The 144,179-nt window shown below is 43.9% G+C and overlaps 3 protein-coding genes across 6 annotated transcripts; 1 reads left to right on the top strand and 2 right to left on the bottom strand.

Annotated features, from left to right (window-relative positions):
• Positions 1-27,769: 27,769 nt before the first annotated feature.
• On the bottom strand, positions 27,770-141,682 carry LOC148442587 (uncharacterized). The gene is made up of 7 exons (XM_088463777.1): positions 141,598-141,682; positions 141,381-141,478; positions 140,392-140,839; positions 135,956-137,103; positions 132,262-132,272; positions 78,795-79,562; positions 27,770-28,751 (listed from the first exon to the last, which is right to left on the bottom strand). The coding sequence occupies exons 1-7, from the start codon at positions 141,680-141,682 to the stop codon at positions 27,962-27,964; spliced, it is 3,348 nt and encodes a 1,115-aa protein (XP_088319903.1). The 3' UTR covers positions 27,770-27,961.
• LOC148442589 (uncharacterized) lies at positions 45,942-52,467 on the bottom strand. Its single transcript, XM_088463771.1, has 6 exons — positions 52,343-52,467; positions 48,396-48,560; positions 47,909-48,100; positions 47,442-47,565; positions 47,260-47,357; positions 45,942-46,718 (listed from the first exon to the last, which is right to left on the bottom strand). Exons 2-6 carry the CDS (start codon positions 48,471-48,473, stop codon positions 45,942-45,944), a joined length of 1,269 nt encoding a protein of 422 aa, XP_088319897.1. The 5' UTR covers positions 48,474-48,560; positions 52,343-52,467.
• LOC148442588 (uncharacterized) lies at positions 52,742-113,346 on the top strand. 4 transcript variants are annotated; one of them, XM_088463765.1, is made up of 6 exons: positions 52,742-52,829; positions 55,773-55,883; positions 59,312-59,409; positions 59,593-60,034; positions 61,640-62,932; positions 112,474-113,346. In XM_088463765.1, the coding sequence occupies exons 2-6, from the start codon at positions 55,781-55,783 to the stop codon at positions 113,241-113,243; spliced, it is 2,706 nt and encodes a 901-aa protein (XP_088319891.1). In that variant the 5' UTR covers positions 52,742-52,829; positions 55,773-55,780; the 3' UTR covers positions 113,244-113,346. The 4 variants fall into 4 exon arrangements, with proteins under 4 accessions (XP_088319891.1, XP_088319889.1, XP_088319888.1 ...); XM_088463763.1 differs by lacking the exons at positions 52,742-52,829; positions 55,773-55,883; positions 59,312-59,409; positions 59,593-60,034; positions 61,640-62,932 and adding exons at positions 90,107-90,174; positions 92,398-92,508; positions 105,637-105,734; positions 105,920-106,967 and having other exon boundaries at positions 112,276-113,346; XM_088463762.1 differs by lacking the exons at positions 52,742-52,829; positions 55,773-55,883; positions 59,312-59,409; positions 59,593-60,034; positions 61,640-62,932 and adding exons at positions 90,107-90,174; positions 92,398-92,508; positions 105,637-105,734; positions 105,920-106,967 and having other exon boundaries at positions 112,273-113,346.
• Positions 141,683-144,179: the final 2,497 nt, after the last annotated feature.

The raw sequence follows: 144,179 nt of genomic DNA, 5'->3' as shown, positions 1-144,179 counted from the left end.
ATGTTCTAAGCAGTCACCGAGTGTCTCTTCTCTCAGCGATGAAGTTACTGGGTTCCATGGTGTCAACGTTCGACATGGTGGTGTATGCCCAGTTCCATTCTAGGCTTCTGCAGATGTTGATCCTTTCCAAATGGGACAGAAATCCCCGTCAAATAAAGGCGCAGATGATCAGGCTCACTCCGGAAGTGCGCCTGTCTTTGACGTGGTGGTTACAAAGGTCTCATCTCAGCAGGGGACGTCCGTTTTGGATTTTGGAATGGATCCTTCTAACAACGGATGAGTGCCTTCGGGGCTGGGGCGCTGTGACAGGCCCACACGTCTTCCAGGGCCGGTGGATGTCAGAGGAATCGAACCTGCCGATCAATATATTGGAAATTCGAGCAGTGTTCAGAGCGTTACAGCAGGTTTCCCCCGTTCCTGCGGGGGAAACCTGTGCAGGTTCAGTCAGACAACGCCACCATGGTGGCTTACTTAATTCGTCAGGGAGGAACTCGAAGCCAAGCGCTCTAAGGGAGGTGTCCCGCATCCTGACTTGGGCAGAAGGTAATCTTCCAGCCATTTTGGCAGTCTTCATTCTGGGTGTGCTCAACTGGGAGGCGGACTTCCTCAGCCGCCACGATGTACACCCGGGGGAATGGTCTCTTCACCAGGAGGTGTTCCAACTCCTGGTGGACAAGTGGGGTCTTCCCAAAATGGACCTAATGGCCTCCAGACACAATCGCAAGTTGTGGGCGTATGGATCCCGAACAAGAGACGCAGGAGCTCTCCTGGTGGACACTCTGTCAGCATGATGGAACTTCCAATTTGCGTACCTATTTCCTCCGTTCTCCCTGCTGCCTCGAGTAATTCGAAAATCAGGCAGGAAGGAGGCAAAATCCTGTTGGTGGCCCCTGCGTGGCCCAGAAGGAGTTGGTACTCGGATCTACAGTGTCTGTCCATCGACACTCCTTGGCTGTTACCTCAGAGGCCGGACCTATTGTCTCAGGGTCCTTGTCTCTACCTGGACCTGAGTTGGCTATCTTTGATGGCGTGGCTCTTGAGACTTCCCTCTTGAGGTCCAAGGGTTTCTCTAGAGCGGTGGTCAATACCATGTTACATGCTCGTAAGCCCGCTTCAGCTACAATTTACCACAGGGTGTGGCATACCTATTTTGAGTGGTGTCGACCTAAAGCGTATGATCCTCACCAGTTTCAGATATCAAGAGTGTTGTCTTTCCTACAGGCGGGCTTGGATTTAGGTCTATGCCTCGCCTCACTGAAGGTGCATGTTTCTGCTCTGTCTGTTTTGTTTCAATGAAGGATTGCTACGCGGCCTGATACCCGTACCTTTATGCAGGGTGTCCTTCGCATCCAGCCTCCCTATGTCCATCCGGTAGCCCCATGGGATCTGGCTGTGGTCCTGAAGGTGCTCCAGGGTCCTCCATTTGAACCGTTGGGTTCCGTGGATCTGAAATGGCTTATGGCAAAAACAGTGTTCCTTTTGGCTATTGCTTCAGCCAGAAGGGTGTCGGATTTGGGGGCACTTTCGTGTCGTCCCCCATTTCTAATTTTTCATCCGGATAGGGTGGTACTTCGTACCCGTCCCGAATTCCTTCCGAAAGTGGTGTCTAGTTTCCACATTAATGAGGAAATTGTGGTCCCAGCCTTTAATTCATCTGATCTCTCAACTGGTGAGGCTTCTTTGGATGTGGTACGGACTCTGCGTATTTACGTGGACCGTACCAGTTCTTTGAGAAAATCGGACTCTTTGTTTGTCCTATATAGTTTTCATAGGAGGGGTTGGCCTGCCAATAAACAGACTTTGGCACGCTGGATCTGCATGGCTATCTCTGAGGCATACACTCATGAGCGGCTTTCAGTGCCACCCTCCGTGAAAGCTCATTCTACAAGATCTGTGGGACCTTCATGGGCAGCTCGACGTGGCACCTCAGCTGTTCAGCTTTGTAAGGCGGCCACGTGGTCCTCTGTCCATACTTTTGTCAGGCATTACGCCTTTGACACATTTGCTTCTCAGAATGCTTCCTTCGGGCAGCGGATTCTCCTCTCGGCACAGAAGCGTCACCTCCCTTGAAGGATACTGCTTTGGGACATCCCCAAGGTATCCCTGTGGATCCCTAAGGACCCTGAAGTAGAAAACAGGAGAAATGGTAAGAACTAACCTTTATCTCTGTTTCTTCAAAGTCCTTAGGGTCCACAGGGCGTAGTGTCACAGATCTGCCCCGTCATACTGCTGGGGATGAGAGGACCCTAGACGTAGTGTCACAGATTTACCCCGTCACACTGCTGGGGATGTGAGGACCCTAGACGTAGTGTCACAGTTCTGCCCTGTCACACTGCTGGGGATGTGAGGACCCTAGACGTAATGTCACAGTTCTGCCCCGTCACTCTGCTGGGGATGTGAGGACCCTAGACGTAATGTCACAGATCTGCCCTGTCACACTGCTGGGGACGTGAGGACCCTAGACATAATGTCACAGGTCTGCCGTGTCACACTGCTGGGGATGTGGGGTCCTTTAGAGATACATTGTACCATATCTTTTGGGAATATCCTAACCTGAAACACTAATGATAGATGTTTATTCCCTGATATAAAGAGCTTTGACATTTCCTATTGTTCCAACCTGTTTATTGCAACATTTATGAGATGCCTCCTTATATACGTGGTAAATGCTGCATAGGGAGTCATCTCTAGAGAGCTTTCCCCATCCAGTATATTTGGTTAGGTTACTGTACACAGATCACCTATAATCACATATATACAATGTACTCAGTCACTGTGTGTCTCCTACAGATGGACCTCTTCACTGGTGGTCTAGGGGGATTTGGATCCCTTTTTGGGCTGCTGGTCTTCCCCTCCCAGGGAATCAGAGTGGCCTCCCATGCAGCCCCATGCAGCCTCCTGCAGTGACATGAGGAGATGCAGGGAGAGCTAGCCAGCACAGCCAGCTCATTGTTTTCTTGGAGCTCCAAGGAGATGACACTCGGTGGCCAAGGAGGCTGCTGTCTGGGGATCTTTTCTCCCTGCCTCTGGGCCCAAATTCAGACAGAGAACGTGGTAGTTTCCATGCAGAATTCTGGAATTAAATTGTTAGTGGTCACCCCCAGGTTTGCTGGCACCTGGGCTGCTGTTCCCTTATTGTTTATTTGACGTTTCTCCTGGACGCTCTTTTTGTTATTTTTCTCTGATATCTGGATGTGAGGTTCCTAGACATAGTGTCACAGATCTGCCCTGTCACACTGCAGGGGATGTGAGGACCCTAGACATAATGTCACAGATCTGCCCTGTCACACTGCTGGGGATGTGAGGACCCTAGACATAATGTCACAGATCTGCCCTGTCACACTGCTGGGGATGTGAGGACCCTAGACGTAATGTCACAGATCTGCCCTGTCACACTGCAGGGGATGTGAGGACCCTAGACATAATGTCACAGATCTGCCCTGTCACACTGCTGGTGATGTGAGGACCCTAGACATAATGTCACAGATCTGCCCCGTCACACTGCTGGGGATGTGAGGACCCTAGACGTAGTGTCACAGATCTGCCCCGTCACACTGCTGGGGATGAGAGGACCCTAGACGACGTGTCACAGATCTGCCCCGTCACACTGCTGGGGATGTGAGGACCCTAGACGTAGTGTCACAGTTCTGCCCTGTCACACTGCTGGGGATGTGAGGACCCTAGACGTAATGTCACAGTTCTGCCCCGTCACTCTGCTGGGGATGTGAGGACCCTAGACGTAGTGTCACAGTTCTGCCCTGTCACACTGCTGGGGATGTGAGGACCCTAGACATAATGTCACTGATCTGCCCTGTCACACTGCTGGGGACGTGAGGACCCTAGACATAATGTCACAGGTCTGCCGTGTCACACTGCTGGGGATGTGGGGTCCTTTAGAGATACATTGTACCATATCTTTTGGGAATATCCTAACCTGAAACACTAATGATAGATGTTTATTCCCTGATATAAAGAGCTTTGACATTTCCTATTGTTCCAACCTGTTTATTGCAACATTTATGAGATGCCTCCTTATATACGTGGTAAATGCTGCATAGGGAGTCATCTCTAGAGAGCTTTCCCCATCCAGTATATTTGGTTAGGTTACTGTACACAGATCACCTATAATCACATATATACAATGTACTCAGTCACTGTGTGTCTCCTACAGATGGACCCAGTAACAGAAATACCCCAGAGAGATGTCCCCGTCTTCTTTATTCCCAGGACTGTACAGAGGAGAATCACAGGACCCCACAGGAGGATCAGGTAATATAGGCTCTTCCCGAAAATGTAAATACCAAAGTGACTTTTCATTAATTTACCTGCATTAAATAATCTACATCTAATTGATTGCACTACATGCTGATATTCTAATATTTACTTAAATATAAAGTACTCATACATTATTAAAGTATTATTTTGTTTGTTTTAGGATGAAGACCTGATTGATATTAAGGTATAAGACATAGAGGGAGAAGAGACTTATGTGACTGATATGAAGGCAGAAGATATAGAGGGAGAAGAAGAGACGTATGTGACTGATATGAAGGCAGAAGATATAGAGGGAGAAGAGACGTATGTGACTGATATGAAGGCAGAAGATATGGAGGGAGAAGAAGTGACGTATGTGATTTATATGAAGGCAGAAGATATAGAAGGAGAAGAGACGTATGTGACTGATATGAAGGCAGAAGATATAGAGAGAGAAGAAGAGACGTATGTGACTGATATAAAGGCAGAAGATACAGAAGTAGAAGAAGAGACGTATGTGACTGATATAAAGGCAGAAGATATGGAGGGAGAAGAAGAGACGTATGTGACTGATATGAAGGCAGAAGATATAGAAGGAGAAGAGACGTATGTGACTGATATGAAGGCAGAAGATATAGAGGGAGAAGAAGAGACGTATGTGACTGATATAAAGGCAGAAGATACAGAAGTAGAAGAAGAGACGTATGTGACTGATATAAAGGCAGAAGATATGGTGGGAGAAGAAGAGACGTATGCGACTGATATGAAGGCAGAAGATATAGAAGGAGAAGAGACGTATGTGACTGATATGAAGGCAGAAGATATAGAGGGAGAAGAAGAGATGTATGTGACTGATATAAAGGCAGAAGATACAGAAGTAGAAGAAGAGACGTATGTGACTGATATGAAGGCAGAAGATATAGAAGGAGAAGAGACGTATGTGACTGATATGAAGGCAGAAGATATAGAGAGAGAAGAAGAGACGTATGTGACTGATATAAAGGCAGAAGATACAGAAGTAGAAGAAGAGACGTATGTGACTGATATAAAGGCAGAAGATATGGAGGGAGAAGAAGAGACGTATGTGACTGATATGAAGGCAGAAGATATAGAAGGAGAAGAGACGTATGTGACTGATATGAAGGCAGAAGATATAGAGGGAGAAGAAGAGACGTATGTGACTGATATAAAGGCAGAAGATACAGAAGTAGAAGAAGAGACGTATGTGACTGATATAAAGGCAGAAGATATGGAGGGAGAAGAAGAGACGTATGCGACTGATATGAAGGCAGAAGATATATGAGAAGAGACGTATGTGACTGATATGAAGGCAGAAGATATAGAGGGAGAAGAAGAGACGTATGTGACTGATATGAAGGCAGAAGCTACAGAAGTAGAAGAAGAGACGTATGTGACTGAAATGAAGGCAGAAGATATAGAAGGAGAAGACGAGACGTATGTGAGGGGTGATCAGTGTAAGGAGGAGGAAATCCCTACAGATATCAGCACAGGTGAGTAATAAAGACGTATTATAGAAAAGAGACATATTCTTATTGCTCAGTCACTACAGCAATCTCTTATCTTACACACTCCTCTCTTAGTGAGCAGTTTGTTAACTTCTAAATCAAATTCGAGTTGGTTATTGCAGATTTGTCCACAATTTCAATGAGACATGGAAAGGCAATCAGACTGTGACTGAATGTAGTCTATTTGCGGTATTTAATTTGGAGCGAAAAGTCCGTGCTGGACTTTTCGCTCCACATCAGAGCTTTTCCTGGAATAAAGTATCGGGCGCGAGCCCGCTTTATCCCAGTATTCAATTTAAAAGCTATGAAAACGGGACCTGGCTAAGTAGGATCGGCAAAAAAAAATGGGATTTACCTGGAATAAATTGTAGGACCCGCTAAAGCTGTCCAGACATGGGGGATCACTATGGGTACCCCCATTTTTGCCTGCAATAGAAAGGCGGGGTTTTAAATAGCCGCGGCAGGTGCTTTTTTCCCCGACATTGAAGTGTTGCTGAAGAGCACTTAGGTTATTATTTTCATTTTTTAAGTGGTCCCATCAAATGTGGGGTACATGAAAATGGGTACTAGCATATTTTTAAGTCCCTAAAGTCTTTTTTTAAAAATTCTGCAAAAAAGCACCTTCCGCATACTTACAGAATAGCCCTGAACCTATTTCTCTATTTTGAAACACTTTTTTTTCCCTTTTTTTTTTTTTCCACCCCAAATATGTAAAAAAAAATTTTTGGGGTGTCCCTACTTTTTCTTTTTTGACACAGTTTATTTTTAAATGTCATTCCCAGGGGTGCAGGCTGTTTTTTTTTAAGCCTGCACCCCTAAACCCCAATTTTGCACTTTTTTTCACCATGTAAAACATGGTGAAAACTTATTCCCTTTTTTTTCATAGACTTTTCGCACCTGTGAAAAGTCTTTGAAATTGAATACGGGGATAATTGAAATCGGCGAAAATGGCATCATAGGCGATAATTTAAAGTTTTCGCTCCAAATTGAATACCCCTGACCGTCTTTAATCTATGTAATATTTTACTCATACCAGACAATAAAACAAATGGTGGATCTTAGTACAGAAATCAACATGGGATGCTGGCAGTCAGCTAGCATACCTACACTACTTGTTTGGTAAGCTAACCCTCCCCCTCTCCCTACCCTAACCCTCACCCCGCTACTTACTAAGGATGTTGGGATTGTGATAGGCGTCGGTATTCCGGCTCCGGTAATATCAGTGTCGGCATTGTGGCTGCTGGGATACTGACTGTAACCCGTAGTATATATCAAGTATAAATATGTGAATCCTCACCACACTTCTGTACACTGGTTTTCACACAGACTCCGCCCACTGCGATGAATCAGGGCTCTGAGATAAGTCCGTATATGACTGCACGGTCTATCTCACTAGATGTTTCATGCTGACGCGTTTAGTAGTTCTCTGTGTGCTTGGTGCTGGGCTGTATTCCAGATTTATAGATCATAAAAGTGGTTCAAAAAGTGCCCAAGGGATTGACGTTAACCTGATTCCCATTACCCATGAGTGGAACCATACTCAGATAAGTATATCCATACACTACCTATTTTACAGCCATCAATTGGTGTTTTATTTACTACACTATGAGCGCCTTCTTGTTATGTTACTTTATTCCCTCGCTACGTTCCATGATCTCATGTATACAGTGGCAGCCATGGTTTGGAGTTACAGTAAGGCCGGTCACTAATGTCCTATGTAATGACAGTACTGATAACGCGGTTTGTGTTCTATATTTAATTATAAACCTTACTTGTTATAAAGGGAAAATGAAATAATACACACAAATGCAGATTTTAAAACAAATGAAAATGCTTTACTTTACACGGTTATACATGAAGTCTTGTAAATGCCGACTTACAGCAGAAATGCACATTATTATTCCAGCAGCAGTGTTAAAGAAATCATTTGCAATGTCTAGCACAAATTCTACAAGACAACAGCCAACCAAATGGGATTATACCTACGTACCAGCACCCTCCACTCCAACCTCTTCCCTCTCCTGGATTCTAGCTGTGTATGCCCCCCTCCCTCTCTCCCTGCTCAATACTTTATACTATAATTTGTTCATCCCCCAAAATCCAAAATACGAAAATGGCGAATGTACGTGTTTAGTAACTAATTAGTTAAATGTCGTAACCATAATATAATATGTTATTTTCTTGTTCTGTTCCCCTGTAGCTTCTTCTAGACCAAGGCTATCTTGATTAGCCATCTATTGTTTATTAAATCTGAGACTTGTCTGCTCATCCTGAAAAACGGACATACTATAAACCTGTGATTCCTATTGCTAGAACAAAATGGCTTACAATTCTTATTGCTCACCCCTAAACAAGATGGCTGTCTTTATCACCTCTAACTTACACATATCTCTATAGTTAATTACAGCTACATAGAAATAAACACTACTCTCTATATACTTATTAATACATAATATACTATATCTTTGGATCAAACATTAAATAAAATACTGGTGCGACAGGGACTCATTTATTTACCTTGGACAAGGGAGGGTAGGCCTCAATCTTTTCCAGGGCTGAGCCCATTCGACAAATGCGACCCAGCTGCACCTCACACAACTATACTAATAAATACCATCTTAACATTTCTATATATTCTACATTGCAATATAAGGAAAAACAAAGGAACATAAGCATGCATATATTCGTGAATTGCTGAGGAACATGTACGACCACATATTCCTGCGTTATCAGTACCCAGCAGTTACTGTATAAACTTTGTGTACACTGTGAACTTGTCAGACAGATTTTCAACTATCGTTCTCATGGGAGAAATAACATCCACCACTACCTGCTGGGGACAGTATGTGATGGTTCTCATTGCTTGTTACTCTCCTTGGCCCTGATTCAGACCCACTCGATGTTGTGCACTGCGCATGCGCACGATGGCGGGAGCTCCGTCGTGCGCATGCGCCAGACGCGACGAGCGAAGGAAAGTCCTTCGCTCGTTGTGTCTGATCAAAGGAGGCGTGCTGTCGATGTTGATTGACAGCACGCCCCCTTTGGTGAGCGTGCCGGGGGCGTGCCTCCCTGACGGGGGTGTTCCCAAGGGAACGCCTCCCGTGAGAAGCCGGCCCACTGACATCACTAGTGATGTCAGTGGGAGTGATTTGGGCTCTGATAGAGCCAAAATCACTCCGGGCCATGCGGTTGAAAACCTCAACCGCAGGCTCCGGCACGCAGTTTCGATGGTCGCGATGGTCAAGACCATCGCGGCCATCAAACTGCACGCTCGTATAGGCTGTGGGTGGTAACCCACAGCTATACGAGCGTCCAGGGGGACGCTCCATAGTTATGGAGGACGGCCCTCATTCAGAGCGTGCGCTCTGCTCAGAGCGTACGGCTCTGAATGAGGGCCCTTGTTCCTAATTGGAGGGCTGTGGGATTGCCATTCTCCCTATGGGGGGCTGTTGTCATTTCTGTCCATACGTGGCGCACTCAGGACAGAGGAGATAATGTGGAAGAGGTGATGGGCTTTGGAGCAGGTGGTAGTAGTGGGTCACCCCGGCCATGCCATCTAGCTGCTGCTGGTTTATCAGGAATCTAAACCTAGATCTAGTCCTTGGAGGGAGCTCCAGGAAAGCTGGGAAAAGAATGGAAGGAGCTGTAGGAGGTGGTAGAGATAAGGAGGGGAGGTGATGCCGATGGAGACAGAGTTGAAGGAGGAGGAAGATGGCGTCAGCTGCAGAAGAGGATGGTGCTGCCTCACCGCCTCCCACTGGTTGCTGCCTGAGGTCCCCGGAGCCCGTCTGCTTGGACCAGATGACAGAGGCTGGAGCCTGAAGGGGTGGCTGTACTGATCTGGAGGCAGTTGGAAATATACAAGTAGAGTGTAAATAAAACACCCAATGACAGACATAGGGACAGGATGGCACTTGGTTCCTGGATACCTCCAGAGGCCGCACACCAGTCTGTGTAGCCCAGCCCTCCTGTCTCTCCCTGTGTCCAGGGGCTTCCAGCTGATGAGGGGCGACTAGCTTTTTGCATCCAAGGATGTTAGTGTTGGATTTTCTGAGCACACCCTCCCCTAGGGAGGGACAGCTTCTGAATGTCCCATGGTCCAATGTCTCCCAGATTGGATGAATGAATAAACAGTTGGCGCTGATTAACACTAACATAAATAATTATAATTCCTTAGGACTGGTTAAGCAGCTGTTCAAAAGTAAAAACTCTGCAGTTTCATAAATATGAACCAAAAAAAACATCACATGAACTGCGCTATACCAGTCTGTGATAAATATAATTCCCAGGTGCAATTCAAAAGAATATATAATTTATTAAAAGCTGCCTAATAAAAAATAGTTATACAATATTACATAAGTCCCAGCATAACAACATTGTTTTACAATAATAAATCAATACTTTATATGTATCAATATACATGAAAACATCCAAGTAGGACTAACTGCTTCCTCTCACAATCATATAGAGTAATCCCAATGTCTGTGAATAATAAGTCACTGTCCAGATTCTCAGCTTGCTGATAAGTGTTACTGTAAATACACCATAGTTATGGGGGACCGGGTTATCTCAGTCAGATGCCAGCACTAACCCCGATAGTATGCAGAGGTTTATGTTATCACTGTGCTGTGTTATCACTACATGTTGCAGAGTAAATCCCAGGACATATGATTACAATAAAGCTGTAATCCCTGCTCTATACATAACAGCGTAACATGTCAGGTGATGAGTGTTACATTGTACCTTAGAGCATCGTGAGTTTATCCATTTGATGGTGATATAAAGACCTTTGATAACAGTCTTTATGGAAAATATATTTATGGGACATTCATACATTTATTTTATTTCCATCAGATGGATGTAACAGCAGGAATATCTCAAAGGAAAATCCAGTTTTATCTCCAGATTGTGAAATAGAAGATAATTATATCCAACGAGATTCTATAAGAGAAAACCCCATTACCCCAATTATACACCCAGTACCTCACAGTGCAGATGTATCATCTGATCCTGCTTATAATGAGGAATGTCCTCCTCATACCTCTATTACAGCTCTTAGGGTAGATAAAATATTTCCTTCTTCTATAGAAGCCAAAAGTCTTACACAGAACACAAATCGTTTTACCCATCAGCCAGCTAAGGCATGTGAGAGGCCATTTCCATGTTCTGAGTGTGGGAAATGTTTTACACAAAAATCACATCTTGTTATACATCAGAGACTTCACACAGGGGAGAAGCCATTTATATGTTCTGAGAGTGGGAAATGTTTTACATGGCGATCTTCTTTTGTTAGACATCAGAGTAGTCACAATGTAAAGCTAATTTCATGTTCTGAGTGTGGAAACTGTTTTAGAGACAAATCACAGCTTGTTATACATCAAAAATGTCACACAGGGGAGAAACCATTTCCATGTTCTGAGTGTGGAAACTGTTTTAGAGACAAATCATATCTTGTTATACATTAGAGATGTCACACAGGTAAGAGGCCATTTCCATGTTCTGAGTGTGGGAAATGTTTTACACAGAAATCACATCTTGTTAGACATCAGAGAAATCACATAGGTGAGAAACCATTTCCATGTTCTGAGTGTTCTAAATGTTTTACACGGAAATTAGATTTTGTTTCACATAAAAAATGTCACACACATTAGCTACTAATGTCCTGATCATCAGAAATGACAAAAACAGGTCTAATTAGACCATCCTTTATTTACACTAGAGAAACCGTGTTAACAAATAGAAATATATATTTTTTAAATTTCATTTTATTAAACATAGTATTTCTCCTGACCCGGGCGCTTCACTGACCTCTGCAATTTCTGTTTTGTGAATGGTCATAGTTTGTATTACTGCCCTCATTGTATTCTGTTGTTACTTTTCTTTTATCTATTTTTACAGTGTGTAAATTAGTTTTTGGAATTGGATCAGCCAAATGGTATAAGAGGGTGTAGGAAGACACGAGGAACAGTGACCAAGGCAGTAACAGAGTCCTGTCATCTAATAATAGACTATAAGGTCTGAGACCTGACAGATAAGTTTCTGCCACCAGCCCCCTCCCCTCCATTATATGCTGCAAGGAGGCCAAGTGCCCAGCGCAATGGGAGGATATAAACAGTTAATGATATATAATTATTTGCCACACACTATCAGGGTACAACAACAGTGAGGACTGTCCTTTATGTGGGTGTCCCGGGTGCTCCAGGTGGTGTCCCCAGTATATGTATATTTCTGTGTATATATGTATACTATTCTCTCTCTACTCCTTCCCGAGCTTAGAGAATGCGGCTCTAAAGCTCTATCTATGAAACTTAATATTCTGCTGTGTGTACTAATAATTGTATACATGTTACATTGTAATATTGTGCTGCGTGTACTAATAATTGTATACATGCTACATTGTAATATTGTGTAGTTTTATTTCTCTGGTTTTCCATGTACAGAATGCAGCCAATCATCTTCATGTATTGGGATTCGAAGCACTGAATGTTTTGTTAATTAACTATAGAAATTATTATTAAAAACTGCTATTTATTATACTGAACCAGTTTCACGCATCCAATTTTCTCTTTACGGTTTATATTGTTTTATGTCATGTACACAAACTAAAAGATCCCCTAACATCTGTGGGCTAATGTCATGTAGCAATTGGATAACTCCCATTACAAAGCTGTCACAGACCAGCAATGACTCTGATAAAGCTCTGTTGGAGGTGAAATGCGTCAGTTATTGCTGTTTAATAGATCTGATGTAACAAATCACTTATACTGTCTCCCTGACGGATCCAGGAATATTGTGGTATATCCATCTCTTGAGACACATGTGAGTGCTGTGTGTGATTACCAGCTTCATTCTTACAGGCTAACAGCGTATACACTAGAAGTGGTCACCGTACTCACCAGGACTTTGCAGAATAAGGAGACACCTGATTAACTTTTACAGCTAAATCACTCAGAGTGTAAGTTCAGCAATGGCTGTGCCACATTTTTTTCAGAGGAGTAAAAATACTCTTCACATTTTTAATAAGTATTTTTATCCAAAGAGTCTGAAAATTATGATTATCTAGCAGGGAAAGCACCAGCAATCACTGCCCCTGTATGACACCAGTAATAGGTTAGCATGGAGCAGTGTGTGCAGTCAGTGTGATGATTATATAGCAGGGAAAGCACCAGCGGTCACAGCCCCTGTATGACACCAGTAATATGTTAGCATGGAGCAGTGTGTGCAGTCAGTGTGATGATTATCTAGCAGGGAAAGCACCAGCAGTCACATCCCCTGTATGACACCAGTAATATGTTAGCATGTAGCAGTGTGTGCAGTCAGTGATGATTATCTAGCAGGGAAAGCACCAGCGGTCACAGCCCCTGTATGACACCAGTAATATGTTAGCATGGAGCAGTGTGTGCAGTCATTGATGATTATCTAGCAGGGAAAGCACCAGCGGTCACAGCCCCTGTATGACACCAGTAATATGTTAGCATGGAGCAGTGTGTGCAGTCATTGTGATGATTATCTAGCAGGGAAAGCACCAGCAGTCACATCCCCTGTATGACACCAGTAATATGTTAGCATGTAGCAGTGTGTGCAGTCAGTGATGATTATCTAGCAGGGAAAGCACCAGCGGTCACAGCCCCTGTATGACACCAGTAATATGTTAGCATGGAGCAGTGTGTGCAGTCATTGATGATTATCTAGCAGGGAAAGCACCAGAGGTCACAGCCCCTGTATGACACCAGTAATATGTTAGCATGGAGCAGTGTGTGCAGTCATTGTGATGATTATCTAGCAGGGAAAGCACCAGCGGTCACAGCCCCTGTATGACACCAGTAATATGTTAGCATGGAGCAGTGTATGCAGTCAGTGTGATGATTATATAGCAGGGAAAGCACCAGCGGTCACAGCCCCTGTATGACACCAGTAATATGTTAGCATGGAGCAGTGTATGCAGTCAGTGTGATGAGCTCTAGAAACCCTGGAGTCCAATATCTGTTTCACCTCATACTCCTCCTGATGGGTCAACAAAATCGCAGGAGGGCTGCAAGGTGCCAAGAAATGATTAAGCACCAGGGGTTTTTAGGAGGGACACATGAAATACATTGGGTATCCTAAGTGTACTAGGAAGTTTCAGACAGAATGCCACTGGATTGATCACCTGAAGAATCTGGAAGTGACCGATGTATCTGGGAGCAAACGTCATCACTGGGACTCTTAATCTCTGATTCTTGGTTGACAGTCAGACTTTATCACCAGGATTCAGCACCAGAACCCTCCTCTTCCTGTCTGCAAACAGTTTATACCTTGAAGAGGCTTTTCACAATTCTTCTTAACCTCCTTGCAGATTTTAAATAACCAGTTTACTGTACAACACACGGCTGGCAGTGATACTGATAGAAGACCTGGTAACTCAGGTAACCCTGGATGCAAACCATACTGAGTAAAAAATGGAGAGTCCACAGATGCCTCATGACACAGATTATTGTGGGCAAATTTAGCCCATGGCAACAGAGAGACCCAGTCATCCTGATTGACAGAAACAGACACCCGAAAGAATTTCTCCAATTCTCAGTTTATTCACTCTGTCTGGCCATCTAGGGATGATAGGCCGAAGAGAAGCTCAGATTGATGCCAAAGCACCTGCATAATGCTCTCCAAAATCTAGAGGTAAATTGCACCCCTCGGTCAGATACAAAGTCTTTAGGAAACCCATCCAACCTAAAGATTTCATAACCACTTCCACCAACTTTGGTGCTGAAAATAGCCCTTTTAAAGGAACAAAGTGAGCGACCTTGTAGAACCTATCCACCACCACCAGGATAGTGTTGAACACTTGGCATGAAGGCAGATCCATCACAAAGTCCATAGAAATGTGAGTCCAAGCACAATCGTGCATAGTGGCAACAGGGGACCTGATGGGGAATGCGGTGGAACCTTGTGCTGAGCAGATATATGACAAGGTACTATGAAGTCCATAACATCTTGATGGACCGCTTGCCACCAGTACCTCCAGAGAATCAGTTCCAAGGATCTTTTGACTCCTCTATGCCCACTTAAATATGAAGAATGTGCCCACCGCAGTAATTTGAACCGGAGTTCAGGTGCTATAAATGTTTTCCCGGGTGGAATCTTAACCTTGTTAGTGACAGCCATGAAGCAAGCAGGGTTGAGAATGGGCTTGTCCTCCTTTATCCCCTCCATTTCAGTAGAACTAAAAGCTTTAGACAGTGCATCGGCCTTGGTGTTCTTATTACCTGGTTGATAGGTAATCACCAGATTAAACCAATAAAAAAAAAATGACCATCTGGACTGAAGATAATTTATACAATGGGCCGTCTTGAGATATCTCAAATTCTTATGATTGGTATAGACTCACTGGAAATTTAGATATCTCTAACAAGTATCGCCACTCCTGAAGGGCCAACTTGATGGCTAGTAGCTCTTTATCTCCAACAGCATAATGCTTCTCTGGTGCAGAGAAATTTCGGGAGAAGTACACACAGGTGTGCAATTTGTTTTTTTCTCCTTTGCAACAAAACTGCCCCAACACCAACCATGGAGACATCCACCAGCAAGAAAAAGAGCTGATCACAACTTGGTTGCCTCAGAATGGGTGCTAAAAGCAAGGCTGTAACTAGGGTGGCACAGCCGGTGTGCCTGCACAGAATGCACATGCCCTGTGGGTGGAACCGGCCACCTCCTCCCGTGATCACCCCCTCTATCTTGCCTCTCTCTGATCTACTGCAGCTGCCTGCTGCCATGTATAATAGTGGTGGTGGAGGGGAGAATGATTGCTGGACAGGGTGGGGGTGACGCCGGACTCCCCGGCTCCTTGTATAGTGCTGCCAGGACAGAGCAGAGTTCCGTGTCTGGTTACCCCACTGTGGACACCACTCCCCTTGATGTGAGGACCCTGGGGGAGGATGATTACCCCTAGAGTTGCCTGCCGATGGTCCTACTGCTGGTGGATAAGAGCTGATCTTCACTGGGAGATTCCACTGCACATCACATCCAGTTGGCTATGAGGTCTGTCCACACTGTTCCTGCTCTGTGCTCTCAGTGTTACTCAGCATGCTAGCACTCAGGCTGCACACCAGAATTCCCTCCACAACTCAGTATGGGCAAAGCCATGTTGGCTACAGTCCCCTGACCCTCCACCACTACTCAGAGTGCTGCTGCCAGACCAGCTGATCACAGCATCCAATCCCTGGGGACCCACCCCTATAAATTACATTTCCTGACTGGCCTCCATTGCCAGTACAGCGTTGCTTCTGCTGAAGTTGCAGCTTTGTGCTGAGCTCCCAGGTACTGAACGGTTCCAGTCCGTGTGCTTCCAGTTTCAAGTCTCTATTCCATCTGCTCCAGTCTGGGTTATTCACTTAGACTAGTTCCTAACAACAACCATTGGTCCCCAGCCGATATTACCAACCATCGTTCCCCAGCCATTATCTCTAACCATTGGTCCAAAGCCGATATCTCCAACCATCGGTCGAAAGCCGATATCTCCAACCATACATATGTAATAAAATTACAGTGTACATATTATCACACATACAAAATAACAATATTGTGTACATATTATCACACATATGTACTAACAATACTGTGTATATAATATCACACAATGTAATACTACCATGTATATGTTATCACAGATGTAATCACAATACCCTGTAAATATGTAATAACAATACTATGTATATATTATAACACATGTAATAACAATACCCTGTATATATTACCACACATATGTAATAACGATAATGTGTATAGATGAACATGACATGCAAATGTATCAGTAGATAAAAAAGTCATAAACTATAATTATCAAACAAGTAGATGTCCTGTATGTAGTAAGATTATAGAAAGGAAATGATGGGACAGCTGGTGCTAAGTGTGTGTGAGAGAATCTCATGTGCATGGTACCAGCTGGTAATATATCATCTTATTTATTATTTATATCAGTAATTACCTATATTGTGTTGGGATGTAGTCAGGATGGCGACGGTCACAGTAATCAGATTCTGATGGTGAGGGTGAGTGCTAGGTACTAGGAGGAATGTTAGGTACTAGGAGGAGGGTTAGGTACTAAGAGGAATGTTAGGTACTAGGAGGAGGGTTAGGTAGTAGGAGGAGAATTAGGTACTAGGAAGAATGTTCAGTACTAGGAGGAGGGTTAGGTACTAGGAGAAATGTTCAGTACTAGGAGGAATGTTAGGTACTAGGAGGAGGGTTTGGTACTAGGAGGAGGGTTAGGTACTAGGAAGAATGTTAGGTACTAGGAGGAGGGTTAGGAACTAGGAGGAGGGTTAGGTACTAGGATTAGGGTGAGGTACTAGGAGGAGTGTTAGGTAATAGGAGGAATGTTCAGTACTAGGAGGAGGGTTAAGTACTAGGAGGAATGTTAGGTACTAGGAAGAGGGTTAGGTACTAGGAGGAGGGTTAGTGTTAGGTACTAGGAGGAATGTTCAGTACTAGGAGGAGGTTTAGGTACTAGGAGGAGGTTTAGGTACTAGGAGGAGGGTTAGGTAATAGGAGATGGGTTAAATACTAGGGTTGGGTACTAGGAGGGTTAGGTACTAGGGGGAATGTTAGGTAGGAGGAGGGTTAGGTAATAGATGGGTTAGGTACTAGGAGAAGGGTTAGGTACTAGGATCAGGGTTAGGTACTAGGAATAGGGTTAGCTAATAGGAGAAGGGTTAGATACTAGGAGGAATGTTAGGTACAAGGATTAGGGTGATGTAATAGGAATAGGGCTAGGTAATAGGAGATGGGCAAGGTACAAGGGTTAGGTACTAGGAGGAATGTTCAGTACTAGGATTATGGTTAGGTACTAGGAATAGGGTTAGGTACTAGGAGGAAGGTTAGTGTTAGGTACTAGGATGAGGGTATAGCTGCAAGAGGTGGGTTAGGGTTAGAGTGCAGGATGGTTAGGGTTAGGCTGTGGGATGATTAGGGTTAGACTGCAGGACAGTTAGGGTTAGGCTGTGGGAGGGGTGGGTTAGGGATAGGCTGCAGGTGGGGCGGGTTAGATTTAGGCTGCAGGAAGGTTAGGGTCAGTCTGCAGGAGCAGTGGGTTAATGTTAGGCTGCATGAGGGTTAGGTTGCGGGAGGGGTGGTTAAGGGTTAGGCTGTGGAAAGGGTGGGTTAGACTGCAGGACAGTTAGGGTTAGACTGCGAGGGGTGGGTTAGGCTGTGGGAGGGTTGGGCTGGGATGCAGGATGTTTAGGTTTAGGCTGCAGGAGTGGTGGGTTAGAGTTAAGATTTGGGTTAAAATATTTACCAAAATCTAATGCGATTCTGACCATTGCCACTGTCAGTATACTGTCCATCAGGATCCCTTTGTGTTGTATGCTGGGATTCCATCCAACCATTCCACATGGTCATATACTGTATACCGGCTATGTAATGTGTGATATTATTAGTCTATGTACATGGTCTCATTGCCCTCATTATCCAAGTCTCTGACTTTAGTTACTTCTTATTCCCATATAGAAATGATGAGAGTTAATAAGCTTTTACCATGAGGTCCTTAGCTAAATCCATGGATGGGATCTCAAAAGCCAGGGTTCTTTCCCATACCATGACAATAGGATCCTCTCCACAGGTCTCAAAAAAGAGACTGTTGCCCTCAGTACTCCAATTGGAGGAGGATATGCCAGTTTTAGAAGAAGGCAAATATGCTCCAGATTTGCCTAAAAAACTCCAGGAGGAGACTGAGGGGATAGAGGCTTTAATTTCTGCAATCCGCCAGGTATTGCACATATAGGAGGATGACATGAGTCCTGCATGACAGTCTTTCTAAAGAAACAAAGACAAGTTATTGCATTTCCAATTTCAGAAGAGCTGGATTCTCTTCTGACGTCAGCTTGGGAACATCCGGATAAAAAATGTCAAATGTCCCAGCCGTTATTATCCTTTTCCTGCAGATAGCAGAAAATCTTGTGAGACTCCCCCTACAGTAGATCCATCAGTGTCGCGGCTGTCTAAGAAGACTACGCTACCAGTTCCTGGGGTCACGTCTTTGAAAGAAATCTTGGGCAGTACATTGGAGAATACTCTCAAGTCCATTTATACAGCTGCAGGTGTGGCACTGCCTCCTGCAATTATAAGATGCCAGACTAACTAAGCAATTGAGCTTTGGGCAAAACAATTGGCTGATGGGATGAGAGATCTGCTGCTGGTGGAGGAGCTTATTCCTTTAGCAGAGCATATAAGTGAAGTTGCGACTTACCTTGAAGAGGTGTCCAAAGACATTTACAGTATCACATCCAGGACTTCAGCTCTTGTGATTTCGGTGCGCAGGGCATTGTGGCTCAAACAATGGCAGGCGGATGCAGAATCAAAGAAAGCTGTGGAAACACTTCCATTCACGGGAAGTGTATTATTTGGAGCAGTACTAGATAAATAGATTTCTCAAGCTACTGGGAGTAAATCCACTTATCTTCCATCTGCGGCTCCTCCCTTTAGAATACCTTACTCGGGACCCTCGTTTCGGTCCTTTTGTGCTCCGGGAAGTTCCCGTGGTCGCTTCAGAGGACCATCAACTTCCCATGGTTCCAGAGGACATGGCAGAGCCGCAACAGCATCGACTCAACAGGAGGTTAAATCCGCTACCAAGTCTAGTGCATGATGTCCTTCCCTCGAACCTGAGGAACCCTACGTCTTCAGGACTTCAGAGAAGTATGGACCGAATCTTGTATGGACGTTAGGGTCCGGGATCTCATCTCTTGGGGATACAAGCTGACATTCAGTTTCAACCTCCACCTCAGTTTTTTACCACAGGCTTACCAGTTTTCAATGACATGAGTGTCGTTTTACAAGAAGCAATAAACAAGCTTTTATCCACGAGAGTGGTGGTCCACGTTCCCAGAAATCAGACCAGAATGGGTTTTTACTCCAGTCTTTTCGTGGTTCTGAAGCTGGACAGCTCGGTCAGACCTATTCTGAACTGGAAGGATCTCAATCCTTACCTAAGGATCTTAAAGTTCAAGATGGAGTCCCTTAAGTCAGTGATTGTGGGCCTGGAGGAAGGCAAATTCATGGTATCTCTAGATATCAAGGAAGCTTACCTCCACATCCCTATCTGACTGCCTCACCAGGTATTTCTGAGATTCGCAGTTCAGAACTCACATTTTCAGTTTCAGGCGTTACCCTTTGGCTAATCATCAGCCCCTGGGTATTCACAAAGTTTTAGGTAGCATAGCGGGATGAGCGTTAGATTTTGGTGGGAGCGTTAGATTTTGGGGGGGGGTTTGGCACCCCTAGGAGGGAGGGTTAGGCACTAAGGGTGAGTGTTAGGTTTAGGTAGCATAGCGGGGTTAGTGTTAGGTTTTGGTGGGAGGTTAGGGTTAGGCACCCTGGGGGGAGGGTTAGGCACGAAGGGGGGAGAGTTAAATTTAGGCACTAATGGGGAGGGTTAAGGTGAGGGATGAGGATGGTTTGGCTACAAAAAAGGGAGGGTTAGGGGGAGAAGAGGGAAGTGTATGTATACTTACCCAACCCCTGTCGGGATACCAACCATCGCCACTGTCTGTTTTTTGACAGGAGGCATTTCGACAGCCGGCTTTACATACCGATTATATATATATATTTATTATTTTTTATTTATTAAGTTTCTTATATAGCGCAGCATATTCCGTTGCGCTTTACAATTGTAAACATTAATAGAACAAAACTGGGTAATAACAGACAGATATATAGGTAGGAAGGCCCTGCTCGCAAGCTTACAATCTATAGGGAAATATGCAATGATACACAAGGATAGGTGCTATATATTGCATTTTGGTCCAGCCAGAATGCACAGTTTCTTGGTTGGCTGCTTGATCCAGTCAAACAGGAATGTTGACTAAATGTCATAAGGATGTGAGAGGAAGACGATGTGTGAGATTGTGTGTGGACTGTAAAAGGGGATATAATTAGATATGGAAGCTATGAAGGTGATGTGGGAGGTTCTGGAATTTGATAAGCTTGCCTGAAGAGGTGAGTTTTCAGGGATCGCTTGAAGGATTGGAGACTAGAGGAAAGTCTTATTGTGCGAGGTAGTTCATTCCATAGAGTGGGTGCAGCACGAAGAAAGTCCTGTAACCATGAATGGGAGCAAGTAATGCATGGGGATGAGAGACGCAGATCTTGTGCTGAGCGGAGAGGTCAGGTTGGGAGATATTTTGAGATGAGTGAAGAGATGTATGTTGGTGTGGTTTGGTTAATAGCCTTATGTGTAAGTGAAAGTATTTTGTATTGAATACGGTAGAAAACCGGCAACCAATGGAGGGACTGACAGAGCGGGGCAGCAGAAGAAGAACATTTTGCAAGGAAGATAAGCCTTGCAGCTGCATTCATAATGGATTGTAATGGTGATAGCCTGTTTTTGGGAAGACCAGTAAAGAGGCTATTGCAATAGTCAAGGCGGGAAATAATAAGTGCATGGATTAGAGTTTTTGCAGTGTCTTGTGTGAGATATGGTCGAATTTTGAATATGTTTTTTAAATGTATGTAACATGATTTTGAGACAGATTGAATGTGGGGAACAAAGGACAGTTCAGTCAAGGATGACACCAAGGCAGCGAGCTTGTGGGGCAGAGTGGATTGTCGAGGTATCAACAGTGATAGAGAGATCAGGTTGGTAACTGTTATTGGCCGGTGGAAATATAATTAATTCTGTTTTAGAAATATTAAGTTGCAGGTGGCAAGATGACATCCAAGATGGAATGGCAGAAAGACATTCAGTGACACGGACCAATACAGATGGAGATAAATCTGGAGAGGATAGCTAGATTTGAGTATCATCCGCATACAGATGGTACTGAAATCCAAAATAGCTGATTAGTTTGCCAAGAGAGGTTTTATAGATTGAGAATAGCAGAGGACCTAAGACAGAGCCTTGCGGTACTCCAACTGATAGAGGTAGCGAAGAGGAGGCAGAATCAGAAAAACGAACAGTAAAAGAGCGATCAGATAGGTAGGAAGAAAACCAAGAAAGAGCTGTGTCCTTAAGACCTAGGGATTGGAGTGTTTGTATGAGAAGAGAGTGGTCAACAGTGTCAAAAGCAGCAGAGAGATCTAGAAGAATTAGTAGTCAGTAATGGCCTTTAGCCTTGGCAGTGACAAGATCATTTACTACCTTAGTCAGTGCTGTCTCTGGAGTGTTGGGAACGAAAGCCGGACTGAACTTATTGAAGTGGGTCCAATAAGTTGTGTGAGTTAAGAAAGTGTGTGAGGCGGGTGTAGACAAGTCTCTCAAGTAGCTTGGAGGGGCATGGGAGCTGGGAGATAGGACGGTAATTTGAGAGAGTGTTGGGGTCAGAATTTTGTTTTTTCAAAATGGGAGTAATCACTGCGTGCTTGAACAGTGATGGAAAGTTGCCAGTAGAGAGAGATTACAGATTTTAGTTAGGGTTGGGATAAGCACAGGAGAAAGAGCTTTACTGATTTGTGAGGGTATAGGATCTAGAGGAGAGGTAATAGAGTAGGAGGATGAAAAGAGTGTAGATACTTCATCTTCGTTTGTGAGATTAAATGAGGTGAATGTGCCAGAGGGTTCAGGTAGGGAATTGAGCAGGTCACTAGCTGAGGAAGAGCCTACTATTTCATTTCGGATCTTATCAATCTTGTCCCTAAAATAGGAAGCAAGATCTCGTGCACAGATAGTAGTAGGTGGTTTGGGTGATGGAGGGGTAAGAAGCAGTTTAAATGTATTAAAAAGTCGCTTGGGGTTAGAAGCTTGAGCAGAGATTAGAGATTGAAAATATGTTTGTTTGGCAGTGTCCAGAGCAGTACGATAAGAGTTGTAGATAGTCTTATATCTGAGGAAGTCTTGGATTATGAGACTTTCGCCACTGACGTTCAACTTTACGCGAGTTTTTGTAGATGCCTTGTTAAGCCTAGAATGCCACGGTTGACATCTAACTCTACGTGGTGTGTGATGGGTAGCTGGAGCTACTTCATCGAGGGCTTTTTCTAGAATCTGGTTTAGGTGTGATGCAGCAGTCTCAGGAGAAGTGAATGTAGAAATTGGTGAAAGTTGTTGTTGTAGAGTGGTAGATAGTTGTTGAAGGTTCATGGCATTAAATTGGTTTTGGGTTTAGGTTTGGTTGATTTCAATGATGTTGATGTAATGGAGGAGAGTGTGCAGGTGATAAGGTTGTGATCTGAGAGAGGGAAAGGAGCATTAGTGAAATCAGAAACTGAGCATAGTCTGGTGAATACAAGATCAAGACAGTGGCCCTCCTGATGAGTAGAGGAGTCAGTCCATTGGGAGAGGCCAAGAGAGGATGTTAAAGAGAGTAGTTTGGAGGCATGAGATTGTGTACTGTCAATGGGGATATTGAAATCACCCATAATGATGGTGGAGATGTCTGAGGATAGAAAGTGAGGGAGCCAGGCAGAAAAGTGTTCCAGAAATTGTTGAGGTGGCCCAGGTGGGCAATAGATAACAGCAACACGCAGAGAGAAAGGGGTGAAAGTCCTGATAGAATGTACTTCAAATGATGTAAATGTGAGTGAAGGTACCTGTGGGAGAACTGTGTATGTGAAAGATTGGGAGAGTAATATTCCAACCCCACCTCCTTTACAATTACCAGGCCTGGAGGTGTGTGAGAAGTGTAGGTTACCATGTGAAAGTGCAGCAGGGGAGACAGTGTCTGATTGTGTGAGCCATGTTTCTGTTATTGCCAGAAGGTTGAGGTTGGTTGAAATAAAGAGGTCGTGGATGGATGTTAGCTTATTGCAGACAGAGCGTGCATTCCATAAGGCACATTTTAGTGACTTGGATGGTGAAGGGAGGCATGCAATGTTTATGAGGTTAGCTGGATTTATAGTTCGTTGTGGGTGTGGCATGTGGGTTGGGCCTGGATTTGGTGATATGTCACCAGCTAATAGAAGCAGCAGAAAAGAGATATAAATATAATTGTTGGATTTGTCCGAAAGATTTTTATGGCGACAGGTTGTAAATGTTATTGTCAGTGTGTATAGATAAGTTAAAATATAGCATAATATATATATATATATTATGCAAATGGCCCGGCACTCTGCAAACCCTAGTCAGGGTATATACCTTGCTGCAGGTGCCCTCAGAAGGTGATAACTCCCCTTAATGCAAACGACAGTGGATGAGCAGCACTCAGGAGTCTTTAAAAGTTAGTGAAAAAAAGGTGTCTTTATTTCGATGTTTCGGGGTTAAGTGACCCCATCTTCAGGAACCTGAAGACGGGGTCACTTAACCCCGAAACGTCAAAATAAAGACACCTTTTCTTCACTAACTTTTAAAGACTCCTGAGTGCCGCTGATCCACTGTCGTGTATATATATATATATATATATATATATATATATAACATTTACACACCCAGTAAAACAGACCAGTTATTGGTGTCCATGGACAGTTAGGATTTGTACTTGTGTTTTCCATTCTGGGAAGAGGGACAGTGATGTCTCTTGTTTTCCATTCTGCACCTTTAGTTTCAGGTCCTGCTCCTGAGCCTGGCCCAGTGTATCCAGTACCCGTCAAACGATGAATGATGAGACCGGATTTCATCAATTACTGCAGAACATCACAGTGACTCACAGCCTTCTCATTCATCATGGGTGGAGCCTGAACTTTCCCAAGTCTCATCTGCATCCAACGCAGAGGCTGCAGTTTCTGGGAATGATCATGGACACATTATGTCAGAGGGTGTTCCTCCCTCAGAAAAAGGCAACATCCATTCAGGAGATGGTGAGGACAGTCCTTCGACATCGTCAGGTATCGGTGCATGTCTGCATTCGACTTCTGGGGAAGATGGTTGTGGCATTAGAGGCTATTCCTTATGAACGTTTTCACTCCAGGACTTTCAGCTAGACCTCCTAGATTGGACTCTTCCCACCACAGATGTGAGTCTGAGAGGCTGGAGGGCAGTGATTCAGGAACATCATTCCATGGCCGCTGGACATCACAGGAAGTGAGTCTGCCAATAAACATATTGGAATTAAAGGCAGTGTTCTATGCTATTCAGTCAGCAAATCACCTGTTGCGGGCCGAGCTGTCGGGGTCCAGTCGGACAATGCCATGACAGTGGCATACATAAACAGATAAGGCGGCACCAGAAGTCAGCCAGCTATGAAGGAAGCCGAATTCTAATCTGGGTGGAAAAGTTTGCAATGTTAATTTCAGCTATCTTCATTCCAGTCATCGAAAATTGGGAGGCAGACTACCTCAGCCAGCAGGACATGCATCCAGGGGTATGGGCACTACAGCCTCAGGTTTTTCACTAGCTTGTCCAACGGTGAGGTCTTCCGCAGGTCAATCTCATGGTATCCAGACAAAATAATGAACTGCCTCTCTACTACTCTTGGACGAGACCCGGAGGCAGTGGCAGTGGATGCACTGCCAACGCCATGGCAGTTCCAATTTGTCTATTTCTCCTGCTCCCCTGGATTTTAAATGCATCAATAGAGAGAAAGCCAAGGTTATATTAGTGGCTCTGGAATGGCCTAGCAGAGCTTGGTATTCCAACATTCAACTTCTGCTGATCGAAGGTCCATGGCTCCTGCCTCTGAGAGAAGATCTCTTACTGCAGGGACCTTTAGTCTACGTATGACGACATGGCTGTTGAAAGGGCCATCTTAAAACGTAAAGGGATCCCATCAAGGGTAATCCCTACTATGCTTAGAGCCCAGAAGGAAGTTACATCAAAGCATTACACTGTATTTGGAAGGCTTATGTTTCATGGTGTTAATGTAGAGGGTCTCCTCTTACAGAATTCAACCTAGCCAGATTTCTGCTTTTTCTGCAAGCAGGTTTCTCAGCCAGACTGCGTCTGCGTTCTCTGAAATTTCCAATTTCAGCTCTGACAGTTTTCTTCCAGAAAAAGCTGGCCTTGATATCGGAGGTGTAGACTTTTCTGAAGGTGTGATACGGTTACAAACACCCTTTGTTCCTCCTATGGCTCCATGGGATTTGGATCTTGTCCTTTCCTTCTTAGTCTGCTCTGTTTGAACCTTTGGAGTTAAAATACCTTTAACATTAACATTTCTTCTCGCGCTGGCCTCAGCCAGGAGAGTGTTGGAACTGGGAGCTCTATCCTGTCGTCTTCCATACTTGGTGTTTCATGAGGAAAGAGCAGAACTCTGTACAAGGATAGATTTTCTTCCAAAGGTGTCTTTGGCTTTCCACATCAATGTTTTGTGGTACTGGTTCTTCCACAGGATTCACCTTCTTCAAGATCCTTGGATGTTTTTAGGGCTCTTTGGATCTATGATTGCAGCCATACATAAAACAGACTCATTTGTTTTGTATCATGCTGCTCGTCCAGCTTCCAGTCGCTGGCCCGCTGGATTCCTCTGACCATCAGACAGGCATTTATGGCCTCATCTAGGGAGCTTCCATCTTCTATTACAGCGCATTCCACTCGCTTAGTGGGTTCCTTGTGGGCGGCTGCTTGCGGGGTTTCCATGGAGTTACTTTGCCGGGCGGTTACTTGGTCTGGCCGGCATATCATCATTTGTTTTTATAGATTTTACACATTTGCGGCCTCTGCAGCACCGTATGGCTGGTCTGTTTTACAGGGTTCTCGGCGCTCTCCCGCCCATGATGGAAGCTCTGGGACGTCCCCATTGTCTTGAAGCCTCCAGTGTCCCCCAGTGGATGAAGGTGAAAACAGGATTTTGGAACTTATTGATATTTCCCTTTCTCCGATTCCATAGGGGACACTGGATGCCCACCCTGCGCTATTCCTTCCTGCCAGGGTTGTGGTCATTTTATATGACTGTTAGAGAACTGTTTGGGGTCTCTTTTGTTACTGTTATATTAAACTTCTAAATGTTCTGTGTACTTGTTTCGCCTCCTCCTCTTCCATTTGTTGTTTGCCAGCTCTCCTCAGGCAGTTTCCTAAGACTGGGCTTGTAGGGGGCTAATGAGGGGGAGGAGCTAGTCACACTTCTAAAAATTTTAAGTGCCAGCTCCCACTTAGCACATGTCTATACCCCACTGTCTTGAAGCCTCCAGTATCCCCTATGGAATTGGAGAAAGGGATTTATCGGTAAGTACCAAAATCCTGTTTTTTGTACTGGGATTTAGCAGCCACTAATCCTCTTACTGAACTGACCCCAAACACTGCAAGTTAATTACTTATTAGGTAAATCCCCCCTCATACGGAAATCACAGGGCTTACATCTCTCAAGGCCAGATAAAGCACATGGTGGTTGCGAAAAATGTAAAGCCCCAAATGTATTGTTCTTTCACAATTTCTGGCAATGCCCTAAAATTCTAAACTTTTGGTATCAAGCTCTCTGGTTTATCAATACTTCATTTGGTTTCCACTGATCCCTAGACCCCAGGGCGATGATAGTTTTGAATTTCTCTTCTTAAACACCTTACCTCATTTCTTTATATCCTCACGCTGGCTAATAAAGTGGTTCTAAGTGGATTGATCACTCTAACCCTAGGCTCGAACAAGTTCATGTTCTGCATATGCTAATTTAGAGCATCAATCCACTCTTCCTGATGTGGAGAACAATGTAACCTGTTATAATATATGGGGTACTTATATTGTATCTTTAGGCCATTCCCAGCAAGAACATATCTTATACCTCCTTGGATCTACCAGCTGGTATTTATATCGGCAAATTCTCTCTTCCCAATGTGACTTATGATTTATCATATTTACATTGATCAATAGAAATAACTGTGACTGATTTATATTATTCCCATTATTTATGTGAGTGGGGTATGTCCCAGCCATATCCAACCCTCTTAGTGCATTTTCTACAGTCCATATTAGTCTTGTTTAATTTTTCATGGCTCTTTGGAGATGGATAATATGTCCTTCTCTTCCTGTTTTAAGTAGGACTTTCGGTTCTTTATGCACCGTCATGTAATCTGTATGGTTCTTGTTTAGGTTCATATTTCTTATTTGTTGTGTTGGCTTTGTTGCCATTATGATGTTTGTTTTTCTTGAAAAACTCCATAAATACATTTTTAATAAAAGTGTTTTTAATACATTTTCCACAGTGCATACAATTGCACCTATCGCTTACATATAGTGCATGTCCATCAGGCCTACACTGGTATCCCAAAAGGTAGCTGACTACATAGAGAAGTATACATTTTCTTACTGGCATCTTTTATTGTTTGATTTATGTGTACAACATTTCTGTAAATAACATTTCTCACTTTTTCAATATTTAGAATATTGTAACAACTCCAATTTAGATTTACCAGTTTATAGATATTGCATTTCTCCTGTGCATTTTCTGATGTTTAACAAGATATGATTTGTTTCTAAAACATTTCCCACACTCAGAACATGGAAATGGTTTTTCACCTGTGTGAGTTCTCTGATGTGTAACAAGGTCTGATTTCTCTGTAAAACATCTCCCACACTCAGAACATGGAAATGGTTTCTCACCTGTATGAGTTCTCTGATGTGTAACAAGATGTGATTTCTTTATAAACCATTTCCCACACTCAGAGCATGGAAATGGCCTCTCACCTGTGTGAGTTCTCTGATGTGTAATAACATTTGATTTCTTTGTAAAACATTTCCCGCACTCAGAACATGGAAATGGTTTATCCCCTGTGTGACATCTCTGATGTGTAAAAAGGTCTGATTTCACTGTAAACCATTTCCCACACTCAGAGCATGGAAATGGTTTCTGACCTGCGTGACATCTCTGATGTGTAACAAGAGCTGATTTCTGTGTAAAACATTTCCCACACTCAGGGCATGGAAATGGTTTCTCACCTGTATGAGTTCTCTGATGTCTAACAAGATGTGATTTAGTTATAAAACATTTCCCGCACTCAGAACATGGAAATAGTTTTTCACCTGTGTGACTTCTCTGATGTGTAACAAGGTCTGATTTTTGTGCAAAACAATTCCCACACTCAGAACATGGAAATGGCCTCTCACCTGTGTGACTTCTCTGATGTCGAACAAGATCTGATTTGTTTGTAAACCATTTCCCACACTCAGAGCATGGAAATGGTTTCTCACCTGTGTGACTTCTCTGATGTCTAACAAGATCTGATTTGTATGTAAACCATTTCCCACACTCAGAGCATGGAAATGACATATCTCCTGCCTTAGCTTTCCCTGTGGTAGAAGGAAATATTATATCTGTACTAGAAGTTCCAATATCAGAGTTATCATGGGAACATTCCCCATGAGTAGAGGGATTACATGATACATCTGCACGGTGATGTACTGGGTGTATAATGGGGCTTTCTCGTGGGGAATCTCCTGTGATGTCGTTGCCTTCTATTTCACAATCTGGAGGGAGCATGGGAAATTCCTCTGAGACATTCCTGCTGTTACATCCATGTGCTGGAAATAAAATATATGGTAATATGAATGTTTCCAGTATGACAAGTTTTACTTTGCCCAATAAAAGTACTAGAATTACCACCAAATAGATATATTGAAGAATTAAGGTACAATGTATAACTCATTACTGACTTTGTAAGTTGCCCTATGCATATAGCAGGGTTTATAAAAAAAACAATCAAACTGCACTCAATTAAAAAGAGGTGAGAACTGGGCATGTAATTAATCAATATTAATATTCTCTAACATTAGGATATTACATATAAAATGCACCAACAAACACTTTTTGAGCCAGTCCTGGTTTAGGAAACATTGGGGAAAAACCAGCTTGAGGGTCCCCCATATTTCAATGAATCAGCATCGGGCTCTTGTGCCAGTCCAGTTTAGCAAATACAGTGAAAATACATAGGGGTCTCCTGTATTACCATCAATCAGCTCTAACTATCTGGGGGTTAATGACAATGCAAGGGGACACGATTCCCAGCTTAGGACTAGGATTCCATGGGAAGTAGGCCCACCCCTAAAAAGGGGTACCCCTTCCCAAGTATACCCCAGGCTGAGAGCCCCGAGTTATTCCCCACACCCCTAGTACCTTTGGTGCAAGTATGTGTAAAAATAGAATATAGTCCGTTACAGTAGGACTACTGGTCCCGGAATGTTGACAATTAGAGATTCTAAAGTCGGTCCTCTTCTCCATGTAGGCATTCCAGGATTTTGCAAAATAAAAAATAAATAAATTACCCATGCCCACGGACAGTTGCACTGTACTTTAAGAACAGTACTTGCCAAATTATGGCGGAGTCGTGGTGTTTCCCATAGAAATACAGGGGAACCCCCATGTCATTTTTCCCCTGTATTTCCTGAACTGTGAGTGGCTCAAAAAGCCCGGTGATGGTTATGCTTTTGGAGGGCATCCCCACAACGCTTTTTTTTCTTATATTATATATACAGAAGCTGGCACGGATATCACTGATCTGTGCAGGCTTCTACAAACATGTGGCTCACAGGGCAGTGTGTTTTGACTAGAGATGAGCCGGTCCAGTTCTCCGAGAACTGGAGCCACCCGAACTTAATGTTAGTCGGATCAGAAAACTAGGCAAACACGACATCCTCCCGCTGTTGGATTCTCGCGGATTTTGGATTATATAAAGGTCCCCGCGATATGGACCATTTTCACTCCAGCTGTGGAGAGAAGCTAACAGAACTGTAGTACTAGTCAGTCACTCAGTGTGTGTGCCCAGTCGGGGTCTTGGGCTGAAGACTGCTGCTGTGTTGTCCATAAAGGGACTTAGCCTGCAGTATATAAAGGGGGCTTCCTTCAGTGGGTGCTGCAGCTGTTGTGTCACTTGTCCTGTCAATTAACTGTGGCTGCTGCTGTGTTGTTGTCCTGTCCATCAGGCTAGGGCTACAGTCCATAAAGGGGTGCTGTGTTGTCCTTTTTTTCATTTTTTTTTGTGTGCGCATGCGTTAGCAACTTAGCTGCACTATTATTGTTCGTGACACTGCCGCAGTTTATCGTCCACGTATTTGTGACTCTGCAGGTGATCTGTCCGCACTCGTCAGGGGTGCTTTATTGTCCATAAAGGGGTTGTGTCCGTGTTGTTCATCAAGGGGCTGTTGCCTCATTCAGGGGTGCTCTTCAGCAGTGTCAAAAAAAATAAAAGTGGTTTTTTTTGGGAGCGTTAGCAACTTAGCTGTGCTATTATTGTTTGGTGACACTGCCGGCCAGACTGCAGTTTATCATCCAATTATTGTGACACTGCAAGTCATAGCGCAGTGTGTTATTCTTATTCATAAAAAATATTGTCACACTAAGTCGTAGCGCAGTGTTTTACGCAAATAATTTTTTTACACTGTAAGTGGTAACGCAGTCTAATATTCAACTTTTCACTTCTTTCCACAATCGTGAATAAATGATCAGTCTACACGCTGACTACAAGACGAGAACAAATTGCTAAATAACGTGTAATATATAAAACAATGATATCACTGTAAGTGGCAGATCAGTGTGTTCTTTTCTTATTCATAAAAAAATCCTGTGACACTGAAAGTGGTAGCGCAGTGTGTTATTCTTATTCATAATCCTGTGACACTAAGTGGCAGCACAGTGTGTTATTCTTTTCTTATTCATAAAAAATCTTGTGACACTGTAGGTCATTGATACCACAGTGTAATATTGAAAATTAGTACAAATGGCATGTGTGCTGTACCCCCCACTTCATTCATGATTGTTGAGATCGAGAACGATCAGTTGAGACTTGAGAGGAGAGCAGGAACCACATACTAGTGCTGGGGCTTCTGCCAGTGCCACCAGTCATGATGATACTAGTCCATCTACATCATCTACTAAAGCTGATGCCCAAGGGCATAGAGGTCTTAAGTAAGGGCATCTAAAATCAAGAACCAATCTTTTACAGTGGTCAAGAAAAAAAAACATCAAAGGGAAAGTTCGCTGCAGAAAGACAGTTTCACCACATCAAGTGGCAAGGAAAGGCTAAGGCCTTGGCCTTTATTTATGACTGGTGGTTCTGCCTCTCATGATGATGTAAGCACAAGTGAACATGCCAACATAGAAATCGCGGATGCTTCTGTGTAAGTGCACCAAGATGAGCAGGATATTTGTGTAGCTGACGCTAATAAGGATGTTGTTGATGAGGATGTTGTTTGTGTAAATCAGGCACCAGTGGATAAAACAGTTGTTGCCCATTATAAGGAAAAGACCATTGTCATGTCTGGGCACAAGACGAAAAAAACTGTTGTGTTGATTAATCTGCATCACATTGGACCACATCTAATACCAGCATAATGTTAAGGCATCAGTGATCCGCTGTGCAACTGGGTGACTGCTGTCATACTTGCTCCCCCTTGCAAAGGATTGTTTAAGAGTTAATTTTTTTTTAAAGTACTTCTAGTAGTCTTCCTGGTCCTTCTGGGATGAAAATCCACTCCCAGCAGCAGCAGGCATAGCACTCAAGGATTCTTCTGGGGTAAGGACTGATGTGAATGAGTAAAATATTTTTTGTAAATGCCCCCCCTCCTCTCTCATAAATTTTCTTTGGAATCAAATAATGAAATTAAATTTACTACTAATCAAAACTTCCTTTCCCTGCCTCTTGATTAATGAAAACATGTTTCCTTATGTGCCATGTTGGAAGTTGAACTGCCACGTGTTTGTGCAGACCACTGCTGCCGTTAAGCTTAGTCAGCCAGCTAGCTTGGTGCAAATTTTGGGCCTAAACCGGATGAAACCAATATTGTGAGCAATATAATAGAGTTGGTCACATAAATAAGGCGCTGATCAGATGTTTCATACAAATTAATACAAGATTAATATAAAAACAAAAGTCTTTGGGATATCTTTCTATATGTCCATATTCATATGTTCCTTTCAGACGAAAATTCAGTATTTCTCTTCCAAATATACATGAAAAAAAGAGAGAGAAAATACTATATATAGTGCAGTATTTAGGTAAATTTAATGACATATATACATATAACATAGGGAATATAATTTCCACAGCAATAACATAAATGACACAACAATGGTTTATTCTGAGATCACCCAGAAAAAAAAGTATAAATTGGAACCGTACCGTATGTGGCACCAAAACTAGGTGCTTCTTAGGGAGCGTTATTGGGGAGTCTTCCGGATAGACTGCCCAAAATCCCTTTAAGTCTTTGGCTTCACTCGCCCCACACGGTAAAGGATTCCACCAGCAGATAGATCCCAGCTGCCAACGCATTTGGAGTAAAAGAATACTCTTCTTCAAGGCTGTATGGGATCTATGGCTGGACCATCTGCTTTTTAAAGGTCCAATGACCCGGAAGTGAAACACACTCCATTTCCTGAATACATCGTGCAATACATCTGAATAAAACTCAAAAAACCACTCATTCTTATACCCAAATATATAAAATCATTTATTTATTAAGAGATATATTGTCTCAAAGGAATAAATAAACGGAATAAAAATAGAATAAGAATTGAATACAAATTTATAAGACTGTGGATTCCCCGAAACCGTAGAGCCGCAGTCCTCCACTGAGAGAGTGAAAAAACCACCTCCTTAGAGGTCCACTCTCAGGTGTATCCCATTATTTATAAACAAAAAACCTTAGTTCCAGCTCATCTACCGGAAGTCTCCGCTCGGAGTTCATGCCCCCGTGCGGCCACGTGTCTCCAAACATAAACATGCAGACACGCGGTATACGAATACTTCCGGTGACACATCGGAAGTATCCACTCTACCAATAATAAGGAGGCACAAGGAGATGTACACTCTATTCCTTCATTATGCAGCTCTCTTTCCGCGATCCACTTCCGGATATATACAATGCGGTCACCCTGGTTACGCAAACTTATGATCCAGCTATCTGAAATATACAGGGTCCAATCACGTGATATAGGGTCCGATCACGTGACACAAGTTAATACACGTGACACAGAATATACAAGGTCCGATCACGTGACACAAATTCATATAAAAAGTTCCTAAAAAATATATATATAAGAATGAGTGGTATTCATAACACTCTATAGATAATATACACATTCCATCCTAAAATATTTTAAAAAACAATAAAAACAAGAGATATATTAATAATGCTCCATTAAAAAATTATTATAAAAACCACTTCAATTCAAACTCTTTATTAAGACCCATAGGTACAATAGTATTTAATTTAAAAATCCATGACATTTCTGCCTTGGCTAAAATTCTCTCTATATCTCTATCTTTCCATGAAGCCCTCACACTCTGAATCCCCAGGAACAACTTTATGTCATTTATTCGACACTGATGCTTCATTCTGAAATGGTTGGAGAGATTATGTGTCTCCAAACCTTTCTTAATATTCCTGGAGTGTTCAGATAATCTCGTTTTCAGTGCCCTGGAAGTACGTCCTACATAAAATAGACCACAGGAACATTTTATTAAATATATAACATTACTTGTATGACAAGTAATGAAGTTATGAATTTTCCTCTCTTTCCCATTAACTGAAAAATTGACAAATTTAGAAACGGAACTTGGTACCGCTTTGCAGAAAGTACATGTGCCCCATCTGTGGAAACCTTGTGTTCTCACCGGATTAGAGGCTTCATAATCTAAGGCACTTCTAACTAAATGAGTTTTCAAATTAGGGGCCTTTCTGTATATGAACTTCGGTTTATTGGGAATCAACTCTTTTAATACCGGATCCATTTTTAAAAGATGCCAATGTTTATTAATAATATCTTCAATTTTCTTGTGATTCGAACAGAAAGTGGTCATAAAGGAGAAATCATATTCATTCCCACTGCACCTTGAGCCATCCTTGGGTGCCAATAATACATTTTTATCCATTCGAGACACCTCTTCTCTATTATTTTCTAACTGAGATTTATCATAACCTTGTTGCAGAAATCTGTGACTCATACTCTCACTTTGTAGTCTAAAGTCATCTTCATTACTGCAGTTTCTCTTCAAACGTATAAATTGGCTCTTGGGTATCCCTTTTAACCAATTGATATGATGTAAACTCTTCTTATTGATATAATTCTGTGAGTCAGTGGGTTTAATGTAACCCTTGGTATTTATTCTATCTTCATTAATATATACTGTCAAATCTAAAAAATTTACGCTCTCCCTACTCACATCAAATGTAAGAACAACATTTTCATCATTGACATTCAAAAAATCACAGAAACTGTTAAGATTCTCTTCGGTGCCGTTCCAGATAAATAATACGTCATCTATATATCTGTACCATATGACCAAGTTTCGCGCCCAGCTACTATCCCAAATCATCCTCTGTTCCCAATATGCCATGAAGAGATTGGCGTAGCTGGGCACGAACTTGGTCCCCATTGCGGTACCGATTTTTTGCAAATAATAATCACCTTCAAAGAAAAAATAATTATTATTGGAGGATAAATTCTATTCCCTCAACTATAAAATTCTTTAAGTCTTCTGAATACTCAGACTTGTCCAAAAACCAACGTACCGATTCCAAACCCTTTATATGGGAGATAATGGTATATAAAGATGTCACATCTCCTGTTATCAAAAACATTGAATCATCCCATTCTACTTCATTCAGTTTATTAATGATGTTAGTGGTATCCTTAATATAAGATTTATTCTGAACTACTAAAGGTTGTAAATAATAATCTATCATTTCTGAAAGGTTTGTTGTGATACCACCTACTCCTGCCAAAATAGGCCGCCCTGGTGGGGCCGTAGTACTCTTGTGAAAACTTTTGGCAGGATATATATTGTCGGAGTATTTGGATATTCAATAAATAGAAAACCATATTCCCATTTTGAAATGGTTCCTCTATCCAGATGTTTATTCAAAAATTTAGGAAACCTCCTTTGATCCTCTGTATTGGATCATTATTTAATTTCTGATAAGTGATTCCAACTCTAATTTGTCTATAGATCTCTTTTGTATATCCATCTCGATCCATAATTGCAACTCTTCCCCCTTTATCGCATGGTTTGATAATTATACTCTTATCTTGTTTTAATGATTTAATTGCCACTTTCTCATTTCTTGTAAGATTATAGTTTTTCACTTTGTCTTCCTTTAATTTATTCAGATCTTCTATTACCAGCTTTTGGAAGCAATCGATAAAATTCCCTTTAACATGTGCGGGATAAAATGAAGATTTCTTAGTGAATTTGTTAGATTCTGAATTTTCTGCACTTATTTCGTTTTTTTTGTGAAGCAAAAAAATTTTTTAGAGTCAATTTCCGTACAAACTTATGTGTATCTATAAACGTCTCAAAAGGGTTTTGATTCTTTGTCGGTGCAAATTTAAGACCTTTATTTAATAAACTCGTCTCTGAGTCTGTGAGTATTCTCGTGCTCATATTAAAAAATTTTGTCCCCTTAAGTGTAGATATACTACCATCATCAAGGGTTTTTTCAGTTGATCTCTTGTTCCTCCTTTTATTAATCTTCTTTCTATTTCTATTTCCTCTCCTTTTCCTTTTCTTTTTTATCGGGGACGGTAGGTTCTGTTCCTTCTCTCTAAAAAACGAGGTTTAGGGGTATATTCCTCATTCAATGGACCATATCTATTGGGGTAAGTATATGTAGGTCCCGACTGACCTGTTTTTGGATAAAACCGATAATAAATCTCAGTTAGAAAATAATAGAGGTGTCTCAAATGGATAGAAATGTATTATTGGCACCCAAGGATGGCTCAAGGTGCAGTGGGAATGAATAGGATTTCTCCTTTATGACCACTTTCTGTTCGAATCACAAGAAAATTGAAGATATTATTAATAAACATTGGCATCTTTTAAAAATGGATCCGGAGTTGATTCCCAATAAACCAAAGTTCATATACAGAAAGGCCCCTAATTTGAAAACTCATTTAGTTAGAAGTGCCTTAGATTATGAAGCCTCTAATCCGGTGAGAACACAAGGTTTCCACAGATGTGGCACATGTACTTTCTGCAAAGCGGTACCAAGTTCCGTTTCTAAATTTGTCAATTTTTCAGTTAATGGGAAAGAGTGCAAAATTCATAACTTCATTACTTGTCATACAAGTAATGTTATATATTTAATAAAATGTTCCTGTGGTCTATTTTATGTAGGACGTACTTCCAGGGCACTGAAAACGAGATTATCTGAACACTCCAGGAATATTAAGAAAGGTTTGGAGACACATAATCTCTCCAACCATTTCAAAATGAAGCATCAGTGTCGAATAAATGACAGAGTTGTTCCTGGGGATTCAGAGTGTGAGGGCTTCATGGAAAGATAGAGATATAGAGAGGATTTTAGCCAAGGCAGAAATGTCATGGATTTTTAAATTAAATACTATTGTACCTATGGGTCTTAATAAAGAGTTTGAATTGAAGTGGTTTTTATAATAATTTTTTAATGGAGCATTATTAATATATCTCTTGTTTTTTAAAATATTTTAGGATGGAATGTGTATATTATCTATAGAGTGTTATGAATACCACTCATTCTTATATATATATTTTTTAGGAACTTTTTATATGAATTTGTGTCACGTGATCGGACCTTGTATATTCTGTGTCACGTGTATTAACTTGTGTCACGTGATTGGACCCTGTATATTTCAGATAGCTGGATCATAAGTTTGCGTAACCAGGGTAACCGCATTGTATATATCCGGAAGTGGATCGCGGAAAGAGAGCTGCATAATGAAGGAATAGAGTGTACCTCTCCTTGTGCCTCCTTATTATTGGTGGAGTGGATACTTCCGATGTGTCACCGGAAGTGTTTGTATACCGCGTGTCTGCATGTTTAGGTTTGGAGACACGTGGCCGCACGGGGGCATGAACTCCGAGCGGAGACTTCCGGTAGATGAGCTGGAACTAAGGTTTTTTGTTTATAAATAATGGGATACACCTGACAGTGGACCTCTAAGGAGGTGGTTTTTTCACTCTCTCAATGGAGGACTGCGGCTCTATGGTTTCGGGGAATCCACAGTCTTATAAATTTTTATTCAATTCTTATTCTATTTTTATTCCGTTTATTTATTCCTTTGAGACAATATATCTCTTAATAATTAAATGATTTTATATATTTGGGTATAAGAATGAGTGGTTTTTTGATTTTTTTCAGATGTATTGCACGATGTATTCAGGAAATGGAGTGTGTTTCACTTCCGGGTCATTGGACCTTTAAAAAGCAGATGGCCCAGCCATAGATCCCATACAGCCTTGAAGAAGAGTATTCTTTTACTCGAAGCTGGGATCTATCTGCTGGTGGAATCCTTTACCGTGTGGGGCGAGTGAAGCCAGAGACTTAAAGGGATTTTGGGCAGTCTATCCGGAAGACTCCCCAATAACGCTCTCTAAGAAGCACCTAGTCTTGGTGCCACATACGGTACGGTTCCAATTTATACTTTTTTTTCTGGGTGATCTCAGAATAAACCATTGTTGTGTCACTTATGTTATTGCTGTGGAAATTATATTCCCTATGTTATATGTATATATGTCATTAAATTTACCTAAATACTACACTATATAGTATTTTCTCTCTCTTTTTTTCATGTATATTTGGAAGAGAAATACAGAATTTTCGTCTGAAAGGAACATATGAATATGGACATATAGAAAGATATCCCAAAGACTTTTGTTTTTATATTAATCTTGTATTCATTTGTATGAAACATCTGATCAGCGCCTTATTTATGTGACCAACTCTATTATATTGTTTGATTTTTTATTTACTGTTTTTGGTGGAGACAGTGGGTCTCATAAGTTGGCTGCTCAACATTAGAACGCGCCAGTGTTTTCTCCGAATAATTTTTTCTGTACAATATTGTGAGCTGTGAGGTGTTCAAAATTGACTGGAAAATAGTGGAAATTAATGTTATTCAGGTTAATAATACTGTAGGAACAAAAAAAACAAATTATGTGATTTTTAGCAGATTTTATCAATTAAAAAAAAAAAAATACATATCCAAAACCAAAACACGCAAGGGGCAGTTTTGGTAAAACCAAATCCAGATCGAAAACACAAGGAGATACACATCCACAACCAAAACATGGGGGTCGGCGCACATTCCTAGTTTTCACCAGAGTTTCGTGTTTTTAAACATTCATAAAATCACTATTCTTGGTAAATTCCCATGAAATATTGTTTCCTATGGAAAGTACTTACGAGTTTGGCTGATGGTGTATTTAACTCTATTTTTTTTTACACCCGTTTTGCAGTTTTAATCTGGTTTTTACTCCTGTGTTTGTCTTTTGTCAACCTCCGTGTCAGAAAAATAGGCTAAACTCCCCAGTAACTGGCATCTTGGCCAGACATGATTCTTAGTATTAACCCCTAATCTGCAGTAATGGGTCACATCACTGTTACAGGACACCAATAACAGTACACTCCAGTTGCAATGTAGGGGTCGGTGTAATGATAAAGCCCATTTCATATCAGAATGGGCATATTAGCAATGGTATTAGTAACAGTATGTGTTATGATCTGTAGACTTATGATCCACTGTATAACTTGTATCCGCTAACCAAATGATTTGTATGTTCAGATATAGAATTTTACATTTATGGAAGAACTAAATAAGTGTCAGAGGATGTGGCTGATAGACGGTTATTTCCAGTAATGTTTGCATGCCAGGTGAACGAGACAGCCGAAAGAAACGGGAGATTCATGTGCTCACTATAATCACTAAGATTTCTAATGATCATAATATTTATAATATACTCCAACAATTAACATGGTTCTTTTAAGTTAGGTTACTTAGTACATGTTTGCCCACATACCACGTGACGGTGAACCTAACATCCCTAATACTGACACATTAAATACATTTATCTAGAACTTACCTGTAATAGAGCAATAAATGTCTGTACTGCAATGTAGAAGACCCATACTAATTAATATCACCTGGGGCAGGTGGGAGGAGTGCTAGCCCAGGAGAAGGGGTATCGCCTTCATATGTACCTTATATACACACATACACAGAGGGAAAAGGGGGGCTGGGCTGCACAAGGCCAAAAGTATTTTAGGGGCAGCGATTCCCCAATGGTTCTGTAATATGACACTGTAAGCCCATCGGGGCGAAGGAGTTTACCAGTGTGAGAAAACTTCAGGGCATCCACCGGCTCCTGTATGTAAGGACTGCGGGTTCTGGACTTCCCAGGAGAGACTTAGATACCTGGTCACTGATAGCTCGGGAGGTTTGGAGTAGGGAATAGATGAAGGATGTATATGATGTTATGCAGCAGGAGAGTAATGGGAGAAAGGTGCACTGGAAATAAACACTGGGACTGGAACCGGAATGTAGCAATTTGGCCAGGATTGGGACCGGACTACAGCACAAACTGGAGCCAGATTGGGACTGGAATGTAGCACAGGCTGGGGCTGGATTGGGACCGGACAATAGCAAACACTGGAGCCGGATTGGAAAGACAGCAGGAATCATCAGGTGTACTGCAGACAGCTAGTCAGGGAGCTGGAGCCTCGGACATCTAGTAGCTACGAAACTCAGGCACAAAATGCTGTCAGAGAAAGAGATTTATACCCTGGGTTACGCAGTGATTGGCTGGTGTGGTCAGGTGGGTATTAGCCTGGCAGCAATTGGAGAATAGCGCTCAGCTGACTGGGACCAGCACGGAGCCACCCAGAGTCCAGATCCGGCGGGAACATCACTGGAGCACCAGGCCCCTGAGACCACGCTGGGGGCTCACCAACAGCGCACTCTCCTCAGTCCCCATTTGACCAGTTTGGGGATGATATGCTGAAGAGAATTTTAATTAGACTTGAATTGTGGAACATAATGCTCCCCAGAACCTGGCCACAAACTGTACTCCTCTGTCTGAGACAATTTCCTTCGGGAGATTATGGAGACAAAAAATCTCGCGTATGAAGATGGGTCCTAACTGGGGTGCTGATGGAAGACCGGACAAAGTAATAAAATGGGAAATTTTAGAAAAGCGATCCACCACCACCCAGGCAGTATTACATCCTTTTGAGACAGGCATCAGTAATAAAGTCCATTCATAAATGGGTCTGTGGCTGCTTTGGTATTGATAGTGGTTGGAGAAGACCAACTTGCTTTTCATGATAGTTTTTATGCTGGGCGCATTTGATATATGAGGCGTTAAACTCTTGCACATCTCATTTCATAAAAGACCAGCAATAGGAGCATGAAAAAAATATAAACATTTTTCAGATACCAGCATGACCAGCGAATAAGGATCCATGAGCCCATGTTAACAAATTTTGGTGGTGTTCTGGATGTAGGAACATCTTACCGGGTGGTGGTACATAGTGTTCACTCTAGGTCCAGCTGCAGGCAGGGCACCGGACCTAGAGTTAGGGCACTTTTGCGCGCGCCCGAAAAGGGGGCATGGCCAAAGAAAAGGGGGCGTTTCTTTATGACACGTCCCCTTTGCGCCACTCCTGGGGGCGTGCCCAGCACTAACAGACATGCCGGGCAGCCCCCAAGCACTGCAGTCACTGTGAATCGATGCTGGGCGCATGCGCCCGGTGTCCATTCACCGGCTGTGACCGCCGCGCCGCCGTTTTGACCACCCGCGGGACACAGCGACCCGCGGGTGGAGGCAGAACCCATAGGCTGTCTAAGCGGGCCGCCGCGCTGGAGGGCAGTGCGCGTTTTGCCCTTCAGAAATAGGGCAGGGCGCGTTCTGCACTTCAGATATCGGGCAGGGTGCGGCGCCCCGCTAAAACAGCCTAGCGGGAATACTAGGTACAGGGGCTACCTGGCTGTTGGCAAATGAAAGCGGATTGGGAATAGGACAAGATTCCTGATGGATAGCAGACACTTTAGAGCGTCTGCCTTACGATTTTGGACTCCAGGGTGGAAGGTGATTTTGTAGTAGAACCTTGAGAAGAATAAGGCCCAGGAAGACTGCCAAGGGTTGAGACACTGGGCTGATTTTAGCTACAACAGGTTCTTATGAACCAAGAAAATAGTTATGGGATGTTTAGCATCCTCTAAAAAGGTATCACCACTCCTCTAAGGCTAATTTGATGGCTAAGAGCTCTTGGTCACCAATTGAATCATTTTTTTCAGCAGGAGAAAATCTTCGGGAGAAAAACCTGCATGGATGAAGCTTCCCGTCTTCCATGTTCTGTGATAAGACAGCAGCTATTCCCACAGACAAAGGATCGACTTCAAGGAAGAATGGGTTTTCCAAATCAGGCTGACAGAGGAATGGTGCAGAGGTAAAAGCTTGTTTTAAAACATGAAAAGCAGAGATGGCTTCAGGAGACCAGTGCAAAGGATTGGCTCTCTTCTTTGTTAAGGCTGTCATCGAGGCTACCACAGAATTATTTTTTTTAGTTACTTGCGTTAATATTTAGTGAATCCTAAAAATTGGTGGATGCCTCCAAGGTGGAGGGCTGTGGCCAGTCTCGAATGGCACTTGACTTTTCAGGATCCATTTGAAGATTATTCCCGGAAATAATGTAGCATAGAAATGGAATTTCGGGCACTTCAAAGATACACTTGGACAGTTTACCATAGAGATGATTTACACAAAGACGCTGCAGAACTTCTTTCACATACTGCCAAAGGGACTCCAGGTGAATCTAAGAATGTTGTCTAAGTAAACAACTACATAGAGATACAAGATGTCTCGGAAAATCTCCTTTACAAAGAGCTGGAATACAGCAGTGGCATTGCAAAGGACGGAATGGCATGATTAAATATTTGTAATAACATACCAATACCCAAAACCACATCTTTATTATTTTTGAAAAAACAGATTGGTATCTGCATAGAAAATTATTATAGGATTCTGCTTTAACTTGATTTATAAAATTTTAATTCATATTTTACACACTTCTCATACAGGTGTTCTGTATAACCTGGTGATGTATGACCATTTATTTATCCTTATTATCCAAAAAAAAATAAAAAAAATCATTTTCTTCCTCTTCTTACCCTTTTGTGTTCCCCCTTGTCTATTCCTCCACCATCTTTCTTTTATTCCCACCCCTTTTATGTATTATGTATATTAATACTACTTTAATAATAATAATGCAAAGATGTTTACTCTTTCTATGTATTTGAATGCAATTTTTCATCTCATCTTCTTGATTCTTTACACCATCGTGGTCAATGCTCTTAATGTTATTGGGCTATTGCATAGCCAATTGTTACTACTGTTATTATGATGGACGTATTGCTAATATTTGCATCCATTTGTTCTGTAAAAATATTCTTTAATAAAAAGATTACAAAAAAAAAAATTTTTTAATAACCATCTTGTGTATCAAAGATGATCAAAGGCGGCCAGACTGGATTAAACGTAGAGAAATCACACGAGACAAACAAGACTGGAAACAAGAGGCACCCCATGACCTAAGCTGTGATGTAGGCCAATCAAACTGAGGATTATGAAGTTGTACTCACGGAAGACCGAGGACAAGATGATGAGTAGCTTTGGGAATAAATAAGAGCTCAAGTAGTGGAATGAGTAATGAGACCTCATTGAATGTGGCTCCCGTCCACTGCTGTGAGAAAGAGCGGATTAGGCAGAGCCTTGATGGGAAGGAAGTTTCCCGAGCCAATGATGATGTAATAAACTTCCCAGCAGCTCCGGAGGCAAACAGGCTGTCAAAAAATTTGGGTCCTTGAGGGGGTGGTCAAAGTCGCATTCAACAGTCAGCTTTCTGAGAAGACAGAGTGACACGTATGGAGTGGTATAGAGTGGCATGGACCCGGGAAGATAGAGCAGCGCAGATGGGTAAAGACAGATTGGCGTGGATGAGAGGATACAGACTAGCACAAATGGGAGAACATACAACAGTAGAGATTGGAGAAAACAAATTGGTGCGAATGTGGAGGAAGAAAAAATGGTGCTGTTGGGGGGGGACAAAGTGGTGCAGAAGGATGAAGAAAGAGTGGCAAAGATGAGGGCAGATATAAGGAAACAGATTGGCACAGATGCAGGAAGAGAGGGCGGTGCGGGAGGGGAAAGACAGATTGGGGATGAGGGAGTACAGACTAGCAGAGTTGGGAGACCACACAGCAGTAGGTATTGGGAAGATAGAGCAGCATGGAGGCATTTAGGGGAAGAAAGTATACATGAATAGACAGAGTATAATAGTTTTATTGTCACGACCAGGGCTTCTCGGCATGGTGGTCAGTGAGTGTTATCTGTGAGGATGCTGTGGCGGGGGGCGTCTGGCGGTGGTGCTGGTGCCTGGCGGGGAGCATTGGCTGTGCGTGGACCTGTTTGGGCATTTTGTCACTGTGCTGGGTAGGCCTGGCGGTGCTGTTTCCATTCCGCTCTGGCAGGGGCGCCGCCATCTTGCTTTCAGCCATGTGCCCTAGTCGGCCAATCCTGGCGTGTCACATGCTCCCTCTCTGACCAGTCACGGCTTAGCACTGGGTATTTAGGGGAGTTCAGAGCTCCCTTGCATTGCCAGTGCAACGTGTTTCTCAGCGCAAGCTGAGAGAGAGTTCCTGAGCTTGTCCGTCTGCCTGTTGGATCTTTGCCTAAGCCTGCTTTACCTGACCTGCTCCACACCCTGCTGGAATCCCCTGCCTCCTCCTATTGCCTCTCCCTTGCCTGAGTACCTGTGTCAGCTGTTACCCTGCACCCTGCCTCCACTTACATTTCCTCTGGACATTATTCACCTCAGCCTGCCATTCACCTCAGCCTGCAATCCACCTCAGCCTGCAATCCACCTCAGCCTGCAATCCACCTCAGCCTGCAATCCACCTCAGCCTGCAATCCACCTCAGCATCACCCCACCTGCATACTGGACTGTTCCTGCCTGTCACTATCTGGACATTCTCCCATTTGCTTCACTACAGTTCCCAAGTGCACTTCAGTTAACCACAGGGTGTGATGGCATAATGTAGTGTAGGGTATAGATATGTTAGTGATTTAGTTTAGGGTATAATGGGGTCAGTTATGTAGTGTAGGGTATAGAGGGGTCAGTAATGCATTGGCGGGTCATAGAAGAGTCAGTGATGTAGGGTATATAATGTATCTGTATTACACAAGGAACACGTCCATTTAATGATCATAATTTCATTGCTTTTTTTAAGTTTGAGTGGCAGAAATTCAGTAGGTTTTCTGAAAATTCAGATCATAGCTAAGAAGCCTTAATGGGACATGTGAAACAACCGTAAGGATTTTGTCTATGGAATATATCCATTATATATAATAGATTATATATATTATATTATATATATATATATATATATATATATATATATATCTATAATGTGCCCATTTGATTGAACCTTCAATAAATCTTTCAAGTCTAACTCGTTACCATTATTACCACACAACACACCAGTCACATGAGCGCCAGCTAAAATTGCTTTTGCTTATTGCACTGGAAATAAACACTGGGACTAGAATGTAGCACCAAATGGGACTGGACTATAGCACAAACTGGGGCGGGAACATAGCTCAGGCTGGAGCCGGATTGGGAACGAACTGAACCATGAACTGGAGTCGGATTAGAATCCGGAGTGTAGCACAAATTGGAGCTAAATTGGGACAGGACTATAGCACAAACTGGAGCTGGGTTGGGACCGGGCTATAACACAAACTTAAAAAAGTTTGGGACCTCACTATAGAACAAAATGGAGTCAGATTGGGACCGGACTATAGCACACCCTGGAGCAGAATTGGTACCACAGCAGGAATCGGCAGGTGAACTGCAGACAGCTAGCCAGGGAGCTGGAGCCTTGGACATCTAGTAGCGACGAAGCTCAGGCAAAGAATGCTATCACAGAAGGATATACCCTGGGTCAACGCGGTAATTGGCTGGCACCAACAGCGCACTCTCAAGTCCCTCCATGATGTGAGGAGAAAGTGGGGAAGAGACTGGACAGATATCTGGGCTGGTAACACACAGTGACATGATGTGAGGGGGAAGAACAGGAGTACAATAGGGGCTGATGGCTCCTGATGTATGAGATACACCAGAGAATGTGGGGAGGAGACTGGTCAGATCTCTGGGCTGGTAACACACAGTGACATGATGTGAGGAGGAAAGCAGGAGTATAATAGGGGCTGATGGCTCCTGATGTATGAACTACGCCAGAGAGTGTGGGGAGGAGACTGGTCAGGTATCTGGGCTGGTAACACACAGTGACATAATGTGAGGGGGAGAGCAGGATTATAATAGGGGCTGATGGCTCCTGATGTATGAGATACACCAGAGAGTGTGAGGAGGAGACTGGTCAGGTCTCTGGGCTGGTAACCCAGTGACATGATGTGAGGGGGAGAGCAGGAGTATAATAGGGGCTGATGGCTCCTAGCTCCCCCACTGGGCAGATACATTTCCAGCATTAGTTTGTACTGACATAGGAGGGTGTAGGATATGAGATTGTTGTAGTAACTGAACAAGGAGAATATGTGACTCTTTTCTGTAATAAGTGTTCATTACTCACCTGTGCTGATATCTGTAGGGATTTCCTCCTCCTTACACTGCTGATCACCCATCATATACATCTCTTCTTCTCTCTCTATATCTTCTGCCTTCACATCAGTCCCATACGTCTCTTCTCCCTCTATATCTTCTGCCTTCATAACAGTCACATAAGTCTCTTCTTCTACTTCTGAATCTTCTGCCTTATTATCAGTCACATATGTCTCTTCTTCTCCTTCTGTATCTTCTGCCTTATCAGTCACATACGTCTCTTCTTCTCCCTCTATATCTTCTGCCTTCATATCAGTCACATACGTCTCTTCTTCTCCTTCTATATCTTCTGCCTTCATATCAGTCACATACATCTCTTCTTCTCCCTCTATATCTTCTGCCTTCATATCAGTCACATACGTCTCTTCTTCTCCCTCTATATCTTCTGCCTTCATATCAGTCACATACATCTCTTCTTCTCCCTCTATATCTTCTGCCTTCATATCAGTCACATACGTCTCTTCTTCTCCTTCTATATCTTCTGCCTTCATATCAGTCACATACGTCTCTTCTTCCTCTGTATCTTCTGCCTTCATATTAGTCACATACGTCTCTTCTTCTCCCTCTATATTTTCTGCCTTCATATTAGCCACATATGTCTCTTCTTCTCCCTCTGTATCTTCTGCCTTTATATCAGTCATATATGTCTCTTCTTCTCCCTCTGTATCTTCTGCCTTGTTATTAGTCTCTTCTTTTTCTTCCTTTATATCTTCAACTTTAATATCAGCAAAATCTTCACTCTAAATGACCCATAAAAAATAATGTCTGATTTCATTTAGACCACAGGTTCTCAAACTTAGTCCTCAGGACCCCAAACTGTGCATGGTTTCTCCTCACATAATCACAAGTTAAATAATTAGCTCCACATGTGGATCTGTTACAATGTGTCAGTGACTAATGAATACACCTGTGCGCCTGCTGGGTGACCTGGAGAATGTGAACTGTTTGGGGTTCTGAGGACAGAGTTTGAGAACCACTGATGTAGACTAAACAGTATAATATCAGTGTATAAGGCACACATTGCTGCTCTACAGATCATTTAGAGAAAGTTACTGTGATATATTGCTTAGACCAGGGGTTCCCAACGACGGTCCTCAAGGCACACTAACAGTCCAGGTTTTAAGGATTACCATACTTGAGCACAGCTGAGTTAATTAATACCTCAGTTATTTTGGCTTAACTATCCATGCTTAACCATGGCTATCACTTAAACCAGGACTGTTAGTGTGCCTTGAGGACCGAAGTTGGGAAACACTGGGTTAGACCCTAAATACCACCTACCTGATACACCTGTGGGGTCCTATGATTCTCCTCTGTACAATCCTGTGAATACAAAGGAAGGGAACATCTCTCTGGGGTATTTCTGTTACTGGGTCCACCTGTAGGAGACACACTGTGACTAGGTACATTGTATATATGTGATTATCAAGTGACATGTACAATAAATTACAGTCACCTCTTACCTGGTGATTCGCGGGGCCGGTGATTTTCTATCATCATGTCCTTGTACAGACCCCTGTGCTCCTCTATATACCTCCCCTCCTGCATGGAGACACAGACCGTGACATCCTGAAACCTTATGGGAACCTGACACACACAATGATACAGTCATCACCCAGACACATCCCCTGCTGTTACTGTATAATGTCCCATTCCCAGCAGTCACCTCTCCAGTCATCACCCAGACACATCCCCTGGTGTTACTGTATAATGTCCCATTCCCAACAGTCACCTCTCCAGTCATCACCCAGACACATCCCCTGGTGTTACTGTATAATGTCCCATTCCCAGCAGTCACCTCTCTAGTCAGCACCCAGACCCATCCCCTGGTGTTACTGTATAATGTCCTATTCCCAGCAGTCACCTCTCCAGTCATCACCCAGACACATCCCCTGGTGTTACTGTATAATGTCCCATTCCCAGCAGTCACCTCTCCAGTCAGAAGCTGAATGATCTTGTTGGTGAGTTCCATGATCTTCTGGTCATTGTGTGTCTCATGTATCAGTGAGTGAGGTGGAGGCACCGTGATGGGGCTCTGGGTCCTATTCAGTCCTCCTGACACATGGGGAGAGCTGCTGGGTGTCTCACACTCACCAAATGTCTTCTTCACTACTGTGTAATCCTGTGTATTGGTGGAGATACCAAATATCACTGCATACATTCCCAGATATCACTGTAACAGTCCCAGACCCACTCACCTCCCCAGTTATGTCCCTGTATTATTACTATAGATATAGGTGATGTCACTGTGACACTACCAGATCCACTCACCTCCCCAGTCATGTCCCTGTATTATTACTATAGATATAGGTGATGTCACTGTGGCACTCCTAGATCCCCTCACCTCCCCAGTCATGTCCATGTATTATTACTATAGATATAAGTGATGTCACTGTGGCACTCCCAGACCCTCTCACCTCCCCAGTCAGCAGGTAGATGATCTCCAGGGTGAGATTTAGTATCCTCTCAGTCATGTGACTCTTGTCCGTGTCCATTCTCAGTGATTAGTGATTTATACAGTACAAGTCTCTCCCTCACGTGACTTCTAGTAACAAGGATCTGACTCCTCAGTAAACAGATAACTAGGAATAAATATATTTATTAGAAGTTATTTCTTACTAGTTATTTATGTAGTGAGCACATATTACACGCGCTTTACAGGGAATATTTAGTCACATCTGTCTCTGCCACAGAGGAGCTTACAATCTACATTTCCTTCCACACGGACACTCACACTAGGGGTACTTTTTAAAGAAACCAACTAACCTACCAGTATGCACATGGAAGACACCAATGCAAACACAATAAGAACATACAAAATCCACACTGACAGGGTCTTGGTCGGGATTTGAATTCACGACCCCAGTGCTTAGTAATGCTGTCCATTACGCTATCATGTTTCCCATATAAACATAACAGTACATTGAATGACCACTAAGTCCCCTCATTCCCAGAGACATAGAGTCTTGTTCAGTGTTTCTCAGAAGTTCCTCTGACCCAGCTTCACAGGGCTGCTCAGTGACCACCACACGGCATTGCTGGAGGTTACACCAATGGTCCTCTCATGGCCAAGAGTCCTGGACCTCCAAGACACATACTTGATGCAATTTGCCTGAGGAAGCGGACCTGATCCGTGTATAGGGGGTTACACCGAAACTCCCAGGTGCCCACCTCTATTAGTTAGTTGGTAACCATGGTTGGCTTGAGCCTTCCTGGGTGAGAGGGTTAATAGTCCCCTCCCTAGATATGATGATGTTGCCCCCAGTGTTGGGGTAAAAATAATGGATGACTTGTTATTGTGGACGTCTTGTATGCAGATGCTCTCCCTCTAGGTGTGTGTTTTGCAGGGACTCCTTCAAAATGTTGCTTTGGGCCTCAAACCTCTAGTTACACCCATGGTACTGAGACGTCTATTCCGGAAGCCGGATGAGATGGAATTAGCAACCTAACACCTGTTCTGGCAACTGAAACACATAGGACTACTGCTCCAACACCTATTCCAGCAGCTGGGATGAAGGGCTTGGGTACTTAGAGCCCCATTCCGGCACCCAAAATGGATGGCTAAGATACCTGGAGACAATGGGGCAGCTGGATGGGATGGATAATGTTCCCGTATACCTATTCCTGGAACGCAGAACTGCTGGCTAACGTACCCAATGCTCCATTCTAGCACCAGGAACAGATGGCTAAGGCACATTGTGCTCCATTCCGGCACCTGGACCTGCAGGCTAACCAGGGGCAGAACTATGGGAGACAATGGAGGCGCCAGCCGCCGGGCGCCAGAACTGAAGGGGCACCTCCTCCATTGCCCACAATATATTCATCCAACTTAGGACTGTAAATATGTACCCGGAGTGTATTGTCCTGGCCACCCAATACATGGCACCTCTTCCCGGCACCTGAAAAGCTACCATAACCATATACTATGAGATAGATCTGAGATAGATAGATATGAGATATAGCTTTCCCTCTAGGCTGCGCCCTGCTCTCCTTCTCAAGGGCAAAAAGTGCCCTGCCCTCACCACGCAGCACCCCGCTTAGACAGCCTGCGGGTGCCGTCTTCACCCGCGGGTCGCAGTGTCCCGCGGGTGGGGAAATGTGTGGTCACCGCCGGTGAATAGACGCTGGGTGCATGAGCCCGGCATCCATTCTACCTGTAAGCAGCGCTTGTTCGTAAGTGCCAGGCACGTCCACGAGTGACGAAAAGGTGACGGGTCTTATAGACACGCCTCGTTTTCAATGACCACGCCCCCTTTTTTCGGGTGCGCGCGGAAGTGACCTCTCCAGCTCTGGCGCTCTGCCTGATGCCAGAGCTAGACTGAACACTAAGATATATAGATAGATATAGTTACATAGATATGAGATAAATAAATAGGTAGATATATAGATATGCACCATATTTATTTTTCCTTTTTTTTTAGAGTGGGAAGCACCAAATTATAACTTGCCTCCAGGTGTCTGGGATGAACTTAAGCCACTGAGGCTAACGTACTCAGGGTTGCGTACTTGGGGTAAGTCAGCGCGAAGGATGCGATGAGTCGTTCCGAAGCCCATCTGCACTGTGATGTTTTCCCTCGCAGAAGTTCAAGGGAAAACCAACAACAATGTCTGCAGCACCTGTATTATAGTAACAACAGGGTCTGCACCACCTGTTTTATAGTAACAACAGGGTCTGCATCACATGTATTATAGTAACAATAGTGTCTGCACCACCTGTATTATAGTAACAATAGTGTCTGCACCACCTGTATTATAGTAACAATAGTGTCTGCACCACCTGTATTATAGTAACAATAGTGTCTGCACCACCTGTATTATAGTAACAATAGTGTCTGCACCGCCTGTATAATAGTAACAATAGTGTCTGCACCACCTGTATTATAGAAACAACAATGTCTGAACCACCTGTATTATAGTAACAATAGTGTCTGCACCACCTGTATTATAGTAACAACAGGGTCTGCGCCACCTATATTATAGTAACAACAGAGTCTGCACCACCTGTATTATAGAAACAACAATGTCTGAACCACCTGTATTATAGTAACAATAGTGTCTGCACCACCTGTATTATAGTAACAACAGAGTCTGCACCACCTGTATTATAGAAACAACAATGTCTGAACCACCTGTATTATAGTAACAACAATGTCTGCATCACATGTATTATAGTAACAATAGTGTCTGCACCACCTGTATTACAGTAACAATGTCTGTATCACCTGTATTCTAGTAACAATGTCTGTATCACCTGTATTATAGTAACAACAGGGTCTGCAGCACCTGTATTATAGTAACAATAGTGTCTGAACCACCTGTATTATAGTAACAATAGTGTCTGCACCACCTGTATTATAGTAACAATGTCTGAACCACCTGTATTATAGTAACAACAATGTCTGCGCCACCTGTATTATAGTAACAACAATGTCTGCACCACTTGTATTATAGTAACAACAGGGTCTGCACCACCTGTATTATAGTAACAACAATGTCTGCACCACCAGTATTATAGTAACAACAATGTCTGCATCACCTGTATTATAGTAACAACAATGTCTGCGCCACCTGTATTATAGTAACAACGGGGTCTGCGCCACCTGTATTATAGAAACAACTGAGTCTGCGCCACCTGTATTATAGTAACAACGGAGTCTGCGCCACCTGTATTATAGTAATAACGGGGTCAGCACCCTCTGAATTATGCAAATAGGACACCATAGAGCATCCCACCCGCTCAATGATAACGCAGAACCACAGTCACTGTTGCCAACTTTAAAATAAAAAACAAGGAACTGATGGGTGAAAAAGAAGCCCAGACCAATCCAAAATAGCCCAACGTAATGTGGGGGCACGTGGGTGGGGGTCATTTAATGAAAACCACAAATGTTTATGTCCATTTCATTAAAATACATATAAAGATTTATACATCTCCCTTTAATTTCTTTCCCGTCCGCTCCTTCATCCTCCCGCTCGGTATTATGGGAGAGAGACGTCATGGCGCCTCTCCCTCCACCCACTGCGGGAGCCGGAAGGATGCAGCAGCCAATGAGAGTCTGTCTGAGTCTCATTGGCTGCCAAAACAAACGCGCACTACGAGCGCACTACCCGGCGGTGCGATTTGGCACTGCGTAGTGCGGTCCACACTGCACATACTGACAGAGGTGACCGGGGCCGAGGCCGGCGGTGCCACTGGTCCGACGATGCTACGAAACTGATTGGTGGGCGGGGGGGTTGGGTTCTGCGTGCTCAGAACCCCCCCTGCGTGCACACATGCCATCTCTATGTGATTATACCTGCAGGGAGGAAGACTGTCATTACCACCTAATAATACAGATTAGCACCAGGACTGTCACCATCCTACCTGCCCTCCCCTGCAGCAGTCTCCCCGGTGTCTCTCTGCTCCTATTGTGCCCCCTCTCCCCGGCAGCAGCAGCAGCAGCAGAGGATGAGACAATGACTGAGTGACTCTGTGTCTACAGCGCTGCCCGGAGGAGATCACATGATAAATAGGGGGCAGGGCTCAGACCAGGAGAAAATGGCCGCCGCTCCCATAGTAACTGCCGGACCTGGTATACAAGAAAATGGCCGCCAGCCTCCTGCACTGGGGACAAGTGTGGTCAAAGTTATTACAGAGCGGATCACATGATGCCACAGATTCCGAAGGGGAGGGGGGGGGAGAAGCGACAGCCAATCGTACGGCCAGGCTGTAATGAGAAGAGCCAATCAGATTGCACAAAATACACAACAGAGTGAGGCCCTAACACGTGACGGTGCGGAGAGGGCGGGGCTACATAGCGAGAGATTCCAGATACCTCAGCCGCCATTTTATCCATCCGGCAACATCTCTGGTGATTATGTCATGTGACTTCTTATATGATATCTGTGATATTATCATTATTATATAGGGGGAGAGGGGACTGTACAGTGATATATGAGGGGGAATAACAGCTCCCAGCACACACTGATATGTGGTATTATTATTATATAGGGGAGAGGGGACCGTACAGTGATGTATGAGGGGGAATAACACAGCTCCCAGCACACACTGATATGTGGTATTATTATATAGGGGAGAGGGGACCGTACAGTGATATATGAGGGGGAATAACACAGCTCCCAGCACACACTGATATGTGGTATTATTATTATATAGGGGAGAGGGGACTGTACAGTGATATATGAGGAGGAATAACAGCTCCCAGCACACACTGATATGTGGTATTATTATTATATAGGAGAGAGGGGACTGTACAGTGATATGAGGGGGAATAACACAGCTCCCAGCACACACTGATATGTGGTATTATTATTATATAGGGGGAGGGGACTGTACAGTGATATATGAGGGGGAATAACACAGCTCCCGGCACACACTGATATGTATTATTATTAGTATATAGGGGGAGAGGGGACAGTACAGTGATATATGAGGGGGAATAACACAGCTCCTAGCATACACTGATATGTATTATTATTAGTATATAGGGGGGAGGGGACTGTACAGTGATATATGAAGGGGAATAGCACAGCTCCCAGCACACACTGATATGTGGTATTAATATTATTATTATATAGGGGAGAGGGGACCGTACAGTGATGTATGAGGGGGAATAACACAGCTCCCAGCACACACTGATATGTGGTATTATTATTATATAGGGGAGAGGGGACCGTACAGTGATGTATGAGGGGGAATAACACAGCTCCCAGCACACACTGATATGTGGTATTATATAGGGGGAGGGGACTGTACAGTGATATATGATTTGAGATAAAACAGCTTCCAGCCACACACTGATATGTGGTATTATTATTATTATAAAGGGGAGAGTCCAGGATTGTGCATTGGTATGTAAGTATGGCCATTATCAGCCAAACTTGGGCAGAACTCAGGGATTCTACTGTGCGTTTGTCTTTTTTCAAACTATCAAAACATGTTTGTAGTGACATAATGTTTATCTGGCTATTTATAATTTGTCAGTGTCTATGAGGGCCATGAACAAATCTCTGCCTCCCCTTGTAATATTCCATAGTAAACTTATAGTGGTGTCTGTCAGACTTCTCTTGTAGCACGCACAAAAACCACATTTAGCACTAGCTGGGATACCCGGTGTTGCCTTGGTTGAAGAATGGACCTTGAAGAACATCTGCATCTTTTACATTGTCCTCTCGTATAACTCCATTCCATTGATACTGAGAAGGATTCTCACTGTGTGCTAACATGCTTTAGCCCTGAAAAGGACCTATCGATCCATTAATATAGAATATGTAGACACTGTTATCTCAACACTGAGGTGTGATTCTCTCTTCAGTGGCTACTCGCCTCTCTTGCTGAGCTGCCAAGCATGCTTGTACTTCCTCTGAGGTCTCCTCACCTCTCCCCTCTCTTACTCTTGCAGCTGAGGAGCTGCGACCCAGACTGGATGTTTTAATTTGGTGGCATGGCTTTTCTGATGGCACCGTGCGAGGCGATCCGTCGTCCGACATATCGGGCGGTCCGCACACACGGTGCGAACAGTTGGCCAACCGCCTGATATGCTGACTCCCTCATACGCATAGCCATACATGGGATCGCATATTGCATCCCTTGATGTTTGGTTATACAGTAAGATCAGGGGGTGCGATGTACGACCGCACGGGAGCACGCTCGGCCCGACATCAGGGCCATATACGGTGCGATATAGCAAGCAAATTGCACCAATCAGTCGGATCACCTGCTTTATCGCCCCGTGTATGGGAGCTTTTAGTCTTTTTTTTGTGCTTTAAGAGTGAATAGTTCTGAAAAAGTCCACAATTTTAAAGGTTGAGATGTGAAAAGAACTAATCATAGATTGAATGTGTTATACTTAAGGGAGAAAGCTTTGACAAGCAATGCAGAAGTCATTCACACCTGGATAACAATGCAATTTAGGAGTAAATGGGAGTGGAGGCAGCCGTATTCTGACTGTTTGGAATGTGGTATATTAGGAGCAGAGTGACTTACAGGACAAAAATCCGTATAGCTTCCCAAAGCACTGCGAATTTAGAGATCATTGCCAGCAGAAATCTTTGCAGACCAATGGAAATGTGCTTGGAGGAAATCAGTAACTGCCAGTGCAGGTGCAGTGTGACAGTCGGAGGTTATTAGTAACAGTCAGTGCAGTGTGATAGTTGGAGGAAATCAGTAACTTTCAGTGCAGGTGCAGTGTGACGGAGGTAATTAGTAACGGTCAGTGCAGGTGCAGTGTGACAGTTGGAGGAAATCAGTAACTCAGTACAGGTGCAGTGTGACAGTTAGAGGTAATTAGTAACAGTCAGTGCAGTGTGACAGTTGGAGGATATTAGTAACTGTCAGTGCATGTGCAGTGTGACAGTTGATCTGATTCACTGCTCTCCCGTTGGAGCTCTGCCTGCCTCCCACTGGTACATATCAGCCTGTGCCTTAAGATCAGAGCTGTTTTAGCACTGGAAGCCATCCAAAGCGAACTTGCTTAAACTAAAATTTCAAATCAGAGACTCCACGGCCTACTTGGTAAGCACCATGTTAGGTCTCCATGGCCCTGACGACCTTCAGACCTATTCAGAAACCTAATCCTGTTCAAACTACACCACAATGCTGAATTTAGTAGAGCTAGGTATAAAACTCTGGCTGTGTATAAAGGAAAAACAGACACACACTTTCTCTTATATAGATATGGTCTTTAGATCAGCTGTAGTTAGTCTTTCATACTGATATTCTTCTGTTTTTACTTATGTCTTGTATCATTTATTGGTATTTACATGTTATTTTTTTGTTTTGTGTGTTTTATAAGGTAAAGAAATGACTGATCTAAAGGCAGAATATATAGAGGGAGAAGAGGAGGCATACATGATGGGTAGTCAGCAGTTTAAAGAGGAGGAGATTACTACATATATCAGCGCAGGTAAGTAACAAACACTTATTACTGAAGAGTCACATTTTCTCCTTTGTGCAGTCACTACAGTAATCTCTTATCCTGCACCCTCCTCTGTCAGTACAAACTAATGAGGGAAATGTATCTGCCCAGTTGGGGAGTTGGGAGCCATCAGCCCCTATTATACTCCTGCCCTCCCCCTCACATCATGTCACTGTGTGTTACCAGCCCAGAGATCTGACCAGTCTCCTCCCCACACTCTCTGGTGTATCTCATACATCAGGAGCCATCAGCCTCTATTATACTCCTGCTCTCCTCCTCACATCATGTCACTGTATGTTACCAGCCCAGAGATCTGACCAGTCTCCTCCTCACACTCTCTGGTGTATTTCATACATCAGGAGCCATCAGCCCCTATTATACTCCTGCTCTCCCCCTCACATCATGTCACTGTGTGTTACCAGCCCAGAGATCTGACCAGTCTTCTACCCACACTCTCTGGTGTATCTCATATTTCTTCTTCAGGGTCTATAGGCTTCAAAGAAAGACCGTGGGGTTTAGGTGGTGGATGAGGATTCCGGGCACCACGCAGTCAAAGCTTTAGCTTCCAGGATGCACTGGGTCCACTCTCCCTATGCCCCGAGCCATTTCAGTTTCATTGGTGCCCGTCTGGAGTCTGGTCTCCATTAAGCAGGGAAGCCCTTAAACGCTTTATTTTTATGATTTTATGTAGTTTTTACTACAATAGAGCACACAGCAGCAGACTGTGTCCATAGGATGTCTGTGCTGCCGCTCCATCAAGCATCCGCTGCTGCGACGCCAGTACTGATCTGGGACTCTTGGTGGGCATTCTGGGGGTCACCGCTAGCCAAGGCCCCGGTGAGGACTCAGACTGCATCCGCATAATACGGGACAGGTAAGGCGGGTTACCGCCCGCGGTGATCCACGTATTAAGGCAGTCGATACCTCTGGTCTCAGGGAACAGACCAGAGTTCCTGGGTGTGACAGACCAGAGTTCCTGGGTGTGGACGCAGGCTCCAGCCATTGTTTTCCACTGGACCGCCAGGGACACTTTGGTGCAGAAAACCAGCGTCCTGGGGGTTAATGACCAGGTAGGGGAAACAGCTTCCTTGTTTTAGCGGCTTCTCAGCATAGCACGCCTTTCAACTGAGGTCAGGCTTTGCTGAGCTGCTCTCCTGCTCTGGCCACGCCCACCCTGAGGTCTCCGGTGGCCATTTTCTTAATGGCATAGTCGCAGCTCTCTAAGGACAGCATGAGGTCCAGTCCCCCTACATACCTCGCCCTTGGGTCAGCGTATGTAGCACTATTGCCTACCAGACACAGAGTCTGTATAGTTGATTATAGTGCCATTATACAGGTTTCTTTCTACATTGTTTGTGACTTATGCTGGCGCTGTCTATTTTTTTCACAAAGCTGTCAGCATATATCTATACCTTTTCTCTGATTCATGCCCTATCCTACAAGTGTAGTCAGGGTGTTTCTATTATCTCACATATATAAAGCTAAGTATTTGTGAGAATTGTCACATTCCTTTGTGTGTTGCACTGTGCCATATCTGGGAGGGGAAACCCGTGCAGGTGCATTCCCACAACGCCAGCACCGTGGCTTACATCAACCTTCAAGGAGGCACTCGAAGTCAGGCAGCAATCACAGAGGTGTCACTCATTCTGACGTGAGCAGAAGGTCATCTCCCGGCCATATCGGCAGTGTTCATACTGGGAGTTCTCAATTGGGAAGCAGACTTCCTCAGCTGTCACAACGTGCATCCCGGGGAATGGTCTCTTAACCAAGAGGTGTTTCAACTCTTAGTAGACAAGTGGGGCCTCCTAGAGGTGGACCTGATAGCCTCCCGTCACAATCACAAGCTGCCTGTGTACGGGTACAGAACAAGAGATGCCGAGGCTATCTTGATAGATTCTCTGTCAGTAAAGTGGACCTCCCAGTTTGAATACCTGTTTCCTCCAGTCTCCCTTCTTCCTCGAGTTCTAAGGAAGATCAAACAAGACAGAGGCACTGTCCTGCTGGTGGCTCCAGCATGACCCAGACGTCATTGGTACTCAGATCTTCAGAGTCTCTCCATAGACACTCAGTTGCTGTTGCCTCAACGTCCGGACCTGTTGTTTCAGGGTCCTTGCCTTTACCCGGAAATAGGTCATCTGTCTTTGACGGCGTGGCTCTTGAGACATCCCTCCTAAGGTCCAGAACATTCTCCAGCTCTGTAGTTAACACTATGCTGAGAGCTCATAAGCCAGCCTCTGCTCAGAGCTACCACAGAGTGTGGTATACATATTTTCGATGGTTTCGTCCCAGAGGTTATGATCCCCAGGTGTTTTGGATTTCCAGAATTTTGGCCTTCCTTCAAGCGGGATTGGATATTGGGTTCTGCCTAGCCTCCCTGAAAGTGCATGTCTCTGTTCTTTCGGTGTGGTTTCAACGAAAGATTGCTCCTCTACCGGATGTCTGCACCTTCCTTCAGGGTGTCCTCCGGATTCAGCCTCCCTTTGTCCACCCAGTGACTCCTTGAGATTTGGCTATAATGCTTAGGTCCCTCCATTTAAATTTCTGACTTCAGTAGAACTCAAGTGGTTTACAGCGAAGACTCTATTCCTTCTGGCCATTACTTCTGTGTCAGATTTAGGGGCGCTCTCCTGTGGCTACCCATTTCTGATATTTCACAGGAACAGGGCTGTGCTTCAGAATTAGGTGAGGAACATCCATTTTATCTTTGGACCTCCAAGGAGCTGACACTTGGTGGCCAGAGAACGTGGTAGTTTCCATGTAGAATTCTGGAAGTAAATTTTTAGAGGTCACCCCCAGACTTGCTGGCATTATGGTGTTTACTCATAGTTTGTTTGGTGTTTCTCCAGGACGCTCTGTAGGTATTTTTCTCCGACATCTAGATGTGAGGATCCTAGACATAGTGTCACAGATCTGCCCTGTCACACTGCTGGGGATGTGAGGACCCTAGACATAGTCACAGGTCTGCCCTGTCACACTGCTGGGGACATGGGGACCCTAGACAGTGTCACAGATCTGCCCTGTCACACTGCTGGGGATCCTAGACATAATGTCACAGGTCTGCCCTGTCACACTGCTGGGGATGTGGGGACCCTAGACATAATGTCACAGGTCTGCCCTGTCACACTGCTGGAGATGTGGGGGACCCTTAGTGATACATTGTACCATATCTTTTGGGAATATCTTGAAACACTCATGATAGATATTTGTTCCCTAATATAAAGAGCTTTGACATTTCCTATTGCTTTCCAACCAGTTTGTTGTAAAATTTATATGTCTCCTAATATACTTGGTAAATGCACCATAGGGAGTCACACCTAGAGAGCTTTCCCCATCCAGTATATTTGGTTAAGTTACTGTACACACATCACCTAATAATCACATATATACAATGTACTCAGTCACTGTGTCTCCTACAGATGGAGCCAGTAACAGAAATACCCCAGAGAGATGTCCCCTTCATCTTTATTCACAGGATTGTACAGAGGAGAATCACAGGATCCCACAGGAGAATCAGGTAATATAGGCTCTTCCCGAAGATTGAAATACCAAGGTGACTTTTCATTAATTGACCTGCATTAAATAATTAATCTGCACCTAATTGATAGTATAATATCAGCATGTAAGACAATTATAATACTGAGATATCAATTACTAAGACATTATTGAAATATTATTTTGTTGTTTGTGGGTAATTTAGGATGAAGTTCTGATTGATATTAAGGTAGAAGACATAGAGGGAGAAGAGACATATGTGACTGATTTGAAGGCAGATATAGAGGGAGAAGAAGAGACATATCTGACTGATACAAAGGCAGAACATAGAGAGGGAGAAGAAGAGACGTATGTGACTGATATAAAGTCAGAAGATACAGAGGGAGAAGAAGAGACGTATGTGACTGATAATAAGGCAGAAGATATAGAGAGAGAAGAAGAGACGTATGTGACTGATATGAAGGCAGAAGATATAGAGAGAGAAGAAGAGACGTATGTGACTGATATGAAGGCAGAAGATATAGAGGGAGAAGAAGAGACGTATGTGACTGATAATAAGGCAGAAGATATAGAGAGAGAAGAAGAGACGTATGTGAGGGGTGGTCAGCAGTGTAAGGAGGAGGAAATCCCTACATATATCAGCACAGGTGAGTAATAAACACTTATTACAGAAAAAAAACATATTCTCCTTGCTCAGTCACTACAACAATCTCTTATCCTACACCCTCCTCTGTTAGTGAGCAGTTTGTTAATTTCTAAATCTAATTAGAGGTGGTTACTGCAGATTTGTCCACAATTTAAATGAGACATGGAAAGTGCAATCAGACCGTGACTGAATGTAGTCTAAGTCTTTAACGGATATAATATTTTACTCATACCAGACAATAGAACAAATGGCGGATCTTAGTATAGGAATCGGTATGGGATGCCGGCAGTCGGCTAGCATACCTACACTTGTTGTTCGGTAAGCTAACCCTCTCCCTATCCTAACCCTCCCTCTTTGGTGCCTAACCCTCCTCCCCACCCCGCTACTTACCTTCGGTATTCTGGCGGTCACCATGTTGGGATTGTGATAGGCATCGGTATTCCGGCTCCGGTAATATCAGTGTCGGCATTGCCACTGCTAGGATACAGACTGTAACCCTTAGTATATATCAAGTAGGAATATGTGAATCCTTAACACATTTCTGTAGACTACTTTCCACGCAGACTCCGCCCACTGCGATGAATCAGTGCTCTGAGATAAGTCAGTAGATGAGTACACGGTCTAACTCACTAGATGTTTCATGCTGATGCGTTTAGTAGTTCTGTGTGCTTGGTGCTGGGCTGTATTCCAGATTTAGACATCATTAAAAGTGGTTCAAAAAGTCTCCAAGGATATGCAGCCTGAAGGGGTGGCTGTACTGATCTGGAGGCAGTTGGAAATATACAAGCAGAGTGTAAATAAAACACCCAATGACAGACATAAGGACAGGACAGCACTTTGTTCCCGGATACCTCCGGAGGTCGCACACCAGTCTGTGGCGCCCGGCCCTCCTGTCTCTCCCTGTGCCAGGGGTCTCCAGCTTTTGAGGGTCGACCGGCTTTTTGCATCCAAGGATGCTAGTGTTGGGATTAATGAGCACATCCTTCCCCTAGGGATAGCTTCTGAATATCCCATGGTCCAGTGTCTGCCAGATTGGATGAATGAACAGGTGGCGCTGATTAACACTAACATAAATAATAATAATCCCTTAGGACTGGTTAAGCAGCTGTTCAAAAAAAGAAACATCAAAGCAACATCCAAGTAGGACTAACCGCTTCCTCTCACAATCATATAGAGTAATCCCAATGTCTGTGAATAATAATAATTGGAATGTTGTATAATCCTTCTAAAAAGTCACTGTCCAGATTATCAGCTTGCTGATAAGATATGTGTTACTGGAAATACACCGTAGTTAGGGGGGATCAGGTTATGTCACAGTCAGATGCCAGCACTAACCCCGATAGTATACAGAGAGGTTTTTCATATCACTGTGCTCTGTTATCACTACATGTTGCTCCCATGTTACAGAGAAACCAGCACAAATGATTACAATAAAGCTGTAATCCCTGCTCTATACATAACAGAGTAACATGTCAGGTGATGAGTGTTACATTGTACCTTAGAGCATCGTTAATTTATCCATTTGATGGTGATATAAGGACCTTTGATAACCGTCTTTATGGATAATTATATGTATGGTACATTCATATATTTATTTTATTCCCAGCAGATGGATATAACAGCAGGAATATCTGGAAGGAGAAAATAGTTTTATTTCCAGATTGTGAAATAGAAGATTATGACATCAATCAAGATTCTCCGGGAGAAAACCCCATTACCCCAATTATACATCCAGTACCTCAGAGTGCAGATGTATCACCTGATCCTGCTTATTATGAGGAATGTTCTCCTGGTACCTCTATTACATCTCTTAGAGCAGATAAAGTATTTCCCTCTTCTATATATGCCAAATGTCTTACACAGAACAAAAAGCATATTACTCCTCAGCCAGCTAAGGCAGGTGAGAGGCCATTTCCATGTTCTGAATGTGGGAAATGTTTTACATACAAATCACAGTTTGTTACACATCAGATATGTCACACAGGTGAGAAACCATTTTCATGCTCTGAGTGTGGGAAATGTTTTGCACGGAAATCAAAACTTGTTATACATCAGAGAAGTCACACAGGTGAGAAACCATTGCCATGTCCCGAGTGTGGGAAATGTTTTACAAAGATTTCATATCTTGTTACACATCAAAGAAGCCACACAGGTGAGAAACCATTTCCATGTTCTGAGTGTGGGAAATGTTTTACAAAAAATTCAGATCTTGTTAGACATCAGAGAAGTCACACAGGTGAGAGACCATTTCCATGCTCTATGTGTGGAAGATGTTTTACACAGAGATCATATCTTGTTATACATCAGAGAAGTCACACAGGTGAGAAACCATTTCCATGTTCTGATTGTGGGAAATATTTTGCACGGAATACAGGTCTTGTTATACACCAGAGAAGTCACACAGGTGAGAAACCATTTGCTTGCTCTGAGTGTGGGAAATGTTTTACACACAAATCATATCTTGTTACACATCAGAGAAGTCACACAGGTGAGAAGCCATTTCCATGCTCTGAATGTGGGAGATGTTTTACACAGAAAACATCTCTTGTTATACATCAGAGAAGTCACACAGGTGAGAAACCATTTTCTTGCTCTGAGTGTGGGAAATGTTTTACACAGAAATCACAGCTTGTTCTACATCAGAGAAGTCACACAGGTGAGAAACCATTTCTATGTTCTGAGTGTGGGAAATGTTTTGCACGGAATACAGATCTTGTTATACACCAGAGAAGTCACACAGGTGAGAAGCCATTTTCATGTTCTGAGTGTGGGAAATGTTTTACAAATAAATCACATCTTGTTATACATCAGAGAAGTCACACAGGTGAGAAACCATTTTCATGTTCTGAGTGTGGGAAATCTTTTGCACAGAAAACATATCTTGTTTCACATAAAAGATGTCACACAGATTAGCTACTCTGATCATCAGAAATGACAGAAATCAGGTCTCATTAGACCATCCTTTATTTACACTAGAGAAAGTGTTATCAAATTGAAATTATTATGTGCAGTCAGTGTAATGATTATCTAGCAGGGAAAGCACCAGTGGTCACAGCCCCTGTATGACACCAGGGTATATTTCTGTGTATATATACTATTCTCTTCCCGAGCTTAGAGAATGAGGCTATAAAGATCTATCTATGGAACGTAATATTGTGCTGTATGTACTAATAATAGTATACATGCTACATTGTAATATTGTGTAGTTTTATTTCTCTGGTTCTCCATGTACAGGATGCAGCCAAACATCTTCATGTATTGGGATTTGAGGGACCGAATGTTTGTCATGTTTTAATTAACTAAACAAAATATCATGAAAAATTGTTTACTGTATATACTGCTTTATACGTCATGTACACAAACTAAAAGGTCCCCTAACATCTGTGGGCTAATGTCATGCAGCAATTGGATCACTCCCGTTAAAAAGCTGTCACAGACCAGCAATGACTCTGATAAAGCTCTGTTGGAGGTGAAATGCGTCAGTCATTGCTGTATAATAGATCTGATGTAACAAATCACTTATACTGTCTCCCTGATGGATCCATGAATATTGTGGTATATCCATCTCTTGAGACACATCTGAGTGCTGTGTGTGATTACCAGCTTCATTCTTACAGGCTAACAGCGTATACACTAGAAGTGGTCAGCGTACTCACCAGGACTTTGCAGTATAAGGAGACACCTGTGGATACACTTGTGCAGCTAAATATCGCTGAGTGTACGGTCAGTAATGGTTATGTTACATTTTTTGCAGCGGAGTAAAAATACTCTAAACATTTTGAAAAATGTGTTTTTATCCAAAGAGGAGTGAAAATGATATATATATGTAATGACTCTCCCTTCATATTAGCAAAGGTGAAAGGTAAACATTGCTTGTAGCGTCTGTAGTCCAGTCATTCCCATGTCATGTTAGTGCTTTCCAATCCACAGTAATATGTTAGTATGGGGCAGTGTGCAGTCAGTATGATGATTAGCAGGGAAAGCACCAGCGGTCACAGCCCCTGTATGACACCAGTAAAATGTTAGCATGGAGCAGTGGAGCTGATTCAGCCCCGCTTACAAGCGGGGCGATGTTGGGGAACTGCGCATGTGCACGCCTTAGCCGGCTCCGACGTGCACATGCGCGAGACCCGGCTTGTGACGGGTTCTCAGTCGCTCCCGGTCTTGCACCAAGACGGGGCGGCTGTCGATGTTGATCGACAGCTCGCCCCGTTTTGGAGGCGGGCGGGGGGGTTGGCTGGCCAAACGGAGGCATTCCCGAAGGAAAGCCTACCGTTTGGGGGCGGCCCCACTGACATCACGAGTGATGTCAGTGGTGAGCTTCCGGCTCTATTTAGAGCCGGAAGCTCACTGGGGCTTGTGGGTTCAAGACCCTATCGCAAGGGTCTCTTCGCAATCCTCGATGGTCAAGACCATCGCGACCATCACCTGGCCGCTCGCAATAGCTGTGGGTGGTCACCCACAGCTATGCGAGCGGCCAGGAGGCCGGCTCTGAATCAGGCCCAGTGTGTGCACTCAGTATGATGATTAGCAAGGAAAGCACCAGCGGTCACAGCCCCTATATGACACCAGTAATATGTTAGCATGGAGCAGTGTGTGCAGTCAGTGTGATGATTATCTAGCAGGGAAAGCACCAGCGGTCACAGCCCCTGTATGACACCAGTAATATGTTAGCATGGAGCAGTGTGTGCTGTCAGTATCATGATTAGCAAGGAAAGCGCCAGCGGCCACAGCCCCTATATGACACCAGTAATATGTTAGCATGGAGCAGTGTGTGCAGTCAGTATGATGATTATCTAGCAGGGAAAGCACCAGCGGTCACAGCCCCTGTATGACACCAGTAATATGTTAGCATAGAGCAGTGAGTGCAGTCAGTGTGATGATTATCTAGCAGGGAAAGCACCAGCGGTCACAGCCCCTGTATAACACCAGTAATATGTTAGCATGGAGCAGTGTGTGCAGTCAGTATGATGATTAGCAGGGAAAGCACTAGCGGCCACAGCCCCTATATGACACCAGTAATATGTTAGCATAGAGCAGTGAGTGCAGTCAGTGTGATGATTATCTAGCAGGGAAAGCACCAGTGGTCACAGCCCCTGTATAACACCAGTAATATGTTAGCATGGAGCAGTGTGTGCAGTCAGTATGATGATTAGCAAGGAAAGCACCAGTGGCCACAGCCCCTATATGACACCAGTAATATGTTAGCATAGAGCAGTGAGTGCAGTCAGTGTGATGATTATCTAGCAGGGAAAGCACCAGCGGTCACAGCCCCTGTATGACACCAGTAATATGTTAGCATGGAGCAGTGTGTGCAGTCAGTGTGATGATTATCTAGCAGGGAAAGCACCAGCGCTCACAGCCCCTGTATGACACCAGTAATATGTTAGCATGGAGCAGTGTGTGCAGTCAGTGTGATGATTATCTAGCAGGGAAAGCACCAGCGCTCACAGCCCCTGTATGACACCAGTAATATGTTAGCATGGAGCAGTATGTGCAGTCCGTGTGATGATTAGCAGGGAAAGCACCAGCGGTCACAGCCCCTGTATGACACCAGTAATATGGTAGCATGGAGCAGTATGTGCAGTCCGTGTGATGATTAGCAGGGAAAGCACCAGCGGTCACAGCCCCTGTATGACACCAGTAATATGGTAGCATGGAGCAGTGTGTGCACTCAGTATGATGATTATATAACAGGGAAAGCACCAGCGGTCACAGCCCCTGTATGTCACCAGTAATATGGGAGCAGTGTGTGCAGTCAGTGTCTCTTATATAAAACAAGTGTATGTATGTATGTGTATATATATATATATATATATATCTTTATATATATATATATATAGGTTAAAATGAAGTTAGGGCCCATAAGGACGCCCACCTTACCTTATAAACATCTGTAATACTTTCCAAGTCTGCGAAACCATCGGTAACATCGGAGTCTCACGCACACTTGCACAAGGTCTGACCCTACTCAGACATTGCTAACCTCATTGCACTCAGTGAATGTCACACTCTCGGGTAGATTATGGATGTAACTGGTATTTGGGAGACGAGGAGACCTTTTTCTGAAGCGCAGAGTCTAATGTGCCGGCGGTGTTCTTCAGGGACCCCCGCTAGAAGGTGTGGACTTGGCTGTGTCTGACACACAGGTCGCGGCCCTCAGGATAGGTTTCCCTCTACAGGTGCTGGTGAGCTCTGGATAGAGCGGAGAAGACTTTCAGCATAGCTGACAGGAAGGGTCAGAATCTAACGGGCAAGACGGTTCCAGGGAGAAGACCTATGCAGGTCACGGAGGATAGCTGAGGTCAGAACCAGATTACCAATTGCAGTACCAGGGATCAGACGAAAACGGGTCAGGAACAGAGCCAAGGTCAGGAACAGATTGCAAGTACACAGGAATGCTGGAGTAAGGTAATGGAGCGTATACTCTGGCACCTGTCTCTTGCCAGACTCTCTCTTTTTTTTTTTTCAATATTCAATTTTTATTGATTTTCAAAAGAGAAGTATTGGACATATACATAATAGAAACATACAGAAAATAATAATAAAAAATAAAGAATGGGGGGGAAAAAAAAAATTACAGAAACAGCTGAAATCCACTTAGAAAGGTACATACAGTATAATTATATATTTGAATCAGAATAACTCTTAAATTCAAATACAGAAAATATAGCACTGATATGAAGAACATACATCCACTTAGTTGTGACCTCTTCCTTATATAATGACTTTTCAATGCTCAACTCGATAATCAATATTACCATATAACCTTATTGTAAATTGTGTCAAATAAAATCTTGAAAATATTATTGTATTTCATTCACATCAGTTAACTGGGCCACCTTTATGATTCCTATATTCGGTCCATACAAACCAGCGGACCAAGGGGTTAGAAATTGATGACGAGTATTTGGCACCTGCCATTTCAAATTCGTAATGGGCCTGGATTTTATTTTCAATAGCTTGTATGTTGGGAATAATATTAGATTTCCACTGTTGAGCTATTAGTAATTTTGTGGTGATTAATATATGTCCCATAACATAACGATCACTACTGGAAATGGGTCCCTGATATACATGGAAAATAGCTATTAAAGGATCTGGGTCTATAGAGATCTTCGATACCCGTGTTATGAGTTTAAATACTTGGCTCCATAGTGGACGTAGCATGGGACATGTCCAGAACATGTATGGTAATGTGCCTACCATCCCACAGTCTCGCCAACATAGACTGGAAACTGAAGGCCAAATCTTATGAAGTTTCTCTGGGGTTAGGTATCATCTATGTAGTAATTTATAGTATTGTTCTACATGAGAAACACATTTTGAGAGTGTAAAGCAGTTACGGAAGACTGACTGCCAGTTTTCTTCAGTCAAAGAGCATGACAGATCTGATTCCCATTTAATCAGAGAGGAGAATTTAGAGGGTTTTATGGAATCACATATAAGAGAGTACCACAAGGTTATGCTACCCTTAGATGTAATTATATCCATCCTTTTTTGTAAATATTTTGCTATTTTACTAATATGGTGAGGGGAATTTGTTGCATTATATAACCAGTGGCGTAATTGTAGAAATTTAAAGAAATCCTTTATTGGAATAGAAAACTTGTCACAAATCTGGGCAAAGGAGTTCAAGGTGTCTTCTGTAGTTATCACCCAGGGAGAGCGCCCCCCTGTCTATCCAGTTATCAAAACACAAATTTGGAATAAGGGCCGCAATTCCCCTAAGGGAGAGGTTAGTAGTGGGTAGAGAAAAGTCATTCAGTCTAGAAACTACATCGAGCCAAGCCTTTCTAGAAGACATAGTAGCTGTTAGATACTTTGTATTTTGGATATTACTGGATTGAGGCATCCATAGCATATTCATCAAAGGTAGTGGAAACATTGTGTCCCTCTAATATAACCCATGTTTTTGGTTTGTCTAATTCGAACCAATCTCCAATTTGGCTTATTAAACACGCTAACTGGTATATTTGCAGATTTGGAAATGCCAATCCCCCATTCCGTTTTGGCAAGGATAAGATATTCCTAGCTATTCTAGGCTTCTTACTTTTCCAGACATATGTAATAAACAGTTTAAGAAATTTATCCAATATATATCTTGGAACCAACACCGGAATTGTTCTAAAAAGATACATCAGCTTGGGAAGAAGCATCATTTTTAATGCAGCAATTCGTCCCAGCCAAGAAACCTCCTGCAGCATCCAATCTTTCAGTAATAAAGATAGCATGTTCAATAAAGGGAGGTAATTCCTAGATATTAGATAAAAAATTTGTGGGATAATTTGGATCTCTAAGTATTTAAGGCTCCCAGTTTTCCAAACATGAGTAAGATACCTTGAGCGAGGCAAGCATATTTGGTTCAATATTGATCGGGAGGGCTTCAATCTTGGATGTGTTCAATTTATAGTATGATACATGCGAATAATTCTCTATTAAGTCATGGAGTTTTGACAAACTAGAAATGGGATGGGTGAGTGTCAATAGCACATCATCTGCAAATAAACATATTTTATTGTGTACTCCTGCAATAATAGATCCTTGAATATCTGATGTGGATCTGATAGATTCTGCCAAAGGTTCAATAGCTTGTGCAAATATTCGCGGGGATAATGGACAGCCCTGGCGTGTGCCGTTATTTATATCAAACCCATTAGAAAGCATACCATTTGAAAACACTTTAGCTGTAGGATTAGAATATAGGGCCATTATAGAGGACAAGGCTCTATTACCTATTCCAAAGTGCTATAACACCGCCGTTAAATAACCCCAGTGGAGTCTATCGAAAGCCTCTGCATCCAGGGAAAGCACCAACAATGGCTCACCCGAACCGGAGAAGGCCTCGATCAGATCAATTACTTGTCTGGTACTGTCTGGGGCTTGGCGATCCAAGACAAACCCCACTTGGTCTTGGTGAATCGGAGGGTAGGAGTAATTTCAATCTATTTGCAATAAGTTTTGCGTAAATCTTAATATCCGTGTTTAATAATGCTATCGGGCGATAATTTGAAATAAAGGAGGGGTTCTTGCTTGGTTTTGGAAATGCCACTAATCTAGCTTTCAACATTTCCTTGGGTAGAGAGCCGCATTCTGAAACTTTATTAAAAAGGTTTGCCAATGTGGGATTCAACAATTCTCTGAATTCTTTATAAAATTTATTGATAAATCCATCTGGGCCCAGAGCTTTTTCTAAGGGTAGAGATTTAATCACTTCATCCACCTCTTTGATCGACCATGGCTCATTCAGAGAAGCGGCAGTTGTGTCATCCTAGGAAGGGAGTCGTAGGGTTCAGGAATTTATCAATATCTGTCGTGGCCGGTTGACATATTAGCGGATCTTTTAAATTGTATAATTTAGAATAGTAGTCGGCAAAGGCGTTTGCTATTTCATAAGGATCGGTTACTTTAGCTCCTTTGGAATTGTAAATCATCTTAACTCGTTCCCTAGCTATTTTGCGCCTTAATTTCCTTGCCAACATTCTTCCCGCCCTGTTGCCCTGGATATAATATTTGTTTTAATTTAAAAATATTTCTATGAACTCCTAAAGCCAGCACATTCCACTCTTCTCTAGTTTTTAGAAGTTCTCGATAAATTTTATCATTAAGAGGTGAATTTTTATGTCTGGCATCAAGGTCAGCCAATTTTACCTCTAAGTCTATTCTAGTCTTAATAGTGGTTTTTCTAAGTCTCGCCGCTGCTTGGATGGCTGATCCTCTCACCACCGCCTTGAGGGTGCACCAATGATTATCTAGAGAGGTGTCTTCTAGTTTATTTGTTTCCAAGTACATTTTAGTAGATTCCATAATGGTCTGTCTAGCCGTGGGATTATTCAGAAGGTGGGCACCCATACGCCATGGTCTAGACGGAATCTTATGTGACTCAACATCCCAATGTAAAACAAGGCCGAGTGATCTGACCTTGCAACTGGTAATATTATAGCTTTCCTGAATTGCTGCAATGTCCATTTATCTGACAATGCTAAATCTATCCTTGAGTAGGATCGGTGCACAAGGGAGTAGAATGTGTAGTCTCTGGTCATGGAGTTTTTTGCCCTCCATATATCATACTCTGATATTATTCTATTAAACACTTTAGAGTGGCTTAGAGCCTGCAGTGGCTATAGTTTATTAGTGGATGAAGATTTATCTAAGGAAGGGACTAGCACCATGCTGAAATATCCTACTAAAATAACCTGTCCCTTGCTATGTTGTTGGAGAATGGCACAGAATTTTCTTCAAAATACAGTTTATTTAGAGTTTGGGGCAAACACTGTGGCGATTGTGACTCCTGTTTTCTAATTTCCCTATCAAGATAAGGTAGCGGCCATTAGGGTCTACAATTTGGTCCTCTAGTGTAAATTGACAGGAACTTGCAAATAATATGGCCACTCCAGCTTTTTTTTGTGGACCATTGGACAAATACGATATTGGGTAATAATAATTAGTGAATTTCGGAGGATCTGAGCATATAAAATGGGTCTCTTGGACTGCAACTATATGGGCTTTATGTTTATGGAAAAAATTAAGGGCCAATCGCCTTTTGTTGGGCGAGTTTAGTCCTTTAACGACAATAGATTAACCATTGAGTCACTAAATCTAAAGGCACTTAATGTATTAGCCTTTTTAATTAACTTATAGCAAAACCTGCGATATGAGAAAAATAGTGAACACTGTAATATTACTTAAGATCATTCACGTTCGATCCTTGGACTTTTGACCAGCGATGCCGAGATATTCTCTAGGTTCCAAGCAACCATCAGCTGGATACCGTCTTCTGGTTATGATACTACTGTTGTTTTCCCATTTCGAGCCATCAGCAATTTGGTGGGGAAACCCCACCGATAGAGTATATTAGCTGGTCGTAGAGCCTTTGTAACAGAGTAGAAAGATCTGCGCTTAGCTAATGTAGATGCTGATAGGTCTCCATAAATTTGAAGATCGCCTAGCACAGGCCCTGCGATGTCGGAAGATCTTGCTGCTCGTAGCACGGCTTCTTTGATATGAATGTAATGGAGTCTCATGAGTGTATCTCTGGATGAGCCCTCTGGGGCATTTCTGGATTTAGGTAAACAGTGAATCCTATCTATCAGAAAGTCAGTTATGGTAACTGTAGGAAGTAGCTTCGTAAACAAATTAGTGGCATATTCTTTCAGATCTGAGTTGGTTACCGACTCTGGAATGCCCCTGATTTTGACATTGTTACATTGGGATCTATCTTCCATGTCTCCGACTTTATCTCTGAGGGTAGTCACTTCTGATTGAAGTTGTTCGTGTAGCGTTATTAAGTCATTGTGGGACTTGACCACTTCTCATTTATTTTGTAAGTGATCCGTCCATTCTCCCAGGCTATCTACTGACTGCTGATAGGTCTGCAGTGCAGATTTAAATTCCAAAGATATGTCGATTTAAAGGACGCCAATAGGAGCTTCATGGATCCCACTGTCAAGGGTGCATCATCGCCCAATGAGTCCCCATTTTCAGAGGGTAGTGCATGGGGTTTTGTGATTGGTTCAGTAGTGGAGGTAGTTTTAGGACCGCCGTCACTGGAATGTTAGAACCTTGCGCAGGGGAAGGCATTTTGAAGAAACTCACCGGCGGAACCTTTGTAGAATCTTTCTGGCGTTTAGGAGCCATCGCCACCGTTTTTATCTTCTTTTTCCTTTATCTTTCTCAACAGGAAAGTTGGCATTAACTATATGTGACAATCATATGGTGATGATATTCAGTAATGTATCAAGGAGCGGTGGGGGGAATCTGTGCATATATCACCATTACATCTGAAAATTTATTGAGAGGAAATTACCCGTCACCTAGTGAAGTAATCGGATCATATAGTATTGGGTTGAATCCTCAGCACTCAATAAAAATATTAGATAAATAATAGAAGCAGTGCACCATGTAGTAATAACAACCAGCCACAAGATGGAGCCAGAGTATCAACAATGATGAGTTAATCCAGCAGGAGACAAGATTTATATTGGCACTGCTCTTTTCCACTGCTGTAAAGTATAGGGGAATATTTGATGGTATATCTGTCCCCTTGTACTCACTCCCAATTTCTGGTGAGCAAGCCGTTAGTGCAGCCCGGGTCTCATCTCCCGCGAAGACGTCACCTGCCACGCTCCCCAGGGACCCCCACTTGGCCCTTATGCCAGAGGATGCCTGCCACTCCCCAGGCCTACCGGAGATCTGGAGATAGAGGTGAGCGGGTGTGTAAATGAGGTGGATGCCTCCAGCACTCTCTGCTGTAGTCCCCGTTAGTTGCGCTGCCGAAATTGCAGTGCAGCGCGTCCTTGCTGTTCAGACGCGGATCCGGCCAACCAAAATCGAGGTCCCAGCTTCACTGGATGCTGGAGGCCTCACCTGCGGTGGCTGAATATCACACCGCCCGGCTCTGAGTGCCTCACCGCCAGCATCCAGTGTAGGGGCAGATCTCCTGCTTGTCTAGGGGCAGTTTTCACCCTCCCTTGCGTTGGGTTTGTATATATTACCCCGCTTTTCCCTAAGGATTCAGCTGGAGCAAGTCCTCCACACGTCCGGCTCTGTTTGCCAGGCCACGCCCCCCCAGACACTCTTATAGGGAGGAGTTCTAATCACGCCCAAACATGACTACATGTTTGGCTCACCTGTCTCTTTAAATTTCCCTACAGGTTGGTGCTGCACTCCTAGGAGAGCTGCAAACGCCTGCTATTTATCTGCTGCACAGAGCCAGACACATCAGCAGTGGGCTCGAGGACTCCTCGTCTGCTGCCCGCCACCTGGGACGCTAGTGATTCTGGACCTGATAAGCAACAGCCAGAGTCCGGTGCACTGTGAATATTACTCCCCCTCTAGGGGTGGGCACCGAATGCCCCACAAATAGTTTGTTAGGAAACCTCTGGTGGAACTTCTGAAGCAGAGGTACATGAATATCTGAGGCCTTGACCCAGCAGTGCTCCTCAGGAACATACCCCCTGCAATCCACCAAGAACTGAACAACTTTAGAAACCCTGGAGTCCAATATCTGTTTCACCTCATACTCCTGATGGTCCACCGAAATCGCAGGAGGGCTGCAAGGTGCCAAGAAACGATTAAGCACCAGGGGTTTCTAGGAGGGACACATGAAATCCTTTGCATATTATAAGCGTACTAAGAAGTTTCTGACAGAATGACACTAGATTGATCACCTGAAAAATCTGGAAGGGTCCGATGTATCTGGGTGCAAACTTAATCATTGGGACTCTTAATCTCAGATTCTTGGTTGACAGTCAGACTTTATCATGAGGGTTCAGCACCGGAACCCTCCTCTTCCTGTCTGCAAACAGTTTATACCTTGAAGAGGCTTTTCACAATTCTTTACCTCCTTCCAGATTTTAAATAACCAGTTTACTGTACAACGCACGGCTGGCAGCGATACTGATTGAAGACCTGGTAACTCAGATAACCCTGGATGCAAACCGTACTGAGTAAAAAATGGAGAGTCCCCAGATGCCTCATGACACAGATTATTGCCCGCAAATTTAGCCCATGGCAACAGAGAGACCCAGTCATCCTGATTGACAGAAACAGCCACTCAAATGAATTTCTCCAATTCTCAGTTAATTCGCTCTGTCTGCCCATTAATCTGGGGATGATAGCCCGAAGAGAAGCTCAGATTGATGCCAAATTACCTGCAAAATGCTCTCCAAAATCTAGAGGTAAATAGCACCCCTTGGTCGGAAACAATGACTTTAGGAAACCCATCCAACCTAAAGATTTCTCTTATAAACACTTCCACCAACTTTGGTGCTGAAATTAGCCCTTTTAAAGGAACAAAGTGAGCAACCTTGCAGAACCTATCCACCACCACCAGGATAGTGTTGAACCCTTGGCATAAACCAATAAAAAAAAACGACCATCTGGACTGAAGATAATTTATACAGCGGGCCGTCTTGAGGTATCTAAAATTGTTATGATTGGTATAGACTGTCACTGGAAATTTAGATATCTCTAACAAGTATCACCACTCCTGAAGGGCCAATTTGATGGCTAGTATCTCTTTATCTCCAACAGCATAATGCCTCTCTGGTGCAGAGAACTTTCGGGAGAAGAACCCACAGAAGTACAACTTGTTTTCTTTATCCTTTTGCAACAAAACTGCCCCAACACCAACCATGGAGGCGTCCACCAGCAAGAAAAAGGACTGATCACAACTTGGTTGCCTTAGAATGGGTGCTGAAAGCAAGGCCGCAACTAGGGTGGCACGGCCGGTGTGCCCGCACAGAGCGCACATGCCCTGTGAGCAGAACTGTCCGCCTCCTCCCGCGATCACCCCCTCTATCTTGCCTCTCTCTGATCTACTGCGGCTGCCCGCTGCCATGTATAATAGTGGTGGTGGGGGGTAAAGATTGCTGGACGGAGTGGGGATGATGCCGGATCCCCCGCCCCCTTGGATAGTGCCGTCGGGATAGAGCACACTTCAGTGTCTAGTTACCCCACTGTGGACACCACTGTCCTTGATGTAAGGACCCTGGAGGAGGATGATTACCCCTAGAGTTGCCCGCCGATGGTCCTGCTGCTGGTGATATTCCCTGGGAGGTTTCACTGCACATCACATCCAGCTGGCTATGAGGTCTGTCCACACTGTTCCTGCTCTGCTCTTAGTGTTACTCTGCATGCTAGCACACAGGCTGTACAACAGAGTTCCCTCCTCAACTCAGCATGGACACAGCCATGTTGGATTCAATCGCCTTGCTCTCCTCCACCAGTCAGAGTGCTGCTGCCAGACCAGCTGATCACAGTACCAATCCTTGGGGACCCACCCCTATAAATTCAATTTCCTGACTGGCCTCCATTGCCAGTACAGCGTTGCTTCTGCTGAAGTTACAGCTTTGTGCTGAGCTCCCAGGTACTCTGTATCTGAACGGTTCCAGTCCGTGTGATTCCAGTTCAAAGTTTGGTGCAAGTCTCCATTCCATCAGTGGGTTATTCTGAGACTTGATCCTAACAACAACCATTGGTCACCAGCCGTTATCTCCAACCATCGGTCCAAAGCCGATATCTCCAACCATACTGTGTATATATTATAACACATATGTAATAAAAATACAGTGTACATATTATCACACATACAAAATAACAATATCATGTACAAATTATCACATATACGGAATAACAATACTGTGTATATATTATCACACATATGTAATAACAATACTGTGTATATATTATCACACATATGTAACAACAATACCATGTCTATATTATCGCACATATGTAATAACAATACCCTGTATATATTATCACACATATGTAATAATACCATGTATATATTATCACACATATGTAATAACAATACTGTGTATATATCACATGTAATATTACCATGTATATGTTATCACACATGTAATCACAATACCCTGTATATATGTAATAACAGTACTGTGTATAGATGAACATGATGTGCTATTGTATGGTCAGTAGATAAAAAAGTGAGGTTAGGCTGCAGGATGGTTAGGGTTAGACTGCAGGATCGTTATGGTCAGGCTGTGGGCTGACCACCACCTGTGTGATTGGGGTTAGACTGCAGGACAGTTAGGTTTAGGCTGCAGGATTGTTAGGCTCCAGGAAGGGTGGTTTAGGGTGTGGGTGGGATGGGTTAGTTTGCAGGAAGGTTAGGGTTAGCCTGTGGGAGGGTTAGACTGCAGGAGGGGTGGGTTAGGCTGCAGGACGGTTAGGGTTGGGCTGCGGAAGGGTTAGGCTGCAGGAGGGCTGGGTGAGGGATAGGCTGTGGGAAGGGTAGGTTAGACTGCAGGACAGTTAGGGTTAGACAGTGGGAGGGGTGGGTTAGGCTGCGGGAGGGCTGGGTAAGGGGAAGGCTGCTGGAGGAGTGGGTTACACTGCAGGACAGTTAGGGTTAGGCTGTGGGAGGGCTCAGTAAGGGTTAGGCTGCAGGAGGGGTGGCTTAGAGTTAGGCTGTGATAGGGTAAGGGTTAGGCTGCAGAAGGGCTAGGCTGTGGGAGGGGTCAGTTGGGTTGCAGGATGCTTAGCTTTAGGCTGTGGGAGTGGTGGGTTAGGGTTGATTTGGATTAAAATACTTACCAACATCCAATGCGATTCTGACCATTGCCACTATCATTGATGGAATTCCATCTATCCATTCCACATTGTCATGTATTGTATACTGGCTATGTAATGTGTGATGTTATTAGTCTATGTACATGGTCTTATTGCCCTCACTATCCAAGTCTCTGACCTTAGTTACTTCTTATTCCCATATAGAAATGATGAGAGTTAATAAGCTTTTACCATGATGCTCTGGGAGATGACTATACCAAGACCCAGAGATTGGGTGAGGAGGCAGATTTAGCCTCACTGGGTGCATGTTAGAGACTAGGGGGGAACCTGATGGATAATCTGTGATTATGGAATGAAAGCTGACACTGATGAGCAATAAGCCAGTTATTACACCCTACACAGAGCTAAATATAGATTACAGTAACAGTGTGTCTGTGTATGTGTATATACCAAATCACGTACACCGCTCATGATGATATAGTATAACTCCTAAGGCTAAAGGTTGAAAATAACAATTATTAAATAACACACAGATTAATCCGTTCTCATGGGGATCCCTCAACAAGAAGGACCTAACAATGGTGACATATTTATATATCAGTTTATTAAAAGCAAGATTTGAAACTAGCAGATGCAACGATCAGGGGTGGATCTAGACATTTCTTTTAGGTGGGGCAATTTAAGAATAATTTGCTCTTTGTAGAGTTCTGATATCTTCCGCATCCCGTCCCAGTAGTGAATAGTTCCCATTCAGTAGATGTATGGTCATTCTGCATCCCGTCCCAGTAGTGGATAGTTCCCTTTCAGTAGATGTAGGGTCATTCCGCATCCCATCCCAGTACTGGATAGTTCCCCTTCAGTAGATGTAGGGTCATTCCACATCCCATCCCAGTAGTGGATAGTTCCCCTTCAGTAGCTGTAGGATCATTCCGCATCAAATCAACACAATTTCCAAAAAAATTCTACCTTTCATTCTCTAGCTTCAATGAAATTTGGTATAATAAATTCTGTCATAGGTGTAAAGAAACCTCCCAAAATCTTAGGCTAATATGTACACTGGTTTTGAAGTTATATGCCCTTAAAACTGCAATTTTTTTATGAAAAAGCCTAATTTTTTAACTTTTGAAAAACACTCAAAAATTGTTCATACTATTGTTAATAAATCCCTAAGGTTTTATTTTGGGATTATGATGGGATCACGTGCATAAGAGCTTTCATTTTTGAGTGATTCATGAAAACTGTATTTGAGGAACTGCGACACCGGAGTGATGAGAACAGGTTTTCCTGTGAGACCATGCCTCATTATGTTAAACCACGCCCCCTTTTCATGCATGATGGATTTACAGTGTGCACGGGGGGTCACCAGACCCAGTGACGCCTCTGGCATTAGTGCTAGCAAAGATGTCTTTGATCCGTGCAGTCACTTTCAACTCCAGAGTTGGTAGCCAGACATGGTATAACTCATTCAGACATTTTTATGTATTTTCAGATTTGTCATTTTATTCAATCGCTTCTGGAGCCTTATGTCCCTCATATGAAGTGGACCCATAATCGCCTTTCTTAGTTTAGTTTCCATTGTTTCTTATAGGATTAGGCTTTTGTACTGGGATTTAGCGCTCACTAATCCTCTCTTACTGAAATGACCCCAAATACTGCGAGTTAATTACTTATTAGGTAAATACCCCTCTAATACGGAAATCTCTACTTTCAGCACAATTGCAAGAAATTCACATAAAATGACGTCACAGGGCTTACATCTCTGAAGGCCAGATAAAGCACATGGCGGTTGCCCAAAATGTAAGGACCCTAATGTATTGTTCTTTCCCAATTTCCGGAAATGTCCTAAAATTCAAAAATGTTTGTATCAAACTCGGTTTTATCAATACTATTTTTGGTTTACACTGATCCCTAGACCCCAGGGCACTGATAGTTTTGAATGTCTCTTCTTGGGGTCTGCACTCTCTACATAAACACCTTACCTCATTTCTTTATGTCCTCACGCTGGCTAATAAGGTGATTCTTTCTAAGTGGATGGAACGCTCTAACCCTAGGCCCGAACAAGTTCATGTTCTGCTTCTACATATGCTACACTTAGAGCATCAGTCCACTCTTCCTGATGTGCAGAGAAATGTAACCTGATGTTATAATATATGGGGTACTTATATGGTATCTTTAGGCCACTATGAAGATGGCTATGTCCTTCTCTTCCTGTTTTTATGTATGACTTTTGGTTCTTTATGCACCGTCATGTACTCTGTACGGTTCCTGATTATGATGTTCATATATCTTATTTGTTGTGTTGTCTTTGTTGCCATCATAGTGTTTGTTTTTGTTAAAAAACTCAATAAATATTTTCAAAAAAAGTGTTTTTAATACATTATCCACATTGCATACAACTACACCTAACACTTTTATACAGTGCACGTCCATCAGGTCTATGTACATACACTGGTATGCCTCAGTGGGGACTGTTCTTGCATTCCAAAAGGTATCTGACTACATAGGGAAGTATACATTTTCTTATTGTCATCTTTTATGTATGAGAAATAATGCTCATGTCCATCTGTAAATAAGCCCCTTAGTATATAAACAGAATATGGTAAACAGAAGTAAAGACAATTTTTTTTTTTATCAAGAACATTTCTCACCTTTGGAACATTTAGAATATTGTTACAACTCCATTTTAGGTTCAACAGTTCACGGACATTGCATTTCTCCTGTGCGTTTTCTGATGTTTAACAACAGATGATTTATGTGTAAAACATTTCCCACACTCAGAACATGGATATGGTTTCTCACCTGTGTGACTTTGCTGATGTCTAACAAGAGTTGATTTCTCTGTAAAACATTTCCTACACTCAGAGCATGGGAATGGTTTCTCACCTGTGTGATGTCTCTGATGTCTAACAAGAGTAGATTTATCTGTAAAACATTTTCCACACTCAGAACATGGAACTGTCTTCTCATCTGTGTGATGTCTCTGATGTCTAACAAGAGTTGATTTTGCTGTAAAACATTTTCCACACTCAGAGCATGGGAATAGTTTCTCGCCTGTGTGACTTCTCTGATGTTTAACAAGAATTGATTTCTGTGTAAAACATTTCCTACACTGAGAGCATGAGAATGGTTTCTCACCTGTGTGAGTTCTCTGATGCTTAACAAGAATTGATTTCTGTGTAAAACATTTTCCACACTGAGAGCATGAGAATGGTTTCTCACCTGTGTGAGTTCTCTGATGTTTAACAAGAGTTGATTTCTCTGTAAAACATTTTCCACACTCAGAGCATGGAAATGGTTTCTTCCCTATATGATTTCTCAGATGGGTAACAAGATGTGATTTCTGTGTAAAACATTTCCCACACTCTGAGCATGGAAATGGTTTCTCACCTGTGTGACTTCTCTTATGTATAACAAGATATGATTTCTTTCTAAACCATTTCCCACACTCCAAGCATGGGAATGGTTTCTCACCTGTGTGACTTCTCTGATGTCTAACAAGAACTGATTTGTATGTAAACCATTTCCCACACTCAGAGCATGGAAATAACATCTCTCCTGCCTTAGCTTTCCCTGTGGAAGAGGGAAATATTTTATCTGTACTAGAAGTTCCAATATCAGAGTTATCTGGAGAACATTCTTCATGAGTAGAGGGATGAGATGACACATCTGCACGGTGATGTACTGGGTATATAATGGGGCTTTCTCGTGAGGAATCTTCTGTGATGTCATTGCCTTCTATCTCACAATCTGGAGAGAGCATGGGAAATTCCTCTGAGACATTCCTGCTGTTACATCCATGTGCTGGAAATAAAATACATGGTAATATGAATGTTTTCCCTATGACAAGTTTACTTTGCCCAATAAAGACTATAGTTAAAAGTCCCAGAATTACCACCAAATAGATACATTGAAGATGCTGCAAGGTACAATGTATAACTCATTACTGACTTTGTAAGTTGCCCTACACACACAATACTCTAACATTAGGATATAACATAAAATGCACCAACAAACACTTTTTGAGCCAGTCTGGTTTAGGAAATATGGGAAAAATCCAGCACGGGGACCCCCCATATTTCAATGAACCAGCATCGGTCTCTTGTGCCAGTCCAGTTTAGCATATACAGTGAAAACAATACAAAGGGGGACTCCTGTATTACCATCAACCAGCTCTAATTAGCTGGGGCTCATGTCACAGCAAGGAGACACAATTCACAGGGTCCCCTGGCCAAAGCATCAACTCCCCTAACTAGTCAGCTTAGGACTGGGATTCCATGGGAAGTAGGCCCACCCAAAAAAAAGGGGAACCCCCTTCCAAGTATACCCCAGGGTGATAGCCCGGCGTTATTCCCCACACCCCTAGTACCTTTGGTGCAGGGTTAATTGTGTAAAAATAGAATAAATATCGTCCATTACACTGGGACTACTGTCCCCAGAATGTTGGCAATTAGAGATCCGCAAGTGCCGACATTCTGAGACCTAAGGGCCTGCTGGTACATCTAGTCTTACTGTAAAGAAAATATTGACCATACATGACACACACACACTGAATGTGGTATTAGTTTAATACATGTTATGATAGGGAAAATGGGAATCGGGATAGACTTCTGCACTAGTAGTTGTGAAGGTATGCAAATTACAACCCTAATAATAAGAAATTGTAAATCTAAATATTTATAAAGTCCTGGGGCGTGGTGCCAGGGACAATGATAATCTTATAGGATAGAGAAAAGGAAACAGAAATGTCCTCTTTGTTGGCGCACTTACTAGAATATTTCTTAAAAATTAACTTTTATTATTCATGTTAAAATTGGTATACAATCTCTCCAGTGAAATATTGGGTACAGATAAAAATGTAATAAAAATGTAAAATGTAAAAATGTATATAATATTAAAACATCTTTGGTCTTATTATATAATGCCTCATCTAGAATTCCACCTGCGCGTGCAATAGCAACTGAAAAACAAATTCCTGTGAATTAAATCAAATATATCAGAGTATAAATCACACCATATATAGATCAAGATTGGTAAGTTAATAATGCATTTAATTGGGACCAACTATATGTGGAGAGGTACTTGTACTTGGAGCCTTGGACGTCTAGTGACAAAGCACAGGCACAGAATGTTATCAAAGAAGGATAGTTATACCCTGGGTCAACGCGGTAATTGGCTGGTGCAGTCAGGTGCACATTAGCCTGGCTGCCACTGGGTAATAGCGGTAACCTGACCAGGTCCAAAATTGCGGCGCCCAGTGTCCGGAGCCAGTGGGAATGCCGTCTGAGCTTCTAGGCCCTTGTGATGACCACCTTGCTGAGGGCCTGCCAACAGCGCACTCTCCTGAATCCCGCCATGATGTGAGGAGGAGACTGGTAAGATCCCTGGGCTGGTAACATACAGTGACATGATGTGAGGAGGAGAGCAGGAGTATAATAGGGGCTGATGGCTCCTGATGTATGAGATACACCAGAGAGTGTGAGGAGGAGACTGGTCATATCTCTGGGCTGGTAACATACAGTGACATGATGTGAGGGGAGAGCAGGAGTATAATAGGGGATGATGGCTCCTGATGTATGAGATACACCAGAGAGTGTGGGGAGGAGACTGGTCAGATCTCTGGGCTGGTAACACACAGTGACATGATGTGAGGAGGAGAGCAGGAGTATAATAGGGGCTGATGGCTCCTGATGAATGAGATACACCAGAGAGTATGGGGAGGAGACTGGTCAGATCTCTGGGCTGGTAACACACAGTGACATGATGTGAGGGGGAGAGCAGGAGTATAATAGGGGCTGATGGCTCCTGATGTATGAGATACACCAGAGAGTGTGGGGAGGAGACTGGTCAGATCTCTGGGCTGGTAACACACAGTGACATGATGTGAGGAGGAGAGCAGGAGTATAATAGGGGCTGATGGCTCCTGATGAATGAGATACACCAGAGAGTGTGGGGAGGAGACTGGTCAGATCTCTGGGCTGGTAACACACAGTGACATGATGTGAGGGGGAGAGCAGGAGTGTAATAGGGGCTGATGGCTCCTGATGTATGAGATACACCAGAGAGTGTGGGGAGGAGACTGGTCAGATCTCTGGGCTGGTAACACACAGTGACATGATGTGAGGGGGAGAGCAGGAGTATAATAGGGGCTGATGGCTCCTGATGTATGAGATACACCAGAGTGTGAGGAGGAGACTGGTCAGATCTCTGGGCTGGTAACATACAGTGACATGATGTGAGGAGGAGAGCAGGAGTATAATAGGGGCTGATGGCTCCTGATGTATGAGATACACCAGAGAGTATAAATTTCCCAGATTAGTTTGTACTGACAGATGAGGGTGTAGGATAAGAGATTGTTGTAGTAACTGAACAAGTAGAATATGTGACTCTTTTCTGTAATAAGTGTTCATTACTCACCTGTGCTGATATCTGTAGGGATTTCCTCCTCCTTACACTGCTGATCACCCCTCACATACGTCTCTTCTTCTCCCTGTATATCTTCTGTCTTTATATTAGTCACATACGTCTCTTCTTTTCCCTCTATATCTTCAACTTTAATATCATCAAAATCTTCACTCTAAATGACCCATAAAAAATAATGTCTGATTTAATTTAGACCACAGGTTCTCAAACTCGGTCCTCAGGATCCCAAACAGTGCATGGTTTCCAGGTCTCCCCACATAATCACAAATAAAATAAATTAGCTCCACCTGTAGATCTCTTAAAATGTGTCAGTGAAAACACCTGTGCACCTGCTGGGTGATCTGGAAGACGTGAGCTGTATGGGGTCCTGAGGACAGAGTTTGAGAACCACTGATTTAGACTAAACAGTACAATATCAGTGTATAAGACACACACAGCTGCTCTACAGATCATATAGAGAAAGTCACTGTGGTATATTTTTGAGACCCTAAATTCCATCTACCTGATGCTCCTGTGGGATCCTGTGATTCTCCTCTGTACAATCCTGTGAATACAGAGGACGATAACATCTCTCTGGGGTATTTCTGTTACTGGGTCCATCTGTAGGAGACACGCATATATATATGTGATTATCAGATGATGTGTATATAGAGGGCCCCCATACCTGCTCTCCCCTGTACAATAAATTATAGTCTCCTCTTACCCAGTGATGTGAGGGGCCGGTGATTCTCCATCATCACGTCCTTGTACAGACCCCTGTGTTCCTCTATATACTCCCCCTCCTGCATGGAGACATAGACAGTGACGTCCTGACACCTTATAGGAACCTGACACAATGATACAGTCATCACCCAGACACATCCCCTGGTGTTACTGTATAATGTCCCATTCCCAGCAGTCACCTCTCCAGTCATCACACAGACACCTCCCCTGGTGTTACTGTATAATGTCCCATTCCCAGCAGTCACCTCTCCAGTCATCACACAGACACATCCCCCGGTGTTACTGTATAATGTCCCATTCCCAGCAGTCACCTCTCCAGTCATCACCCAGACACATCCCCCGGTGTTACTGTATAATGTCCCATTCCCAGCAGTCACCTCTCCAGTCATCACCCAGACACATCCCCTGGTGTTACTGTATAATGTCCCATTCCCAGCAGTCACCTCTCCAGTCATCACCCAGACACATCCACTGGTGTTACTGTATAATGTCCCATTCCCAGCAGTCACCTCTCCAGTCATCACCCAGACACATCCCCTGGTGTTACTGTATAATGTCCCATTGCTAGCAGTCACCTCTCCAGTCATCACACAGACACATCCCCCGGTGTTACTGTATAATGTCCCATTCCCAGCAGTCACCTCTCCAGTCATCACCCAGACACATCCCCTGGTGTTACTGTATAATGTCCCATTGCTAGCAGTCACCTCTCCAGTCATCACCCAGACACATCCCCTGGTGTTACTGTATAATGTCCCATTCCCAGAAGTCACCTCTCCAGTCAGCAGCTGAATGATCTTGTTGGCGAGTTCCAGGATCTTCTGGTCATTGTCTCTCTCATGTATCAGTGAGTGAGGTGGAGGCACCGTGATGGGGCGTTGGGCCCTGCTCAGTACTCCTGACACATGGGGAGAGCTGCTGGGTGTCTCACAGTCACCGGATGTCTTCTTCACTACTGTGTAATCCTGTGTATTGGGGGAGACACCAAATATCACTGCATACATTCCCAGATATCACTGTAACAGTCCCAGACCCACTCACCTCCCCAGTCATGTCCCTGTATTACTACTATAGATATAAGTGATGTCACTGTGACACTCCCAGATCCCCTCACCTCCCCAGTCATGTCCCTGTATTATTACTATAGATATAAGTGATGTCACTGTGACACTCCCAGATCCCCTCACCTCCCCAGTCATGTCCCTGTATTATTACTATAGATATAAGTGATGTCACTGTGACACTCCCAGATCCTCTCTCCTCCCCAGTCATGTCCCTGTATTATTACTATAGATATAAGTGATGTCACTGTGACACTCCCAGATCCCCTCACCTCCCCAGTCATCTCCCTGTATTATTACTATAGATATAAGTGATGTCACTGTGATACTCCTAGACCCTCTCACCTCCCCAGTCAGCAGGTAGATGATCTCCAGGGTGAGATTTAGTATCCTCTCAGTCATGTGACTCCTGTCCGTGTCCATCCTCAGTGATTAGTGATTTATACAGGACACGTCTCACCCTCACGTGACTTCTCTAGTAACAAGGATCTGACTCCTCAGTGAACAGATATCTAGGAATAAATATATTTATTAGAAGTTATTTCTTACCAGTTATTTATGTAGTGAGCACACATTACAGCGCTTTACAGGGAATATTTAGTCACAACTGTCCCTGCCCCAGGGGAGCTTACAATCTACATTTCCTACCACACGGACACACACACTAGGGGTACTTTTAAAATAAACCAACTAACCTACCAGTATGCACATGGAAGACACCAATGCAAACACAATAAGAACATACAAACTCCACACTGACAGGGTTTTGGTCGGGATTTGAATTCACAACCTCAGTGCTGAGTAGTAATGCTGTCCATTACGCTATCATGTTGCCCATATAAACATAAAAGTATACTGAGTATCCCTTCATTCCCAAAAACAGTCTTGTGACCCAGCTTTATGGCGCTGCTCTGTGACCACCACACGGCATTGCTGGAGGTTACACCAATGTTTCACTCATGGCCCAGAGTCCTGGACCTCCAAGACACATACTTGATGCAATTTGCCTGAGGAAGCGGACCTGATCCGTGTATAGGGGGTTACACAGACACTCCCAGGTGCCCCCTCTATTAGTGATTGGATAACCATGGTTGGCTTGAGCCCTCCTGGGTGAGAGGGTTAATAGTCCCCTCCCTAGATATGATGATGTTGCCCCCCAGTGTTGGAGTAAAATTAATGGATGACTTGTTATTGTGGACGCCTTGTATGCAGATGATCTCCCTCTGGGTGTGTGTTTTGCAGGGACTCCTTCAAAATGTTGCTGTGAGGCCACAAAGCTCTAGCTACACCGATGGTACTAGAAGCTTATTCTGGGAGCTGGACAAGATAGAATTAGTAATCTAACACCTGTTCTGTCAACTCAAACACATAGGACTACTGCTCCAACACCTATTCCAGCAGCTGGAAAGAAGGGCTCGGGTACTTAGAGCCCCATGCCGGCACCCAGAATGGATGGTAAGATACTGGGAGACCCAATGAGGCAGCTGGATGGGATGGATAATGTTCCCGTATACCTATTCCGGCACACAGAACTGCTTGCTAACGTACCCAAAGCTCCATTCTGGCACCAGGAACAGATGGCTAATGCACAATGTGCTCCATTCCGGCACCTGGACCTGCTGGATAATGTACTCAGGGCTGCGCACTTGGGGGAATTCAGCGTGAAGGATGCGATGAGACATTCCGGAGCCCATCTGCACTGTGAGGTTTTCTCTCGCAGAGGTCCAATGTCAGCCCTACTGTACATGGCAGATCTATGCGCAGCCAGGCATCACCTTCTAGCAATCCCACCTGGCAAATGTAAATCTGTATTCATATGTGATAGGAAGAATTGAATTGTATCATGTATTTGCCCTTACATGGCTTCTATTGCAGCCTGGTGCTGGTACCGAAATTATGTTGGAACCCTACTCGTTTTGTTCCACATCATTTTAGGTACCAGGACTACCTGACAAGTCTGGGGCTGGTTAGGCTTTTTGGGGGGGGACTCTATGTCATTTTTTAAATATATTTTAACCCGTTTTTTACAGGTACACATTAGTTGTCTTAGCAGATGGGGGATGGTGTCATTGGCAATGGTCACCACTCCTCGCCTTTTCAGGACACAAGGGCAGACCTTGAGCTGACTGCTTAAATGGCTAACAGAGTGTCCTTTATTATTGTAATGAAAGGCTCTTGCTTGCTTTGGGGGAATGTACTTGATGCACTGTGTGCGACTCCCGACCCAGTGGGTATGCATAGCACTATGATCTTCTATACGCCACGGCATAGCATGACTGGCTTATGGAGCGGCTCCACTGGGCTCGTGCCAGAGATCCCATTGCAACCCCCGGAGCTGGCCGAAAACACCGTACTGACGTGCCAACAGTGCCGAAAGTGTGCGTTTTCAAGTGCACAATCAGTTTGTAATACAGAGACCTCGCTTTTAAACAGAACCCACTACTAGTTTCACTATAGTGTCTAAGTCTGGGACAGCGCCGCAAGTGTGCAACTTCAACCGCACAGTCAGTTTGTAATACAGAGATCCCTCTTTCAAACAGCCCGCTACTACAGTAGTTCCTAAAGTCATCATGAAATCACTATAGTGTTTACTATAAGTCTGGGATGCACTGTGTGTGACTACCGAACCCACTCGGCATGCGTAGTACTATGATCCTGCGTACGCCACAGCATAGCGTGACTGGCGTATGGAGCGCCTCCACTGGGCATGTGCCAATTAACCCATTGCAACCCCCGGAGCTGGCAGCCACCACAGTGCCAACGTGCCGACAGTGCCGCAAGTGTGCCTTTTAAAACGCTGAGTTTGTAATGCCACACTTTTAAACAGCTATATACTATAGTGTCAAGGTCTGGGACAGTGCTGACAGTGGCAAAAAAAATTATTATTTTCCAGGGTTCGAACCCGGGACAAGCACTGTTGCAAAGTAATGACCTAACCTCTAGCCCACACGCCAGTTATATCATGAACCGCACATAGCGGGCTCATCTTTGTGCTCTCCACCCTCCCGCTGCTGTTTTTAATAATAAAATAAATGTGTCCTCCTTTCAAAATATTATACTAGTACATACAGTATATACACAGTACCTCATAATAGTTTCATCTTCGCAAAAAGTGGGCACCATCCCAATTGGTTGCGAAGTATACCAACTGGACAGTTCAAAAGAATTAGGATAAATTGTTCAAACATAACAGATTATGACAAACAGGGACAGACATTAAGAGAACTACTAGAAAAACAATATAATGGTGCATACACACGGTCAGATTTTTCCTTCAGATATGAACGATAATGATTTAAAAATCGTTCAGTCGTTCATATCTGAAGGAAAATCGTTCATATCTGACATGCCTGAATGATGGACGATCAACGATGCGCGTTCCCGATGGTCAGATAACGATTTCTGACATCTGATGTGTTTGCAGTCAGACTTGGACGATTCCATTCATTTTAATGCAGTCAAAAATCGTTCAATCGTTCAAAACTTTGGTAAAATCGTTCAAATCGTTCAAAACTTTGGTAAAATCGTTCAAATCATTTAATCGTTCAATCGTTCATCTGACAAATCTGACAAGTCTGACAAATCTGACCGTGTGTACGCTCCATAATAGAGAGCAAGTAGACAATGCCTTCAAGATGATAAGAGAAACAGAGAGAGAACCACTCCTGAAGTACAAAAAGAAGGAAAAACCACTAGGAATATCCAAAGACATTTTCTTTGTTACTCAATATAACAAACAAGCTAATCTAATAAAGAAAATTATCAATAAGAACTGGCCGATCCTACTACAAGATGAAATACTCTCCACAATTCTTCCACCAAAACCTAAAGTAGTCTACAGGAAGGCACCAGATGTCAAGACAAAACTGGTTAGAAACCATATTCCCCCAAAAAGTCTCAAACAGACCGCGATAAATAGTGACAAAATTGTAGGTGGTTTCTATTATTGTGATGCAGGTTTTGCCTGCACCATCACATACAGAAGGAGCACTAAACCAACACACACAGTGATATCAACAACTAATCAACATGAATTCAAAATCAAAGATACCATATCTTCAACAGCAAGGGAGTCATATATGTGCTAGAATGCCCCTGCCCAAAACAGTATTAAGGCAGGACAATCAGATCATTAAAAAATAGGTTAAACGAACATGTGCAAAATATCAAAAAGGGGACAGAGGCCCATCCCTTCTCCTCACACTTCCAAAAACACCCCAACTGTGACCCAAAACAACTGAAATTTACAGGCATCAAAATCGTAAAACCAAACTGGAGGTGAGGAGATTTCATCAAGGCAATAGGGAGGAACTAAAATACATGATAGAGATGGGGACATTACACCCTAGAGGTTTGAACCGTGATAATGAGATTCGGTCCATCATATGCAAGTAAGGTGCTTGCAGGTCGTTTTCAATAAGACTCATTTTCCCATTCACTCAGTGAAAAGCAGGTCATGATAAATAAGTGTTCATAGACTGCATACATATTTCAAATCAACATCCTAATATCCACTTTATACACGATTATGGATTAGAATTTGAATGATTCACTTTGCAAAGTCAGGTACGTTTGCAGCTACATCACATCTGCAACACTGAACCACCAAATGGCAAGTTAAAGGTGAAAACAAGACTGAATTAATGAACCAATAAGAGACCTGAATCACCCAACCAATCAGGAAAGGGGTGTGTCAGAACAGGGCTTATAACCCACTCGGGACTGATCCACATACTACTCTAAACATCTCCCAGAGGAAGGTCCGTACAGGGATTGAAACGCGTTCCAGACACGACTGCGCCACCTGCATTATAGTAACATCTGCACCACGTGTATTATAGTAACTAAGTCTGAGCCACCTGTATTATAGTAACAACGGGGTCTGCACCTTCTGTATTATAGTAACAACTGAGTCTGTGCCACCTGTATTATAGTAATAACGGGGTCAGCACCACCTGTATTATAGTAACATCTGCACCACGTGAATTATAATAACTAAGTCTGAGCCACTTGACGCCTCTCCCTCCGCCCACTGCGGGAGCCGGAAGGCGGAGCTGATGAGTGACCTCCAGCCCTGGTCCCCTCCGTGGATGCAGCAGCCAATGAGAGTCTGTCTGACCCTGGCTGCTAAAACAAACACACCGCCGTGTACGACAGCACTACCGGGCGCCGGCGGTGCGATTTGTCACTGTGTTGTGTGGTCCGCACTGCACATACTGACAGAGGTGACCTGGACCGCAGCCAGCGGCGCTACCCCACTGATTGGCAGGCAGGGGGGGTTTCTGGGTGCTCAGAACCCCCCCCCCCCCCCCGCGTGCACACATGCCCCCTCTATGTGATTATACCTGCAGGGAGGAAGACTGTTATCACCACCTAATAATACAGATTAGCACCAGGACTGTCACCATCCTACCTGCCCTCCCCTGCAGCAGTCTCCCCGGTGTCTCTCTGCTCCTATTGTGCCCCCTCTCCCCGGCAGCAGCAGCAGCAGCAGCAGAGGATGAGACAATGACTGAGTGACTCTGTGTCTACAGCGCTGCCCGGAGGAGATCACGTGATAAATAGGGGGCAGGGCTCAGACCAGGAGAAAATGGCCGCCGCTCCCATAGTAACTGCCGGACCTGGTATACAAGAAAATGGCCGCCCACCTCCTGCACTGGGGACATGTGTGGTCAGAGTCATTACAGAGCGGATCACATGATGCCACAGATACCGAAGGGGAGGGGGGGGGGAGAAGCGACAGCCAATCGTAAGGCTGTAATGAGAAGAGCCAATCAGATTGCACAAAATACACAACAGAGAGAGACCCTAACACGTGACGTTGCGGAGAGGGCGGGGCTACATAGCGAGAGATTCCAGATACCTCAGCCGCCATTTTATCCATCCGGCAACATCTCTGGTGATTATGTCATGTGACTTCTTATATGATATCTGTGATATTATTATTATTATATAGGGGAGAGAGGACTGTACAGTGATATATGAGGGGGAATAACACAGCTCCCAGCACACACTGATATGTTTTATTATTATTATATAGGGGGGAGGGGACTGTACAGTGATATATGAGGGGGAATAACACAGCTCCCAGCACACACTGATATGTGGTATTATTATTATATAGGGGAGAGGGGACCGTACAGTGATATATGAGGGGAAATAACAGCTCCCAGCACACACTGATATGTTTTATTATTATTATATAGGGGGGAGGGGACTGTACAGTGATATATGAGGGGGAATAACACAGCTCCCAGCACACACTGATATGTGGTATTATTATTATATAGGGAGAGGGGACTGTACAGTGATATATGAGGGGGAATAACACAGCTCCCAGCACACACTGATATGTGGTATTATTATATAGGGGAGAGGGGACCGTACAGTGATATATGAGGGGGAATAACACAGCTTCCAGCACACACTGATATGTGGTATTATTATTACATAGGGGAGAGGGGACAGTACAGTGATATATGAGGGGGAATAACACAGCTCCCAGTACACACTGATATGTGGTATTATTATTATATAGGGGAGAGGGGACTGTACAGTGATATATGAGGGGTAATAACACAGCTCCCAGCACACACTCATATGTGATATTATTATTATTATATAGGGGAGAGGGGACCGTACAGTGATATGAGGGGGAATAACACAGCTCCCAGCACACACTGATATGTGGTATTATTATTATATAGGGGGAGAGGGGACTGTACAGTGATATATAAGGGGAATAACACAGCTCCCAGCACACACTGATATGTGGTATTATATAGGGGATAGGGGACTGTACAGTGATATATGAGGGGGAATAACACAGCTCCCAGCACACACTGATATGTTTTATTATTATATAGGGGGGAGGGGACTGTACAGTGATATATGAGGGGGAATAACACAGCTCCCAGCACACACTGATATGTGGTATTATTATTATATAGGGAGAGGGGACTGTACAGTGATATATGAGGGGGAATAACACAGCTCCCAGCACACACTGATATGTGGTATTATTATATAGGGGAGAGGGGACCGTACAGTGATATATGAGGGGGAATAACACAGCTTCCAGCACACACTGATATGTGGTATTATTATTACATAGGGGAGAGGGGACAGTACAGTGATATATGAGGGGGAATAACACAGCTCCCAGCACTCACTGATATGTGGAATTATTATATAGGGGAGAGGGACCGTACAGTGATATATGAGGGGGAATAACACAGCTCCCAGTACACACTGATATGTGGTATTATTATTATATAGGGGAGAGGGGACTGTACAGTGATATATGAGGGGTAATAACACAGCTCCCAGCACACACTCATATGTGATATTATTATTATTATATAGGGGAGAGGGGACCGTACAGTGATATGAGGGGGAATAACACAGCTCCCAGCACACACTGATATGTGGTATTATTATTATATAGGGGAGAGGGGACTGTACAGTGATATATGAGGGGGAATAACACAGCTCCCAGCACACACTATGTGATATTGTTATTATATAGGGGAGAGGGGACCGTACAGTGATATATGAGGGGGAATAACACAGCTCCCAGCACACATTGATATGTGTATTATTATTATATAGGGGAGAGGGGACTGTACAGTGATATATGAGGGGGAATAACACAGCTCCCAGCACACACTGATATGTGGTATTATTATATAGGGGAGCGTACAGTGATATATGAGGGGGAATAACACAGCTCCCAGCACACACTTATATGTGGTATTATTATTATATAGAGGAGAGGGGACTGTACAGTGATATATGAAGAAAATTTCAAATGAGAGACTCAACCGCCTACTTGGTAGGCACCATGTTAGGTCTCCTTGGCCCTGACGACCTTCAGTGTTATCCAGAAACCTAATCCTGTTCAAACTACACCACAATGCTGAATTTAGTGGAGCTAGGCATAAAACTCTGGCTGTGTATAAAGGACAAACAGACCGACACACACTTTCTCGCGTATAATATAGATATGGTCTTTAGCGCAGCTGTAGTTAGTCTTCCACACTGATATTCTACTGTTTTACTTATGTCTTGTATCATTTATTGGTATTTACGTGTTATTTTAGTGTTTTGTGTGTTTTATAAGGTTAAGAAATGACTGATCTAAAGGCAGAAGATATAGAGGGAGAAGAGGAGGCATATATGATGGGTAGTCAGCATTTTAAAGAGGAGGAAATCACTACATATATCAGCGCAGGTAAGTAACAAACACTTATTACTGAAGAGTCACATTTTCTCCTACAACAATATCTTATCCTGCACCCTCCCCTGTCAGTACAAACTTATGAGGGAAATGTATCTGCCCAGTTGGGCAGTCAGGAGCCATTTATACTCCTGCTCTTCCCCTCACATCATGTCACTGTGTGTTACCAGCCCAGAGATCTGACCAGTCTCCTCCCCCTCACACTCTCTGGTGTATCTCATACATCAGGATCCATCAGCCCCTATTATACTCCTGCTCTCCTCCTCACATCATGTCACTGTGTGTTACCAGCCCAGAGATCTGACCATTCTCCACCCCACACTCTCTGGTGTATCTCATACATCAGGAGCCATCAGCCCCTATTATACTCCTGCTCTTCCCCTCACATCATGTCACTGTGTGTTACCTACCCAGAGATCTGACCAGTCTCCTCCCCACACTCTCTGGTGTATCTCATACATCAGGAGCCATCAGCCCCTATTATACTCCTGCTCTCCTCCTCATCACATCATGTCACTGTGTGTTACCAGCCCACGTGGGAACTGTCAGTTGCTGGAGCCAATCAGCGGGCGCTCTACAGTCAGCTCTGCCGCTGATTGGCTCACGGAACTTCAATGCCCCGTTCAGTGCCGGCAGCTGGCATTTGGGAGCTATCAGTATGCGTGGCAACACACATGCTAATAGCTATTGCGTGGATCGGGAAAACTCGTTTGTTTGTTTTTTTTCACAATGCCATGGATTACTGCGGAGACCAGCGCAGGATATAGGTGAGTATGAAATCTTTCTTGCATCACTCTACTAGACAAGGGGACCGAAACATCTGGTTTAGGTAAGTATGTGTGAATGGGTAGGTGTGTTTAATAAAGTTATACTGGACACGGTGTGTGTGTTTTTGTCTTTTTTTAACTATTTATTTTACAGTGAAGTTACAGGTGCTGCATGTCTGCTGGCACTTGTAGTTCCACTGTAAAGTACAATAGTTTGACATTATTTGGCCCCCCTATTACCCCCATACCCACTGCTCCAGGGGTATGGGGGGTCCCCTACTCCCCCGAGATCACCGGCTTGCGCTGACCGACTTGGGGTGCTAATGCTGTGGACCTGGAGCCCCGGTGATTGGGTCTCCGGGCTGTGGCATTACACCCCGGTCGGTTGGGTCTGGTGCTGGTCTTAAATATAGGGGGAACCCCACGTCTTTTTTGCCCTCTATATTTAAAACCAGCACTAGTCCCTGCAGCCTGGTGTTGGTTTCTAAAATACGGTGGAACCCTACACATTTTGTTCCCCGTATTTTTAGAAGCCTGTATTGGCTGCCAAGCCTGGGGCTGGTTTGGCTTTTTTTTTTTTGGGGGGGGGGGGACCCTATGTAATTTTTTTTAAAAAACTTTTACTCCATTTTTATACAGGTACAACACAACGGGAATTTTCGGGATATATTCCAGGGATCCCCTAAAGATGTGTAGACATGGGGGATCACTATGGGTACCCCCATTTTTATCTCCTGTAGGAAGTCGGGGTTTCTAATAGCCGCGGCAGGAAAATACATCTGGCAAAGCTATTCAAAAACCCGACTTTCTTTTGCAGGCAAAAACGGGGGTACCCATAGTGATCCCCCATATCTGGACATCTTTAGGGGGGTCCCAGGCATATTTCCCGAAAATTCCCGTTTTTTTTTCGTAAATGGGGTCAAGGGTCATTTTTAAAGAACAGTGATACATTTTCAATTAACTATAGCAAGTGAAAAAAAATCGGGACACCCCAAAAAAAAAAAATCTAAATTTTGTGGTGAAAAAAAATAAAAATAGTCAAACAAAATGGCAAACTAACGAAATTAATTCTAGTGGGGTCCCCAAGTATGTGGCAGGTGTTTTTTTTTTTTTATTGCGCAGAGTAGTGGCAGGTATATTTTTGCAGAATTTTTAAATTTACCTTTAGGGACTTAAAAATATGCTAGTACCCATTTTCATGTACCCCAAATTTGATGGGACCACTTTTAAAACAAAAAAAAAAAACCTAAGTGCTCTTCTGCATCACTTTTTCAATGTCGGGGAAAAAAAAACCTGCCGTGACTATTTAAAAGTCCCGACTTTCTTCTGCAGGCATAGTGATCCCCGAGGTCTGGACATCTTTAGGGGGGTCCTACAATTATTTCCGGAAAATTCCCGTTTTTTTTCGCCGATCCAAGTATCGCCGGGTCCCGTTTTCGCTGGTTTAAGATTGAATACGGGTATAAAGCGGGCACGCGCGCGATACTTTATCCCCGGAAAAGCTGCGATGTGGAGCGAAAAGTCCGTGCTGGACTTTTCGCTCCAAATTGAATACCCCTGATGGTGTCACAGATCTGCCCTGTCACACTGCTGGGGATGTGAGGACCCTATACATAGTGTCACAGATCTGCCCTGTCACACTGCTGGGGATGTGAGGACCCTAGACGTAGTGTCACAGATCTGCCCTGTCACACTGCTGGGGATGTGAGGACCCTAGACGTAGTGTCACAGATCTGCCCTGTCACACTGCTGGGGATGTGAGGACCCTAGACATAGTGTCACAGATCTGCCTTGTCACACTGCTGGGGATGTGAGGACCCTAGTCATAGTGTCACAGGTCTGTCCTGTCACACTGCTGGGGATGTGAGGACCCTACACATAGTGTCACAGATCTGCCTTGTCACACTGCTGGGGATGTGAGGACCCTAGACATAATGTCACAGATCTTCCCTGTCACACTGCTGGGGATGTGAGGACCCTAGACATAATGTCACAGATCTGCCCTGTCACACTGCTGGGGATGTGGGGACCCTAGACATAGTTTCACAGATCTGCTCTGTCACACTGCTGGGGAATAAATTCATTTTTGTCCACAAAATTCTACACCCAATACCCTATAATGACAACGTGTAAAAAGTTTTTTTTGAAATTTTTGCAAATTTAATAATAAAAAAAAAAAAAACTTACGAAATCACATGTATATAAGTATGCACAGCCTTTGCTCAATACTTTGTTGATGCACCTTTGGCAGCAATTACAGCCTCAAGTCTTTTTGAATATGATGCCACAAGCTTGGCACACCTATCTTTGGCCAGTTTTGCCAATTCCTCTTTGCAGCACCTCTCAAGCTCCATCAGGTTGGATGGGAAGCGTCGGTGCCAAGCCATTTTCAGATCTCTCCAGAGATGTTCAATCGGATTCAAGTCTGGGCTCTGGCTGGGCCACTCAAGGACATTCACAGAGTTGTCCTGAAGCCACTCCTTTGATATCTTGGCTGTGTGCTTAGAGTCGTTGTCCCGCTGAAAGATGAATCGTCACCCCAGTCTGAGGTCAAGAGCACTCTGGAGCAGGTTTTCATCCAGGATGTCTCTGTACATTGCTGCATTCATCTTTCCCTGTATCCTGACTAGTCTACCAGTTCCTGCCACTGAAAAACATCCCCACAGCATGATGCTGTCACCACCATACTTCACTTTAGGGATGGTTTTGGCCTGCTGATGAGCGGTGCCTAGTTTCCTCCATACATAATGCCTGGCATTGATGCCAAAGAGTTCAATCTTTTGTTTCACATGGTCTGAGTGTCCTTCAGGTGCATTTTGGCAAACTCCAGGCAGGCAGCCATGTGCTTTTTACTAAGGAGTAGCTTCCGTCTGGCCACTCTACCATACAGGCCTGATTGGTGGATTGCTGCAGAGATGGTTATCCTTCTGGAAGGTTCTCCTTTGTCCACAGAGGAATGCTGTAGCTCTGACACAGTGACCATCGGGTTCTTGGACACTACCCTGATTAGGTACGTTGTCCCGCGATCGCTCAGTTTAGACGGCCGCCCAACTCTAGGAAGAGTCCTGGTGGTTCCGAACTTCTTCCATTTACGGATGATGGAGGCCACTGTGCTCATTGGGACCTTCAAAGCAGCAGATATTTTCTGTACCCTTCCCCAGATTTGTGCCTCGAGACAATCCTGTCTCGGAGGTCTACAGACAATTCCTTGGACTTCATGCTTGTTTTGTGCTCTGACATGCACTGTCAAGTGTGGGACCTGATATAGACAGGTGTCAAAGTCATGTCCAAACAACTGAATATACCACAGGTAGACTCCAATTAAGCTGTAGGAACATCTCAAGGATGATCAGTGGAAACAGTATGCACCTGAGCTCAATTCTGAGCTTCATGGCAATGGCTGTGAATACTTATGTACATGTGATTTCTTAAGTTTTCTTCTTTAAATTAAATTTGCAAAAATCTCAAAAAAACTTTTTACACATTGTCATTATGGGGTATTGTGTGTAGAATTTTGAGGACAAAAATTTATTCCATTTTGGAATAAGGCTGTAACATAACAAAATGTGGAAAAAGTGAAACGCTGTGAATACTTTCTGGATGCACTGTATAATGAGCTATAGTACAGAAAATGAAATAAATAGAACTGTATGTTGTGTGAGGTAAAATATATGTATATATGAGAAGCTATAGTACAGACAATGTAATATATATAACTGTATGCTGTGTGAGGTAATATATATGTATATATGAGAAGCTATAGTACAGACAATGTAATATATATAACTGTATGCTGTGTGAGGTAATATATATGTATATATGGGAAGCTATAGTACAGACAATGTAATGAAGCTTTATATGTACCTATCTATATAAGCATTTGTATTGCAGTGTATGTGTAGTACTAGGCACATTTATTGAGGTAACAGCTCGGGTGGCATAATAATAACCCCATAATGGACGTGAGGCGCGCGCTATAGGGTATAATTCTAGAAGCAGCGCAAGGATCCGTGGCTCGCGCTGCCGGTGGGAAATAGAGAGGCTCACAGCCAGAGTGAGGGGTCGTGTTCCTCTGTAGCTGGGGGCATGGAGCAGTCAGTGGCACTTCAGGCAGAGGTGCCGTGTGGCTGTCATTGAAACTCAGAGCTGCAGAGGTATCGAGATGCCGCATCTGTAGAGGGAAGTTATCAGCGGCTCCAGTAGGTAGAGAGCATAGGGGCTCTCCAGTGAAGATAGCCAATCAGCTACATCACCGGCTCCAGTAGGTAGAGAGCATAAGGGCTCTCCAGTGAAGATAGCCAATAAACTCATCACCGGCTCCAGTAGGCAGAGAGCATAGGGCCTCTCCAGTGAAGGAAGCCAATCAGCTACATCACCGGCTCCAGTAGGTAGAGAGCATAAGGGCTCTCCAGTGAAGATAGCCAATAAACTCATCACCGGCTCCAGTAGGCAGAGAGCATAGGGCCTCTCCTGTGAAGGAAGCCAATCCGCTACATCACCGGCTCCAGTAGGCAGAGAGCATAGGGCCTCTCCTGTGAAGAAAGCCAATCAGCTACATCACCGGCTCCAGTAGGCAGAGAGCATAGGGCCTCTCCTGTGAAGATAGCCAATCCGCTACATCACCGGCTCCAGTAGGCAGAGAGCATAGGGCCTCTCCTGTGAAGATAGCCAATCAGCTACATCACCGGCTCCAGTAGGTAGAGAGCATAGGGCCTCTCCTGTGAAGATAGCCAATCAGCTACATCACCGGCTCCAGTAGGCAGAGAGCATAGGGCCTCTCCTGTGAAGAAAGCCAATCAGCTACATCACCGGCTCCAGTAGGCAGAGAGCATAGGGCCTCTCCTGTGAAGGAAGCCAATCAGCTACATCACCGGCTCCAGTAGGCAGAGAGCATAGGGCCTCTCCTGTGAAGAAAGCCAATCCGCTACATCACCGGCTCCAGTAGGTAGAGAGCATAGGGCCTCTCCTGTGAAGGAAGCCAATCAGCTACATCACCGGCTCCAGTAGGCAGAGAGCATAAGGGCTCTCCAGTGACAATAGCCAATCAGCTGATTTCATTAATACTAATAACGGTGACTGTCAGCAAAGCTGGAATCCCTCAGTTAGGGAGATGCTAGGACTGCAGGTGGTGATAAGCTGGTAGCGGTAACAGCAGTGAGTAAGTTACACTGCACATGCATAGCACCACTAATGCACATAGAATTCACGTAATAGTGCCAGCTAGACCTATAATTCCCGGCACACAGACACCCAGTGCTGCAGGAGAAGTTTGGGGAAGTAATAAAAGATCCCATAGACTGAGTATACCACCCATAGTTTGTAAAGCAACAAGCAGAATAAACGGCTCTCTCTCGGATGCAGTAATAATACATGAATTATTGTCAGTGGGGAAGCCAACTCCATGATCTGAGCTATTTCACCATCTCCAGGTAGATTCTGATCTGCCTGTAATACTGCTCATTCGGTAGAGACACTGCTTAACCACTTTTATAATGGATATTTCTCCTTCATCCACTAGGGGACACTGGAGTTCAAGACAGTGGGTATAGACGGTGGTAGAGTAGAGCCTGGCACTTTAAATAATTTAGAAGTGTGACTGGCTCCTCCCCCTCTATGCCCCATCAGCCCCAGTTTTTAGAATGTGCCCGAGAGAGCCGGTCACATAGGGCTGAGCTCCAGCCCACACTTAGTATTTTTATCTTTATTTTCACTTTATTTTATTTTATAGCTTTCACAAAGCATTGAGGACAGGCTGACAGAGAACTGCGTCTGTCAGCCTGCTACATGGAGGCATCAGGAGACCCGCCACCACTAAAAAAGAGTGCGTGTCGGAGTCCCGGGCACCCTGGCAGTAGCTCAGGGAGGACACGCCACAGCTTAATATAGAGGCTGTGTCCGTGCTTCCGAATGCCTAGCCGCAGCCCTGATGCCAGCAGTGGTAAGTATAATCTCTTCCCCTGACTAGCGGGGGACTAGATCTGCGGCCCCTCCGCCCCCATATAGCTGAACTACTGAGTTCAGCAAACTACCAACCTGGGTCCTTATTTTAGAAGGTCCCCGGTTCTATGCCCGGCATAGAAAATATTCCTTATGCCGGTTAACAAGGGGGCGGAGCCACCGCGCATAAAGTCGCGCTTCCCAGTCAAAATCTCCCTCAGAGAAGGACTGTAATAACATCCCTGCACTCTCCATGCAGGGACACCGCTGTCCTGCATCTGTGACAGCGCGGTGCCTTGCTGCGGCTGTCGTTTACAGTGAGACAACTCTCTCTGCAATAGAAGCGGTCTGTTGCTGCAGCACCCCCCGCGCCTGCCGCACTACCTTCTCCCCGAACTAAAGAGACAATCCCGGTCAGTATACCGGAGTGAGCGGGGGCGGAGCTTATTAGGGCGCATCTCGCATTCTAGCTGCGCCATCTGTAGGCGGGTTCTCCCTCTTCTGTGCGCTTCACTGTAAAACAGCGCTGCTGCTATATAGCGATCTCCGGTTCCAGTGGAGAGCTCCTAAGCAGCGGCGTTCTCAAGGAGGTGCTGGCTTCCGGTTAGGCGGGCTGCCGAAGTTGGGCTCGCTGTAGGAGGCATGGGGTGCGGCCCTGGTTGCGGCTCCTTACAGAGCAGCCAAAGGTAAGGACCCTAAGAGTCAACAGCTTTAGCCGGGGGGCTCCGTTCTCGGCGATGTAGGGGCGGGGCTTAGTCCATTGCTGCGCCCGGAAGTGCGCCGCTTAATTCTACACAGCTCCCCTTGGGCTGCGCACTTCATGAGATCTCCCAGTAAGGAGAGTTTTATATCCAGCTTCCTCTTAAGGGCAGCATTGGGTACAGTATATTACCTGCGTAAACGCAGTTTAGTGCAGGGTGAATGCAGTGTGGACTGTGCCTGCTAGAGCAGCGAGAGGTCTGAATCCCTGGAGTGACTGCACCGCGGGAAGTTCAGTTATAGAGAGTGCACTCCACCTTCATGTGGTTGCGCATGCTAGGATAACTCCGCTTAGAATACGCTGTGCTGTGTAAGAAACTGTTACTACACCACCCTTAATAGGCCTGGTCAGTACTTGGAATATCTGGGCAGCTGCAGTATCTAAATAGAACCTAGTTTGGTAAATGCTGAGATAGATTATGCTGATGCATACTGAGCGCAGTGTAGCAGTCTTCCTGCTTACTGAGTTACGCAGCGACAAGGTCCATATTGAACTTGACTCATCTCGGTAGTTCCTATATGGTGGTCAGATTCCACAATGATCTTGTAGAGGGGAGAGCACCGCAAAACAGTCAGCCACAACTCTCCTAACTGCTGCCCTACGGCATTGTGATGTTACTGTGTAGAGGATAGTTATGTCTATTTTAAAATTGTCTATCAAAATGGCTGCACTGTTTGATTAAGTATTAATCAGTACTCATATTGAAGAACAACACCTCTACATATCATGGGACCCGCCGCCACTATTATAGAGTGAGTGTACGGGCCCCTGACACTAGCTCAGGGAGGAACATGCCGCAGCCTAATACAGAGGATGTGTCCATGTCACTTACCCTCCGCATGATCTGCCAATTGATCTATGTCTGTGTCAGATGGGCCTATATACATCAAGTATACTGCAGTAATTTTCATTGCACTAAGGTCGTCTCCTTGATTCCCACTTTAAAAAAGCGGGTTCAACTGGAGCTCAAATGGCTCACTCGAAAGAGCGGGTACTCCAGTGACAGAAGGGTCCCAGGATCGAAACCAATCTGGGTCATCACGCTGTTCAAATATCCAGGCCCATACGCCGTAGCAGATTGACGGCCACACGCGACACATGAGCAGTCTCCCTGCGTGGAGGTAAGCCACATGTATGTAGATATTTGTATTTTATGCATATGAATTTTGTCCTGGGCTCAACCAAGGTCTTTGCTCAGTTCTTGGCTCTTACTGTTGCTCATGTTAAATATGTGTGGGTACGTGGTCCCTACGGCCACACCACCCTGAACACGCCCGATCTCGTCTGATCTTGGAAGCTAAGCAGGATCAGGCCTGGTTAGTATTTGGTATGTGTATATATATATATATATATATATATATATGTGTGTGTATGTATGTATGTATGTATGTATCGCTTCTTATCCTTACCGTAAGGGCAGAGGAGGATCTGTTATCCGTCTTGTCTCATACCTACATATTTTGAAAGAAGCATCCTGCGATTGGAGGCTGGACTCTCCTGATGCGGTTGTTTGGTACAATAACTCCGCTTTACATGGGTGCCTGTGTATGTGTAGGTATGTGTAATGTGTGTATGTGTATATATGTATATATATATATATCTCTGTATATATGTATATTAATAAAATGTGTTGGGAATTGTATAGGTGTGTGTATACTTCCACAATCATTAGGTTTACCTATAAGTCCATGGATGGGAAGCCGCCTGGGATTACCAGAAACTGTAGGCGATATCCATATATGATGTCCACACATGTATATAATGGAGCAAACTTGTGGCATTCTAAGAATGCATCAGATATGCTGTATATATGCTAATCTCCTGGGCAGGAGTCTTGACAGGTAAGCTTCCTTGGTTGGTACTAACTCTTCCTTTCAAAGAGATTGCCTTCTCATGCAACTATGTTTGTCCAGGTGTGCGTGTGTATATGTATAATATATATTCACATTCCTTGTATGAATATTTCCTAATAATGGGAAAACCTGTTTTAACCCTAACTGGGGGTATCACTATAGCCTAATGCAATGTCTATGTACAGGTACCTTCTCAGTATAGGTTCCTGTACTCAATATTATCTCAATAAAATGAGGCTATAAGTGTCCCTAGGTTCTCTTCCTCTCAGTACATAGAGAATGCAGGTTCTATTCCATCCTCAGGACCTAATTGTTTAAATGACAACAGACTGCAGTTACTGCTCCTGTCCCTGAAGGCCTACGGCCACCCGCCGAAAAGGCAGGGTCAGGCCTGGCTTGATTAGATTGGTGAGTATCAGGTAAATCCTTGGCCCTGGTGTTCACTTTTGAATCCCTCTCGTTGTGAACACTATAACTTTCAAGGGTCACTGGTGGGGATCCATCATCAAATATTTAATATTCTGTGTGTATCTTGACCTATTCAAGGTCTTACTTAAATCCGCCTGTTAACTAATACGCACTTCGCCATTATAAGTGATAATGTACTGATACACTAGCAGACTGTATTTGGAGTATATGTATAAACTCTAGATGTCTACTCATCCCTACTGTTACATGCTCAGGTATAGAGTCCTGTTGTACAACCTTCTTGTCTCCTAACAATTTGCTAGTTTTCTACAGTGTTTTCCCAGACAACATCGCCAGACTGAAGTCTGTGCTGTAGAGCATTGGTTCTTAGCCCACTGAACTACTCTCTATACCTGACGTGACGGGTTGCTGTGAGATGGAAAAGGTTAGTGACCTACATCTCGTCTAGAGGGCTTCTGGTTGCTCACAGGTAAGCGGTACCTCACTAATGCCTCGGCAGATGCTCCAATTTCATGCAACCTGACATTAAGGGGGAGGACTAGCTGCCGTCCTAGCAGCCATCCGCTCTCGTAATCAGTTGGCTCTACTACACTTTAGAGCTTTCCTGGTGTGTGGGTGCATAGTTCCAACATTGAGAGTGCTCGCTTCTGCAGCACATATACTAAAAATTGAAACGCAAGGATGACACGCAAATTCGTGAAGCATTCCATATTTAATTATCACTTTCTTCTACTAGACTCTGTTGGGGTGATAAAGGACTGTAGCGCATCTATGGGCTACGGCACATCTTTACATTAAAGTGTGACAGTCATTATGTTCTGCGCAGGGAGCCTGATTCCTGTTCAGTATCTGTGGATATTTTCATCACACTGACAGGTTCCTGATGTGTACCTTTATGGTTGTCCTAGCCTTGTTGTACGGGATGCTTCCCTATATTGGTAGCTCTCCTTGGGTGGCTGTTGCATCCGTGCTCTTTAACTGCCAGGGTATCCGAGTTGTTTTCATACTATGTTCGGACCAGCAGTTTGTACTGACTACGCACTTCCATCATGATGGACATGTCTGTTGTTTGGGGTTGTTGCTATGGTTTTCTTTTTAGGCCGGCACAGGGGGTGTGCCGTAAAGTCCCCGTATGGGGCGCCCAATACACGAGTTTGAGACCCGCCCCAAGCGGTAGTGACACACTGCCAGTAGTCTGCTATGGGGAATTATAGCTGCAGGGTTTCAGTTGCTGTTTGATCCCTCTGTTTCAGAGTGGTTGTACTGCGGTCTGACCCTCTGAAAGGAATTGTGGTTTCAGTTCTTTCACAGCCGCCTCTGCATCATACCCAGCGGGATCTCCATTGTTGAGAACTTCTATGGTTTAACCCCTTCCGCTGGTTGTCAACCTGGTAGTACTTGGGCCTCGGCGATTGTTCGGTCTTGACTTTTGCCTCGTTGTATACTCCTTATTAGGAGTCTGTGGACAGGATCAGCTCTGTATCTGTAGATTGGTATTATATACGTATATCTATATGAATTCTGTCCAGCAGTGCTGGGTTGCTGCTGTCTGCGAATTATACAGCTTCCTATGTTCGACTCTAGTTTGGCCTGGGTCTGTTTTCAGCTGAGCTTACATTAGCCGTTATTACGTTTGAATTACGCCGTAAGTTGTGGAATTCTTCCGCTGTTTAGCAGGGAGTTGTGATTGTCTCCTCTGCGACACTTGATCCTCAGCTCTTGCCTTTCCATTGGGCCTACAGTTCTTGGCGCTCCTGGTTTTCGGGTTTGCCAAAGGGTCGGCGAGTTCTCCGCGCTTCCCACCCAGGAGGTTGGCTTTGGGACGTCCCCACTGTCTTGAACTCCAGTGTCCCCTAGTGGATGAAGGAGAAATCAGGATTTTGGTACTTACCGATAAATCCCTTTCTCCAATTCCACAGGGGACACTGGACGCCCGCCCAGCGCTGTGTACCTGCTGTGTTGTTTGGTTCGTTATATGGTTGTGTGACTGCATGTGTTCCCTGCAGTGAGTTCCTCTGTTCTCCTTCAGTCGGTATTGTTCCGTTCTGTGGTCCTCTCCTTCTCATTTTCCTATTGTCCTCCGTCTCCTCTCGGGCTCAGTTCTTAAACTGGGGCTGATGGGGCATAGAGGGGGAGGAGCCAGTCACACTTCTAAATTATTTAAAGTGCCAGGCTCTACTCTACCACCGTCTATACCCACTGTCTTGAACTCCAGTGTCCCCTGTGGAATCGGAGAAAGGGATTTATCGGTAAGTACCAAAATCCTGATTTTCTGCAACAATAAATGAAATGTTGGAAATGATAGCTGGGAGCAGCAGCAGCACATAAGTACTTCAGGAAAATGGCACTAACAGTTACCTCCTAGGACATTACAGCTTATTTATATACAGGAGGAACGTCTATTGGGTACCAGGGACATTTATACCACATTGTATCCCAATAGGATACCTGCTAAATATTGTTATGCAAAGGAATAGTTATTCATAGGATTACTAAGTACACTTCTAATGTAAACAGTCCAGACTCCTTTCTTTACTATTATATTGGAGCATAAGCTGTGGACTCATAACTTGAGGACTCTACAAACACATTTATAATGATCCAAAGTTGTATGTGTAAGTTGTCAGTTGAACTTATGCATCATATGTATAAATTGATGCATTTTAGAGGTTGTATTGTACTATACTTATTGTCTCTCAATCTATTTCTATCTGTATAAATATAATACCTTTGTTAGATTGTATTTGAGTGTGTCACTTGCCCGGAGGATCAGCGGAGTAATCAGTAATCTACTGAGTACAGAGAAACAGGTTTACCTTTATTACCTGTGTATTTATTATATGGTTATAAGTTAAGGTATACATAGTTACTATATTTAGAAAAATATATATTATTGGGCTTATCTCTGCTAGCCCAAAACATTGTGTAACTTTATAAGTAAGCCTAGGTGGAGACACACATTAACAAGTAGCTTAACAGGGGTCTTCCCAAGTAGGCCCCTCCTGACTACACCAATACTTGGGTGGAGGCACTGATAACATTATGTGTACCACTTAGTGGGAGGATATAGGTGAGTACATTAAACCAACTAGTGAAATTGGAGTTAGTAACTTAGTGTCCCCTTTTAGTGGTAAAAGAGGGTTACACTAATGATAGATATTTATTCCCTGATATAAAGAGCTTTGACACTTCCCATTGTTCCAACCTGTTTATTGAAATATTTATGAGATGCCTCCTTGTATACTTGGTAAATGCTGCATAGGGAGTCATACCTAGAGAGCTTTCCCCATCCAGTATATATGGTTAGGTTACTGTACACACATCACCTGGTAATCACATATATACAATGTACTCAGTCACTGTGTGCCTTCTACAGATGGACCCAGTAACAGAAATACCCCAGAGAGATGTCCCCATCCTATTTATTCTCCGGATTGTACAGAGGAGAATCACAGGACCCCACAGGAGTATCAGGTAATAGAGGCTCTTTCCAAGGATCGAAATACCAAAGTGACTTTTCATTAATTGTCCTGCATTGATTAATCTGCATCTAATTGATTTGTCTCACATGCTGATATTATACTATTATAATATTTATTCTGATATAATTTACTCAGACATTATTAAAGTGTAATTTTGTTGTTTTGTGGGTAATTTAGGATGAAGACCTGATTAATATTACGGCAGGAGACATACAGGGAAAAGTAGAGACTTATGTGTCTGATATGAAGGCAGAAGACATAGAGGGAGAAGAGATGTATGTGACTAATATGAAGGCAGAAGATACAGAAGGAGAAGAAGAGACATATGTGACTAATATGAAGGCAGAAGATATAGAAGGAGAGACGTATGTGACTGATATAAAGGCAGAAGATATAGAGGGAGAAGAAGAGACGTATGTGACTGATATGAAGGCAGAAGATATAGAGGGAGAAGAAGAGACGTATGTGACTGATATGAAGGCAGAAGATACAGAAGGAGAAGAAGAGACATATGTGACTAATATGAAGGCAGAAGATATAGAAGGAGAGACGTATGTGACTGATATGAAGGCAGAAGATATAGAGGGAGAAGAAGAGACGTATGTGACTGATATGAAGGCAGAAGATATAGAGGGAGAAGAAGAGACGTATGTGACTGATATGAAGGCAGAAGATATAGAGGGAGAAGAAGAGACGTATGTGACTGATATAAAGGCAGAAGATATAGATGGAGAAGAAGAGACGTATGTGACTGATATAAAGGCAGAAGATATAGAGGGAGAAGAAGAGATGTATGTGACTGATATGAAGGCAGAAGATATAGAGGGGGAAGAAGAGACATATGTGACTGATATAAAGGCAGAAGATATAGAGGGAGAAGAGACGAATGTGACTGATATGAAGGCAGAAGATATAGAGGGAGAAGAAGAGACGTATGTGACTGATATGAAGGCAGAAGATATAGAGGGAGAAGAGATGTATGTGACTAATATGAAGGCAGAAGATACAGAGGGAGAAGAAGAGACGTATGTGATTGATATGAAGGCAGAAGATACAGAGGGAGAAGAAGAGACGTATGTGACTAATATGAAGGCAGAAGATATAGAGGGAGAAGAAGAGACGTATGTGACTGATATGAAGGCAGAAGACACAGAGGGAGAAGAAGAGACGTATGTGAGGGGTGATCAGCAGTGTGAGGAGGAAATCCCTACAGATATCAGCACAGGTGAGTAATAAACACTTATTACAGAAAAGAGACATATTCTCATTGCTCAATCACTACAACAATATCTTATCCTACACCCACCTCTGACAGTGAGCAGTTTGTTAATTTGTAAATCTATTTAAAGGTGGTTACTGCAAATCATCAACAATTTGAGACATGGAAAGTGCAATCAGACCGTGACTGAATGTAGTCTATCTTCAATGAATGTAATATATTACTCATACTAGACAATGGAAGAGCTAGGTTGCGCTGCTGCTACTGAGTAGTAACTGTATTTGATTGATCCACTCACAAACTTCTCTGAATCATAAAACATTTATTATACACATAACAAAAAAAATGGCATAATCACATATATAATTAATATCTCTATATAGAGAATAAAATTTAACAATATTGTTGCAATTACTGACAGCTCTGGATAACTGGAGTATATGTATCTATAGTTAGATACAATTGGATATAGTTGCTCAGTGTATCAACTGTGTATGGTATCCAATAAATTCATCCAAACATCAGCGTTTAAATAGATAGTACGTAAAAGTTCCTTTTGTTAAGGTAAAACACTTGTGAACTTATGCCACCGTAGATCCACCAAAGCAACTCTTCTCACAATGTGATAGTAGATAGTAACAATCCCCCTTCAATTGGGTGTCCAATGGTTACACACATAGGTCTGTGTCTGGCTGGGATCTATGGTGCCCCAGAACTCTTTGTGTAAGTTTGTATAGCGCTTGGTGTATTTGGGTGAAATCACTCAGATGTTGTCCGTACAGTGACGGCTCAGTGGTAGAAGTCACCTCTAAAATAATGTAGCAAGGTGGCTGTAAACAGGGCACGTACCTGACCGTCACCGTGATCTGGCAGCGTTCTCGTGTCCTTGTTGGTGATACCAGTTGTACCACTCTAACTTGCAACCTTGCTGTCGGCTGGTTGGGTTTTGATGGTGGATGAGCGGAGTAGGGGCTGCAGGTAAGGCACGCACCTGACCGGTAATATGATCTGGCAGCTGTCTCGTGTCCCTGCTGTAGATGCAATTGCTGCCGCTTAACCACTCGTTCTGATTCACAGCTGGTTGTGCTCTCAATAAGCCAGTACCTCTTGGCGCATGTATTAGAGATTGGCGGTGGACAGCAAATAAAGATAGAAGTCAAACTCCAGGTGCTCACGGAACTAGTCACAATGTATAGGACCCCTTTGACGCGTTTCGCAGCGCAACCTATCTCTTCCATTTTTTTAGTTTTAGCAACTGACATTGAAGGTGGGCAGCGCTGCCCTTAATTAAGAGAACATCAGTTTTTTTTTTAATTTGTTATAAAATAATTTTTAAACATAACAAGTTTTTATTCTTTTTTATCATTACATAAATATGAGATTTGTGGAGCGCCAGGTGGGAACTGAGATTTTTCATTTTTCTTGTTAAGTCTCGGTTCTCTTTTTTTTCAGTTTGTCATACCAGATAATAGAACAAATTGCGGATAGTAGTGTATATCAAGTACAAATGTGAATCCTCATCACACTTCTGTAGACTGTTTTCCACACAGACTCCGCCCACTGCGATGAATCAGTGCTTTTAGATAAGTCAGTAGATGAGTGCATGGTCTAACTCACTAGATATTTCATGCTGACGCATTTAGTAGTTCCGGTGCAGTTTCATCTGAGGAATAGCTTGTGAGGGTAAATCGTTAAATTTAAATGCCCTCATAAACCAATCAATAAGTGTGTGTGTGTGTATATAGAGAGAGTAAGTAATAAGACAAGACAAAAAGGTGTGTATAGAGGTATAAAATAAAACACCAATTGATGGTAGTAAAAAAGGTATTGTGTGCAGTTTTCAGAAAATATGGTTATGCTTATCTGAGTGTGGTTCCAGTCGAGGGTGATGGAAATTAAGATATAGACCTCCTAGGACACCTTTTCAACCACTTTTAATGGTCTCCATATCTGAAATACAGCCCAGCACTAAGAAAACAGAGAAAACTCATAGGGTAGTAATTTAGAATTTTCTTTATGATCCCTGAGGAAGTTTGTTTTCACATGAAATGCGTTAGTGGTTCCTGTTCATCTTCCAAAGACTCCCTCATCCAGGGATGACCACTGCTACCGGGAGCTTCTACTTACTCAAGTGCAGTCTGCAGCTGTTGGAGCACCCCTTCTATAGGATTTGGGTGAATTATATTGATATGCTGTTTGTATATGTTTATATTATATGTGTTTTGAATCCTATATTTTCATATGTAATATTCTAAATTACTACACAATGAGTCTTCTCTGTTTGGTGCTGGGCTGTATTCCAGATTTATAGATCATTAACAGTGGTTAAAAAAGTGCCCAAGTGTATGATGTTATCCTGATTCCCATTACCCATGAGTGGAACCATACTCAGATAAGCATATCCATACACTACCTATTTTACAGCCATCAATTGGTGTTTTATTTACTACACTATGAGCGCCAGCTTGTTATGTTACTTTATTCCCTCCCTACCTTCCATGATCTCATGGGTACAGTGGCAGCCATGGGTTGGAGTTATAGAAAGGCCGGTCACTAATGTTCTATGTAATGACAGTACCCAGCAGTGACTGTATAAAATTTGTGTACACTGTAAACTTGTCAGACACATTTTCATTGGTCATTCTCTTGGGAGAAATAACATCCACCACTACCTGCTGGGGACAGTATGTGATGGTGATGGTTCTCATTGGTGGTTATTCTCCTTCTTGTTCCTAATGGAGGGCTGTGGGGTTACCATACTCCCTCTGGGGGGCTGCTGTAATTTCTGTCCATGCCTGGCCCACTCAGGGCAGAGGAGAGAATATGTGGAAAAGGTGATGGGCTCTGGAGTTGGTGGTAGTAGTGGGTCACCCCGGCCATGCCATGCAACTGCTGCTGGTTTATCAGGAGTCTAAACCTAGATCTAGACCTTGGGGGGCTCCAGGAAAGCTGGGAAAAGGAAGGAAGGAGCAGTAGGAGGTGGCAGAGATAAGGGGGGAGGGGAAGCAGATGGAGACAGAGTGGATGAAGGAGGAAGATGGAGTCAGCTGCAGAAGAGGATGGTTCTCCCTCCGCTGTCATCGTCTTCCACTGGTTGCTGCCTGAGGTCCCCAGAGTCGGTCTGCTTGGACCGGATGACACAGAGTACGGGGGCTGGAGCCTGAAGGGGTGGCTGTACTGATCTGGAGGCAGTTGGAAATATACAAGCAGAGTGTAATTAAAACTCCCAATGACAGAAATGGGGACAGGACAGCACTTGGTTCCCGGACACCTCCGGAGGCCACACACCAGTCTCTTGAGCCCAGCCCTCCTGTCTCTCCCTGTGTCCAGGGGCCTCCAGCTGATGAGGGGTGACCGGCCTTTTGCACCCAAGGATGCTAGTGTTGGGTTTTCTGAGTGTACCCTCCCCTAGGGACAGCTTCTGAATGTCCCATGGTCCAGTGTCCGTAAGATTGGATGAAAGAATAAACAGTTGGCGCTGATTATCACTAACATAAATAATAATAATCCCTTAGGACTGGCTAAGCAGCTGTTCAAAAGTAAAAACTCTGCAGTTTCATAAATATGAACCAAAGAAAAACATCACATGACCTGCGCTATACCAGTCTGTGTGATAAATATAATTCCAGGTGCAATTCAGAAGAATAGCTAATTTATTAAAAGTTGTCTGATAAAATTGTTATACAATATTACATGGGTCCCAGCCTAATAACATTGTTTTACAATAATAAATCAATTATATATACAGTGTGTGTATATATATATATGTGTGTGTGTGTGTATATATATATATATATATATGTGTGTGTGTATATATATATATATATATATATATATATATATATATGTGTGTGTGTGTGTGTGTGTGTGTGTGTGTATATATATATATATATATATATACACACACACACATCACTATACATCAAAACAACATGTAAGTAGGACTAACCGCTTCCTCTGACAATCATATAGAGTAATCCCAATGTCTGTGAATAATAATAATTGGAATGGTAGTATAATCCTCCTAAAAATCACAGCCGGGCTTGACACATTTTTCTAAAATCTAGGAGCCAGGATGAAAGTGTAGGGGCCAGACCACCATCCCCCCCCCAAAAAAAAAAATTATAGAAGTGAGGAGCACAGCTCTGTGTGTTATGCATCTGTTATACACACTATACTAGTCCACAAAATGGACGCAGTTGAATGGATATAGTAACATGGAGCCCTCCTCACTTCACTGCACAGCTCTTCTGCTCCACCCCCCCTCCAGTAATAACAGACCACATTTGCACATATAACAATGGAGCCAGAAAGTACTACAACTCCCCCTACCCGGGGCCACATTCCTGAGCACCTACCCCCTCGGCAACAAACCCCACGGCCACACTACTAAGGGGGTACCCCAGGCAAACCACCCCTCCACAGCCATAATGCTGTGCGACTACCCCCCGGGCAAACAAACCCCTCTCCGTGGCCACAATAATGAGCAGCTAACCTTCCCCCTGTTAAACCAACTGCAATGGCCACACAACTATGTGGGTACCCGCCGGAAAACCACCCTTCCGGAACCATCCAGCCCTCCATTCCCCCTTGTGGTCACACCGCTATCTTTCTCAAGCTGTTCTGCAATCCCTGGCCATGCATAGACCCTCTTACCGGAGAGCTCTATGCAGCTGTAGTTAGGACGCAGACTGGGGTGGAGAGGAGGAGTTGCCGCAGGCCAGGACAGAGTGGTGACGTCACCACATCCTATGATGGAGAGGAGGAGTCGGTGCAGTCCAAGACGGACAGGCACAGCAGTCACTGCAGGCAACTCTCAGCACATGCACTCCTGTGCATAAAATGACTGCTGCAATGCTACAGAAATGAATCTCCGCTGGGGCTGACAAGGATCTGCTTCCGCCCTCCCTGCAAAATCTGGCAGCCAGGCAGCAAAATCTGGTCACCATGGCGACCTGGCCCCCCGGGATATGTCGAGCCCTATGTTAATGGATATACATCATAGACGGGACAGGGTTATGTCACAGTCAGATGCCAGCACTAACCCCGATTAGTATGTAGAGAGGTTTATCATATCACTGTACTGTTATCACTACATGTTGCTCCCATGTTACAGAGTAACCAGCACAAATGATTACAATAAAGCTGTAATCCCTGCTCTATACATAAGTGTAACATGTCAGGTGATGAGTGTTACATTGTACCTTAGAGCATTGTGACTTTATCCATTTGATGGTGATTTAACGACCTTTGATAAGTCTTTATGGAAAATTATATTTATGGGACATTCATATATTTATTTTATTCCCAGCAGATGGAGGTAACAGCAGGAATATCTTGAAGGAGAATATAGTTTTATCTCCAGATTGTGAAATAGAAAATAATGACATCAAACAAGATTCTCTGGGAGAAAACCTCATTACTCCAATTATACATCCAGTACCTCACAGAGCAGGTGTGTCACCTCTTCCTGCTTATAATGAGGAATGTTCTCCTAGTACATCTATTACAGCTCTTAGAGCAGATAAAGTTTTTCCCTCTTCTATACATGCCAAATGTCTTACACAGAATACAAAGCTTATTACCCATCAGCCAGCCAAGGCAGGTGAGAGGCCATTTCCATGTTCTGAGTGTGGAAAATGTTTTACACAGAAATCATATCTTGTTATACATCAGAGAAGTCACACAGGTGAGAGGCCATTTCCATGTTCTCAGTGTGGGACATGTTTTACATTCAAATCATCTCTTGTTATACATCAGAGAAGTCACACAGGTGAGAGGCCATTTTCATGTTCTGAGTGTGGGAAATATTTTACACAGAAATCATCTCTTGTTATACATCAGAGAAGTCACACAGGTGAGAGGCCATTTCCATGTTCTGAGTGTGGGAAATGTTTTACACAGAAATCATCTCTTGTTATACATCAGAGAAGTCACACAGGTGAGAGGCCATTTCCATGTTCTGAGTGTGGGAAATGTTTTACACAGAAATCATCTCTTGTTATACATCGGAGAAGTCACACAGGTGAGAAGCCATTTCCATGTTCTGAGTGTGGGAAATGTTTTACAGAGAAATCATCTCTTGTTATACATCAGAGAAGTCACACAGGTGAGAAGCCATTTCCATGTTCTCAGTGTGGGACATGTTTTACATCCAAATCATCTCTTGTTATACATCAGAGAAGTCACACAGGGGAAAAGCCATTTTCATGTTCTGAGTGTGGGAAAACTTTTACACAGAAATCAGATCTTGTTTCACATAAAAGATGTCACACAGATTAGCTACTCTCATGTCCTGATCATCAGAAATCAGGTTTCATTAGACCATCTTTTTTCTACTTCAGGGTCCATAGGGTATCCACAGGATACCTTGGAGTATAGGTGATGGCAGACATCGGGCACCTCGGAGTTAAATTTTCAGCCTCCTAGGATGCACTGGGGTCCCTCTCCTATACCCCGCCCCCGAGCCAAGGCATCTCAGTTTCGTAGGTGCCCGGCTCGGAGTCGGATCACCTTTTCAGAAGGGGAGGGGGCTGTAAAACAGCGCCTAAAGTTTTTCGTCAAGGCAGCTTTGCTATGCTGCTATGAGCGGACAGCAGGGACAAGCTAATTAGAGGTCCCTGCTGCCACTCCATCACCCCGCTGGACCAGGACGCCGGTACTGATCCGGGGATCCTGGTGGATACCAAGGATCTCAGCTAGTGGGGACCCTGGTCTATCCAGACTGTGGCTGGTTTCAGGTAAGCGGCGGGCACCCGTAGTGGGTACACGCTGATTCAGTCTTATTTGTCCCTAGGGATGGCTGTGCGTTGAGCCAGGTACTGATCCTTCGCTTCCACTAGACCACCAGGGACAGCGGGCTGCGGCGGTGATGATACGCTCCAGCGTCCCAGGGTTTAATAGCATGCCATGGGAGGTGCGCCTTCCCTGTGACAGCTGGTGCCTCCCCCGCTGCACAGTGCCTCTCCACAGCGGTCTGGCAGGCTATGTCAGTGCTCCTCCCCCGGGCCTGCCTCCTCTCAGCTCCTCGGCCATTTTCAAGAAAGTGGCAAACGTTGCTGGATTTTGATACAGGCGGCATCGCGGTCCGGGTCCCCCCGCATACCTCCGATAAGGTCAGCATTTGTAGCACTGATTTCTACCAGGCTCTGTGTCTGCGTAGTTGATCATAGTGCTTGTAGTGCAGGTAATTTATTTCTGCATTGTATGTGACTCTATGCTAGCGCTGTCAGAGTGTACTTTCACTTCTGACTGTCAGCCATTTTACTATCCCTGTTCTTTCTCTGCTTAAGCCCTTGCGGTTCGGTGTTGCAGGGTGTTTATTACCTCACAGTAAAAAGTGTTTTTCTGTGTGGGGAGTCACATACACACCGTTTGCACTCATCATGTCTGAGTGAGCATGATTATCTTCAGCTAAAATGTACCAAATGCAAAGTACAGTTAGCGGCGGGAGATGTGAACACTGAGGGTTTATGTAAGGCATGTTATATCATATCACGCCCAATTTCTGTCACTGAACCTGTTCAGGAACCGCCCTGGGCTTGTTTTGCTAAGGCATTTACAACCCTTGTTGGCCAGTTGGCAACGCCCCCTGTTTCCCCAAATGGGATTATCACAACAGGCGGTGGTCTCATAACACATGCAGGGGTTCCCCAGGCAGTTGATGGTTCCCCAGTGTCTCCCACTTTCGCCCCCTCAGGTCTCGCAGGAACCTGTGTGGGGTGAATTCATTGTCCAACACGGTACAGCACCTGACGGACGTTATACAGGGGGAATCACCATTGCGGCCTTTATTGTCTCGGCTCAGTATGATATGACGTCTGATGACGGTGAGATTATTGATTTTTCAGACCAAGAGCCCCTTCGTGTAAAGGAGGCGGAGTCTAAAGTCTTTATACTTGGCCTTATACGGGCAGTCCGTGTGGCCTTGGTTATTGACGAGGATCCCCCCGGACTAAATCCAAATACGCCTTCTTTAAGGATATTAAGGGAGTTGCCACTGTATTTCCTCTATCTGGTCAGTTAGTGGACCACTTAGAGGAGGCATGGAAAAATCCGGGTAAGCGGTTCCAGCCTCAAAGATGCGTGGCGTTTGCATACCCCTTTGCGGATAATTATTTTTCTAAATGGGAAACTCCTCCACAGGTGGATTCTCATGTCACACGCCTAGTGAGGAGTGCTACATTGCCCATATCCTCCTTGAAGGATTTTACGGATCGCAAGGTGGAAATTTGCCTAAAAACCATTTATTCCCTTGCTGGGGGGCTTCCAGACTGGCTATGGCCGTGTGCAGGGTAGCAAGAGCCATGGAGCGCTGGGCAGATAACTTGGAGGTGTCTCTGGACACTGGCTCTTCAGCTGAGCAGTTGGAGTTAGTGGGTAATCTCAGAGACTCAGCCATGTACATTAATGAGGCAGCCTTAGATACAGTTCTCGCTTCCAGAGTCTCCTCGGCAGCAGTAGCGGCTCGCCGCTCCCTGTGGTTGCACTCTTGAAGAGCAGATGCAGATTCCAAGAAGGGATTGGAATGCTTGCCCTTTAATGGCCAGGTCCTGTTTGGCCTTGATCTCGACAAAATTGTGGACATGTTGGCAGCAGCTAAATATGCGTGTCTGCCCTCGGCTGCAGTCCCTTCAGGGTCTGGTACTTCATCCTTTCGGCCCTATAGGGTCCAGGGTAAGTCCAAAATACAGTCCTTTCCAAGACCATCAGGGGCCAATAAATCTGCCAAGCCAAAGAAGCAGGCTTGGAGTACAAGACATCCTACTCCCAAGTCTGACGATAAGCCTTCAGCCTGACGGGATGGGCCTCCCCTTGGGGGACCCCAGAGTGGGAGGCCGACTTCTTCAGTGCGCCCAGTGCTGGTATCTAACTACCACGGACACTTGGGTAAGAGAAGTGGTCTCGGGGGTACGCCCTCTCCTTCCGGCGAAGGCCTCCCTGCTGGTTTTTCACCACAGGCCTTCAGTCAGATCAAGACAAGGCCCTGGAACTTCAGATAGTGTTACACTCTATTCTAAAGGCTGGAGTTATAGTGCCTGTTCTGTTACCCCAGAGTGGAACGGAGTATTACTCTGGTGCAGAAACCCAATGGGTCTTACCGGCCCTTCCTCAATCTCAAGTCCCTCAACAAATCCTTGGGGGTTCCTCGGTTCAGGATGGAGACCCTGCGTTCCATTATATTGGCAATGGAGCCTAGAGATTTTATGGTGTCGTTGGACATTGAGAATGCCTACCTGCATATCCCCATTATCTTAGCACACCTGCGTTTCCTCAGGTTTGCAGTGGTCAATCAACATTTCCAGTTTCAGGCGCTGCCCTTTGGCCTTGCCACAGCGCCTCGATTGTTTACCAAGGTCATGGCAGCCCACCTGCGAATGCAGGGGGTCCGCTTGTTACTTTATCTGGATGACCTCTGGCAGGGTCTCCAGAGATACTTCAGTGCCATCTGCAACTAACAATATCAGTGTTGCAGAATCACGGCTTTTTGATAAACTGGAAGAAGTTCTCCCTGGTTCCCTCACAGAGGATGCTCCATCTCGGAGCCCTGTTGGACTCTCTACGATCTCTGCATTACAGGCAAAAGTACGCAGTTACCTTCAGAGTCACCGAGTGTCTATTCACTCGGCAATGAGGTTACTGGGATCCATCGTGTCGATGTTCGACATGGTTGAGTATACCCAGTTTCACTCCAGACCTTTGCAGAAATTCATCCTCTCCAGATGGAATGGGTTGCCCCATTGGATAAAGACACAGACAATGGTGCTTTCTCAGGAGGTACGTCTGTCTCTGACCTGGTGGCTGCTGACGGCTCACCTAAACAAGGTGCGCCCCTTCTGGATTGCAGACTGGGTCTTTCTGACAACGGACGCCAGTCTCCGGGGCTGGGGAGCTGTAACAGATCCATGCTTGTTCTAGGGACAGTGGACAACAGCAGAATCTGCGCTTCCAATAAATGTGTTGGAACTTCGGGCAGTATTCAGAGCTCTTCAGCAGGCAAGATATGTTCTCCAAGGAAAACCCGTGCAGGTACAGTCAGACAACGCCACCACAGTGGCTCACATAAACCGCCAAGGAGGAACAAGAAGTCAGACGGCACTGACAAAGGTGTCCCGCATTCTGGCTTGGCCGGAAGGCAATCTCCCAGCCATCTCGGCAGTGTTCATACCAGGAATGCTCAACTGGGAAGCAGACTTTCTCAGCCATCAAGATGTGCATCCAGGGGAATGGTCTCTTTTACCAGGAGGTGTTTCAACTCCTAGTGAACAGGTGGGGCCTTCCAGAGATAGACCTCATGGCCTCCCGACACAACAACAAGCTGCCTGTGTGGGTAAAAAAAAAAGACGAGGCTCTTCTGGTAGACGCTCTGTCGGTCCGGTGGACCTTCCAGTTTGCGTACCTATTCCCTCCGTTGTCCCTACTTCCTCGAGTGCTTCGAAAATTCAAGCAAGAAGGAGGCATGCTCCTGTTGATAGCTCCAGCGTGGCCCAGATGTCACTGGTACTCAGATCTTCAGAGTCTCTCCATCGACACTCCGATGCTGTTGCCTCAACGTCCGGACCTGTTGTCTCAAGGTCCTCGCCATTACCCGGACCTGGGTCATCTGTCTTTGATGGCGTGGCTGTTGAGACAGCCCTCTTAAGGTCCAGGGGTTTTTTCCAGATCTGCGGTTAACACCATGCTCAGAGCTCGGAAGCCGGCATCTACAAGAATTTACCACAGAGCGTGGCATACTTTCTTTGAATAGTGTCGCCCTAGAGGCTATGATCCTCAGGTGTTTAGGATATCCAGGGTTTTGGCTTTCCCACAGGCGGGCTTAGATCACGGTCTTCACCTTGCTTCCTTGAAGGTGCAGTTTTCTGCCCTGTCAGTGTGGTTTCAGCATAGGATTGCTACTCTTCCTGATGTGTGCACCTTTTATGCAAGGTGTTCTTCGCATTCAGCCTCCCTTGTCCCATCTGTGACTCCTTGGGATTTGGCTGTGGTCCTGAGGACTCTCCAAGGACAGCCATTTGAACCCCTGGGCTCAGTGGATTTAAAATGGCTTACAGCTAAGACTGTGTTTCTTCTAGAGTTGGGGGCTCTTTCATGTCGCTCTCCTTTTCTAATTTTTCATTGGGACAGGGCGGTGCTTTGGACTCGCCCTGGTTTCCTACCTAAGGTGGTCTCTAGTTTCCACATTAATGAGGAAATTATAGTGCCAGCCTTTAATTCCCCAGACCTCTCAGCTGGTGAGGCCTCATTGGATGTGGAACGTGCTCTAAGGATTTATGTTGACCGTACCAATTCATTTCGGAAGTCTGTCTCGTTTGTCCTCTATGGTTTCTGTAAGAAGGGATGGCCTGCCACTCAGCAAACATTGGCAGGATGGATTTGCATGGCGATTTCTGAGGATTACACTCACGAGGGCCTTCCTGTACCGTCCTCTGTTAAGGCTCAGTCTACTCGGTCTGTGGGTCCTTCGTGGGCAGCTCGCCATGGCGCCTCTGCTGTTCAGCTTTGCAAGGCGGCCACGTGGTCTTCTGCCCATGTAAAAAATGTAGAACCACCTAATTCTGGCGCATGTACCTATTATATAAATTGTTGATAAATGCAAATGGAGTACTGAAGTGATGCAGCCAAGTTGCAAACTCTGTGTATGTATGCAAAAATTAATAAATATAGAAAAAACAAGGACTCAGCGCCTACACTCCAGTGAACTCGATAAAAAATAAATAATGAAAGTGTGAGCAGTAGATAAATACTTAGCAATGAGATGTATATAAAATAAGCATATTTATTAGCCAATACTGGCACATAAAAACAATTATCTCGACAATGAAAAAAAATACCATTCTAAAAAATACAAGCTATAAACAAATAATTGAAAATATATATATATACCAATTATTGGTATGACTGAACACTGTGCTCCTTATTGCAAATGATAGAGTTCCTCTATTTTATGGACTGTCCGGGTCACAGTTCTTAATTACGAGCTTTTGGTGGAGACTTGATTTGACCAGCTGCACGAACTGTCTTCTTGCTTCTGACTATATTAATAGGAGCCGGCATTTCATTATGATTTAATACACAGAGACTCTTTTACCGAAAGCTGAAAAAACATATATAGGAATAATTTTGGACAGATTATCTGATTCTCAATACTTTTTTCATCATCAAGATTTTCTGGATCATTCAGCTAAACTCTATCCGCTGCAGCATCTGCTCATAGGAGCATGAAGTCACTTTGTATCAAAGTTTAACATAAGGCTGCTTATGACAAACGTTTCTCTGTATCATTTTTGTCATTGTCTAGATAATTGTTTTTTTGTGTAGGCGCTGAGTCCTGGTCTTCTGTCCATACCTTTTGAGAGGTATTATGCATTTGGTACCTTCGCCTCTCAGGATGCTCCCTTCCGGTGGCGGATTCTCCTTACAGCACAGGAGCGTCCCCACCCTTGAAGGATACTGCTTTGGGACATTCCCAAGGTATCCTGTGGATACCCTATGGACCCTGAAGTAGAAAATATGAGATATGGTAAGAACTTACCCTTGTTATCTCTATTTCTACGAAGTCCATAGGGTTCCACAGGTCTCCTGCCCTGTCACACCTGTACTGCAGATGGGTTTTCATCTGGTCACCGGTTTTTCCGTCTCCTGGTGAGAATGTGATACTTGTGTGTTCCAGACTTTCTTCTTCTCCGGCCTATGGCTTGTTACATAACTGAGATGCTTTGGCTATGGTTCGGGGTATAGGAGAGGGACCCCAGTGCATCCTGGGAGGCTGAAAATTTAACTGAGGTGCCAGATATCTGCCATCACCTATACCCCAAGGTATCCTGTGGAACCCTATGGACTTCGTAGAAATGGAGAAAACAAGGGTAAGTTCTTATCATATCTCATATTTACACTAAACCGTGATTACAAATGGACATTTTATTTATCTTATTAAACCGCATTTATCCTGACCTCTGATATTTCAGTTTCGTGAATGGTCATAGTTTGTATTACTGTCCTCCTTGTATTCTGCTGTTACTTTTCTTGCTTTTATCTATTTTGAAAGGAAAGTGACTGCAGTGTTATAGTAGTTTTTGGAATTGGATCACCCAAATGGTATAAACGAGGTAGGAAGACACAAGGATCAGTGACCAAGGCGGTAACAGAGTCCTGTCATCTAATAATAGACCATAAGGTCTGAGACCTGACAGATAAGTTTCTGTCACCAGCCCCCTCCCCTCCATTATAACCTGCAAGGAGACCAAGTGCCCAGAGCAATGGAAAGATATAAACAGTGTGACATGTTTTATATATATATATATATATATAATATCAGGGCACAACAACAGTGAGGCGTAAGGACTGTCCTGTATTTGGATGTCCCTGGTGCTCCGGGTGGTGTCCCCAGTATGTGTATATATCTGTATGTATATATACTATTCTCTCTCTACTCCTTCCCGAGCTCAGAGAATGAGGCTATAAAGATCTTTCTATGAAACGTAATATTGTGCTGTATGTACTAATAATTGTATACATGCTACATTGTAATATTGTGTAGTTTTCTCTGGTTTTCCATGTACAAAATGCAGCCAAACATATTCATGTGTTGGGATTCGAGGGACCGAATGTTTGTTATGTGTTAATTAACTAAACAAAATATTAAAAACTGCTATTTATTATACTGAACCAGATTCACGCATCCAATTTTTCTTTACGGTTTATATTGTGTTATATGTCATGTACACAAAGTAAAAGGTCCCCTAACATCTGTGGGCTAATGTCATGCAGCAATTGGATCACTCCCACTACGAAGCTGTCACAGACCAGCAATGACTCTGGTAAAGCTCTGTTGGAAGTGAAATGCGTCAGAAATTGCTGTTTAATAGATCTGATGTAACAAATCACTTATACTGTCTCCCTGACGGATCCATGAATATTGTGGTATATCCATCTCTTGAGACACATGTGAGTGCTGTGTGTGATTACCAGCTTCATTCTTACAGGCTAACAGCGTATACACTAGAAGTGGTCACCGTACTCACCTGGACTTTGCAGTATAAGGAGACACCTGTGGATACACTTGTGCAGCTAAAGCTCTCTGCGAGTCTAAGTTCGGCAGAGGTTGTGCCACATTTTTTTCAGCTGAGTAAAAATACACTTTACATTTATAATAAGTATTTTTATCCAAAGAGTCCGAAAATTATGATTATATAGCAGGGAAATCACCAGCGGTCACAGCCCCTGTATGACACCAGTAATATGTTAGCATGGAGCAGTGTGTGCAGTCAGTATGATGATTATCTAGCAGGGAAAGCACCAGCGGTCACAGCCCCTGTATGACACCAGTAATATGTTAGCATGGAGCAGTGTGTGCAGTCAGTGTGATGATTATCTAGCAGGGAAAGCACCAGCGGTCACAGCCCCTGTATGACACCAGTAATATGTTAGCATGGAGCAGTGTATGCAGTCAGTGTGATGATTATATAGCAGGGAAAGCACCAGCGGTCACAGCCCCTGTATGACACCAGTAACATGTTAGCATGGAGCAGTGTGCGCAGTCAGGGCCTGATTCAGAGCCGGATGCTCTGACAAGAGCGCTCGCTCTGAATCAGGGCCATCCTAACTAAAATTGGAGCGGCCTCCTGGCCGCTCGCATAGCTGTGGGTAACCACCCACAGCTTATGCGAGCGGCCAAAAAGATGGTCGCGATGGTCAGAACCATCACGACCATCGGGCTTGCGACGAGACCCTTGCGGTAGGGTCTCGTTGGCCGCAAGCCCGGAGTGCTTTTGGCTCAGAGCCAAAAACACTCCCACTGACATCACTAGTGATGTCAGTGGGGCCGGACCCAGACGGTAGGCGTTCCCATGGGAACGCCTCCGTCTGGGCAGCCACGCCCACCAAAGGGGGCGTGCTTTCAATCACCATCGACAGCACGCCCCCTTTGGTGCGAGACCCGGAGCGACGGCTTCCCCATCACAAACCGGGTCTCGCGCATACGCACAACGGAGCAGCCTCCGTCGTGCGCATGCGGACTTGGGCAACATCGACCCGCTTGCGAGCGCTCAGCGCTCGCGAGCGGGTCTGAATCAGGCCCTCAGTGTGATGATTATCTAGCAGGAAAAGCACCAGCAGTCACAGCCCCTGTATGGCACCAGTAAACATTAAGAACCCCCACGAGTCAGACACATGACACAGCTCCTGTATTGTCACCTTATGCCTGAGATATTACTTTGTCAGTGTCTCTTATATAAAACATGTATATATATATATATATATATATATATATATTGTGCTGATTTCTATGGCTGATAGGATGTTATTGGTAGAAATGAACTTAGGGCCTGATTTAGTTCAGATCGCAACTGCTTTTGCAGTAGCGATCATGCACGCAGTCTCACCTGGAATATATGCTAATCTGCAATCGCTATGCTACCGAGGCACAACATAAGGACACCCGCCTTACCTTACACGCATCCGTAATACTTTCCACGTCTGCGAAACCATCGGTCACATCGCAGCCTCACGCACACTTGCACAAGGTCTGACCTTACTCAGACATTGCTAACCTCATTGCATTCAGCGAATGTCACACTCTCGGGTAGACTATGGATGTAACCTGTATTTGGGAATTGACCAGAACTATTTCTGAGGCGCAGAGTCTAATGTGCCGGCGGTGTTCACCAGGGACCCCCTCAAGAAGGTGTGGACTTGGCTGAGTCTGACACATAGGTCACGGCCCTCAGGATAGGTTTCCCTATACAGGTGCTGATGAGCTCTGGATAGAGCGGAGAAGACTTTCAGCATAGTCGACAGGACGGGTCAGAATCTTAACGGGCAAGACGGTACCAGGGGTCAGATGTATGCAGATCACAGAGAATTACTGAGGTCAAGCAGTTTACCAAACACAGTACCAGGGGTCAGACGAAAACGGGTCAGGAACGAAGCCAAAGTCAGGAACAGGTAACGAGAAATGCTCAAGAACGCTGGAGTAAGGTAAAGCAGCCTATACTCTGGCACCTGTCTCCAGAGCCTCCCTCTTAAGTGTACTAGTACGTTTCAGATGGAATGACTGGATTGATCACCTGAAGAATCTGGAAGGGACCAATGTATCTGGGAGAAAACTTCATCATTGGGTCTCTTAATCTTGGTAGCTTGGTTGACAGCCAGACTTTATCACCAGGATTCAGCACCGGAACCCTCCTCCTCTTCCTGTCTGCAAACGGTTTATACCTTGAAGAGGCTTTGCACAAATTCTTCTTTACCTCCATCTAGTTTTTAAAGAACCGGTTCACTGTACTACGTACGGCTGGAAGTGATACTGATCGAAGACCTGGTAACTCAGGTAACCCTGGTTGCAAACCGTACTGAGTATAAAAAGGAGAGTGCCCCGATGCTTCATGACACAGATTATTGTGGGCTAATTCAGCCCATGGCAACAGAGCGACCCAGTCATCCTGATTGACAGAAACATACACTCAAATTAATTTCTCCAATTTTGGTTTATTCGCTCTGGGGATGATAGACCGAAGAGATAATGGTAACTGGGGATGATAGGCCGAAGAGATAATGGTAAATCTAAAGGTATACTGTACCCCTCGATCGGAAACAATGTCTATAGGAAATCCATACAACCTCCAAAATTTCTCTTATAAACACTTCTGCCAACTTTGGTGCTGAAGGTAGACCCTTTAAAAGAACAAAATGAGCGACCTTGTAGAAACTATCCACCACTACCAGGATAGTGTCGAACCCTTGTCCAGTGTCAGTACCGACCAGTGTTTTTGTATTATACTTTGCATGAGTTGCCACTCCGAGCAGAAGTCTCCTATGAATCTAATAGTTTCTGACTTCTTGGTTTTAACCTTATTAAAGTAAAGGAGAGAATTCCTGGCTTCATAATGTGACCTTTTTATGGCTCTCTTGCTACATCCTCTTTTTAATAGCCGTTCTGATAATTCTTCAGATCTGACCACAAGTTGTGCGGGATCAGAGCAGTTTCTTTTAAGATGCAAAAACTCCCCCTTGGGAATAACTTTCACAACCGATGGAAAATGCGCACTTGACCTGTGTAACACACTGTTGGTAGCCGTGTGTTTTCTATAAAGGTCCGTAGATATCCGACCATCCTCCATTGTACTTATTTTCAGATCCAGGAAGGTAACCTCAGTATCACTTATCAATGCTCATTTATATTCCCGGGTGCATCTCCCCTGTAAAGTACCATTAAATATATATATATATATATATATATATATGATTGGGGAAAGATGATGGTTATATAGGGTCTGTGCGGACTTTCACTTGCTCTCTTTAATTAGTCCGAAGTGAAAACACCTCACATACATGTTGTCGATTCCTCGCTAAATCCTCAAAGAATATCAGGATGTCTTATATAACAGGTCCTGGAAGATATGATTCATGTATTTTTGAAAAAAAATGGGGCATTGCTTAATCCAAAATGCATAACTAAGTAATAGTAGTGGTCATCACGGGTATTAAAGGTGTTTTCCACTCGTCCCCATATCGAATTCTGATTAGATTGTAGGCCCCATGAAGATCCAGCTTGGTGAAAATCTTTGCCCCTTTTATTCAATCAAAAAGTTAGAAATCAGCGGTAGGGGAAGGGGGAAACCGGTCCTTGATGGTTATTGCATTCAGGCCCCGATAATCTTTACATGGTCGCAAACCCCGTCCTTCTTTTTTTGCAAATTATATTTATTAAATACAAACACAAAATGCAGTTAGCACAGCATATCATGTGAAAAAAATAAAATAATAAGTACAATGAAACAAAGCATAACATACAGTATACAGCCACTCAGCATGACAAATATAACATATGCTGGACCATACACAAATCCCAGAGTTCAGTTAGTATTTTTATACATACAACAAATCAAAACTTTTGAAGAACCAAAAGTAATGAATAGAAAAGGGGGGAATGAGTAGAAAAAGAGAAATGAAAAGAAAAATCCTCTATTCCAAGGTTGAAAATAAAACTAATCTCGTGTTTCTATGTGTCTCGCCCATATTCCTTTATAGTGACTTATAGTGTTCAGATTCTTTATATGTCAGCCATGGGTCCCATATTGTTGTAAAATCCTGGTGAGTGTTTGATAGGGACAGTATAAGGTCATCCATAGACCTAATGATCCATACGTGCACACCATTCGTTCATAGTGGGTATAGAAGTCGATCTCCAGTGCACTGGAATAACTGCTTTTAAAGCGCTCAGTATATGTCTAAGAAGCATCTTTTTATATTGTGCCTGAGGTCTCCTGAAGAAGATTTAATCACCTAAAACTAGGACACAAGGGTAAATCTTCCTGGAGAATAAGACTGGCTGTCTCTATCACCTTACTCCAAAGAGGCTGGATGAGTGAGCATTCCCACCAAATGTGTAAAAGTGTTCCTACCACTATAGTACATCTCCAGCAAGTGTTTGGGACTCCGGGATACATTTTAGCTAGTAAGCTGGGGCAGTGATATTAACGGGAAAGAATTTTTTTCACCAGCATATTCGAGGATCTAGAGAATGTATTTCGAAAAATCTCTTGCCATTCATCCTCTCCAACCAATACCCGTATATCGATCTCCCAATTACGTGTAAATTTAGTTCTAGTGGAAAAGGTGTGATCTACCAGAATTTTATAAATAGAGGACACAGGGTTTGAGGAGTACGATTGGGAAGTATACATATCTTCAAATGGAGTTGTTCCACAACAGTAACCTGTGAGGGGGCCTAAGCACTGAAGCAAATGCTTGATCTGAAGATATCTTCATATCTCTATTGGGTAGATCCCATTTAACTTGAATTGAAGGGCAGCTCAGAATACCCAAAGCCTGTAGTAATTGATTAACCTTAGTAATCCCATGTGATCAACAAACTTGGAATGCCTTATACTGAAATCCCGGGGGTAAATTTAGGATTCCCAAATATTGGAGTAAGATGGAAAGGGGTGGAAGAAAAAAAGTGTTTGTGAACGTAGGCAACGCCAACAAGAAATAGTAGGGCCTAGTAGGGGGATGGGAAAGCTGGGAGCCAAGGTAGCTCCAACTTGGGTTTAGGCAAAGAGGCATCTTCAATGTCGACCCATTGCTTCTTATTTGAAAAACGGTCCCATTCCATAATTCTCATGAGAAAAACTGCATTATAATGTGAAGGGAAATGAGGCAATTGGAGGCCACCCCTGGACTTCTATATAATATTTTGTGCTTAAAATGGGGCCTATGACCTTGCCATATGAACTCTCTATGCGATGGATTGCTGTGAACCAGGATTGTGGGATCGCAATAGGGAGTGTTTGCAAAAGATAAAGAAACCTAGGGAGTACATTCACTTAATGACACTTAACCTCTCTGTCCACAAAATCCTCTAAGTGCACCATGTAAGAAGATTTGATCGAATTCTAGTAAATGAGGGGGAAAAATTGGAAGAAAAGATCTGGGAAAGATCTCTATGTAATAACACCCCAAGTTACTTAATTTTTGTCAGATTCCACAAAAATTGGGATGTAGATTGTACGTCTCGGAGGCTGATTTAATCCAGTGTGAGGTTGAGGGATACTGATTTGGATAAGTTGATCTTAAAATTTGATAAAATGCCTAAACTCAGTCAGAAGGTTGGGGATAGATATCCGAGGATTAGTCACTATAGCCAGAAGGTCATCCACAAATAGTGTTAATTTGTGTTCCTTATCCCCAATACCTAGCACCATTATAGAATCATTTTGCTGAATGGCCCTCGCCAAGGCCTCCATACATATAGCACATATACCAGTGGCGATAAAGGACAGCCCTGGTGAGTGCCATTAGCGATCAGGTCAGGTTCTGACAGGTCCCCATTGACCTTCACAAGTGCTGAAGGGGTTGAATAGAGCTTAGATTTTCTGGTATTCTACCGGACCCAGACCCAAATGTTCAAGCACACCTAACAAAAAAATCCCAATCTACCCTATCAAAAGCCTTCTCTGCATCTGTTGAAAGAAGAATGGCTGGGGTCTTCTGACGAGAAGCCTTGTGAATTAAATATAAAACGTTTGTGGTATTTTCCTTGGTTTCATGGCCAGGGACATATCCCACCTGGTATGAGTGGATTAGGGTAAGGAGGAGCAATTTGAAGCGATTGGCCATTAGCTTAACGAAAAGAGATTGGCCTGTAACTAGAACACTGGGCTGGGTCTTTTGTTTCTTTTGGGATAACAGATATGGGAAAGAAGAGACTGAGAGGATAAGGGTGAGAGATATGAGACTTTGTTAAAACCCCTATGCATAACACTTCACAAAACGTCTTCTAATATCCGATGGAGAAACCATCCGGACCTGGGATCTTACCAGGGTTGATTTTATAGCCCCATCTAGTTCAAACAAAGTAAACAGCTCCTCTAATGCTTCTATCTCCACCTCAGAAAGGGTAGGGAATCCTACCTCTATTAGGTAAGCTTTAATGGCATTCTTTCAGAACTGCAAATATACCCCCTGTCACCGGATCTTTCAAATTATATAGTGGGGAGTAATAGAACTGAAAGGCAGCAGCTATTTCCTTTGTGGAGTTACAAACAGGCCTAGAATGTGATTTTAATTGGGCAATAAATGCAGTTGCCAACATCTTGCTTGGCTTGTTGCCCCAAAGAATGTAGCCGCTTGAGCCACTTACGAGCATCTAATTTAATGTTATCCGACATAAGCTTATTCAGCTCCTTTTGGGCACCTGTGAGAGATTGAAGAGTTTCAGTAGAAAGTGAGACCTTGTGTAGGAGTTCTAGGGTCTGTATCTTCTGCAATAAGGCATCTATGGGAGCTAGATGTTGCTTTTTCAAAAACGCCCCTAATTGTATAAGCTTCCCTCGTACAACACATTTATGTAGCGTAGATCGTGCAAGTATAGTATCCTAATAATGGACGGGATGCATCAAAGGGGGAAATGCAGTCAAACCCCGAAAATGCAGGTTTGTCTGCATTTCTCATATGCACCATGCCCCCAGGATGCGATGCACTCTGGAGCTTGGTTGGGGTGGGTAACGCCAAGTCCTGGTAGGCATTACCTCTATTGGGAGAGTGCTGTGACAGGGATCCAATCGGCAGGAGGACATCAGAGGGGTTTCTGGGTCATAGACCAGGAAGTCCCTCTATTGCAAAGGGCCGTGCATCATTTGTCAGTGGCAGTGGATGATGTGTGAGCGGATCCAAATCCTATACTTGGTTGGTCTAAGAAAGGAAATTACATCTTATTTTGAGAACACCACCCAGGCCTGGTCTGAGGCGAAGCAGAATTAGGTAATGATAAGTGGGGAGGGTCACAGAGGGATGCTGCTGCTGGTTGCCTGTGTATGGGCGCAGCGAACAATCAGTGAGCAGTACCCCCTAAGGTCCCAGTCGCAGAGAAGTAGAGGGAGTGATGATGGAACTACCTAAAAACTACCTGCGTCTACAGAGAGGAGAAGAGGATTTCACTTCTGTCCGGAGCCTGGTCCCAATGGCCACAGTGGACAGCCTACAGCGCTGACAAAGTACACCACACACCTCGTGGTGACTCTGGTGGGCGGGGGGGGGGGGGGTCAGAGGTTTATTTAGCTGTGTCTTCAGTGCGTCCCTGCTGTGTAACAAAGCTGGTCCAGGTATATCTCTGCAGCAGCCAATCAGAGGCTAAATAAAGTGAGGGGTGAGCCAATAGGAGAAAAGAAAGAGGGGGCGTGGTAAATCCCATTATTAGCACTATAAGACAGCAGTATATACAAGCTAGGTAGATGTGAATGTGCTCCCGCAGTAGGTACGATTTGTTGGATAAATAGTAGACTAGATTAAAGAAGGTGAAACAGGTGATAGTGTGCTGGAGGGAGGTAATACAAGTGTATAATAGCAACAGGCGAGAATACTGTGCCTCTTTTAAAGTGAAAGTTGATGTGGCCAAAAATCATGTAGTGTTCATTCTAGCACCCTGCACCAGTCACAACCCGTGCAGTTCCTCCCTCCCGCCTGGGGTGTCGCTCTCTGCTCTGGTGCCTCTAGCACACTCAGCTGATGAAACCAACTTCTGAGATACAGACCAGTGTGTTCTAGAAGCACCAGAACAGAGAGCAACACCCCAGGTAGGAAAGGGGAACTGCACAGGGTGTGACAGATGCAGGGTGCTAGAATGAAGACTAGATCATGTGTACAAAATAATGGCATAAAGGGGAAGGAGGAGGTGATGAGGGAGAGGTGAATGGACAGAGTAAATGTGATGAGGTGAAAATGAGGGGACGTGTAGTGAAAGACTGAACCATATGTATAAAGTGTTATAATGAAAATAGTGAAACTGAATTAGAATATAGAAACAATAATTATATGTGGTGTAGTGCAGTGATTAATTAGTAATAACACTACTAAGGGGAAGCTCAATTAGGTGCAAAATAGGCTGGTTTCGCTGCCACGGGTGAAATTGGCTGATTTTCGCCAAAAAACAGGCGAATTCAGAAAAGAACAGGCTGAACCGGTGAAAAAAGTCAGAACAAGCAGGAAATTGCATCTGTACCCCAAAAAATGGCTGACGTACATCAGTAAATAATTTAGAAGTGTATTATTGGCCGTAATAAAAGTATTTACGGTTCATAAGTTGCGTTGGTTGGCAGTAATTTACGTATATGAAAAAACAACATTAAAAAATTATAGAAAGCAATTTTTTCCTCAGCAAATTACTGTTCTACGTAAATTGGGGGTACATTAAAATGGGTGCAAGTATATTTTCAATTGTTATCTTACTATTGTAGTTTGGACATCATAATGAGAGTTATGGTAAGAACTTCGAAGTCCATAAGGTCCACAGGGAGACTTTGGGGTGTAGGTGATGGCTTGGACATCCGGACACCACACAGTTAAACTTTTAATCTCCCAGGATGCACTGGGTCACTCTCCCTATACCCCGCCCCCGAGCCAGAGGCACCTCAGTTCATAATAAGCCAAAGGCCAGAGGAGGATAAAAGAGAGAATGATGTCTGGTACACACAAGAAGCCCACTCACATGAAGAAGGAGATAGAAAACCGGTGGCCCGAATGAAGCCCATCTGAAGCCAGGTGCGTCAGGGTGACTGGCCTGTGGACCCTATGGACTTCAAAGAAAGAGAGTTAACAAAGATAAGTTCTTACCATAACTCTCATTTTGTTCTTCAGGGTCCATAGGCTCCACAGGGAGACCTTGGGGATGTCCCAAAGCAGCCCTTTTAAGGATGAGGATGCTCCTGCACTGAGAGGAGAATCTGCCACCCGAAGGAAGCATCCTGATAGGCAAAGGTATCAAAGGCATAAAACCTTAGAAAGGTCTGGACAGAAGACCACATGGCTGCCTTACAATGCTGAACAGCCAAGGCGCCATGGTGAGCTGCCCATGATGGACCCACAGACCGAGTAGAATGAGCAGTTACAGAAGGCAGAACAGGAAGGCTTTCCCGAGTGTAAGCCTCAGATATCGTCATACAAAACCACCTAGCCAATGTCTGTTTATTGGCTGGCCATCCCTTCTTGTGAAAACCGTAGATGACAAACAAGGAGTCTGATTTGCGAAGGGAATGGGTACGGTCCACATAGATCCTGAGGGCCCGTACCACATCCAATGAGACCACATATGCCGAGAGGTCTGGAGACTGAAAGGCTGGTACAATAGTTTCCTCATTAATGTGAAAACTAGAAACCACCTTAGGAAGGAACCTAGGGCGAGTCCGAAGTACCGCCCTGTCCTGGTGAAATATCAGATATGGGGAGCAACATGAGAGCTCCCCTAAATCTGACACCCTTTTTGGCAGCTGCCAACATGTCCACAATCTTGTCTAAGTCAGGACCGAACAAGATTTCACCATTATAAGGCAAGCATTCTAATACCTTCTTAGAATCAGCGTCCACTTTCCAGGAGTGCAGCCACAGAGAACGGCGAGCTGACACTGCAGCAGCCGAAATCCTGGAAGTCAAGAGACTGACATCCAAAGCAGCTTCATTAATATATGCTGCTGCATCACGGACGTTACCCACCAGTGTTACCTGATCTCTGGAAACATCTGTAGAAAAAGAGTGCTCAAGGGAGTCTGCCCAAAATTCCATAGCCTTGGCCACCCATGAGATAGCCAGGCTGCCCCTGAAAGAAAATAAATCGATTTCAGACAAACTTCCACCTTCCTATACGTAGGATCTTTTAGGGAAGATATGGAATGGCATAGGCAATATAGCACTCTTAATTAGGCACATAACATGAGAATCCAATGAAGGAAGTGTTTTCCATTTAGCACAGTGTTCCTCTGGAAAAGGATAACAGTAGGCCAGGCGTTTCTGAGGCTGGTAAAGTTTCCCAGGTGAATGCCATGCTACGTCCATATGATCCACTAGCTGATCAGATAAAGGAAATTCTGCAGAAGTAACCTTTATTTCTTTAAACAGAGCATGCTTGGATCGAGGAGCTGGTGGTTCGTCCACCGCTATGACTAAGGCAGAACACACAGCTCATATCAGAGCAGGAATATTGACCTTAGACCAAGTCTTTGCCTCCTGCGGAGTCAGTGTCAGCCACAATCTCTCCATCATGAGATGATATCTCAGACCCGGTATGTAGTGTAGACTGAGATGACTGCTTTATCCCCTGCAACATGGCCTGGTAAGCAGTGGAGGTGGCCACCAGGCTCTGCACTAGAGCTAGAAAGAGTATCGACCCATGGTGGAGGCATCTGCATGGCCGTAACCTGTTGATGCAACCCCTGTGAGGGAATAACAGACTGCTGTGGGAACCCTATAGGGGGAAAGCAGTTGGTACCACTAAATGGCCCGCAATGGAAGTCAGTGCCTGAGCAAAGGAAGCCCAAGGGGGTTCCTGCATGGGGACCAAAACAATGGAAGGGCCTGGAGAATTATAACACTTCACACATAATCCATCTTGTACCTTCTCACCTAAACCTGCTGCACATGACTTGCATGACAGCAGGATGGCATCTCAGACATATTGGCAGAGAAATAAGCACACAATATGGCACTGAGTATAATGGAACCCCTGAGTATGTCAGATACTAGGAGGAAGACAAAATACTATTCCTGACTGATGCTTAAGGAAGCCGCAGGGACACAGGCTCAAAAATGGCACAGTGCAAAGGCCCACCATATGCAACAGACCATACATATATTTGCAATAAATGTGAGGTATCAAAAATACCCTCACAACACCATGTACTGTCGGGGCAGTAGATAGAAAGAAAAGGTATATCAATATGTCTGACAGTATGAGTATAGAGACATGACAACACTAGCATTAAGTCACATACAATGCAGAAAAAAATTCTGCACAATGGCACTACAATTCAACTACAGACTCAGTGTCTGGTAGGTTATAGTGCTCCATACGCTGACCAGGGGGTGAGGTATGCAGGGGTACCAGGATCCATGATGTCCTGAGAGAGCTGCAACTAGCCAGGAAATAAAAATGGCTGTCAGAGACCTGAGGGGGCATGCTCTTAGGAGAGCAGCTCAGCCAAGCCAGACCTTAGCGGAAAGGTGCGCTTAGCTGAGGAGCTGCTAAACAGGGAAGGCTGCCTCCCATGGCCGGCACATAACCCCCGGGATGCTGGTTCCCATACCAGCTTTCAAGTCCCTGGTGGTCTAGTGGAAGTGCAGGGTATGTTATGCCTGGCTCCACTGCCATCATCTCCAGTCCATCCCGAGACCCAGAAGAAAGGACTACTAATCACGTGGATCACCGCAAGCAGTGATCCGCACTGACCTGTCCCCGTACGTCTGGCCACAGTCCTGGGTGTCCCGCGGGGCCCGGCTAGCAGACTTTGGGATCCTGCCAAGATCCTCAGATCTGTACTGGCGTCACGGCGCCGGCAGGGTGATTGAGCGGCAGAGCAGACGTCCAATGGACAGTCTGCTGCTGCCCGCTCTGAAGATTCTTTACAATAAAAAGTTTTGGGGCTGCTAAGCAGCCACTATGCATAATACGGTGACCTGACTCCGGCCGGGCACCAGCTAGAACTGAGGTGCCTCTGGCTCAGGGGTGGAGTATAGGGAGAGTGGCCCGGTGCATCTCCCAGGATGCACCGGTCCACTCTCCCTATACCCCACCCCCGAGCCAGAGGGACCAGCTAGAACTGAGGTGCCTCTGGCTCGGGGGTGGGGTATAGGGAGAGTGGCCCAGTGCATCCTGGGAGATTAAAATTTTAACTGCATGGTGCCCAAATGTCCAAGACATCAAGGTCTCCCTGTGAAGCCTATGGACCATGAAGAAGAGAGATATGTATTTGCACTGTGGTTCATTGTACCTTGATATCGCTAACCTAATTTTAGATTATGTTATATTTTAATTAATATTGGAAGTGTGCTCCAATTTGGATTACTTACCCAGTTTTTCCCTTCCTTCTGTTTTGTAAAGCAATCAGATATGCAAGCTCTGAAACTCCCCAAAATATGTGCACCATCAAATTAATCTGAATTTCGGAGATGGCACTAAAGCCTGTAGAGGCATCAGATGCCTATAAACCCACAAGCACTTTATATATATGGTCTCATGCATATTTCTATGAATTAGACAAAACCGTAAATTCGAGTGATGGTACCATACAGGGGTGTGGACCACTGGTACTTTCCTGCTAACATATTGCAGTGGATGGGTAAAGGGCTAATGTCATATGGGAGTGACCGGATGCCAGATGTTACCTATTATTTTGCTACCTTGTAAAGGGGTGAGTTGTATATATATTCATTTTAGTCAAGGACTGACGCATTTCGCCTCCACCAGAGAATTTATCATTGAGTCTTTGCTGGACTGTGAGAGCTTTGTGGTGGAAGTGATCCAATTGCTGCATGACATTAGTCTACACATGATGTTCGTGGACCTTTTAATATGTGTTTTGTTAACAAAAAAAAGGTTGCGTGAAACTGGTTGGGTACACAATTTATGTGTTAGGTATATAGTTCTACTCATTAAAACACATACAGCGGGTAAATTAAGTATTGAACACATCAACATTTTTCTCAGTAAATATATTTGTAATGGTTTATTGTAATGAAATGTTCTCCAAATGTCAGCAACAACCCATACAATCCACACAAAGAAATCAAACCATAGGTGAATGTGTTTTCCTGTGAGACCATGCCCTTTTCACACAGGGGGGATTTACAGTGCACATGGGCGGGTCACCTGACCCAGTGACGCCTCTGAAGTTAGTGCTATCAAAGATGTCTTTGATCCGGGTGGTCACTTTCTTTTAACTCCAGAGTTGGTAGACAGACACGATATAACTCGTTCAGACTTTTTTATGTATTTTCAGGTTTGGCATTTTATTCAGTCCCTTCTGGAGCCTTATGACCCCTCATATGAAGTGAACCCATAATCTCCCTTCTTAGTTTAGTTTCCATTGTTTCTTATAGGATTACATTTTTGTGCTGGGATTTAGTTCCCACTAATCCTCTCACTGAACTGACCCCAAATACTGCGAGTTAATTACTTAGGTATTAGGTAAATACCCCTCATACAGAAATCTCTACATTCAGCACAACTGCAAGAAATTCACATAAAATGACGTCACAGGGCTTACATTTCCCAGGGCCAGATAAAGCACATCGTCATTGCCCAAAATGTAAAGCCCCTAATGTATTATTCTCTCTCAATTTCTGGCAATTCCCTAAAATTCAAAACTTTTGGTATCATAACTCTCTGGTTTATCAATACTAGGTTTGGTTTACACTGATCCTTAGACCCCAGGGCACTGATAGTTGTGATTGTCTCTATTTGGAGTATGCATTCTCTACATAAACACCTTACCTAATTTCTTTATGTCCTCACGCTGGCTAATAAGGTGATTCTATCTAAGTAGATGGAACGCTCTAATTCTAGGCCCGAACAAGTTCATGTTCTGCTTCTACATATGCTACACTTACAGCATCAGTCCACTCTTCCTAATGTGCAGAGAAATGTAACCTGATGATACAATATAAGTACCCCATATATTATAACATTAGGCCACTCCCAGCAAGAACATATCTTACACCTCCTTGGATCTACCAACTGGTATTTATATCGCCAATTGTTTTCTTATTAACGCGACTCCTCTTTCTGATTTATCATATTTATATTGATCGATATAAATAATTGTGGCTGAATTATATTATTGCACTTATTTATGTGTGAGTGGGGTATATCCCATCCTTATCCTCCCCTCTCAGTGCATTTTCTACAGTTCATATTCAGCTTTTTAAATTTTTCATGGCTCTTTAGAGATGGATAATATGTCCTTCTCTTCCTGTTTTTATGTACGATTTTTGATTCTTTATGACCCGTCATGTACTCTGTATGGTTCCTGATTATGTTCATATTTCTTGTCGTGTTGTCTTTGTTGCCATCATTATGTTTATCTTGAAAAACTCAATACATTTTCAAGAATTTTTATATATACTATACACCTAACGCTTATGTATAGTGCACGTCCATCAGCTCTACGTCCATACACTGATATGCCTTGGCGGATTCTGGTCTTGCATCCCAAAAGATATCTGACTACATAGGGAAGTATACATTTTCTTGCTGGCATATTTTATGTATGAGAAAAGAAATGCTCATGTCCCTCTGTACATAAGCCCCTTAGAGTATAAACAGAATATGGTTAAAACAGAAGTTATAACAATCAATTGGTGATGTATGTCAGTGTAACAGAAATTTTATTTCATGCATATTGTTGTTCAAAAAGCTTAAAAATGAAAAAATATATATATATTCCACAATTAGAACATGGAAATTGTTTCTCACCTGTGTGAGTTCTCTTATGTGAAGCAAAATTTGATTTATGTGTACAACATTAATTTTTGAAAAAGAACATTTCTCACCTTTGGAACATTTAGAATATTGTTAAACCTCCATTTTAGGTTTACAAGTTCACTAAAATTGCATTTCTCCTGTGAATTTTCTGATGTTTAACAAGATGTGATTTGATCCTAAAACATTTCCCACAATCAGAACATGGAAATGGCCTCTCATCTGTGTGACTTCTCTGATGTGTAACAAGAGCTGAGTTCTGTGTAAAACATTTCCCACACTCAGAGCATGGAAATGGTTTCTCACCTGTGTGAGTTCTCTGATGTATAACAAGATCTGCGTTCTGTGTAAAACATTTCCCACACTCAGAGCATGGAAATGGTTTCTCTCCTGTGTGAGTTCTCTGATGTTTAACAAGAGCTGATTTCTCTGTAAAACATTTCTCACACTCAGAGCATGGAAATGGTTTCTCACCTGTGTGACATCTCTTATGTGCAACAAGAGATGATTTCTTTGTTAAACATTTCCCACACTCAGAGCATGGAAATAGTTTCTCCCCTGTGTGAGTTATCTGATGTGTAACAAGAGCTGATCTTTCTTTAAAACATTTCCCACATTGAGGACATGGGTATGGCTTCTCACCTGTGTGTCTTCTCTGATGTATATCAAGACATGATTTAGATGCAAAACATTTCCCACACTCAGAGCATGGAAATAGTTTCTCCCCTGTGTGACTTCTCTGATGTACAACAAGAGTTCTTTTAAGTTTAAAACATTTCTCACACTTAGAACATGGAAATGAGCTCTCACCTGTGTGACTTATCTGATGTGTAACAAGATCTGATTTCCGTGTAAAACATTTCCCACACTCAGGACATGGAAATGGTTTCTCACCTGTGTGACGTCTCAGATGTATAACAAGATGTGATTTCTGTGAAAAACATTTCCCACACTCAGAGCATGGAAATGGTTTCTCACCTGTGTGCCTTTTCTTATGTCTAACAAGATATTTTTTCTTTGAAAAACATTTCCCACACTGAGAACACGAAAATGGTTTTTCACCTGTGTGACTTCTCTGATGTCTAACAAGAACTGATATGTATGTAAAACATTTCCCACACTCAGAGCATGGAAATGACCTCTTTCCTGCCTTAGCTTTCCCTGTAGGAGAGGGAAATATATCTGTACTAGAACTAGTACTAGAAGTTCCAATATCAGAGTTATCATGAGAACATTCCCCATGAGTAGAGGGATTAGATGACACATCTGCACGGTGATGTACTGGGTGTATAATGGGGCTTTCTCGTGGGGAATCTCCTGTGATGTTGTTGCCTTCTAGCTCACAATCTGGAGAGAGCATGGGAAATTCCTCCGGGATATTGCTGCTGTTACATCCATGTGCTGGAAATAAAATAAATACATGGTAATATGAATGTTTTCCCTATGGCAAGTTTACTTTGCCCAATAAAGAGTATAGTTCAAAGACCCAGAATTACCACCAAATAGATACATTGAAGATGCTGCAAGGTACAATGTATAACTTACAGTGTCAGTAATAAGTTGTCCTATGCATATAGCAGGGTTTATAAAAAAAACATCAAACTGCACTCAATTAAAACGAGGTGGGAACTGGACAGGTAATTAATCAATATTAATATTCTCTAACATTAGGATATTACATATAAAATGCTCCAATAAACAAATTTTGGTTTAGGAAATATGGGGAAAAACCAGCTTGGGGGTCCCCCATATTTCAATGAACCAGCATCTGGCTCTTGTACTTCTGAGGAAACCATTGTATGGTCTAATAATGGAGAAACGCATTAAGTTTGTGGACTTAATACTGGCTGCTTGACAATTGGAACGGCTTAAACATTATGGTGCTACGGATGCGAAACCTCCGTTCTTTATGTAAGAGCCGTGACTTCTTCTCATATCTGGGCACCGATGTGCTGCTCCCACTGACGCTGACGTCATCACATTGAAAATCAGAATCGCCGCTTGCCAGACGGGGAACGTAAATTCACAGAAGATTGCCCTACCACCGGTACTATCTGGGGACTTTGCCATCTGCTCAGGATTTCCCTAAGCGTGGTGAGACTATATGGATGCAAATCATCCAAACACACTGGCTCTGCTAATCAAGTTTCTATACCACTAGTGGATTTCCACAGGATCCTTTGAATGACATTCTTCAAGAGACTAATATTTGCCAGTCATCAGTGATATATCTCTATGAGAATATGTTGATATAGGATACTAGTTATACTGTATCTTTTATCTTAATTGTATTGATGTGTTTACATGTAATGTTATATACGCATTAAATTTATTATCAATTAATCCAGCGCTCCCTTGGGGGGGGGGGGGGGGTGGTGTGTGTGTGTGTAAATAAATATATATATATATATATATATATATATATATATATATAGAACCCATTTGGTGTGGCACTCCACGCTGTAGAAATAAGACGCTCACTCGGCGTGAGATGTCAACGTTTCAATGCCACTAAAAAAGCATTTTCATCCTGATGGGAAGTAGGTCCACCCCAAAAAAGGGGAAAACCTCTTAAATTTACCCCAGGCTGATAGCCCAGGATTATTCCCCACACCCTAATACCTTTGGTGCAGGGTTAATTGTATAAAGATAGAATAAATATAGTCTATTACTGTGGGACTACTGATCCCAGAATGTTGGCACTTAGAGATTCGCAAGTGCCAACATTAGCAGTTATAGTTCACATCACAGTTACAGGGCACCAATAGTACGGTCCAGTTACCATGTAGGGGTCGATGTAATGATAAAGCCCATTTCATATCAGAATGGGCATATTAGCAATGGTATTAGTAACAGTATGTGTTATGATCTGTAGACTTATAATCCACTGTATATATGTATAAATTGTATCCGCTAACCAATGATTTGTATGTTCAGATATATAATGTTTACATTTATGGAAGAACTAAATAAGTGTCAGAGGAGATAGGTTACTTAGTACATGTTTGCCCATCTACACCGTCATGGTGTACCTCAAAAGGTGTGCCCCTAACATCCCTAATACTGACATATTAAATACATTATCTAGAACTTACCTGTAATAGAGCAATAAATGTGTGTACTGCAATGTAAAAGACCCATACCAATATAATCACCTGGGGCAGGTGGGAGGAGTGCTAGCCCAGGAGAAGGGGTATCGCCTTCATATGTACCTTATATACACACATACACAGAGGAAAAAGGGGGGCTGGGCTGCACATCGTAATTTTAAACATAATAAGAGGTGCAACAAGGCCTAAAGTGTTTTAGGGAGCAGCAAGTCTCCAAAAGTTTTGTAATATGACAGTATAAACCCAATGGGGCCAAGGCGTTTGTCAGTGGCAGAAGACTTCAGAGCATCCTCCAGCTCCTGTATGTAAGGACTGCGGGTTCTGGACTTCCCAGGAGAGACTTAGATACCTGGTCACTGATAGCTCGGGAGGTTTGGAGTAGGGAAGGATGTATGTAGCTCTTCCTCATAGATGAAGGATGTATATGATGTCATACAGCAGGAGAGTACTGGGAGAAAGGTGCAATGAAATTAAAAACTTGGACTGGAACTGGAATGTAGCACCAATTGGGATTGGATTGAAGCATAAACTGGAGCCAGATTGGGACTGGACTGAAGCACAAACTGGACCTGCATTGGGACCAGAATATAAGTTCAAACTGGAGTCAGATTGCGACCAGACTGTAGCATAAACTGGCGCCGGGTTGGGACCGGACTGTAGAACAAACTGGAGCAGAGTTTGTACCGGACTGTAGCACAAACTGGAGTCGGGGTGGGACCAAACTGTAGCACAAACTGAAACCACATTGGGACCTGACTAAAAAACAAAATGGAGTTGGATAGGGAAAGCACCATAGCACACCCTGGAGCTGCATTGGAACCACAGCAAGAATCAGCAGGTGAACTGCAGACAGCTAGCCAGGGAGCTGGAATCTTGGAAATCTAGTAGTGATGAAGCTCAGGCACAGAATGGATAGTTATACCCTGGGTCAACGCGGTAATTGGCTGGTGCAGTCAGGTGGACATTAGCCTGGCTGCCACTGGGGAATAGCGGTAAGCTGACCAGGTCCAACATGGCGGTGCCCAGTGTCCGGAGCCGGCGGGAATGCCATCTGACCACCATGCTGAGGGCGCTCCAACAGCGCACTCTCCTGAGTCCCTCCATGATGTGAGGAGGAGAATATGGGGTGGAGACTGGTCAGATCTCTGGTCTGGTAACACACAGTGACATGATGTGAGGGGGAGAACAGGAGTATAATAGGGGCTGATGGCTCCTGATGTATGAGATACACCAGAGAGTGTGAGGAGGAGACTGGTCAGGTCTCTGGGCTGGTAACACACAGTGACATGATGTAAGGTGGGACAGGAAGAGGATAATAGGGGTTGATGGCTCCTGATATATGAGATACACCAGTGAGTGTGGGGAGGAGACTGGTCAGATCTCTGGGCTAGTAACATAGTGACATTATGGGAGGGAAGAGCAGGTGTATAATAAGGGCTGATGGCTCCTGACGCTCTCACTGGGCAGATAAATTTTACCTCATTAGTTTGTACTGACAGAGGAGGGTGTAGAATAAGAGATTGCTGTAGTAAACGAAACAAGTAGAATATGTGACTCTTTTCTGTAATAAATTACTCACCTGAGCTGATATCTGTAGGGATTTTCTCCTCCTTAAACTGCTGATCACCCATCATATACAACTCTTCTTCTCCCTCTATATCTTCTGCCTTGATATCAGTCACATATGTCTCTTCTTCTCCCTCTATATCTTCTGCCTTCATATCAGTCATATACGTCTCTTCTTCTCCCTCTATATCTTCTGCCTTCATATCAGTCACATACGTCTCCTCTTCTCCTTCTATATCTTCTGCCTTCATATCAGTCACATAAGTCTCTTCTTCTCCCTCTATATCTTCTGCCTTCATATCAGTCACATACGTCTCTTCTTCTACCTCTATATCTTCTGCCTTCATATCAGTCCCATATGTCTCATCTTCTCCCTCTGTATCTTCTGCATTGTTATTACTCGTATACGTCTCTTCTTTTCCCTTTATATCTTCTACTTTAATATCAGCAAAATCTTCACTCTAAATGATCCATAAAAAAATGTCTGATTTCATTTAGACCACAGGTTCTCAATCTCGGTCCTCAGGACCCCTAACAGTGCATGGTTTCCAGGTCTCCTCACATAATTATAAGTAAAATAATTAGATCCACCTGTGGATCTCTTAAAATGTGTCAGTGACTAATGAATACACCTATGCACCTGCTGGGTGACCTGGAAAACATGAGAGCTGTTTGGGATCCTGAGGACAGAGTTTAAGAACCACTGATTTAGACTAAACAGTATAATATCAGTGTATAAAGCACACACAGCTGCTCTACAGATCATTTAGAGAAAGATACTGTGGTATATTGCTTAGACCAGGGGTTCCCAACCACGGTCCTCAAGGCACACTAACAGTCCAGGTTTTAAGGATTACCATACTTGAGCACAGCTGAGTTAATTAGTACCTTAGTTATTTTGGCTTAACTATCCATGCTTAACCATCACTTAAACCAGGACTGTTAGTGTGCCTTGAGGACCGAGGTTGGGAATCACTGGGTTAGATCCTAAATACCACCTACCTGATACTCCTGTGGGGTCCTATGATTCTCCTCTGTCCAATCCTGGGAATACAAAGAAAGGGAACATCTCTCTGGGGTATTTCTGTTACTGGGTACATCTGTAGGAGACACACAGTGACTGAGTACATTGTATATATGTTACAATCAGGTGATGTGAGTATATAGGGGCCCCCCGTACCTGTTCTCCCCTGTACAATAAATTACAGTCTCCTCTTACCCAATGATGTGAGGGGCCGGTGATTCTCCATCATCACGTCCTTGTACAGACCCCTGTATTCCTCTATATACTCCCCCTCCTGCATGGAGACATAGACAGTGACATCCTGACACCTTATAGGAACCTAACACACACAGTGATACAGTCATCACCCAGACACATCCCCTGGTGTTACTGTATAATGTCCCTTCCCAGCAGTCACCTCTCCAGTCATCACCCAGACACATCCCCCAGTGTTACTGTATAATGTCCCATTCACAGCAGTCACCTCTCCAGTCATCACCCAGACACATCCTCTGGTGTTACTGTATAATGTCCCATTCCCAGCAGACATCTCTCCTGTCATCACCCAGACATCCCCTGGTGTTACTGTATAATGTCCCATTCCCAGCAGTCACCTCTCCAGTCATCACCCAGACACATCCTCTGGTGTTACTGTATAATGTCCCATTCCCAGCAGACACCGCTCCAGTCATCACACAGACATCCCCTGGTGTTACTGTATAATGTCCCATTCCCAGCAGTCACCTCTCCAGTCATCACCCAGACACATCCCCTGGTGTTACTGTATAATGTCCCATTCCCAGCAGTCACCTCTCCAGTCATCACCCAGACACATCCCCTGGTGTTACTGTATAATGTCCCATTCCCAGCAGTCACCTCTCCAGTCATCACCCAGACACATCCTCTGTTGTTACTGTATAATATCCCATTCACAGCAGTCACCTCTCCAGTCATCACCCAGACACATCCCCTGGTGTTACTGTATAATGTCCCATTCCCAGCAGTCACCTCTCCAGGCATCACCCAGACACGTCCCCTGGTGTTACTGTATAATGTCCCATTCCCAGCAGTCACCTCTCCAGTCATCACCCAGACACGTCCCCTGGTGTTACTGTATAATGTCCCATTCCCAGCAGTCACCTCTCCAGTCATCACCCAGACACGTCCCCTGGTGTTACTGTATAATGTCCCATTCCCATCAGTCACCTCTCCAGTCATCACCCAGACACATCCCCTGGTGTTACTGTATAATGTCCCATTCCCAGCAGTCACATCTCCAGTCATCACCCAGACACATCCTCTGGTGTTACTGTATAATATCCCATTCACAGCAGTCACCTCTCCAGTCATCACCCAGACACATCCCCTGGTGTTACTGTATAATGTCCCCATTCCCAGGAGTCACCTCTCCAGTCATCACCCAGACACATCCCCTGGTGTTACTGTATAATGTCCCCATTCCCAGCAGTCATCTCTCCAGTCATCACCCAGACACATCCCCTGGTGTTACTGTATAATATCCCATTCCCAGCAGTCACCTCTCCAGTCATCACCCAGACACATCCCCTGGTGTTACTGTATAATGTCCCCATTCCCAGCAGTCACCTCTCCCGTCATCACCCAGACACATCCCCCGGTGTTAATGTATAATGTCCCATTCCCAGCAGTCACCTCTCCAGTCATCACCCAGACACATCCCCCGGTGTTACTGTATAATGTCCCATTCCCAGCAGTCACCTCTCCAGTCATCACCCAGACACATCCCCCGGTATTACTGTATAATGTCCCATTCCCAGCAGTCACCTCTCCAGTCATCACCCAGACACATCCCCTGGTGTTACTGTATAATGTCCCATTCCCAGCAGTCACATCTCCAGTCATCACCCAGACACATCCTCTGGTGTTACTGTATAATATCCCATTCACAGCAGTCACCTCTCCAGTCATCACCCAGACACATCCCCTGGTGTTACTGTATAATGTCCCCATTCCCAGCAGTCACCTCACCAGTCATCACCCAGACACATCCCCTGGTGTTACTGTATAATGTCCCCATTCCCAGCAGTCACCTCTCCAGTCATCACCCAGACACATCCCCTGGTGCTACTGTATAATGTCCCCATTCCCAGCAGTCATCTCTCCAGTCATCACCCAGACACATCCCCTGGTGTTACTGTATAATATCCCATTCCCAGCAGTCACCTCTCCAGTCATCACCCAGACACATCCCCTGGTGTTACTGAATAATGTCCCCATTCCCAGCAGTCACCTCTCCAGTCATCACCCAGACACATCCCCCGGTGTTAATGTATAATGTCCCATTCCCAGCAGTCACCTCTCCAGTCATCACCCAGACACATCCCCCGGTGTTACTGTATAATGTCCCATTCCCAGCAGTCACCTCTCCAGTCATCACCCAGACACATCCCCCGGTATTACTGTATAATGTCCCATTCCCAGCAGTCACCTCTCCAGTCATCACCCAGACACATCCCCTGGTGTTACTGTATAATGTCCCCATTCCCAGCAGTCACCTCTCCAGTCATCACCCAGACACATCCCCTGGTGTTACTGTATAATGTCCCATTCCCAGCAGTCACCTCTCCAGTCATCACCCAGCCACATCCCCTGGTGTTACTGTATAATGTCCCATTCCCAGCAGTCACCTCTCCAGTCATCACCCAGACACATCCCCCGGTGTTACTGTATAATGTCCCATTCCCAGCAGTCACCTCTCCAGTCATCACCCAGACACATCCCCCGGTGTTACTGTATAATGTCCTATTCCCAGCAGTCAC

Source organism: Taudactylus pleione, unplaced genomic scaffold (genome assembly GCF_031769625.1).
Source record: "Taudactylus pleione unplaced genomic scaffold, aTauple2 ptg001443l, whole genome shotgun sequence".
In the NCBI taxonomy this organism is placed as follows: domain Eukaryota; kingdom Metazoa; phylum Chordata; class Amphibia; order Anura; family Myobatrachidae; genus Taudactylus; species Taudactylus pleione.
Note: the sequence above shows the minus strand (reverse complement) of the source record. Positions and strands in the feature narration are given on the sequence as shown.

Excerpts from the sequence above, each read along its gene's own strand:
- LOC148442589 (XM_088463771.1), bottom strand. The coding sequence starts at position 48,473 with ATGGACACGGACAAGAGTCACATGACTGAGAGGATACTAAATCTCACC. Across the intron at positions 48,101-48,395 it reads TCTACCTGCTGACTGGGGAG|GATTACACAGTAGTGAAGAA; the intron begins GTGAGAGGGTCT and ends ACCAATACACAG. Across the intron at positions 46,719-47,259 it reads GGACCCCACAGGTGTATCAG|AGTGAAGATTTTGCTGATAT; the intron begins GTAGGTGGTATT and ends TGGGTCATTTAG.
- LOC148442588 (XM_088463765.1), top strand. The coding sequence starts at position 55,781 with ATGACTGATCTAAAGGCAGAATATATAGAGGGAGAAGAGGAGGCATAC. Across the intron at positions 60,035-61,639 it reads CCCTACATATATCAGCACAG|CAGATGGATATAACAGCAGG; the intron begins GTGAGTAATAAA and ends TTTTATTCCCAG. Across the intron at positions 62,933-112,473 it reads TCTTGTTTCACATAAAAGAT|CTCTTAGAGCAGATAAAGTT; the intron begins GTCACACAGATT and ends CATCTATTACAG.
- LOC148442587 (XM_088463777.1), bottom strand. The coding sequence starts at position 141,682 with ATGCAGGAGGGGGAGTATATAGAGGAATACAGGGGTCTGTACAAGGAC. Across the intron at positions 137,104-140,391 it reads CCCTACAGATATCAGCTCAG|CACATGGATGTAACAGCAGC; the intron begins GTGAGTAATTTA and ends TTTTATTTCCAG. Across the intron at positions 28,752-78,794 it reads GTTGTTAAACATCAGAAAAC|TCACACAGGTGAGAAACCAT; the intron begins GCACAGGAGAAA and ends ACATCAGAGAAG.